This window comes from Schistocerca piceifrons, chromosome 3, assembly GCF_021461385.2.
Source record: "Schistocerca piceifrons isolate TAMUIC-IGC-003096 chromosome 3, iqSchPice1.1, whole genome shotgun sequence".
Lineage (NCBI taxonomy): Eukaryota > Metazoa > Arthropoda > Insecta > Orthoptera > Acrididae > Schistocerca > Schistocerca piceifrons.
Window position 1 is genome coordinate 298170182 of NC_060140.1, and position 144179 is coordinate 298314360.

The 144179-nt window shown below is 42.4% G+C and overlaps 2 protein-coding genes and 1 non-coding gene across 3 annotated transcripts; 2 read left to right on the forward strand and 1 right to left on the reverse strand.

The window, feature by feature from the left end:
• Positions 1-19484: 19484 nt before the first annotated feature.
• On the forward strand, positions 19485-38563 carry LOC124790058 (general odorant-binding protein 19d-like). The gene is made up of 7 exons (XM_047257620.1): positions 19485-19626; positions 26613-26688; positions 31479-31531; positions 33034-33069; positions 33253-33367; positions 36017-36087; positions 38378-38563. Exons 1-7 carry the CDS (start codon positions 19573-19575, stop codon positions 38411-38413), a joined length of 441 nt encoding a protein of 146 aa, XP_047113576.1. The 5' UTR covers positions 19485-19572; the 3' UTR covers positions 38414-38563.
• Positions 38564-63610: 25047 nt separating this feature from the next.
• On the reverse strand, positions 63611-63685 carry Trnas-cga. The gene has a single exon. It is a non-coding gene; the product is annotated as a tRNA-Ser (tRNA).
• A 3107-nt stretch (positions 63686-66792) lies between these two features.
• LOC124790059 (general odorant-binding protein 56a-like) lies at positions 66793-99053 on the forward strand. Its single transcript, XM_047257621.1, has 7 exons — positions 66793-66862; positions 80190-80265; positions 89466-89518; positions 90933-90968; positions 91156-91270; positions 94589-94659; positions 98868-99053. The coding sequence occupies exons 1-7, from the start codon at positions 66809-66811 to the stop codon at positions 98901-98903; spliced, it is 441 nt and encodes a 146-aa protein (XP_047113577.1). The 5' UTR covers positions 66793-66808; the 3' UTR covers positions 98904-99053.
• The last annotated feature ends 45126 nt before the right edge of the window (positions 99054-144179 follow it).

The following is a 144179-nucleotide window of genomic DNA, read 5'->3' on the forward strand; positions in this document are numbered from 1 at the left end:
GCAAAGTTGCCTGTGCGTCCTTCATTTGAGAAAAAGCAGTATGTCAACATCAGTCAATAGTTTGAAGTTCACACGTCTTTTTCAACACAGTGTACCAAAAACGCCCCGGCACAGTGTAATTCAAGGCAGTGTATGTGGTAGTGTATACGCTCCAGAACTTCTCGAAAATATCCACAAGCGAGCTTACGTCTGCGCCCATGTAAAGTCTTACATACTCCCCTAAATCAGAGATGTTGAATTCCTGTTAAACATTCACCGCATGCCCATGTGCCACGTCTTTTGTGGCATTACCTATAATGTTACTGGTGAAGGCAGCTATTCTGGGCAATGTGGTTTCCTTGAGACTCCCCACTGAATCCAGATATTCGTATGGGAAGACGCGCCTCCTTTCTCATGAGCTGAAACCTTTCAGCATCGTGATATGCATGTCTTCTTGACACACTGTTTCAGCAACTTTCTGAATATTGCATGGACAAATCGAAACAAGTTTAGGAAGAAAAGGGTAATTCTTCGTGTGATATGTTTGGAGGATGAGCTGTATTTTTCAGTACTAGCAGGCAGACACTAACCTTGTCACTCCTCAAGCCGAAATCAGCTAAGTGCTCAACGACGAAGTGAACATCAAACCCGTTTGAATTGTGGAAGGAAAAGCATATGTATCATGGTAATTGGTATTTCAAATTGCAGGTGTTGTGTGCTGTGCTACAGAACTTCCCCTTATATAAAAGTGCTGTCTAAATGGAAGTTCGCCGTCCGCGGTGGTCTCGCGGTTCTAGGCGCTCAGTCCGGAACCGCGCGACTGCTACGGTCGCAGGTTCGAATCCTGCCTCGGGCATGGATGTGTAATGGAAGTTCTGCTTTTCTTCTAAAGGGACTCATAAATATGATGTTTAACAGTCTTCTTAAAGAAATCGTCATTTTCGTGAGATTCGGCCAAGGAACTGTTGGTGTTACAAACATCATCATATCCCATCACAAGTAGTTCAGACTCAGAGAGCAACTATCTCGCATGATTATCCCCAACGTATGAATTACAGTGGTTCAGACTAGGGTACTCTAAGGGTACAATTTGATATGCTGCCACATATGGTATGTGTCGTTCTGTGGCAGTGGTGTGGGAGGCAGTGAGGTCATCCTCAAGACGTGTAACAGAAGCAAGGAGGGACTCAAAGTCGGTGTACACACAGACAATTCTCTTGATAGTGGACGTTCTTAAACTTCATGACTTTATTTTCCTCTGTGGGCATTTCCACGTGTGCTGTTTCCTGTGTAGATAAATCTATCAGGTACTTCGCTAAATACTTGCTCGAAGTAAATGAGCTGACATCTAGGATAATAATACTTTGCACCTTTGTGCTCACTCAATTGAGAGGAAAGAAGTTTGGACATGTTGCTGATCCACCAGTGGTGTTGATTTCACCCTGGGAGAATAGCAGCCGATCTGCTTACGGTGACCAGCGAAATCAGAAAGGTGGTGTCCAACGACTTTGTAACTGACTTGCTTTGTTTCAGTTCATAAACGTGAACCGGTATTCTGCCTTTCAAATTTAGGTGCATTCTGAAGTTTAGCAGAGAAATCAGTACCATCAAAGTCATAAGGAATGTTATTACCTACATTCTATTGAATTGAGCCCTGCACATGACTCTTAAAATTTCTCTGCAAACTCTGTACTGACTATGCAAGACAAAGCTCGTCGTCAAGATTTTGAACATTAATATAGGCCTTCCAGTTAGCTATATCCTTAGGAAGCTTGATACAGCTGAATCCTCCGCTCCCATTTAATGGAACAAAAACGTGTGACTGGGAAGCAAAGTGGAATACTTCGGTGAGTACCTTACCGTACGATCTTTCCTGCATCTCGAAAAAATGGCCCTGTGTGACATTTAGCTTAGCCCTATTATTCTCAGAATTTCTAACATCTTGCACCATTTTACATTGTCGAACACTTTTACCAGATGGACAAATCCTACGAACCTGTCCTGATTTTTCTGTAGACTTCCTTCCATTATCAATCACAACGTCGGAACTGCCTCTCTGGTGCCTTTACCTTTCCTAATGGCAAACTGATCGACATATAACACATCATCCATTTTCTTTTCCATTCTGATGTATATTATTCTGGTCAGCGACATGGATGCATGTGCTGTTAAGGTGACTGTGCGCTAATTCTCGCACTTTTCAGCTCTTGTTTCTTCGGAATTGTGTGGATGATGTTTTTCCGAAAGTCAGTTGGTATATCGCCAGTCTCGTACATTTTACACACCGACGTGAATAGTCGTTTTGTTGCCACTTCCCCCCATGATTACAGAAATTCTGATGTAATGTTATACATCCCTTCTGCCTTATTTGATCTTATTTCTTTCAAAGCACTTTTAAATTCTGCTTCTAATAATGGATCCCCTGTCACTTGTATATCGACTCCTGTTTCTTACTCCTTCAGTCCTCAGACAAGTGTTTCCCCTCACAGAGGCCTTCACTGTACACTTCCCAGCTATCCACTTTCTCCTCTGTATTTAACAATCGAATTTCCATTGCACTGCATTATCGCCTTCCTTTTAATTTCCTCGAAGGTCGTTTTGATTTTTCAATATGCTGAGTCAGTCCTTCCAACTATCATTTCTTTTTCTAGTTCTTCACAATTTTCATGTAGCCATGTCGCCTTAGCTCCGCTGCACTTCCTATTTACTTCATTCCAAAGCTACTTGTATTTCTTTATTCCTTAGCCTCCCTGAACATTTTTGTACTTCTTTCTTTCGTCGATCAACCGAACTATTTCTTCTCTTACCCATGGTTTCTTTGTACCTATGTTTTTCTTTCCAGCTTCTGTGATTATCCTTTTTAGACATTTCCGTTCCCCTTGGACTGAATTGCATTCTGAGCCATTTCGTATCACAGAACTTCAAGCGTTTCTCTTCATTCCTTAGTATGTCTGTATTCCACTTCTTTGCACTTTGATTCTTCCTGACTAATACTTTAAACTTCAGCCTACTCTTCCTCACTACTAATTTGTGATCTGAGTCTATCTCTGCTCCGGGGTACGCCTTACAATCCAGTATTTGATATCGGTATCTCTTCCTGACCATGATGTAATATAACAGAAATCTTCCCGTACCTTCGGAATTTTCTATGTATACTCACACCTCTTGTGATTCTTGAACAGAGTATTCGCTATGACTAGCTGAAATTTATTACGGAATCAATTAGTCTTTCTCCTCTCTCAATCCTAGTGCCAAGCCCATATTCTCCCATAACAGTTTCTTCAACTCTTTACCCTGCAGTCGCATTCCAGACCCCCAAGACTATTGATTTTCACCTCTCTTTACGAGCTGAATTACCCTTTAAGTATCCTCATATAATTTCTTTACCTCTTCATCTGCGGCTTGGGACGTTCACATGTATACCTGGACGATGGTTGTCGGTGTTACTCTGCTGTCGATTCTGATGAGAATAACCCTGTCACTGAACTGTTGGCAATAACTCACTTTCCGACATACCTTCCTATTCATAATGAATCCTACACCGGTTATATCATTTTCTGCTGCTGTTGATGAACTCAGCTGACCAGAAATTCTTGTCTTCCTTCCATATGACTTCACTGACTCCAAATACGTCTAAATTTAGCCTTTTTATTTCCCTTTTCAGGTTTTCTAGCTTCCCTACCACGTTCAAACTTCTGCCATTCCACGCCCCAACTCGTAGAACGTTATTCTTTCCTTGGTTATGCAGTCTTTTTCTCATGATCATCTCCCGAATGGGGGAATATTCCGGAATTTTTTGGCAAAGGAAAGATCATCATGGGACTTTTTCAGTTACAGGCAACCTGTGCTGTAGATAAACATTATGTGTCTTTAATGCAGTGTCTTCTGGATGCTCGCGTTTAGGAACAGTTTGCCACCCCAAGGGCAAAAGAGTGCCCTGATCCTCTGTGCACTCCTCCGTCCTCTTTGACAAGGCCGTTGGCAAAATAAGGGTGACTACTTACGTCGGAAGTCTTTGGTCACCAATGCTGATGATTTTTATTTTAAATTTAAGCGGTGGTTATGTTCGAAACCAGGACCGAGGACATAGCCATTATAATCGATGAAGTCGCTGTCTTAACTGTCGGATGAGATGGAAAATTGCCATTATAGCTCCCAGTGATTCACTCCAGAGTCGTAACACGTACACAATGATTCTGTAGCAACTATGTTCGAAAAGTTATATTCTTTACGTTGGTGTCTATAGTGTCGATGCGGTAATACTGTCCAAAAATTACTATATTACGTTCGTCGGCAGAAAACTTGTGATAGGCGTAATATTATTGTGATGTGGAGAGGTTCTCTGGTATGGGGCTGGAAATTTAGATGTTCAGCAGTCTTCAGCTTAATCCTGTACATAGAAGGAAAGAAGATCTAAACCTTGGGAAGGGAGTGTATTGTTATGTAAATAGTACCGTTATAAGCAAACAAATTGAGCTTTAATCATGCAGTGTTTCCAGTAAATTTAAAAATAGAAAATTGATGCTAGAAGATTAAGATACACCTAACCTATTCTGAAAATTCCAGTATATCAAGAACAGGATACACCACTGAATTGTTCAGTTACTGGTCTCTTTATAAAAACAACTAAATCATTGCTTGGTAAGTAATGACCGAAACACAGCCTTCGTCAAGAGACTGGATTCTTAAACTATTAGACCAAGAACGATTACCAATGTCTGAAAAACAATGTATCAGCACAACATCACAGCATAGTTGTCAGACTTTCGTAGCGATTTTTATTTACTGAGGAAAATGCCAAACTGCCATATGTTTTGAGAAAATCTTTATTTAGACAAACAGTTTTGTCTTCTCAGTAATGTTATCTTCAGGCCCCTATGCACTCCATGTATAGACAATTAGATACTGATGATTCCAGTTACACAAGTATCGATATGTCTGATAATCTATATGTGGGGCCTGAAGATGGCATTAGGAGATGCCGAAACTGGCTGTCTACATAAAATAGCTTCTCAAAACATCGGCTGTTGGTGATTTTCCTTGGTAAATATTTGTTCGGCCGCTGTTCCACATTGATCAACAAAGATCTATAGTAATTTTCCTCATGTAGCAGTGTGATAGGTGTCTTTCCATCACATTCTTATTAAAGCAGTAACAAACAATATATCATATTCTTGTTGGATGACGAACTGCAACGTAATTTAAATTAGTGGTTTGTTTAGGGATGATTTGTAACCAGCCAATTTTTTGAATTTAATATGATTAGTTGCACCATTAGGTACTTCGAAAGACACAGAAGGTTCAGCAATAGATGGAAGTATTGCAGGAAAATTATTTTCTTGGCCATATGCTGCTAGGCGCCATGGTCATGGTGTTGTCGAAAATAAGGGGAATTCAGGCCAAATCAGAAAAAGTCATTTTGTTTTTGGCGACTTACATTACGTGGACACTAAATATTCATGAAAAATTCATTGCCTCAAACTACGTCTTTGCCAGCAGCACAACCTTAGCGTCCACCTGCACATATTTGTAATCCTGAAAATAACGTGCCTGTAATACCTCCATTTGATGCCGAGTCCGCACGGCCTCCAGTATTAGCTGAGGGTGCCACAAATCTTATTAAACTAAAAAAGCGAATGGTTGTATGTCATATCTACATAATCACCAATAACAAACCATGTACTAAGTGGATTTGTGGCACCCAATCCGAATAAGACTATCACTGTATCCAAGAGAAATAGTATAAGACAGTCAGAAGGCCGTCATCAGCTGGTGAACGGTCTTACCAAACCCTATCTTGGTGACGTGGATGCTGACGTATGACTGTCAGCAGTGGTAGACGGCAGTAGAGTGGCAGCGGTGCGGCGTCGTGGACAGTTTTGAGATGGTGGAGAGATCTCACGCTGTCACTATACTTTTTAGTGTGTCTCCAGTACAGTATGAGTACAGCTTGTAACAACGATGCAAGACCAGGCCTGTGGGAATTCAAGTTAAAGTTTACGTTCAAAACGCCCTTTCGTGGCTCATATTTATCGACATTCTATCGACAACGTGACTCGAAAAGAGGCAGGTCACTCCTTTTAATAAGAAGTGTACAAGGATACGGTAGAGTCAGGGTCACGAGCAGTCTATAGGTACCTGTAGACTAACGTCAATACTCAACAAGATTCAGTGATCTGCACGATTTCTATTTCTAATTTTCACATTACTGCATTTCGGAAACCTTTAGGAATAGAGCTGATGAAATATATATGTTTGCTCATTAGCTGAGTACTATGCAACGTTTATACTGCACCCGCTGGCGTCTCTTACGGCTGCCGGAGGTGTCAATGATAACGGACATCGCAAGGTATTGACCTCACTGTTGGATGCCAGAGATCTAGCAGTTTTCATTTGTGAAGAGAAAACACTGGTTTCTGTGTAGAGGCTCAATCAATATTCTAATTTTCGAGGATACTACTCTACCGATTGAGCAATTTTTTTTTTTTTTTGCTTTGTGTATCTTTTCGAATAAATTAATTTTTTAGCCTTCATTCTCTCTTTCTAGGCCAATCTAAGGTCCATTATTAATGCCTTCTTGGGCTAGCTTGAAAGACTAAATTTTTCGTAAAGCAAGTCTTCCTTCTTCACACAGTAAAATCAATTTCTATTTGTACAAAAATATCTTCTTCATAAAACTTAGAGAATCTTGTTGAAAAGCAAAACTGCTCTTGCAAATCTGATATCTCCTTGGAAACCAAATACTTCTTGAAAACTACAATCTTCTGAAGATCTAAAATTATTCTTCAAAGCTAAAAATCATCTTGTAAATGAAACGTAATAAGCAATTATGCCCTTATTCAGTGTGAAAGTTACGTGAATGTAACTCTGGAATTCGTTTCTGTACTTGCTGCCCTTTAGTCTCTTCCACGTCCAGTCAAGATTGGTCTTCACAGCGTAGCATGTGGAAGTCAGGCAAGCCTAGTGTAGCAACTGTGTCTTCCACTGCGGAAAAAAATTAGCGGTAATGGTGCGGGATGTTCGCAATTCCGACTGCGTGGGCCACCAGCCTGGTGATCAGGCTAGCTTTCTTTCTTGTCGAATTCTTAATACATATATGCTCCTGGCTTCAAAGATGTGAACTATAGTACCTTCCAAATTGCAATACCTGTAAAGAAAAGGGGCTGTCAGATGGAGTCTATGTTTTCTATCTGGGATCGGAAGCATCAGCGTAATTTCATTATTTCATACCCCGCTGACGTTTATGGGCAAGCCTAGAGATTCGATATTTTAACTAAAGCCTTTCTGTTCGTGGGTATATGACATGCACTGGGTGTCAGTTACTGTCATGAATTCGGATATGGTAAATCTGCACTGTTGCTATCATTCAAACTTCTTCTCCCATGCGAATACATTCTAGACACGACAGGCAATGTAATCGTGGAGTACCCTCCATAAGTCTAATGATGGTATGATATCCCGGAGCTGGTGGAGATGGAGGAACTTGTTCGTAAAAGTGTCCACGACTGCGCCGAGGCAACGGCCAAGCGAATCTACATGACTGACTTCTTGGTTTTATCTACCGCTACACCCTATTCAAAAATTTGTCGTTTTAGACATATCTCTGTTCTCATAGACTTGGGGAAGGTGGTGCTTCCAAGATAAAGGTAAGAACTATCGACTGTTTGAAACTCTGAATCAGGCCATGCTTCGATATCAAAATGAGTAGTACACTGCCTGAGAAAGACAAGAATCTGCTTTCGAGTCGTTGTACGTCGCTTAGTATTCTATCAAGATTGTTCGGCTAGGACTGTGTTTACACGAGAAGGTAAGAAACGATAAGGTACTTCGCAGAATCAGTGAGGAAAGGAATATGTGTAAAACACTGGCAAGACGAAGAGGCATCGTGAATGGACATGTGTTAAGACAACAGGATGTAACATCCATGATATTAGAGGGAGCTGTAGAGGACACAAACTTTAGCGGAAGTCTTAGATACAGGAGTTTAATAAAAATATGGAAACACTGAGAGAAATGCATGCTTGAACATAAATGCAGATGGTAACCAAGCCTGCAGGTTGCGCCGTTGCATTTGGCCACGAACAGCGCCTGTGCTGTGTCTTCGATATGTACCAAGAGACAGTCGTGTTCAGAACAGTGGCAATGGCTGGTTCAAATGGCTCTGAGCACTATGGGACTTAACATCTATGGTCATCACTCCCCTAGAACTTAGAACTACTTAAACCTAACTAACCTAAGGACAGCACACAACACCCAGCCATCACGAGGCAGAGAAAATCCCTGACCCCGCCGGGAATCGAACCCGGGAACCCGGGTGTGGGAAGCGAGAACGCTACCGCACGACCACGAGATGCGGGCTCAGAACAGTGTTCTGTGTAACTGTGAGTGCATTATGTCAGAGGTAAGTGACTTCAAACGTGGGCAAGTTACTGGTGCACTTGTGGATGTATTACCGTAACCATTGTATTTCAAGAGGCACCGTGTCGAAGATTTGTAAGGCATACAGGAAAAATGAGGAAACGCCATCGGAAAAACAACAAACGCTCCACGTGGACGGAAGTGTGTATTGAGTGATTGTGATAGACGGTCACCGAAGAGGCTTGTAACGAAAAATAATAGGACGACCGCTGCGAAAGTCATTGTAGAACTGAATATTCCACTCGTGAAACCTGTCAGAACCAGAACAACAGAAAACGTGTTTTATGTCTCTATGCTCGTCATCAAATATGAAGAGTCTAGGAATCCAAGGTACTCGTTTCCTAGGCAAACATTTTTTGCCTTTTTCTTTATTGTACTTCAATTCGCCATCTGGGGCAGGCTGGTAGCAGCATATTCGCTGCTCTTCAGCCGAAAGACATGAATTATGCAATACAAGACATTTACAATTACAAAGAAGAAATTATGACGTACATAAATATAAAAAGGGGCAAAATAATGAAAGGGAACAGACAAAAAGGGGGCGACTGTAAAATGGAGATAAAAACCTTAGAAAAGTATTGCACACAAAAAAAACTCACACTAGGACAATTAAAAGAACACAAAGAGAAGTACGGCTGGAGCATAAAAGTATCGATGGATGGCATAGAACATAAAGATCACTGGCGGTAACACTATGTACAAGTCCAGCACACAGTTAAAATCACAGCTCTTGACGCACAGGAGAACAGCACCAAACACAACACTGACGTAGCACACTGATGACGATGAGCAAACACAGGATCTTCCAGGAGCATGGAGATGAGGGAGAAGGGCAGAAGGGAGGGAGGGGTGGAGAGGGGGGAGACGGTCGGGGGCGCGTTGGAGAGGGCTGGGGAGGGAAGGACGTGGGAGGGAAGCAGTCGAGGAGGGGGAGCAGGGACTCAGGGAGAGAAGGAGAAAAATCCACTGGGAGAAGGAGGGGAAAGGAAAAAGGGGGCCCAGGGGAGGGGGGTGGACAAGGCCAGGTTACAGTTGGAAGGATGGACGAACAATTCAAACTAATCGTATTAATGAGTTTTATTACAAAATAAAAAGAGAGAATACTTAACTTTGCGACTACATAGATGTGTCGCAAGCAAAGGGCGACACACGAAATAATCAAGTTTCTTCAGTATAGAAAATCCTAAGTCTGTTACATAGAGTGTACAAGCGAAATAACGAGCGTTGACGCTTCTACCCAAGTTGCTAGTCTTGAAGCGGCTGTTGAACTGACCCGCGACCAGTCGGGCGTGGCGCTTATGTCGTGTTCACACAGGGGCCCCTGCTGTCACTTTTCCGTTGTGGAGAGGGGTCGGTCAGCGTGCTATTGGGTGACCTCTACTCACAGCCATCTCTTCTCTATCGTTTCCGACTGGCATGCCGACGCTTGACTTTCCGCCACACATAACCCCATAAGCGTCTACCTCCCGAGGCCCATACCCAGTTGTAGAAGGCGTCGACTGCTGTGGCGTGGGCGGGTCCAGCCCCATCGGTAAGACGAGAGGAGGCGGAGGGGGCGAAGGCTCCATCTCCAATGGGGGTCGTCCCGTTGTGTGGTGAAGATACCCTCTGGCGGCTGCTGTGGCCGCGCTGTCCACGGGATCTGTAAATCTGGAGGAAGAGGTACAGAAGTATCACTGTGCACATGACTGTGGAGAATTTGATTGTGATGTCGGTACTGCAATCCGTCTGGGCCTGAAATGAGATAGACGAATGCGCCAAATTGACAAAGGATCTCGGCTCGAGCCCACCGTCTGATGCCACCAAAAACCCTGGAAAACACAGAATCACGCACTTTTACGTCTTCCGATTGGCCCTTTTAGAGACTTCGATGCTTCTGCTGCATATTGTTGTCACATTGGTGCTCAGGATTCTGAATTACTTCGGCGCCGTATGCTGTGGAGAGTGGAGCAGGTGGAGGACTGTCCGGTAGCGGCAGCCGTGAAGCAGTTCCGCCGGCGATGGCCCATCTCGTGGATGCGAACGATAGGAGACGAGAAACAATGTTTGACCCCTGGTGTGTGCGGTGCGAAGCTTGGCCATCTGCTGCTTGAAGATTCTGACAAACGTTCCGCTTCGCCGTTTGACTGTGAATGGAACGGAAAGAATTGGAAATTTGTGGTAAGGTCTTGCGCACTACTTAATCGTAACTTAAACTAACTTATGCTAAGGACGACACACATATACCCATGCCCGAGGGAGGACTCGAACCTGCTACGGGGAAGCCGCGCGGGCCGCGACAAGGCGCCCTAGACCGCACGGCTACCACGCGTGGCTGGATGGAACGGTGCACTAGTTAGATGCTGTATGCCATTGCGCTCACAGAATGTTTTCATTTGACGTCTACTGAGGGCCGTCGTCCGACACTATGACTTCAGGCAAACCTTCGTGGCAAAATACAGGGGACAACGCCTGAATCTTGCTACGTGACGTTGTCGAGTTCATTGGCACAGCAAAAGGAAACTTGTTATAAGAGTCTACCACAATCAAACAACCCATGTTCCTAAAAGGTACCGCAAAGTATATGTGCACACGTTGCCATGGTGTTGGGGACTTAGGCCAAGCACAGAATTTTTGTGGCGGAGCGGACTGATTTTCCGCACGTGCGTGACACTGTGACGTCATCTGTTCTATTTGAATGTCCGTACCTGGCCAAGTACTGCGTCGACGAGCTAACCGTTTCGTACAAACAATCCTCCAGTGTCCTTGGTGAAGTAACTGCAACACTTCTTTTTGCAAAGCTTTGGGGATCAACACACGTGACTGTCCACTGTCACTTTGAACAAGAGTAACACCTTGCTGTATAGCGAGGCTACGCTGACGTGCAGAGTAACGGCGCACTACTGAGTCCCTTATGCTATACAATGAGCGAAGCCAAGATTTGCGAATGTATTGTAGCAAAATGTTCAGTTCTGACTCAGATTCCGTGGCATGTGCAATTTTCCTACAGTTCAGAGGAAATGATTCCAGCAGTTATGAATCCTGAGCATCGATGTGACAACAAGATGCAGCAGAAGAGTCAATGTCTGTATCAGGGCCAACCGGAAGACGTGAAAGTTTGTCTGATTTTCCATGTTGAGCTGTCAGACGATACACAATCTCGTACTATACTGACACAACAGTAGAGTCCATCATTGCTATTTTTGGGCAGTTCGTACAGGAACCGGCTTCATCGGATAAAACAAGGACTGCAATGGCTTTTGATCCGTTACTAAGTAGAATGTTCTGCCATACAAATAGTGGTGGAATTTGGTGACACGGAAAGTCATCGAGTAAAACAGAAGTAATATCAGGCGTCCCCCAAGGAAGTGTTATAGGCCCTCTATTGTTCCTGATCTACATTAACGACATCGGAGACAATCTGAGCAGCTATCTTAGATTGTTTGCAGATGATGCAGTCATTTACCGTCTTTGGAGTACTGCTGTGTGGTGTGGGATGCGCATCAGGAGGGACTGACAGATGACGTCGAAAAAGTACAAAGATGGGCAGCTCGTTTTGTATTATCACGAAATAGGGGAGATTGTGTCACAGACATGATACGTGAACTGGAGTGGCAATCATTAGAACAAATGCGTTTTTCGTTGCGACGGGATCTTCTCATGAAATTTCAATCACTAGTTTACTTCTCCGATTGCGAAAACATTCTGTTGGCACCCATCTACATAGGGAGAAATGATCATCACGATGAAATAAGAGAAAGCAGGGCTCGCACGGAAAAATTTAAGTGCTCGTTTTTTCCCGTGCCATTCGAGAGTGGAACGGTAGAGAGACAGCATGAAGGTGGTTTATTGAACCCTCTGCCAGGCACTTTATTGTGAATAGTAGAGTAATCACGTAGATGTAGATGTAGATAAACGATAGGCAATGCCTCTTGCTCTATTTGTGAACAGTTACACTGAGCTTTGGACAACACTTTCGATACGAAAGCAATAGGCCTGTCTTTATCATCAATTCTGTGCGAAAGCACTGCACCGATGCCCTAACAGCAAGCGTCAACTTGCAACACAAGTGATTTGTCATAGTCAAAGTGAACCAAGCATTGATCATTGAGTAATGCATCTTCCAGTTTTTGAAAAGCTTCTTGGTACTCATCTGTCCAAACAAAGAAGACGTACATGCGACGCAAGGGATGCAATGGAGTTGCGATTTGTGCAGCATTTGGTATGAACTGAATATAATAGTTCATTTTCCCAAAGACAGACTGAAATTCTGTGACATTGCAAGGAAGTGTCAGGTCTCGGAAGGCAAACAAATGTGACTGAAGAGGATGTACACCTTGACTGTTTGTGACATGACCAAGATACTGCAATTCAGGTTTTAAAAAATCATATTTGTTTAGCCTACACTTTAGTCCTGTGTCACGTAACACACGAACAAATGCACGCAAATTTGCAATTGTTTTCTTCAGATGTACGACCTGCTACGACTATATCGTCCAAATAATTTGAACAGTTTGGTACTTGAGCAGTCAGCTGTTCCAAATACCGTTGGAAAATGGTGGGTGAGGAAGCATAGCCAAAAAGCAAACGCAAATATTTAAACAAGCTCAAATGAGTTCACAGCACACACGTATTGAGATTCTTCATCTAGTTGCATTTGAAGATATGCGTACAGCAAATCGATTTTTTAAGGTAGCGATCAGCGCCTAATCTGTCCATGAAATCCTCTTGGCGTGGCATTGGATAAGTATCAATCATAATTTGTGGGTTGACTGTAGAGTTAAAGTCAACACAGCCGGCCGATGTGGCCGAGCGGCTCTAGGCGCTTCAGTCTAGAACCGCACGACCGCTACGGTCGCAGGTTCGAATCTTGCCTCGGGCATGGATGTGTGTGATGTCCTTATGTTTAAGTAGTTCTAAGTTGTAGGGGACTGATGACCTCAGATGTTAAGTCCCATAGTGCTCAGAGCCATTTGATCCACAAATTGTCTTGACGGGCAGTCTTGGCGTTTGTGCCGTGAATAGTACCGAGAGCATGACTTAATTCTGTTCGCCTGTTTAGAGAACTGTTTACGCGGCGTGGCACATGCGGGCTGTTTCTGCCTAATGCACCGGTCGCGAGCAAGCGACGACACAGGCCAACAAATTGCCGGCTGGTCAAATTTATCAGCCGCTATGGCACTAGAATTTGCTAGAATTAGCACTACGTTCTGAAATGGTGGATTGGACTGTTTCAAAATGTGTTCTCTGACATCAGTCACAATGTATACGATCGCGTCACACAACATAACATCTGAATATAAAGCACCACAAGCACATCTGAATTTGTATTTCCTTGTCATACCCTGCAAATCTGTTACTCACTCGGATAAGTTTGTTCTGACCTTTTCTGGCAACAAAATAATGGTACCTATCCGCCACCACATTCACTTGTTGGTCATAGTTAGCGAATCTATAACCTGATCGTAGCAAAGTTCACTCGGATTGGCATTGGGAACAAATTCTGAATGAGGCGAAACACTGCACTTCCTACGGTTGAGAAAAAGTAATGTAGTTTCAGAGTACCTGATACGGTTTGAGCAGTTACGTGGGCTTCATACTGTTGCAACCACTCGAGCCATTCCTCTTCTTGTTCATTAAACTGACGAAAAGGCGCTATAGCACTTACAGCTGCAGGTATTGTTTGTTGTTCTGTTGGGCGCTCAGCGTTCGTGGTTTGATTCGCCAGAGGCTGCTGGCCAGTGTAGCAGCTTGGCTATCTGCTGCGTCTGAAACTGAAACATCTGTTCAAATGGCTCTGAGCACTATGGGACTTAACATCTGAGGTCATCAGTCATCTGAGGTCATCAGCCCCCTAGAACTTAGAACTACTTAAACCTAACCAACCTAATGACATCACACACATCCATGCCCGAGGCAGGATTCGAACCTGCGACCGAAGCGGTCGCGCGGTTCCAGACTGAAGCTCCTAGAACCGCTCGGCCACACCGGCAGGCGAAACATCCGTAGTAGCTGTGTTGCATCTATCGCTTGCAGCTGTGGCGCCTGAGCAGGGAGTGGAAGAGGTTCAAAAATGGTTCAAATGGCTCTGAGCACTATGGGACTTAACATCTATGGTCATCAGTCCCCTAGAACTTAGAACTACTTAAACCTAACTAACCTAAGGACATCACACAACACCCAGTCATTGGAAGAGGTGGGTTGCTCATTGTGGAAGAGGCAAATGCAATAAACAGACAATGCAACCAGTAAGCACAAAAGCAAAGAAAATTTCCGCAACGCCCACCTGCAAACACTCATTAGCAAAAGGATTATAACAGACATTATTAAAACATGTAAATACCCTTGCAAAGAAAAGACAAAGTAGAATTAAGGCGTCAGCAAAACAAAAAAGTGCACGACAAAAGAAAAGAGTGGCAGCTAGGGGCTGAGTTCTTCTTTCAGCTTGTTGCCCAATTTTATGTTCCTATGTTCCTTATCGAGTATGAGGAGTCTAGGAATCCTACGTACTGGGTTCGCTAGACAAACAATTCAAACAAATCGTATTAATGAGTTTTATTACAAAATAAAAAGAGAGTATATTTAACTTTGCGATTACACAGCTGTGTCGCAAGCAAAGGGCGACACACGAAATAATCAAGTTTCTTCAGTATAGACAATCCTAAGTCTGTTGCAAAGAGTGTACAAGCGAAATAACGAGCTTTGATGCTTCTATCTGAGTTGCTAGTCTTTAAGTAGCTATTGAACTGGGCCGCGACCCACATAGGGGCCGCTGCTGTTGCGTTGTCGTCCTGGAAAGGGGTCGGTCAGCGTGCTACTGGCTGACCTCTTCTCATAGTCATCTCTTCTCTATCGTCCCCGACTTACGCGCCGGAGCTTGACTTTACGCCGTAACAGGGTGCTTCATAAGCCGGGTACTGGAAGGCAGGCTGGAATTCTAACGCCACACATCAGTGGCCCAAATTTCTGTAACAGGAAAACGTGGCGCAGAAGACGTCAAACCTGGACTATGGAGCAAAGGAAGGAAGGAATTTTGTCGCAGGAGTCTTGTTACACACTGTTTCCAACTTCTGGACGCGTTTAAGTCCCGAGAGTGAAATATGACTGGTGTTCGGTGATGACTTAGGTGGGCACATTGTGTATTCAACGGTCATCATGGGTACCCTGATCAGATCCATCCCATTTTACTATCTTTGTTCCCCAATGGTGGTGCTGTGTTCCAAGACGGCAGGGTTGCCGTTCACACAGTTCACATCATCCAGGACTGGTTGGCCGAGCACGAAGGTGAACTTTTACATCTTCCCTTGCCACCACATTTACCAGATCCCAATATTATTGAGTCTTTGTAGTCTATTATGTAGAGAAGTGCACGCAATCGCTATCCACCTCGTTCATCGTTAACTGTACTTGCCGACATTTTGCTGGACGAATGGCATAACATTCCCTTGGAAACGAAGCAGGGCCTATATTTATGCGTCTCGAGACAACGACCGAAAGCTGCTTTGAGTGACGACTATTTTCCTAGACCGTATTAGGCATAGTAACGTGCTGAGTTTATTGTATTTCCACATTTTTGTCCACCACTTGTAGTTATATATCCAACAAGTAGTTGTGGACTTTGGGTGTAAGTGCTGTCTGAGTTGAACAAGTGGCACAGGAGAGGAAAAGAAACGAAAAGAAAGGGTGAGAGAAAGGGGGGGAGGAGGAGGAGAGAGCGTGAGGGAGAACGTTCGTAGAGGTGTGAGGGATTCAGTTGATGCGCTGAATGATGCTAAGGGTAACACTAATAATATTAATAATAATAATCATAATGAAATAAAATATAGAGCGATTTTCTTTTTTCTTTCCTTTAGTTATCTGAACTAGTCACCACAAAACGAGCGATAGAGGGAAGAAAGTGCAGGGGAAAAAGAGATTTGACTATGTCCAACAAATATTGGGTGTGAGTGCAAGTCCGAGTGGAAGAGTTTGGGACAGGAGAGAAAATTATGGTCGGTTGCATCAGACCATTCACAAGACTGATGGCCCAAAATGTAGCCTGTGTTCGCGGGACAGAAGTTAACGACATCACAATGTTATGTTGAAAATAAGACAGTCACGATTGCAAAGTAATTATTTATTTAAAAATGACAGTTTTCACCGTGATTAAGAATCATCAGATTATGTAAAACTGCGCCGATTACCAAAGTTCTATGTCAACCACATCCACATAAAACCGTCTGAATGAAAATCCGGTCATCAGGATAATGAAAAGGAACTTCACTTGACTGACTTTTGTCAGTCTTTTGAACTTCATTTGATAGTTTTACGTAATCTGATGATGCCTAATCACAGTAAAACACGTTATTTTTAAATAAAAATAACTTTGCAATCGTGACTGTTTCATTTTGTGTGTACCCATGAAAAGCGTTTGCTGTATCAGTCAGACAACGATGGAATGTAGTGAATACATCACAATGTGACAACAGACAGTTCGAAGTCTACAGATTACGATGATGCATACACATATATTACACTTTAGGCTGAAATGGCTCTGAGCACTACGGGACTAAACTTCTGAGGTCATCAGTCCCCTAGAACTTAGAACTACTTAAACATAACATACATGCCCGAGGCAGGATTCGAACCTGCTACCGTAGCTGTCGCTCGGTTCCAGACTGAAGCGCCTAGAACCGCTCGGCCACACCGGCCGGCTGCACTTTAGGAATAGTAGTTGTGACAAAGGCGTTACTCACGACGGGTCAGTCCTTTGAGGTCGCGAAAGGCCTTCCCAAAAGCACGTGTTCGGTTTCTGTTTGAAAGGGTGACCGCCTGCGAACAGCGTGGCTCCGGTACACAGAAGTCGCCGAAGTGGCGCCCAGCTGAAAGACTTGCAACAAGCCGTTGGCCATACTAGCGTATTATTATTAGTCATTTGAGATGAGCTGCCCTTCCGGCATATGGAATGATGCGACTTCTTGCGGCACTGAAACTTACGAGCCTAGCTGCTGGAACATGTGGCTGAAGCTTATTTAGAGAGCTAACTATGGATTTTAGACAAATCTAAAGACGTAGGTTTTTCGGGGGACGTAAGCTTTGTAGAAGACACAGTATTTGGGGATTATTAGTTAGTGGAAAAGCGGTCTGTTCAGCAACGTTGGTTATGCTACTCGCCTGCAAGTGTAGCTGTAGAGGTGTGTACTGTAACTCCCGTTATTCGTCTTCTGGATGAAATAGGGCGACTGGTGGTGTTGGATGGGATGCTTTTCTGGATTGATAACCTGCTATATCATAAGCTGTTACTGCTGTTTATGTCGAGAATTTGCTTTTCTAGTTCTTCTTGTTCTGCCTGCTTTTCCATTTGAAGTTCTTCCTGTTCTGCCTTGTACTGCATTTGAAATTGCAGCTGTTGCTGGCACAATTTCATGACTTCTGGATGCGTGATCAATGAACTTAGTCTGCTGTCCTTACACATGCTAATTCCGAGGCTCCGTCGGCAATATTACATTGCCTATTAATATTGCCTATGATACTGCGTGAAGAGTTTAACAGAGCACTGAAAGATTTGAGTCGAAACAAGGCCCCCGGAGTAGACAACATTCCATTAGAACTACTGACAGCCTTGGGAGAGCCAGTCCTGACAAAACTCTACCATCTGGTGAGCAAGATGTATGAGACAGGCGAAATTCCCTCAGACTTCAATAATTCCAATCCCAAAGAAAGCAGGTGTTGACAGATGTGAAAATTACCGAACTATCAGTTTAATAAGTCACAGCTGCAAGATACTAACGCGAATTCTTTACAGGCGAATGGAAAGACTTAAAGAAGCCGACCACGGGGAAGATCAGTTTGGATTCCGTAGAAATGTTGGAACACGTGAGGCAATACTGACCCTACGACTTATCTTAGAAACTAGATTCAGGAAAGGCAAACCTACGTTTCTAGCATTTGTAGAGTTAGAGAAAGCTTTTGACAATGTTGATTGGAATACTCTCTTTCAAATTCTGAAGGTGTCAGGGGTAAAATACAGGGAGCGAAAGGCTATTTACAATATGTACAGAAACTAGATGGTAGTTATAAGAGTCGAGGGGTATGAAAGGGAAGCAGTGGTTGGGAAGGGAGTGAGACAGGGTTGTAGCCTATCCCCGATGTTATTGAATCTGTATATTGAGCAAGCAGTAAAGGAAACAAAGGAAAAGTTCGGAGTAGGTATTAAAATCCATGGAGAAGAAATAAAAAGTTTGAGGTTCGCCGATGACATTGTAATTCTGTCAGAGACAGCAAAGGACTTGGAAGAGCAGTTGAACGGAATGGACAGTGTCTTGAAAGGAGGGTATAAGATGAACATCAACAAAAGCAAAATAAGGATAATGGAATGTAGTCGAATTAAATCGGGTGATGCTGAGAGAATTAGATTAGGAAGTGAGAAACTTAAAGTAGTAAAGGAGTTTTCCTATTTGGGGAGCAAAATAACTGATTATGGTCGAAGTAGAGAGAATAAAAAATGTAGACTGGCAATGGCAAGGAAAGCGTTTCTGAAGAAGAAAAATTTGTTTACATCGAGTATAGATTTAAATGTCTGGAAGTCGTTTCTGAAAGTATTTGTATGGAGTGTAGCCATGTATGGAAGTGAAACGTGGACGATAAATAGTTTAGACAAGAAGAGAATAGAAGCTTTCGAAATGTGACCACAACAACAACAATGAATATTGCACCCATTACAGTGCAGCACAGTCTTTATAATGCAGATAATACGAAACATTTGAATTTCGGTATAGTTCTCAGGTCCAGTCCGCACCGGATCGTCGTAACTGTAGAACACACCGAGGGAATAACCCAGATAGTCTAGCAGCCTATGATTGACGACCCTCACCTAATGAGTGAGTGGTTTGCAGCCTTTAACTGTGAGCTTTCACCGTGACAAGATCATATTGAACCTGAACAGCACCGTACGTATGGCTGTTACTAGGAAGACGCTGCAAAGGTGTCCTTGACCCAGCTGGGGAAACCCTGTGCATCAGTAAGGCCGGAAGCATCCCGGACGAGGTGTGGGATGCTACCTTGCGGATGAGCTCACGGGCGACACCCCGCCGGTTCCCACGGCGACAGCTCGCGGCACAAGGCTGCGTTACGTCACGCCAGTGCCGCCCCCGCCGCGCCGCTATAAGAGCGGCCCCATCCGTCGGCGCTGCAGACTCGCCAACCCGCCACAGCACCATGAGGACCTCCGCAGCCGCCACTGGAGCCGCGCTCCTCGCGTTCGTCGCCGTCGTGAGTACCTTGCTGGCTGCAAGTCCTGTCGACACCCTTACTTAATGTAGTAATTAAATAAGTAAACTCCGTCCGAGTACCGACCGACCGCCGTGTCATCCTCAGCCGATAGGCGACACTGTATGCCGATATGGAGTGACATGTGGTTAGCACACCCCTCTCCCAGGCGCTGCCAGTTTTCTTGAACAGAGTCGCTACTTCTCAGTCAAATAGTTCCTCAATTGGCCACAAGGGCTGAGTGCACCCTACTTGGTTCGGCAGTCGGCGGACTCGGAGGTCATCCATCCAAGTGCCAGCCAAGCCAGACAGTGTTTAACTTCTGTAATCTGACGGGAACCGGTATTACCACTGCAGCAATGCCGTTGGCACCTCAAGTATACACGCACTCGTAAGCCTTTACTGGTCTAGTAAAAGGTTAACGCGTTGTCCCTGCCTAGTGCCAGGCAATAATCAGAGACGTTTTACTTAGTCCTTTGATTTCTTTATCTTTAGTATACCCGACATGTTTGGTGCGCTACAACTCAGCAGCTGTGCTATTTTGCTTTATATAGGTTAGGATCTGCAACCAAATGAAGCTTCAGGAAACATTCCTCTCACACAAAGAAAGAAAATATGTTACTCGGACGTGTGTCCGGAAACGCTTACTTTCAATGTTAGAGCTCATTTTTATTACTTCTCTTCAAATCACATTAATCATGGAATGGAAACACACAGCAACAGAACGTACCGGCGTGACTTCAAACACTTTGTTACAGGAAATGTTCAAAATGTCCTCCGTTAGCGAGGATACATGCATCCACCCTCAGTCGCATGGAATCCCTGATGCACTGATGCAGCCCTGGAGAATGACGTATTGTATCACAGCCGTCCACAATAAGAGCACGAAGAGTCTCCACATTTGGTACCGGGTTACGTAGACAAGAGCTTTCAAATGCCCCCATAAATGAAAGTGAAGAGGGTTGAGGTCAGGAGAGCGTGGAGGCCATGGAATTGGTCCGCCTTTACCAATCCATCGGTCACCGAATTTGTTGTTAAGAAGCGTACGAACACTTCGACTGAAATGTGCAGGAGCTCCATCGCGCATGAACCACATGTTGTGTCGTACTTGTAAAGGCACATGTTCTAGCAGCACAGGTAGAGTATCCCGTATGAAATCATGATAACGTGCTCCATTGAGCGTAGATGAACGAAACTAAAATGAGCTCTAAAATGGAAATTAAGCGTTTCCGGACACATGTCCACATAACATCTTTTCTTTATTTGTGTGTGAGGAATGTTTCCTGAAAGTTTGGCCGTACCTTTTTGTAACACCCTGTATAGGTTAGGATCTGCAACCGAATGAAGGTTGCTTCTTCTTCATTTCACGGATTAGTATTCTTGCGCTTTCCGATGAAGATTTCGTTCCTTTTTTTATCTGCGGGAATCCATACCTCAATCGATAAAGATGAATCACATAAAATCACTCTGTTGTCTGTCCGTCAGCCTATCTGTCTGCTGACAGGCTGTTGAAACCCCTTTCATCAGGAACGGGTACACGTATTAAGTTAAAATTTATGTCACATATTAAGGTGAAGTAAAAAAGCGAAGTTTTTCAGTCAGTGCAATCAAGTGATACGGCCTTTATATCACATATTTTGATAATCGCTAACTCATCAAAACCTACACTGTACTTCCCGTTGACCGAGAATCATGAAATTTGCCAAGAACGAAGGTTTCACACTAAAACCAAAGGAAATCACTGTTGATGTGTAATGATATCATAAGAAAAAAAGTCTTTCGTCATTTGTTATCTTTCTGTTCGTCGATCTGTCAAGCACCCGTTTTCTCAACAACGTGGCAAGTTGAAATTTATGTAATTTAGTGGTGTATTAAGCTTCTAAGGCAATGCAATCAAAAGATACGTCCATCTACCTCACATATTTTGATACCTGCAAGCTCAGCCATCAAAACCGGTGGGGTACTTCCCGTTGACCTACAATCATGAAATTTGGCAATATGAAACATTTCACAGCACAAGTAAAGGGAAAAATCCAAAAGAATTGGTAATTACATCATATTTCTTTTGTAATTTATTATACGACTTGAAACGTCAAATTAAAACATTCTCGGAAGTTCTGGAATCCCTGCGACTAATGTCTTGCCAGTACAGATGTCAACAGGCGAAAGTCGTCAATATCCTCCATTCCCAGAATGGATGAGCTGTCTGTATATATAATTACGGAGTCCTACTAGCCCCTGGCCAGTTTTGGTGGTAGCTTTTCGGTTTTCTCGCCTTTAAAAAATATAGCTTTTATGATGAGGTGACAGTGCAGCTACAAACATATTACAAAAGTAATGTGAGTGGCCCGTGCTAATGGCCTGGATTCGAAATGCTCTTCCATAATCCATTATGAACGCTGAAATGTTACTGTGTTACTCGTTGCAAAAGAAATTTGAGTATTTACAGTATACCAGCCATTTCAAAAAGTTTCGGGACTGGATTAATAGAAAGCAGAGAAAAGCTTTTGGTATTCTACGTAGTCTCCCACACGTGGGCATAACGCACAGAATGTTCGTACAACAATGTGAAACGGTAACATATGTTCTTCTTTGGGATGTTGTTACTACAAGAAAAGTTTGTCTTTGGAATGTTGTTCACTCGCGCGTTACAGTGGCTTGAAAGACAGTTATGTCGTCAAAGCGTTGACCTTCATGTGAACTTCTGCAATTCGTCATTCCCTTGTAGGTTCGCATTGATAACACCAAGTCTCATCACATGTGATGATTTTGCATTCCAGTCAAGTCGTGGCAGGCGTCCACAAGTCATTATTTTTGTTTTGGAGTCAAGGTTTGCGGGGCAAACTTTTCACACACTTTCCTCTTCTGCAAAACATTCTGGAGAAAATCTTGAACGCCTGATTTAGGGTGTTGCTTCATTGTGATTTGTGACAACAGCGTTGACACACAACAGCCACACACCTACTACCTAACACTGTCTGTTGACAACTGACTGATCGAATGTTCATATGTTGTTTACAGATGCTAGTTCATGCTGCCACCATAGTTATACCCGCTGACATCGTTTATCCGCCAGGAACAAAGTCAGTCTCGGATCTTCTTGGACGGTCTTGTAAAAGCTAGTAAGCTAATATCAGATCCTTCTGAATTTCCAACTACCCATTGAGTTCCCCCTTACAAAAATGTCTGTGTGACGAATTTACTCCCAATATTTCTCTCTCTTTCATGAGCCTGGTCCCGCAGTTATGCAGGGTCGGCTACCGTTAATTGGATGTGGCATGTTAATGTAAGGGATGGCCAGATGCCATTCCTGTCGTCACCCCGTATTCCCTGGGACGGAAGTGGCGTACCCCAATTGTCTGCGTCTGGTGTAAGCCATGGAAGAGTACGAATGTCTTCAGATGTCTGCGAGTCGTGTAACTGAGGTGGAACGTGGGAACAAGCCTGGTATTCACCTAGTGGGATGTGGAAAACCGCCTAAAAACCACATCCAGGCTGGCTGGTACTCCGGCCCTCGTCGTTAATCCGCCTGGCGGATTCGAACCGGGCCTACCCGAATGCAGGAAACAGCGCATTAGCGCTCTCTGCTACCCTGGCGGGTAATTTACTCCCAATATTTACTCCTCAGAAATCTGGATGCCAAAACTTTAACAGTCCTTTAAAAATTACGAGACACAATCTTGGCATCTGTTAATGGCAGTGTTCAATGTTTCGACAAACGACCATCACTTTATCACCATTTGAGACTTTTATTGTACTTACCCAGTTACACAGTAGCACTCAGGCAGTATCGGAAAAGACAAGCAGGATAATACGAGCACAATGGCATGCTTCCAGAAATTTTTGAGCTTGCATTAGTTAAGGATACCCAATAGTTTATCTGTGACTGTTTGTTGAAATGGAGAGAAGACAAAAGGTATTTGTTCGATGCAAAGGACCCTCCATAAGTCAAGGATACCTAACAGTTTATAATGAGTGACATGAAATCGAGAAAAAAATATCTTTGATGTAATGTTTTAGTTTATTGTAAACAGTTTTGAGCTTAATTACTGACTACAGGTGCTCCCAAGCGTTCCTTCTTACAGTGTTCTAAGACGATGCTAACAGAATTTCACATTTGATACCAAACGAGAAAGGGAAGAGGTGTATATAATTAGTTGGGCGTCAGTTCATTGTTTTTCAGTTTTCTTGTGTGTACAGTTCTACGGATTTTTCGAGTTGTTTGGTCCTCAAAATGTGACTGGCTACAGTGTTATTTCATTTCGTCATAAAGTTTGACGATTTGGTACTAAGTATATGTAACGAAATGAATCTGAGAGTTGCAAAGACAACAAATTAAGGACTGCTATCATCATAATATTTCTTCACATGCACGAAGGTTCATCCTGTTATAGTATTAAAAATTAATGGGTGTATTTATTGTTACCAGTATTCTTATTCCCAAAACAGGTTGTTCCTAATTTCAAAACAGCCGTATAAATACCTTATTCGAGGTTGCCAAGTGTAAGTCACGTTTCGATAGAAAACTGCTGCAGCATCATCAAAAGATATTACTACTAGCTCGTCGAACTGCAGGTTCAATTTTAAGTTTCAACTTCGAGTTAAACTGAACCTGGGTAGTGTGCTTCAGCAGCACTTAGTTTCGTGGCCCCACTCGTAAAATTATCGATGTCACCAATCAACTAGTGCAGATTTGGCGTTGATGGACTAAAAAAGTGGTACCTACTACGTAAAATACTTCAGAACTACTCAAGTTTGGGAACAGAGTGAAAAGTTGATAACATGCAGAACGCATCAAATTATTTTAAATGTCGAGAAATCAAAATCACAAAAGAAATTTAGTTTGTTTCCAAGGGACGTATGATAGGTCTACTACGGCTCATGGTATTTATCACTCACTTAGCGGATACTGTATTACTAGTAGCAATTTCAGACTATGTCGCTATTGGCTATGATGGTTTATCTATGAGGAACTAAGTAGCAGTATCCACTCAGATATTCACAAAATATCAGTCTGTTTTAAAGATTCACTACCAGCTCTGAATATGGAGAAATATAAAATACTGGATACACATAAAGCAGTAGCCGTTAGCAACAAGAGAAATGACCCCCGAAGCGAGTGAGACATGTACAAGAACGTCAACTCGCAACAATACTCGAAGGAAGATGCCTCTTGTAAAAGGGAAACACCTTCAGCAAATACTAAGAATCGATTTTCACATCGCAGTCTATAAACATTAGATTAATAGCTACACATGCGGAGCATCTCATTCCCCGTTAATAGAAGGGAGAAAAATGCTTATATATGATACCAAAATTACCCTCTTCTGTGAATTTTGTATTGGGCCACGAAGAACAGGCCTACATCTCTACGAACGCCATAATATACATTTACAAATATTTATGCTACATTTCTAACATATGCATCTGAAACTTTGGCAGAAACAGGTGAGACGTCGGATTCTCGAGAAGAAAACAGGCCGCGAAGTCTTTTTAGTAGTAAAGTACACTCACAGTTGTGAATTGTGATTCCGAAAGACTCTTTTTAAAGAACCTAATATTAAAGCAGAAATGAAGGGTAAATGATTAAGTGGAATAGTCATGTAATGATATCACAGAAAAAGAGCTGCATTAAGTTTGCAGGTCAAAAAGGTAGAAGAATCATTAGAAGGTAGAGCCAAATAAGAAACAGATATGGTTCTTTAGACAATATGGACAGGTGTGGATAATATCGAATCATCGGTAATGATTCATGTTGGCAAAATACTAACGCGAAATGCTTACAGAAGAATGGAAAAGAGGTAGAATGGGAGCTGGAGGAAGATCAGTTCGGCTTTCGCTGATATGTAGGAAAACGAAAGGTAATACTGATTCTTCCAGTTGTCTTAGAAGGTAGTGTGAAAGAAAAGACCAAACCTATATTCACAGCACTTGTAGAAAAAAGAACAGATTTTTTCATCATTAACTGGAATACCTTTTATGAATATTTAAAGTTATCGAAGATAAAATAAAGGCAGCGATAGGTTATCCACAACCTGCAAGACAGGGTTGTAAGCCTATTCCACATATCATTCAGCCTCTACAGCAATGATGCAGAAAGGTTCAAAAAATGGTTCAAATGGCTCTGAGCACTATGGGACTTAACTGCTGAGGTCATCAGTCCCCTAGAACTTATAACTACTTAAACCTAACTAACCTAAGGACATCACACACATCCATGCCCGAGGCAGGATTCGAACATGCGACCGTAGCGGTCGCGCGGTTCCAGACTGTAGCGCCTACAACCGCTCGACCACTCCGGTCGGCTGCAGAAAGGGAAACAAAAGAGAAATTTGATACACTAATTATAATTAGGAGAGAAGGAATAAAATCTTTAAGGTTTGCCGATGACATTGCAATTTTTTCAGAGTCTGGAAAGGAGTGCATGGATAGCAACTCAGTCGCTGAAAGCATTGGCCGTTAATAGCAAAGCTCAAGGTTGAAGTCACTATCCGGCACGCAATTTCAATCTGCGAGGGAGTTCCGCAGCAATGGCCCCATGACCGCAGAATGAAATGATCGTTCCGCCACTTTTGCTACACTACTTCAGTTACCCATCATGTCTATTTCACTTCCGATGTTTTATAGTCTGCAGTGTAGAATTACTCTCATACTCCATATTTTACTACAGACTTCAATGCTTGAGAAGAATTATCTTGAAAACACTGATACTTGGTCAATAATGATTGCTACACATTTACATCTAACGTGAGTGTTTCTCCCATCTTTGTGTAGTACGCCACAGAAATATTGTGTGTGACCATCGACTATTTCATTTTTAGTTAAGGCTTCTAAGGAGCCTTTTCTATAATATCTGATTTTATTTATGACACTGGCGAAACGAAGATAGATCTATTTTTGTGGCTTATTGGGGACCACCATTTTCTTATGTGTCTGTTACATAAGACTTAAAACGTTTTTATTTAACGTATTCTTCGATCTATTCCCAGGTATCGGCGATGGAGATGACGCCGGAATTCATGGAGATCGTTAACAAATGCAAGGCAGAACATGAGCCCACTGAAGGTAAGACACATGTGGAAGTGATTATTGTTTACTCTGCACCGAGGAAGTCACGCTAGAGAAGGGATATAAGAGTCAATCAAGTGCTTATTTCTAGATGTTTCGCCCGAGAGGTTTCATTATTGCATGATATTCCTGTTTACTTCTTCGGCTGTGTGTTCAATAATTCCACACTCAGTAATGAACCTAGGAAATTACATGGAACATCATCTTTCCCCCTTCTCCGCTCCTCCTTCATTCTCGTAAGAAAGTAAGGAAGACAGAGCTGAAGTCACGTCGACTCCCAAATCATCAGTCGATCAATAATTCAAGCTAGTAACTAGCTGCGCCATATTAAACAAAGCATCCCAAAGTTAAAATAAAGTCATTTTGGGATTTCAAGGGGAACCTAAATGAGGAAGGCTGGTCATAGATTTGAATTATCATCCCTTTCCAACACTAGTTTAGTCCCACAATCACAAACGTTACTACGCTCACTACTTTCTCGGCAATGTCTCACACAAGACGGGTTTCTCGTTCACGTCTTCCTACCAAATTGGGAATGACGTGTCAGGTTTTTGTATATAAGGCATGGATGCTGTAAAGGGAACTTCTGAAGTGTATGTTTGTTACGGATGTTTATGCAACGAAGGAAAGAGAGAGAGTGGATTCCGGTTCCGAGATAACCTACTCCTATCAAATAGCCCCAAATGGGAAGCTGGGATCCACCCAGAACTGAAAATTCCCAACCGAATATCCCCTACTGCGAGGCCATGGGTAAAATGGTCTGGTGCTAGCTATTAGACTGAAGTCCACTCCCGGTAGCTGAGTGGTGCCGGCACGGTAGCTCAGCGTTTTCGGTCAGAGGGTTAGCTGCCCTCTGAAACAAAAAAAACTGAGTCAATGGCTCAACACTGATCTCGAACGGGTGTCCTGGGACATCCGCACCGAACAAATGCAACGAACAAAATCGAACAAAAAAAAAAGTGGTCAGCGCGAGAGAATGTCAATCCTAAGGGCCCGGTTTCGATTCCCGGCTGGGTCGGAGATTTTCTCCGCTCAAGGACTGGGTGTTGTGTTGTCCTAATCATAATCATTTCATCCCCATCGACGCGCAAGTCGCCGAAGTGGCGTCAAATCGAAAGACTTGCACCCGGCGAACGGTCTACCCGACCGGAGGCCCTAGCCACACGACTGAAGGCTCGGAGAGTTTGAACCACTTACGCGGATGGAAGCTGAAGAACATTTTATTTCACCCTAGCCGTCTGTCTTCAGAATTAATAAAGCAAACTGCTGCAGCGTATTCACGAAGGCTGCTTTCACGATAGTTCTTTCTGAATAGGAGAACCCGACATTGTTTGAGTAATTGGCACTACAGGACCCATGCATTTTCACTATTGGCGAACTGCGAAAACAGTTGTTACGGTCACTTTGACGAAAGCACCCGTTGACATGAAATGTTTCGTCGCTATAAAAAATTACTTCTTGAGAACGTTTCGTCATCACCTATGTTCCCTAGACATCTTTCTCTTAAATTTCCTGGCACAGTTGAATTTTTCCTTATCTAATGATAATAAATTACATATAATAAATGCATAACTGATTTATAAATACAAGGCTTCAAACTAGGGGCTGGTGACAAATTTCACATGCTTCGAAAGCACATGTACCCAATATGATAGCATTCCCTTACTACTTTTCTTAACGCAGTAAACCATGGATTTATCATGTAGTACACTAACGATATTCTGTCTTATCTTTGTTTGAACTTACCCTGAACTGCAAAAATAGGGGAAGCGTAGAATACATCTGGCATTTTTCCTTGCGTGGACGTTGGAGTCATAGCGCTCTCCCAAGCTTCCAGTGCATGAGAAATTAGCACCGCCAGTGTTACTTCCATAGTGTTTCCTGGTGATATAAATGCATACAGGTTGATACTTCTGTCAACTAAAAAGTTATTACTGCGTCATTATTTTTCGGAAATAGACATGAAAATAGTATGAAGAATAATACTTTCGTTTCAGCAGCGTGTTCTGCCAATATTGGTATGATTATATATGTTTGCACACCAAATGAAAGTCGATGGCTTATATAGTCAAAGTAAAACTGAATTAACTAATCCATATAAAAATTATGATGTCCTAATATTTTCGCAAGATAAAGAAATTTAAGAGATCCTCCATGGAAGGCTGGAGATTTTGCAAACTTCTCCTCATGAAAGCTCGAAGTATTTACGAACATGAGCGAGCGTCTGAGACAACCAAAGTAGTATCACGGCTAGCGTCCCTCTTACAAAATTTTTATAGTCAACATCACTCTTCTACTGTAAGAATATGTTAGATGATTATTAACTGAATATGACTTCAATCCACAAAACACGACATGCTGCCGAACTCTGCTAAGCACGTAAAGTGGCTAGCAGAGTTTAGATGTAGATTTAGTACTTGTATATCCACATCCGTTCTTCACTTCTTTCCTTTGCTTTAATTCATATCGTACAATTATAAGATGCGGTCACCAACGTTGCCCCTTCCACAATTAGGAAAGCAAGTGCGAATGAGAGTTATAATATCTTAAATCCGACCCCACGCTATCAACCATCACTTGTTTTCAGATCACGATGATGCCTAATGTTACATTACAAACTTGGAAGTCTAACAACAAAAGCCCTCAAATAGTAAGGCACTTGCGTCTTCACCCCTAATTAGATAATTTTTTTTCCAAAACTACGAAGCGTAGTGCTCTGGTAGACTCGACGGCAGGGTTCGAGAATACGAATGTCATAAACACATTTCCGACGTAGCAGAGACATGAAGAATGATTTGTCACGAAAACTACGTGCTGAAGGACATGTTTCGACTTCAACCCCTGTTTTCTGATCAATGATTCCCCATATGAACGGCCGTTTGCACGACTCGCCTAAAAACATAGCATCTCGCTATCTATTGCTCTAATTCGATCGCTGTCTCACCAGACATAATTAAAGCTGATGATCATAGAGAAAACATACGGAATTCGTATTAAACGTGGTAATCTCCTATGCGCAAGCTTCCCTTTATAAAACTTGGTGATTGATACTGTTGTCCGGTCTAATGTACACTGTAGTGTCAAATGTGACGCATAATAACGAAAACAAGAAAATAGGAAAAAGAGAAAAGGTGAGCACTCACCCAACATCATCGTACATATTTACGTACGAACCTCACTTGTGTGCTCTGTATAGGAAGTGTGTACTCTGTGCAGTGAATAGCAGCGTAAGAAGAAAGGTAAAAACAAAAAGTCCATGAGACCACTTATGTCACAATATTGTCTGTCCGTTCATAGTGAGCAGAGCGTAGTCTCTTGGTGAAGTTCACAAATAATGCCACACAGTCGCCATTTGGACCCTGTTTTGCAGGTTAGAATACTCGGCCACCTGAAGCTAGACCAGACACAGAAAGAAGTCTCAGTAAGCTTGGATATGCCACAAAGTGTCATTTCGAGGTTTTGGGGACGGTTTCGAAACAGGTAAAGGTCGTCTCAGGCCTGTACAAGATCGACCTAGAGAAGTACACTTGCAACACGACTGGATGTAGAGCGTGCAGCTGACTCAGGAGTTTCTGTTTCCCGACTAACTGTGCACCGGAGAATCAGAACAATAGGGCTGTTTGCCAGTCATCCGATCATGCGCATTCTGCTCACTGCAGCACAGAGACGGGCACTTGTATCGTGAAGGCTGGAGCATTCAAGCTGGACCATGAATAAATGGAGGAATGTACTGTTCCCAGAAGAATCCTGCTTCTCTTGTCGCGTATTACTTTGGAGAGGACCTGCTGGTAGCCAATATAAACCCAGAAATAACGTGGAAAGAGATCGGTTTGGTGATGATTGCGTCATGCTGCTGGGAAGCATCATGCTGAATGGTCGTACTGAGCTGCACATCTTCGTTGGTGGTCGAAGGGATTCTGTAAACGAGCAGGGTACAGAGATGAGGTACAGAGACGAGATGCTGCTGTCGCATGTTCGCCTTTCCAGAGGTAAAGGTGGTCTAGACTTCCTCTCTATGGGCAGTAACGCCCGCCCTCATTAAGCTGATATGGTGGATGGGTTTCTTGAAGATGGATATATCCATCACAAGGACTGGCCAGTGGCGTCCCCGGATCTGATTCCTAGAAATCATTCTTGAGATATGTGAGGGAAGCAAAACGCTTCCCGTCAGCTTCCACGAATGACTTTTTCAGACATCCGCACTCCTCTTGCTTAGGAATCGGATCGACCACCAAGAAAGCTCTTGAACCATCTCATGGAGAGCATTCCCTGTGGCTGTGCAGCATGTGTGGCTGTTAGGGGTAACCATATCCCCTACTAATAGCTTTTTTGCTCTGGAGGAGATTTCCCAGTTGTGTTATTTTCTTATAAATGTGAATCTTAGCTGTCAGAAGTTTTCTAGCATTATATTTTCGGCACTGTCGCATCCCAAATATCTTGAGATTAAGCTGTGCCGTATTCAGTAATCCTTACGACATTATGATAAGGCAGTATGTCCTCTTTTCGTTATTATGCTTATCTTTGGGATTCCAGTGTGTTTTACGTTCCATTCCTGGTAAAAGTAGTTTGCTGAACAAATTACTGGAAAAGTCAAGTCGATAATATCTGAAGGAAGCTGCAATTTATCAGTTCATCAAAGTGCGGACGTATGTCTTGGTATACACTTTTTGCGTTAGAACTCCTTAAAACCAAGTACTTAGGAACAAATGATATTTCCCTGAAATACATTGCTCTTATTGTCAGTGTGTCTAAAATGATAAACTTATAAATTATGTACTTTTTTTCAGATGAGCTGAAAGGAATCATGATGATGAAGGTTCCAGAGAGCGAACACGGCAAGGTAAGATCCTTTCAGATAAACCTCCGATATCTGCTTGCAGCAGCACATTAAAGAAAACGGTCACCCTTGTTCCTACCGATTCACACTTCTTTATTTGCCCAAAATATATTCTGATTGCAAAAACTATCGAGAAATCCGGCGTTACTTACAGTTAGGTTTAATATTTACTCCAGTCACCGATGCGGTCATCAGGGACGAAGTACGTACTCGAAGTGGGTCACACAGCCGCCTATGTATCTTTCCTAGGGAGTCATTTCGGCATTCATCGTAAGAGATTTAAGAAAGCACGGAAAACCAAAGACTGGTACTGGAGCCACCGTCATCCAGAACGCGAGTTAATTGTCTTAATTAACGCTGCACTTCGGTCGGTACAGCAAAACCAGAGCTCTCTAAAGTGACTGGAATTTCGTCCTAAATACGAGGGGGCAGAGTGAGATAAAAACTGAACATGTAAAGCCTCCTTTGTGCGAGAGACTGGGATGACAATAACTGTGATTTGTGGCTTCGGCCAAATAACTTGTCATGAGAATCTTATCCGGTACAAAATGGTATCAGTATGTGACTTTTATCACGGGAATGCAGATGTGAGACCGAACTTCTGTGGGAGAACTCTAGTGCTACGCAGTTCCTCAAAAATAAAGAAAAATGTTACTAGAAGCTTTCGTGATCCATTCATCCGTGTCACCTAAAAGTAACTCGGAAAGTTCAAAGAACTATTGTACGTTAGGCATGAGCTCTATGTCGTGATGCTAAAAAGTTCCACTGGGAAACTCAGTTTGTACAAAGCCGTCGTCCTACTATGCTACTCTGAAAACCTGAGACCTCACTTCGACTGAATATTCCAAGGGGATAACGTTCACACTGACAAAGTTATTGCGCTCTGCGCACTTACAGAAACATGTAGGCAGTTGTTTTAGCGGGTAGCATACGTAAATGAAATGGAATGTTAGTAAGCAGTGATGCTACAAAGAATACGTTGCTATACCAGTTCGGGTTTCCAGCATTACAAGTATAGTTGCAATTATGTCTTCAAACATGAAAACTACCGTAGTCACAAACAGCATAGGGCAACATCTCGTGCAAACCCTGCTTAATGAAAAGAATTTTCTGGTATCAGTCTGGGACGGATTTGAGAAATGTAGTTAAGAGAATGTGTATTTCGTAACTACTGCGAAATCTCCTCATACTTCGTGGTAATATCGCTAGATAAGGAGAACCGAGTGATTCCAACGTGGACATCAAGTATGTAGCCTGGCATGAAATTACTGTTTGGAGACTGCACTAGAATACGAGCTCATGAGTGATTGTGCTTAGATCGTCAGCAGTGACAGGAAGAAAGGCCTAGTGTATTGCAACCAATAAAAGTACACAGTCAGAAATCTCTCTAGTGTTCTTAGGTTGTTTTACATTACAGTATTAATCGTACGGTCTTGATTAATTGCAACCTAAAGAAGTTTCAAACACAACAAAAAATAATTTGTCCTCTTTTTCTACCTTTACAGTGCTTCATGGGGTGCGTTCTGCAGGAAGTTGGAGTGGTAAGTACTGCCAATCCACTGGTCTGTGATACCACTACATTATTCTTAAGAATGTTAAACTATCTTGGGCGAATTTCAATCACGTGCACATTGAGTTACCGAATTCTTTATGAAAGAAGTTTGGAATAGGTGCCTGGAAGGCCAAACAAAAAAAGCGTAACTGATTTGTGATTTCTTTTGTAGGTTAAGGATGGCAAGTTCGACAAGGAGGAGGCAAAGAAACATGCCGCGGCCAAGATGTCCGACAAAGACGAGCTGGAGAAGCACATGCAGCTCATTGACAAATGCAGCCAAGAAGGTAAGACACCACTACGTAGGAGACCACTCAGCAGAGTGTAAGGTTACAGTGCTGCTTTTACCACCCGTCATTTTGGCAAAATACTGGCTAAATGGTTCAAATGGCTCTGAGCATCAGTCCCCTAGAACTTAGAACTACTTCAGCCTAACTAACCTAAGGACATCACACACATCCATGCCCGAGGCAGGATGCGAACCTGCGACCGTAGCGGTCGAGCGGTTCCAGACTGTAGCGCCTTTAACCGCTTGGCCACCCGGCCGGCGGCAAAATACTAAGTCTGTAGATACTGCCTAGGGTGTTTCACTGTCTTTGCATCAAACGTCGAGGCGTGATAGATCACATCACGGTGAAAACTTCTGTTGGAGATAAAATGTCTACTTACGCTCCCCAGCGACTCTAGGTGTCGTTCAGTATGAACCGACCCCGACACGATGAGATTTCACGGAACCTGTAGGGACTACTAACCAGTTGTGCAGCATCTGCATACTGTCTACGCCAGTAAGCTGACAGAGTGATTGAACAAGAAAACCTTAAGTGTTTTTAAGCAGAGGGAGATATTTTAGAAGCGAATCAGGAACTCTGACTACGCTTTTCACGAAGAGTTGATGACTGGCCTGTAGGCAACACACAATGCATGTACACGCTGCAGAGCACCTACGCCTTGATGTTTCTCAGGGGTATAACAAATAACAAAAGGCAGCATCGCCGACAAAGCATCAGCGAACATACTCGCTCTAACAAAAGTTGTTCCTCACGGCGTGATATATCACTCCTAAATGTTTGGTGCAAAGGCTTAGAAATATTCTGTCTGTTGTTGGATATGCAGATACGTGGGTACGACGATGAACTGGACACTGACAGATCATGGTATAGCTGAAATACACATGCTAACATGTTCACGATACATTAAGTTTAAAGGCAGCAAATGCGCTAGATAAATAGAGCTACGTTTTATCTTCATACTAAGCTCTGTTTAGAAATCTGTTGTCCTTCCTACTTTTCTGAAGCACATTCGTCAGAAAGTAACGCTGTTGGGCGAGACTTGGCAGTTGCAAATTGTACCAACAATACACTGCACGATGCAACTCGCTGCTCTATGTCGTTGTCAGATACTTTACTTACAAATATCGAACTAAATCCTGTAAAAAATCTTTTCTAATACGGTAACGCATTGTTGACGAAGTTCAGTTACTCTTTTGCGAATGAACTGTGTTGGAGACTGTTCGACTAACTGCGTGACTGGCCGCATTCGTTTCTTCTCGCGTTTTCTTGGGTACACTATACGGTCTGTATTTGACGCTGTCTGAAAGAAAAGCACATTTCTATCAAGCAGGGTTGTTATACGATTTCAGACCTGCCCAAGTATCCTTGAAACGTATTTGTCACGTCTGGAATTCTTTATCCTGCCTGTGGACGTTTTTGCCCCAACACACGTGCCACTAAGCGCTATCTACTGACTCCTGCTCGTATGCTACATTAGTTGTTGACATGACCGCACTTGTTGCACAATACTGAATATAGTGTGTTTTTGTTTCAAAATTTAGAGACAATCATCCGAGAAAATTTTTACAATTCTTTGGAAACTATCATTAACCTTGCTTTCTCTCGAATAGGTTTTATTATAACAGTATTATTTTATTGTAACAGTAGCATCAACTGCAAAATGTATCAATCCTGCCTGCTGAATGTCTTGCGGTAGGTCATTCACGTATCTAAAGAATTGGAGTAGCCCCAAAGTTGAATCCTGTGGACTCCCTTTCCGATTACTCCAGTCACAAAAATTTTATACATTGCCGACGTTATCTGAATTATTCAGTTCAGCGTTTTCCATTCTGTTTGTTAAGTATGATTCAAACCGAATATGCATAAATCCATCAGTTCTATTAAATCTGAGTTTTTCTAAGAGAGTAATATGATCTACACCATCATACACTTTGGAAAGATAATTAAAACATGCCAAATGGCAATACTTTATGATTTAAGGCTTACATTATTTGATGAGTGACTGTACAAATAGTATTCCCAGTCGAGCAACCTTCCTGGAATCCAAACTGTGATATGCTAATTAAATTGTTTCCACTCAAGCGTGTGACTACTTTGAGTACATTACTTTGTCGAATATTTGGAAAACGATTTCAGTAACGAAACTGGATGACAATTGTTTAAGGCTGTCTTGTCACCTTTTTTATGAAGAGCAACTGCATATTTTAATCTGTATTTGGCTGCTCACCCTGTTAATGCGTTCATTCCGTTTTGTTCTGTTTTCATGCATTTTATTTTTTAATTTTTAGCTGTTCAGTTCATCCCTGATGTTAATAATTTTGTCTAATCTACTATATCCTTATATTTCTCCGATAAATTTCTTTTCTGCTGCCTCACTTCTATTCCATTGTTGTTAACATGACACATGACTCGGTTCCTTAAAGCACGAACACCCACTGCTCTATAAAATTTTTATCGTGGCTCTTTCCGTGTTTTGTATTCGGGTTCCACATATATCTGGCAATATTGCTAGTCTCGTCTCTGTACTTTCTATCATAGTCATATGTAATGTCATATGCTCGTGTAGAGCATTATCAACAGTGTCGTATGGTGACATTACAGGTTTCTGACTCAACAATCCACTGAGTACTCTGAATTTTGTTGCAGTAAATGGCGAGACGGACTCATGCGGAATCGGCCCGAAGCTCATGGAATGCATCAAGCAGTTTGCACCAGAGGTAAGGACCAGTTGGGTAATGAACATGTAGCGCATTTGCTGTTTTTAGCTTCATTTCGATGCAATTTCGCGCCTCCTGTATAAAAGGATGTTCCCTAAGGTTAACAGGACACATAATGTTTACCAGAATCATGTTGCTGACAGTCACACTCACAGGCTGTGTATGCACGGCCATGCCCGGTTTCCACTCAAAAGCTATTTTCAAATACCCCTTAAAATGCAAGAGGTTTAAACTGCTACCCAGATAAATATTTATGCGTCACTTACAACAGGTAAAAGTGAAATATTGCACCAAGCAACCACTATCAGATCAAGTAATCGCCGCTATTGACTTACTAGGCAGCATAGTATTCTCAAAACTATACACCAGCTGAATGAGAGGATTTTTTTTATATAGATGAACAGTCATTCAGCTGATCTTTTCACTGCAAATATTAACGAAGTCGTTTAAGATGTCATAATTCTTTTTTCACTGAAATTAATTGCAATAAAGTCAACAAAAATCGACGAAAAATCCATTGCCGTAGCTATAACCCGTACGAAGATACGAGTATGAACTTCCCTTATACTATAGCAAATTCTGATGCATTAAAGCGTAGACAAGAAATACACCACCCAAGGACGGTTCTCCAGTTCATCAGTTAACAACGGTAACATTTCCGCTCTTGTTTCTGCAGAGCCATGAAAGAAGAGCAAATGTCACAAATTGAATGGTTCGTGATAATTTAATTTGTTCAGTATCTCTTCACAGAACGCCTTTCGTAATCGCCCTAAATTATCGGAGCGCAAGCTTTCAGAACGATAATGTTGGAAAATATACGTAGACTAATTCATAGACATATAATCAACAATTACAATATTCCAACCGCAAAGCATTCTCATCGCATTTTAAATATGTTCAATATACTTCATAATTATTGAATACTCAGCTTTTTAAAAGCTTTACGAGAAGTCACGTTGAGTATTTTTCACTCTGCTGATATCGTCTTTAACAGAAAAAAGGCGAACGAGGAACCTATAGCAGTTATGATTTGCTGACTTCGCCGCATACATGGAACAGAAAGAAATTACGCAAAACACACGCACGCTGAACAAGTCTCAACATCATTTTGTGGACCGTGACAACACGTTTCCCGGTGATATAAGCTTCCAAACTCAAGGCTGTTTAATAGCGATCAAAAACGGAAACGCTTATTTAATAAGTAATAATTATTTAGTAGATGCAAAACGAATATAGAATACAACTGAATAGTCGGTACAGAATCCACAACCATAATACCTTCGTTAGTAACATGTCACGGAAGACGTAATACGTCGCGTATAACAATTACATTTTTCTAATATGTAATCTCTGATTACATCCATCAAACTTATCAAGCTCTTCTGAAGATGGACAAATATTCCCAAAGTATAGTCCAGGGGTCTTGTATAATAAATTGTATTGCATATACTAGATGATTATCTTATGCAAGAAATAGGAAACATACTATAAGAATGTTATTAGGCCATGAAAGAAAATGTTTACAAACTGCTCAAAAATAGTTCACAGGCAAACAAAATTTGTTTAGAAATTATTCATTAAAAATTAAGGTAAAAGCAAACGAAACAATAATATTCCCTGCGACATGGATACTGGTTGCACGATATGCGTTCACATGTACTTGGAATACCTGGAATGTGAACATCATGTAATAAAATACGCATCCCCAAGGAATTACATTACTCATACTTAACACCGGTGGTACCATTCCATCCACCTGGGGATTTCGCCTTTACGCTGACGCTTGTATTTTAAATAGACCGCTAGTCTAACAGCTGAAGAGGCTTCTAGTAAAGCAGTTGGCACAAGTTCACTTTACGATGTTTTCATGTTGACTCCAAGTCGAAATCGACGGATATTTATGGAAGTAAAATCCAACACAATGAAAGCTGTGCCATACAGAAAGATCTGATTTACTATTTCATCAACAATTTCCGTTCGTCTCACGAACTCTTGTGGCTGATAGCAAAGATATTCAAAGTTGTATCAATAGCTGAAGAATTGTCAAAAATCACATGGCTTTCAATTCATAGCCGAGAGGTGTGCAACCCCATTATAGCAACTAAAATGTTCACATTATTACATAACACCCACTCTTTGTCAATACTGGAAATAATTTTGTTAGCATGTTTTTATGGAAGACAGAGATGAGGTACTTGAGCTACCCCGTTACCTCTTGTACAGACTAACAGCTGAATGTATTTCATTGGAGACCTGCGTTGTACGTGACATTTCTCCGTTTTGTTTGCAGTTTGACATTGCCCTCCCGCACGCCCCGTCAGAATAAACGCGGCACGACGCTGACGATGCTGACGTCGACGACCCGGCAACCATCTGCGTCCACACCAAATGACATCGACGGCACCCAGACAAGAAGAAGTGTTGATATCTGTACTGCTCTGTGCTCACTAAATAAAAAATAACTGTAGATATGGGATGCCCTGCAGTTGTCGTTCATTTGATACCTACCTTTCAAATGTACTCTTTTTCAGGCACAATTTCTCTGTCGTAATAGTGCTGATCTCAAGGTAACCAACTCAGTTGTATGAAAGCATGTATTTACGAGCTTAAGCTCACCGGAAAAATATCACACTGGTTGTTTTAGAGCGCTGTACACAGTTGTAGAACTGGTCAAGTGACCTGCACCGCTGACGCTAGTCTTGGCAGTGAAGTGTTACGTGTGTGCCAGTCGGTTGTGTGGTATCAGAGCAGCAAGACGAGTGAACATCGAGATACTGCAGGATGGCAGAAAACAGCTAATGTGTTTGAACGGACCTATAACCACCCTGTGAATGAAGTTATTTGATTTGTTGGTGTACGAGTGCGGACTGTGTATCATGTATACAAGGAATAGTGCAATTCTCGTCTCCACTTAATGTGACGTAAGAACAGTGATTGTAAAGGGATGCTGGCCTACAGGGACAAGAGATGAGTCACTGACAATCAGTTTAAAACTCGATAGGAGTCGATGCTATCTATGAATGCAGGTTATTGAGATCTTTCCATTACTACGAAAAACCATTATCATGTACACCTTTTAGGGTACCATAACGCTAGTATACTGCAGTCATTATGAGTGAGAAGGGAGCTCAAATAACAGTAAAACATAGTCCAGAGAGTTTACATGCGATTATTTCTTTTACTAATATTTTCGGAATTAATTACAGAAATAACAATAATGTAAATAATTTCGAATGTGTTTTACAAATTTTGAATTAAATCAAAAACATAAAAACCTGTTATTTGAAAAATAATTAACTGATCCTCATTTATGCAACATAAGTCATTTGAACATAAATCTTTAAATTCGTATAAAATAAAATAATAAATTCCTATTTGTTCATTCAAAAGTTCAAATTTATGTAATATTAGAAAGACGTTTAAGTATTGGGTGGTCTAATTCTCCTAGTGTAGCTCAAGTACAAAACGTAACGAGAATAGGATAAGTGATCAGTTCCATTACAAGGTCCATCTCAAACAGTTCCCTAGAGAACCATTTGGAATCGGGTACTCTACACCAGAACTTAATCTGCATTTATTCGATGAAGTAAACGATCTAGAAACTGTGCATTAAGTAACTGGAGGTGTGTAGTGTCGTCCGACGAGTGGCCATTTTGCTTTTGTTTCAAACGATGCAAGGCGTCTAGCGTACCGACAGTGCAATGGCGCGTCCAACCGCTAATACATGGAGGACCGGAGTTGGTCCCGTGATGTTAAGGGACCTTTTCGTAGCATCACTTAGACGCACTCCGTATTACCATGAACATGAACCAAGATGTTTTTTTTTTAACATTCTCGGTGAGCAAGTGTTACCCTTTCTTTTACACCTTCTTGATTACTATGCTGTGGATACTCCCTTCTTCCAAGCTGACAACGGACGTGTTCAGAGGGCTGCACTCGTACGTTTCTGGTTCGACAATATCCGCATAACGAATAGCCCACTACATCAACGGATATTGATTCAAAAAACTGCGATTCGGACTATTTGGAAAAGCAGATGAAACGTAGCAATCAACATTCCAGTAGGTCTATTGGATTACATAATCAGTGGGTGCATTCAGCTAGATATGGCTTCACTGAAGAAACTTGTAGACTGTCTTCCTCGTCCAATGAGGCAATTGCTACCGACAAAGGTGATGTTACACAGTATTATTCCGGTGTCTCCTTTGGGTGACTAATTTTTTGAAAGGTGCCTAAACCAGTTATTAGCTCCATAAGAAGGACTGCTCTATTTCTAGCTCAATATGTATGCACGAATTCAACATTTCTTCAAACTAATCCCCAAAGGAACTGCTGTACGAAATTGCTAAATATGTGAATTACTAGAATCCAAACCATTCCTTGATTATGTTCTACCTGAAGGACGTTCGGAGCCTTAAGCATAGATGGAAACCACAAGGAAGTTCGTTGAACGGCGTCGGGCAATCACTGTGTTTGAAATAGCTGACAGTAGAGGTATAGTACGATATAAGCCCTTTACATTATACAAGAAGAACTATGTGGGAGAAAGTTTTGGCTAGGACTATGCCCAGTGCTAAATACCATAGTGGCTGACTGTTAGCTGCTTACAGGACGACTTCTTTAGAAACCAATCAGGGAACGAGATTGCGTGCCCATCCGAGTTAGTTGTTACATGAATGATACCGACTGAGTAAATAGCACTGAAGTACGACTGAATACTGCTCTTTCACTGATACGGTTATGAAGGAATGCCTGATGGACTGCTAGCTGTCACTTGTCAATGAAAAACATTCAAAATGCTACTACCGAGCCTGCTGCTCTTTTCTCTAAATGGATCAATTCTAAATAAACAGCCTTCCCTGGATCTACAGTGACCATCCGGTCTGCCGAGTGCTGTTGGCAAGCGGGGTGCAATCAGCCCTTGTGAGGTAAAACTGAGGAGCTACTTGATTGAGAGGTAGCGGCTCCGGTCTCTGAAACTGACATACGGCCGGGAGAGCGGTGTGCTGACCACATGCCCCTCAATATCCGCATACAGTGACGCCTGTGGGCCAAAGATGACGCGGCGGCCGGTCGGTACCGTTGGGCCTTTCAAGGCCTGTTCGGACGGAGTTTTGTTTAGTTTTTACTAGATCTACATGTAGCTAAGTCTCCATTTCTCTCTTGCATATGAAAGGTAACTTAATTTCAGGCAGACTTACACATAAACACACTTATATAGAACAGATACAAATACAAAATCATAATAGTATTTATACAGGGTGTCCGAAAAGTCTTTCCCTGATTACATAAATTGATAACTCAGGCTAGAAGTAAGATAAAAATATGAAACTGGTGTCTAATTGTTTACAAACTATCAAAGTTTTTTCACACATCAGTAAACTTCCACATGAGCACCCTTGGTAGCACGTAGCACATCTAGGCGATATTCAATTTCCGTCCACACATTAGCCAACATCACTGGAGGGATCGATTCAACGACTGTGGCTATCCGTTGCCTCACGGTTTCGAGATCGGGTACAGGTGTTCGGTAGACCGCGTCCTTGACATAACCCCATAAAAAGAAGTCTAATGGGGTTATGTCAGGAGAGAGTGGAGGCCAAACCGTTGGCCCATCACGACCAATTCATCGCCCAGCAAATGTCATATCGAGATAGGCACGGACGTCCAAACCCCAATGAGGCGGTGCACCGTCTTGCTGAAACAAGACATCGGGGTGATACTGAAGCAGCTGAGGAACAGCGTACAGTTGCAACATGTCCAGATACACTGCAGATGTGATGGTAGCCTCAGCGAAGAAGAATGGCCCGATAATTGGATCGTGCAACAGCGCGCACCAAACATTCACCTTTGGACTGCCTCTGGTGCACTCCATGACCTCGCCACGCCTTCGTCGGAAAAGGCAATTCGTCTGAGATAACCATCATCGTCCTCAATACGTGATAGCATTTCGACCGCAAAGTCATATCGACGTGTACTGTCATTGGGCAAGAAGGCCTGAACGATTTGCACTTTGTATGCACTAAACAATAAACGTTTGTGTAAAATGTCATGGAGAGAGCTTTTTGGCATCTGTAATTCACGTGAGGCCCTTGCGCACCGATTTCTTCGGACTTCGCAGAAAAGACTGCCATACACCTTCCACCCTGTCTGTTGAGGTTCTTGGTCGACCAGACCTCGGAAGGTCAGCAACCGATCCTGTGTTCTTGAACTTGTCATACCAGGCTTTAATGCTCTTGACATCAGGTGGATTCCTTCCAAATGTCGTCTGGAAGTGTCTCTGCACTGTGGTTGGTGATCGTGTCTCATGGTACCACATGACACACTGTGCCTTCTCCTGATTGGTTAACACAGCTTCTTGGGCACTGCACCTCATCCACTACTTACGTACAGCGAACCTAAAACAGAAAAAAAACTTTGATAGTTGTAAACAATTCGACACAAGTTTCATATTTGTATCTTACTTCCAGCCCGAGTTATCAATTTATGGAATCAGGGAAAGTCTTTTCGGACACCCTGTACAACAATTTAATTGACAAGTTGTGTTCTACACATCAGTTTAAATGGAGTGCATTTTCTTGTGTAAAATTAAGACCGTTTAAACTGGTATGAATTACCGAATCTGTTGCGCAATCTGTACATAGAAGTGAAGATTGGACAGAAACGGTAGCACGAAGTGTCTGTTATAATGTTACTGCTGCAATGTCCGGAAATGTCGGGACTGATGGGTGCCTCTTAACAGCTGAAGAATGACGAAGGTTGGAATGTGATGGCGACGGCTTGTCGCGCACATAGGGGCGCTAACGAGACAGAATTAGCGATTTCTGTTTCGTACTACAACTGAATCACCTCCTCCACAACAGCGGTGACAGCACCAGAAGCGGCACGTAGGATTATATCATGCTGATGCATTTACCCCGGCAGTCTCGAGGACGTCGGGGTGGTCACAGCCGCTAACACAGCAGACGGGGAGGCATGCGCAGTAGCCGGCCCGGCTGTTGGCAGGCGTTACTCGACCGGCAGTGAACCTTAACAGCCCGACGACGCCGTTTACTAGGTTGAACCTGTGGACGTCGAAGATAGCATCTTGGATTTCCCACGAGAGGAAGGCTGTGGATGTTGGTCTCCACTCACAGATGCAGCAGCTAGCACTCCTCCCAGTTCAGTGACAGTTCGACAGCGCTCCGAACACTATCAATTTGGCCTCCATTGAGCAGGTGGTAGAGGGCTCCAAGTCTTCACGCCATCGGAGAAGAGGACAGTGGCTCACAACGGCTAAGTCCAGATGGTTGGGCTATCTGCTGACCCGAAGGCAGAAGTAATGTGGTGAATGGTACTCAGCGCATCACAGGTCCTGCCCCGAAACTGGCTCACTGCAACTGAACAGCAGAAGGGCTTGGAAATCCGAGGATTCGCAGTTGTCTGTCAGGGTAATGTCATCATTATCCTTTCTGGGTCAGTCAGCATTCTTCATCCCGCCGTGATGTGCCATCTTTTCTTTCCAGGCTTTCAGCTCTTTACTTTCTGCTGTGTCAGTGAGCTGAAAGTCGTTTCAGGGTACGGTTTACGCGATTTACCTGTTGTTCCTCTACTGTGCGTGGTACTCAGATTGACGTTACGCTACCTTTCCAGTGAGGTCGTACTGCTCACTGACGATTCATACACCTCGCTCGAGCCGGCCGCGGTGGTCTAGCGGCTCTAGGCGCTCAGTCTGGAACCGCGCGACTGCTACGGTCGCAGGTTCGAATCCTGCCTCGGGCATGGATGTGTGTGATGTCCTTAGGTTAGTTAGGTTTAAGTAGTTCTAAGTTCTAGGGGACTGATGACCATAGATGTTAAGTCCCATAGTGCTCAGAGCCATTTGAACCAACCTCGCTCGAGCGATGTGTGCCGCCTTATCTGTAGTTCCGGCAATGCTGCTTGTCTGACGTTCCGATGCAAACGTTGCACATGAGCTTAGATTGGCTTACCTCGTCAGTGGCCAGGAGAGACTTCAAAAATTTTACATCAACCCAGGTTATCTTTCTGCGGTGCAACACTCCCCTCTCGTTTAGAACATTCGCCCCGTATTTTCCTCAGGCTATTTTTAAACAAACTCTTTACACATTTTTGTTACATTGACGACTAGTAGAGGTTTCATTATTTGGATGCTCATGAGAGCTGGACCACGATGTTCTTCTTTTGTTTCCTAACTTTATGACACCATCTTCTACGTTCGGTTCACTGAACTCATCCGTTTCATCATACGCTCTCCCTGTTTACTGCTTATAACTTAATACAAATTCACAGTGTAATTACGTTACATTTTTTGTTCCTTATTTATATTCATAAGCCACTCCATAGGTATCTGATATTTTGACAACTCAGGGTGATCGACAATTTAGGGTTTAAAGGAAAATTTGAGGAAACCAGCTGCTAGCAAAACCATCTCAACATTGTTAGTTGTGATACTTATGATCGTGAAGCTATAACTTTTTTATTTCTGTATTGATAGATATGCTGAAACATCTGTTCCGAGGAAATTCATCCTGTGTGTGATGCTGCAAGATCACCCAGTGATGTAGTAGATCGGAGTTGAAGATGTTTTTTAGTAAAGTCTGATTTGGCACTGATAACACTTCCAACGGTTTTCCCGGTCATTACAACGCAGGGTATGATAAATTGACTATGATAGTACCGGTGATGCTCATTAGAAAGCAGAACTGCACTCCTGCCATATAACAGGCTGTACTAGTTATCACTATTTCACTGTTCTATAATTCTTCTTTCGTCAGGGGTTTGGGCTTTCCGTTTACGTAAGAGCTCATGATAATGATTTCCACTGCGAAGACAGAATAAATCCAGTGCGCCCTCACTCTCTGGAAATCAGGTCTCGGGGCCATGACTTATCTTTGACGCTCTGTTGCTTCCGCTTTCCCTAAGAATACCTATATTTCACATGCGTGTCTGTTAGTGTGTCACACTACGGCTTGACAAAATTCTAATGCTTTTTCTCAGACATTTTCACAAATCTTCCAGTGAAATGAGAATAAGCTTCTCTCTGCTTTGCCTCTCCTAAACAATGAGCAATGGGACCTCATCCTACGTCGCTGCCAAACTTGCCAAAGATTTTGGGGTAGTGCGGGACAGCTTATCATCGCTAAATACAATACGACGGCTTTCATCAGAAGACCATGCTTCGCAGTCATAGCACCACTCCAAACACAGTGGTCCATGGTGCGATTTCAACAACAGCCGAAGTATGGGACAGTAATTCCCTAGTTTCGTTGTTGCTAGTCTCCTGGCTGCGGCGCTAGATGACAGACAATGTTGAAAGGAATCCATTGCTTCTTCCCGGATGGCACCTGCATATCTGAGGGGCGCAATACAGTGATCCTCCTTTATAATGGCCAGACCTGGTGACCAGCAGCTTTTACTATGAGTAAGTCTGACACCGCATTCACATACAGTCCTACATCAGACTACTGTCACATCCGGTGCCCCACAGACCTGGATGTTGAACGATTCGACCATCTGACAAAATGTACACCCATAATGAAGCCTCTTTAAAACTCTGTCAGCTGCTAATAACAATATGCGACTGTACAGCACGTCCGTGTTGAACAAGCCCCGTTTAACTAGTTACTCTTGGTTGAACCCTGGAAGTGAGGTCATATGTAACCATAACTTCAGGAATCATGGGGATAATGAAGTGAAAGAAATAAAGCATTGTGACATAAGGTTCCATTTATCTACACTCCTGGAAATTGAAATAAGAACACCGTGAATTCATTGTCCCAGGAAGGGGAAACTTTATTGACACATTCGTGGGGTCAGATACATCACATGATCACACTGACAGAACCACAGGCATATAGACACAGGCAACAGAGCATGCACAATGTCGGCACTAGTACAGTGTATATCCACCTTTCGCAGCAATGCAGGCTGCTATTCTCCCATGGAGACGATCGTAGAGATGCTGGATGTAGTCCTGTGGAACGGCTTGCCATGCCATTTCCACCTGGCGCCTCAGTTGGACCAGCGTTCGTGCTGGACGTGCAGACCGCGTGAGACGACGCTTCATCCAGTCCCAAACATGCTCAATGGGGGACAGATCCGGAGATCTTGCTGGCCAGGGTAGTTGACTTACACCTTCTAGAGCACGTTGGGTGGCATGGGATACATGCGGACGTGCATTGTCCTGTTGGAACAGCAAGTTCCCTTGCCGGTCTAGGAATGGTAGAACGATGGGTTCGATGACGGTTTGGATGTACCGTGCACTATTCAGTGTCCCCTCGACGATCACCAGTGGTGTACGGCCAGTGTAGGAGATCGCTCCCCACACCATGATGCCGGGTGTTGGCCCTGTGTGCCTCGGTCGTACGCAATCCTGATTGTGGCGCTCACCTGCACGGCGCCAAACACGCATACGACCATCATTGGCACCAAGGCAGAAGCGACTCTCATCGCTGAAGACGACACGTCTCCATTCGTCCCTCCATTCACGCCTGTCGCGACACCACTGGAGGCGGGCTGCACGATGTTGGGGCGTGAGCGGAAGACGGCCTAACGGTGTGCGGGACCGTAGCCCAGCTTCACGGAGACGGTTGCGAATGGTGCTCGCCGATACCCCAGGAGCAACAGTGTCCCTAATTTGCTGGGAAGTGGCGGTGCGGTACCCTATGGCACTGCGTAGGATCCTACGGTCTTGGCGTGCATCCGTGCGACGCTGCGGTCCGGTCCCAGGTCGACGGGCACGTGCACCTTCCGCCGACCACTGGCGACAACATCGATGTACTGTGGAGACCTCACGCCCCACGTGTGGAGCAATTCGGCGGTACGTCCACCCGGCCTCCCGCTTGCCCACTATACGCCCTCGCTCAAAGTCCGTCAACTGCACATACGGTTCACGTCCACGCTGTCGCGGCATGCTACCAGTGTTAAAGACTGCGATGGAGCTCCGTATGCCATGGCAAACTGGCTGACACTGACGGCGGCGGTGCACAAATGCTGCGCAGCTAGCGCCATTCGACGGCCAACACCGCGGTTCCTGGTGTGTCCGCTGTGCCGTGCGTGTGATCATTGCTTGTACAGCCCTCTCGCAGTGTCCGGAGCAAGTATGGTGGGGCTGACACACCGGTGTCAATGTGTTCTTTTTTCCATTTCCAGGAGTGTATATTGTCACAATAAAATGCATACTTAGTCAAGCGTAACATAAACAGATAATAGACGATACAGTAATAGTAAAAAGGGAAGTATCGATATATGAAAAACTGTCAGTTGTTAAAAACCAGTAGGAGTTTGTTGAGGCAAGAAGATCCTTCCCGTTAACACTCTCATGTGTCCGTCCTCACAAAGCAGACGTAGGTATGAGTAACTGGCAAATCTTATACTTTATATTGTTCTGAGGAGTAACTTGGCCTGTTAATCAAAAGCGTCTACCGTTAACGAAGCTCCTTATGTATGTAAGTATGGTGTATTTTCTGTTTTAGAGATGGTGTGTCACATTGTTCGGAAGCAATGAAACAGATCGGGGATCGCGTCTTGCTATTTCAGCATTGTATTCCGAGTAAAAACTACATCTTTAAATACGAAGTCCGATTCAGTTTTGCCACCATTATTTAAGGTGAGAAATTGTAAAACTTGTCACGGTCAGTCTATCTATCGAACAATAGCACGCTCGTCAGCACCCACGGCCTGATACACTCACCAACCAGTAAGCGACGGAGATTTCAATTTTCTAGCAGGAATTCACCTCACTATTCAGTGAGACATTTAATGTATTCGGATGTCTCGATGTAAATCCAATACGTCGTGGAATCGCTTCTGTGATATGTCATTCTCACGGAAAACCTTTAATTTAAGCACTGCATGCTATTGAGCAGATTCAGTTAACTTCATCATTTTCGTATATGCTCAGTGTTACCCGAAAAAGGATACTTTAAAGTGTCTTTCACAGTGACGATTCAACGTCCGAAGCTGTTTACGGCCTTTGTAAACCTACCAGAACTGGTAACAACACTGATGACGAACAACAGTAATACACTTTGGTGGCAGCTCTACCTCTAACAGAAAATCGTAACTTTATAAATATTGACGCCCCCAACGACGGTGTGCAAGAGTGCGAAGTTACAATGACATCCGACCACGTCTTCTGGGATCTTTACTTTTACTTTCAGGAAGTGTATTTTGGAGCCACTAAGACAGAAGTGCATAAATGAATATAACACCGATTATTCCTGGAACTCCAATTCTTGACTCATATTATATGTATTATTTGCATGCTTAGCTAAAATTCTTACTGATTAGAAGCACATTTATTTCTCTCCCTGTAGTAATGCTAAGCGATTGTGTCTCGTGATGTACCAGAACAGCTTTCTCCCCGAGACACATAGGTTATATGTTCAGTTCTCAATTGATGTGAATGATGGGGACCACCAGTACCTCAAGAAATAGGTATCGTTTGGTGAAAGACAGGCATAAACAGCTTCAGAAGTGTAACAGCATAGGCTTTCCGGCCGGAGTTCAGTAAAATTGACCTGTGTGGGTGACCGCATTATACACAATGAAATTACCGATTTTTCGGCTGTGTCGCAGTGCCTCACCGTGAAAAAAGCTGCTTACAAGGGAACCTCCCCATCGCACCCCCCTCAGATTTAGTTATAAGTTGGCACAGTGGATAGGCCTTGAAAAACTGAACACAGATCAATCGAGAAAACAGGAAGAAGTTGTGTGGAAAAATAAGCAAAATATATAAACTGAGTAGTCCATGTGTAAGATATACAACATCAAGGAGAATGTGAGCTGAGGAGCGCCGTGGTCCCGTGGTTAGAGTGAGGACCTGCGGAATGATAGGTCCTTGGTTCGAGTCCTCCCTGGAGTGAAAATTTTACATTCTTTATTTTGGCAAAGTTACGATCTGTCCGTTCATTCATTGACGTCTCTGTTCACTGTAACAAGTTTAGTGTCTGTGTTTTGCGACCGCACCGCAAAAACGTGCGATTAGTAGACGAAAGGACGTGCCTCTCCAATAGGAACCGAAAACATTTGATCGCAAGGTAATAGGTCAACCGATGCCTCCACAGTAAAACACGTCTGATATATTCTATACGACACTGGTGACGGCATGTGCGTCACATGACAGGAATACGTTGTCGACCCACCTAACTTGCACACTTGGCGAATTGGTAAAAAGATTCTTCTACGTTGCCCGATTTAGGTTTTCTTGTGGATGTGATAATTACGCACAAAAAAGTGATGAAAACATAAGAGTTTGTCACATAAACTGCAACAAATGAATGCAACAGTTTTACAGTCGCACAGTTTTCCCTGTGGTCTGTCAAAACATATGTTTTTTACGTTTTCAGATGTTCCCGTGTGTAGACCGTCAAATCCTGCATATGTCCAATCAAATCTGAACATGTCCTGGAATTTTGGAGAGCGAAGTTGATTATGTGTGAGTGCCTGAACTTTGATAATTGTCCGAAAATAAAAAATTAAACTTTTTACTCGAGAGAAGACTTGAACCAATGACCTCTCGTTCCGCAAGTGCTCACTCTAACCACGGGACCACGGCGCTCTTGATCTCACACTATTCATTATGTTGCCTATCTTGCACATGGACTACTCAGTTTGTATATTTTGCTTATTTTTTCATAGTTCCACACAACTTCTTCCTGTTTTCTCGATTGATCTGTGTTCAGTTTTTCAAGGCCTATCCACTGTGCCAACTTATAACTAAATCTGAGGGGGGTGCGATGGGGAGGTTCCGTTGTTAGAATAGTGTCGGAAACGTTCGCGGTTTTATCACGTATTAGAACTTCTTTTACTGAAATACCTTCAGAGATTTACTTGAGAAACCCAATAAGCTTTCTGATATGATGACTTTAATAATTTTTTAACAAATGTTTATTTGTAAATGGCTGTTTTAACATGAAATCTAAATAATTTCTCCAGCAAAGCAAGAAATAGTCTCAGCGAATTGGTACGAAACCACAGAATAAGATTTCACGTAAATAACTTAATTTTTCTGTGTTGTCAGCGAAATATGTTATGCAACACCAAATCTAAGGAACGAAACCTATCACAACACGATTCAAAATAACACATCCAACAGAAATGCCAGTAGAATTATCATAATAGTAGGCACCTAGTACTTTTTAGACAGACTGAAACAAACAGAAGACTAAAGCATTTTTTTATTGATCTACGGCCTCTGCACACTATTACACTTATTTTAACGGTATTATTCGCCCCAGAGGCTAAAATATAGAATACACTATTATATATCTTGGCATCATTTATTCTGACCCATTCTTCAGATGTATGTACACCTCAAGCCGCATTAATGATTATGATTTATTTATCAGACCACAATCGGAACGGCATATCTTCAGTGGTATGTAAACATGAGCACGAACACCAATCAGTCCAAACGTTAGTTTCATTACTTTTAGAGAACATTCAATATCGTACTTATCGCTTAGCGGAAGTTTCTTAAAATCCTTAGATACAGTCGAGATCACAGATATCAGTTTCTTAAATATAATCGTTAATGCAGCTCGTAAGGTACCAATAAGATGTCTTCATAGAGTGCATGCAACCTGCGAAGCAACCAACACACAACATTTTTAGTCTTCACACTAGTAAATAATTATTGTTAACATTTAAATAGACTCTGAAGTACTGTAACACATTTTTTTCTTCGTTGCAGAAGGCGTCGTATGATGGTATGTTTGGTGTTCCCTCCATGCCGCGCTCATACATCTACAATTTCATCTACAATAATGAGCCAAAACATCCATGTTTGGAACGAATCAGGGATCCGACAGTTTGTTTGTAGGTCTGCGGAGGTATGTCGATTAGATATCTACGCACAGGTCATATAATTCCCATAAATAACGGGCTCCTGATCTGCGTAAGCGGTGATGGTGCCCGATAGCTACCCAGATCAGTTGCATAGGATTGACATAAGGTGAATTTGGCCGCCGAGACATGAACGTGAGTTCACTGTAATGCTCCTCAAACCACTGTAGCACGGTTCTGGCTACGGGATACGGACAATTATACACCGCTATCCGGAAAGACATCAATCGTGAAGGAATGGAGGTGGCTCGCAGCTGTCAGCGTGTCTTCGATTGCTTCCATAATTCCCATGCTAGTCTGGCACCCACAACGTAATACTGCTCTCTCCGGCCTGCGTCCGTGGCGCGCTTCACGTTCCGAGCCGCTGTTCACCTCGATTGCGGCGTCTGTCGGGACGACCATCGACCTAGTGTAGCAACAATGTGATTGGCCAGAAAGCCGATACTTTTCCATTGATCGGCTGTCGAATCCCGATGGTCCTGTTCTCACTGCAATCTTAACTGACGATTTCGTTGTGTCAACATGTGAACACGAAAGGGCGGTCTGCTGGGAAGCTCCACGTTCAACAATGTACGATGAACGGTATTCCGAAACACTTCTACGTGCACCAACATCGTGAGAGATGCCACAGATCACCATCTATCCTACTTTACAGAGCAGACAAGGCTACAAACACCATCTTCTGTAAAGAGTTGTTTACGTCCATCCATCTGGAGCCTAGTGGTTATTCCACTGTCCTTCTACCCCTTTCTGTAGATGCACACGACAGTAACGTGTGAACATTGGACCAGCTTCGCCACTTCGAGATACTCGTGCACACGTTTTAAGTAACAATAATTTGCCCTTTGTCAGAGTAGCTTATCTCAATTTACCCATTAGTAGCCCATATTTTCGCTAAGATGATACCCCGTCCGCTTACATACCCGTACTTTTGTTACCGCGTCATGTGCCCGCAACGTTACCAGGTGGTGTCCTACGTCGCAGTGGGCAGTGATCATAATGTCTTGACTCATCGATGTATACTTTGCGAGCCACTGCAAATGCAAGGCAGAGGGTTCATCCCACTGCACAGGTTACTGAGGCTTTTTACCGTTACTGTTTAAATGTCTCTTTGCGTGCTGTAACTAATCTAATCTGGTCCTTACTATATGGAAGCGATATGTAGGGGCTTATAATATATTGCTAGAGTCATCATTTGAAGCCGGTTCTTGAACCTTTGTTCATAGACTTCTTCGGGACAGTTTCTGTCTATTTTGAAGAGTCTGCCAGTTCAGTTCTTTCAACAACTCAGCGACACTCTCACGCGATTCAAATAAACGTGTGACCCTTCGTGTTGCATTTCCCTGTATATATTCAATATTTCCTGTTGTCCTATTTGGTATGGGACTCACACAATTAGCAGTAATCTAGGATGTATCGCAAGAGTGATTTCTAAGCAATCGCCTTTGTAGACAGATTGCGTTGCCTTAGTATTCTACCAATCAGCCGAAACCTGCTACCTGCTTCACCGACGATTGAGTCTTTGTGATCGTTCCGCTTCATATCCCAACTAAGAGTTACATCCAAGTAATCGTATGAGATTACAGATTACAGCTGTTGCTCACTAATATTGTATTCATAGGATATTATTTCTTTGCGAGGTGCATAATTTTACATTTTTGAACATTTTAAGCAAGTTGGCAATCATTGCACCGCTTTGAAACTTTATCAAGGTCTGACTGAATACTTCGCCAGCTTCATTCAGACTGTATTTCGTTGTAGATAAGTGCATCATGTGCGAGAAGGCTGAGGTTACTATCACTATTGCCCGCAGATCGTTAATATACAACATGAACAGCAAGGGACTCAATACCCATCCCTGGCGACCACCCGAGGTTACGTCTACATCCATCGATAATTCTCCATCCGAAATAACTTGCTACGTCCTCCCCACTAAGAAATCCTCAGGCCAGTCACATATCTGGTCTGATATCCCATGTGATCGTACTTGCGGCTGTAAGTGTAGGTCTGGTACTGAGTCAAACGCTTTTCGGAAATCGAGAAATACTGGATCTTCCTCACTGTCTAGACCCATAGTTTTCAGGATGTCATTTGAAAAAAAAAAATATGAGTTGGGTTTCACATGATCTATTTTTCAGAAATCCATGGTGGTTGATTTGGAGAAGATCGTTCTGTTCTAGATGCCTTATTACGTTCTAGGTTCTACAGCAAATGGATGTCAAAGATAGTGGACGGTAGTTTTGAGGATCACTTCTGCTACCCTTCATATAGACAAACGTCAACTGTACTTTTTTCCAACTACTGGCGACGGCTTTTTGTTCCAGGGATATACGATAGATTATGGGTAACAGAGGGGCTAACTCCTCTGCGCATTGGATGTGGAATGTGCTAGGTGTTCCATTGGTCCATGGGCTTTGATTGGTTTTAACGATTTCAGCTGTTTCTCAACGTCTATTTCACTCATATTTTCAGTGGTAAGAAATTTAAGTTGTGCGATACTCTTGGATTTTCCTTTCTAAAGGAACATTTGAAAATAGAGTTAAGCATTTCTGCTTTTGCTCCCCTGCTTTCACCAACAGTTCCAGTCTCGTCCATTAGTGACTGGACACTAACTTTTGTGTCACTAACGGCCTTTACACATGAACAGAATTTCTTTGGGTTTTGTGAAAGATCATTTGACAATATTCTGCTATGGTAGCCATTCAAGGCTTCACTCATTTCTCTCTTGACTGCCAAACGCGTTTCATTTAGGATCTCTCTATCTATAGCCCTATGCTTTATTTTGCTTTTGTAATTGGCTCATGATCACTGATACCAGTTTCGATGCCAACTTCACAAAGAGATAAATTTTGTTTGTTGCCATTTGATACGATATATTTCCATCACGAATGGGATTCTGAGCTATCTGTCCCAGGTAGTTTTCAGGAAAGGCATTTAATAACGTTTCACAGGATGTCTTGTTACGCCCACCACCAGCAAAACTATAATTATCCCAGTTCACTGTTGGATGATTAAAGTCTCCTCAAATGATTACAGTTTCATTGCAGAATTTACGTACAAGTGTACTGAGGTTACCTCTGAAGCGTTCCGTTACATCAGGAGGAGAATCTGGTGGTCAATAGAAGGCCCACTCTTGATACTAAGTCTGCCCAAGGAACCGAACATACAGCTTCAACTTCTGTCTCGGTGAATTTGAATTTTTTGTCTGGTACAACAAATACAACACCTCCATTTACCGTTTCCTACAGTCAAGGTTTTAACCAGCTCTCAGGTGGCTATCCATTATCCACGGGTGGCTATTCATTATAATCAATGAAGTTTCTGACTAATCCATAAGACAGTATATTACTCCTCTGATAGACCCCACAATTCTAAAAGGGTCGTAATGAATTCTTCGGAATTATTTTCGAATAGCGTCATTCCTTACGTTCGTGGGAGGAGCCGATAGAACTTAAATTTCGTCCATACTGTGCAGCTTTGAAGCATGTTCAATCGAATGTTGCCAAACGTCTGGTGGCCAGAAAGCTTGTGAAATGACTAATATTATCCGGATGTGAAAACGTTCTCCGGAATGAGGATTTAAATTTAGGTATTCAGCACGATCCCCAGCTTCCTACAATACAGAGAAGGGAAAAAGCTCTAAAGCACCGAATGCAGTGGATGCCGCCGTGGGAATAGTACTCTAACAGTAAGCAAACATGGCTTTAGTGCTAAAGCGTTGCAAGCAAGGTATGTCCCACGAAAAGACGATGTAGGTGAAATCAGAAAGATTCGAGCCCACCATGAGGCTTACCAGCAATCGTTCTTCCCGCGAAGCGTTCGTGAATGGACAGGAAAGGGGGTAAGTGACAGTGGTACACAAAGTACCCTCGGCCACAAACCGTGAGTTGGCTTGCGGAGTACACGTGTAATGTGTGAGTACCCTGTCCCATTATGAATGTGAATGTGCGAAACACAGCTTTCTTCGTAACTGAGATTCTCTAAAGTTTTCGGTTACATCAGGAGGTGAATCTGGTGGTGGATGGAAGTACTCCAATACAATTTTCTGCTCACACTTGAAACTGAGTTTTGCCCAAATAATCTCACATACATCTTGAATTTCGATCTGTACAAAAAACAGTCTTTTATGACGGTTATTCTAATAGAGTAATCTGATAGGTGTTCTGTCCAACATATTTATATTTTTACTAAAGCAGTAAGAAACAACACATTATATACATTGTGCATGATGAACTGCAACTGCTATTTAAATTCGCGGCTTATGTAGGTATGATACGCAACCACTTGTCTCTCGAACCTAATACGATTTATTGTACCCCTAAATACTTTTCAAGTCACTGCAGGCTCTTCACCAGATGGAGGTATCGGAAGCACATTATTCGCTGGGCCATGTGAGAGGGCGAACAATGTTCATCCCACGCCAGTTTTAATTTATTCAGGATGGCGGCTCTTCTTGGGTTCCCCCCCCCCCCCCCCGCCCCCGGCCCCCGCCCCAACTCCTCGCCTCAGGAGAGCTATGCATTGCACAATACTAACACCTCTTCCACTTTCTCTTTCTGAGCTGAACAACTCACTCATTGTAGAGGGATGATGACTCTGTTTTTCAGGATAGTGAATGGGAAGTTGTGGTACAGAAAATGGCCCAGAGATCACCAGTGCGCGCGCGCGCGTGTGTGTGTGTGTGTGTGTGTGTGTGTGTGTGTGTGTGTGTGTTTTTGTGTGTGTAGTGAGTGAAGGGTTATGAAACAGAGTGTGTATAGTGTGTGCAGTGACTGAGAGTGAGATATGAGTGAACAGTGTGGCATTACGTTATTTAATAAGTTATTTGTAAAAAAAAAAGTATTGTATACCAGGACTAAATCTAATAATTGTCTCTAACTAGAAATCTGTAATAGTATTTACATACGAATTAGCTTATTTTAAATTGGTCTAAACTTGTAAATACATTGACATGTCCTACATCCTTGTAAAAAGAGATCTACAGATGAATAAAGCTACTACTACTACGTAGATGTGAGAACGTCACATTGTTGACATCACCACCTCCACTCCTACCGCCTTCTCCACTTTACCATCCCTCCACCACTTCCACCTCTCGCCACGCCAACTTGTGATTTGGCAGGAAGAAGACAGTCTGTGCCGGGCTGCTGAAGAAGAAGAACATAAGGAACTGTATTTATTTAATTACATCATTTATTTTTCAGGCTATTATTCTGCTGCTTAAATTTCCTAAATTTTGGTGGGGAAACCGAACTGACAATTACTCTACAGCCTTACTGCTTGAAATTCAAATAAACACAACTGCTTAAAATTTGTCGGCAACAGATAAATGCTCTCGTTAAAAAACGGTTCGCATGACATGAAATGGGCAGAAAATTTGAGCAATGTATTCTTTATTTATTTAAACAAAAGTTAAATTAATTAAATTGCTGGGAAACCTATTCAGTTTATTAGATGTTGGTGTTGGACGCAGAGTTTAATAAGTACATCAACTGTAATCATACAGCTGAGGATTGCACCCATAGCCTCTTACATGAGGAATAGCAGAAGGTGATAATGGATGAGTGTAGGGGGAATATGTTTCAGTTAATAAAGGTGATGCAAGAGGATGGACTGAGGATGGGTTTCTCATCCACAGTGCAGGACACAACTTCATCCTACTCCACTTTCCCAGACTGAATGAATCAAAGGTGCTTGCCTTAGCATACTTGACTGATGACCCTTGAAATGGGCTTTGTTCCCGATTCTGATCCTGTGCCTGTACATGTTCACATTGTTTTGTGCCCTACTCCACAATACCACTCCAAATTCGCGGTAAACTGTCCTACAGCTCCTGCCAGAAGAACTGTAAAATGTAAACTTTCACGGCCGGAATTGTCCCAATTAACAAAATACTGGCCTATTATGCGATGGTCTAAGGCATTTCACTTCAAAACTCGACAGTTCATCTGCGGAGGATATTTTCATTGTGTCAGAAGAACTGCCTCTCACCAGCCTACAAGTGTATACATCCCGATGAACTTGAACACAATACATGGTAAAAGGGAGTAGGATGGCAAACTATCACTGAAATACAGTAATAGTACTCTCCTACCGATCTACAAGTTTAATAGCTGCTGAGGAAGCTGTATACGGACGTACATATATTGTAAGAAGGGACAGGACAGCAAAACGTCACTGAAGTTTACGAGGAGTTGCCTTCTGTCTATCTACGAGTGTACAGCTGCTGAGGAAATTGTACACACATAAACAACGTGTACCACTCATAAACAACGCATCATAATGGAACACATGTAGTACAAATTGAGAAAAATCATTATAATAACACAACTATTACAAAAACTAACCCCAAAAGATTTCGCCAAGACTGAGTGACAGCGGCTGCAAGTCTGTTACTCTCGATGTGGTTGCAGACTAAGTAGCTTAGAACCTGTCTTAGCTCCCTTCCTAGCCCCTTCTCCGTCACTCTCCTCCTCCATAGCTAGAGATACCAGTTACCCAGGCCTGTTCCAACCTGACGCTGATGGTACAAAAAGAGATACATCTGCCGGCAGATATACTATTTCCGCCTGCAGAAATCAATCACAGATGGACAAAAGAATCAAGAACAGGATGCTTCGTGCAACCTGTCAAAAGTATTTCTCGAAAAAGCTGCAACCTCCCCCCCCCCCCCCCCCCCCCACAGAACAACAGCAAAGTATCTGAAAATTCGTCATGGATGAAGAACTGAACAGTCAACAGGCAGAAATGCCAACCCTTGGACCAAAGCGAACTAGAATCCTACAGTTCAAAATTAGTGTCTGTGGAATTCTTGTAAACAATTGTCATGCATGTGGGTATACATTTCAGATGCTCAAATATCCGTACAGAACAGCGGCTTTCGCACTATCTGTTCACATGTCAGAAAAAAATACATTCATTTTTACACCCAACAACAAGACATTTCGCATCTCCTCCCTCCTCAATATCTCGTAACATGTGTCTGAGTGATCTATGAACGCTATCTACTATACTGTTTTCGATAACGTAGAGGCAAAAAGCAGAGGTCAGAGCTCTATAATCACACTTCTGTAGTATTTTTATCAATTTTACGTACTTTCCACCAATTTTCGTAGTTTTACCAGGTTTTCCGTATTTTCAGTGCATTTTACCCTATTACTCGAGTTCCCCATTGCTCTCGACGACTTACGTCAATAAAACATCTCATCGCGTTGATCTCACGTTGTTATCAGCCAATGACACTGCAGCATGGTTCTCAGTTTCTGTATCATTGCTAGACCACCCTCTCCATTACTTTGTACATGTGGATCTATCACGAACCCTGTTACACTGCCTGCATCACATGACATAAATACTGTTTCGTAGTGTGGCAAACAGTGATGATGTTTGTTTTGTGGGGCGCTCAACTGCACGGTCAACAGCGCCCGTACAAAGTCCAAATTTTGACACAATCCAATTTGTATTCAATCCAATCTAGCCACTGTCGCGAATGATGATGATAAGGATGAGGACAACACAAACACCCAGTCTCTGGGCCGGGAAACGAACCCGGAACCCCATGATCCAGAGGCATCAACACTAGTCTCTAGACCATGAGCTGGGGACGTGGGAAACAGTGGGCAGCAGAGAGGAGGTGCTTTGGCCATCTCTCCCTATGTGGACGGAACTCGCAAAGTATTATCGCATTCGTAGGAGAAAGTCGGAGATTGAAGGATCTCACCAACACCTCTGATGGTTACCACCCTACGAAGCAACCAATCTGCCCTGCACCATTGTCTTCGATTTCATTTGGAACTGAACAGAAGTAGGAGTGCACTATACCTGTTACTTTCGATGTCTCTTGAGGGAACAGAACCAGCTGGGTTTCAAGTAACCAATAAACTTCCTTAGCTTCTTTTCTGAAAGAGCATAACACTTGTTACACACTTCAACAGCTGACCACCGCTAGCGATGTAGAACGGTATTGTCAATCCAATACCGTTACTGCCGTTCTGCAGAGACTGTTCCATACCAATCTTAAATCACATCGTCCATATAAGTACACTTGATGCTCTAGGTGTCTATATTTTGAGGAGGTTAGCACTCCTTATTACTGTATAGTACAAACGAGAATGGTAGATCTGAGAGTGTTGTGATGATATAAAAGACGGTTAAGAAGAAGAATAAATGGATGGTTTATACATGCTGGAGCTCCAGTTAGAAGGAGCTTGAAACACTTCACGTAAATCACTTGTGCCATCAATTCTGGAGTATTGCTCTAGTGCTTGGAGTCCATATCAAGAAGATATCGGAAACAGAGAAACGATCATAGAACATAAATACACATTCCTAAGGACACGTGGTTCTGGACCTAAATGTGCCACAATGTGAAAGCAGTGAGGTTTCTATTAGACTAGTGACGGAACGCAACGCTGCTAATACTCCAATACAGGAAATATATTTCCAAAACCTGACGTACATTCACCATACAAGTTTCCCGTCCCGCTCAGTATGGTTACAAACTTTAACACGACTATACTACTACCTTCTACAACAACGAAAAATGAACGTAAATTCTCAGTAATATATGTGCTATATATGTGCTAGTGATATATTTGCTATATCGGACGTGAACAGTGGGCACTATACAGCACATATATCACTGATATATGTGCTATGGATATAAGTATATATGGATATAAGTATATAGTTCTGGCAATACCGGCCATGACCTTCTTCTTCTGTGAGGATGCACACATATTCCCCGAACTCTTACGGGACTTGGTAAGAATGTCTTCCACGAGTAATGAGTGTGCTGGGGTGGGAAACTACGAATGTAGTGTGTGGACATACAAGGTGAGAATGTGAGTCTCGCGGGAGGCGTACGCGAGATAGTCCCTGCAGTCGTACTATCCTTTGTGCCCTCGGTGGCTCAGATGGATATAGCGTCTGCCGTGTAAGCAGGAGATCCCACGTTTGAATCCCGGTCGGGGCTCACATTTTCACCTGTCCCCGTTGATATATATCAACGCCCGTGAGCAGCTGACGGTATTAATATAATTCTAATTTGATTGTGGAAGTGGCCGGCAGCAGCGGTGGTGATAGCGATCGCTCACACCGCTCAACAGCTGCGGGTCGCGGTGGCCGCCCCTCTGGCGAGTGCAGCCCCCTGGCACTGTTCCTGTCCATCACGAAATGTAACTGAGGGCCATAGCATGCTGTTGTCTGCTGGCCGTTCTTCTCCCAGAGTGCTGCCAGTGACGAATACTCAAGCATTTCATAATTGTATCAGGGGTTTACATTTCCTAGAAATACGTTTGATATCTGCCTGTTGAACATTCAATTCTACATCCGCGACGAATAGTCAGGTATTTCACTGTTGTCTCAAGAGAGCCAGCCATTCCAAGAAACGGCTTGCTGGAAGAATCCTGTTCTTGAATCTTCTGTCCATCTGTAGCTGATTTCTACAGCCGGAGACACTACATCACTGCCAGCAAAAGGATCTCTCTCTGTACCTACGGTGATAGAACAGGCCTACAAAACGGATATTCCTGGCTACGGTGAAAGAGAAGGAGTGGAGGCAGGAGGCTAGGTAAGACTGATTCTAGACTATTTAGCCTGTGTCCACACATCGAGGTGAACACACGTGCAGCTGCAGCCACTCTCTCCTGGGAGATCTTTTGGGATCTGCTTTTGCAGGAGTTGTGTTATATAATGATTTTTCTCAGTTTGCAGCGCTTGTGTGGTATTATGATCCGTTATTTGGAAATTGTGGTTTTTTTCGCGACAATTTTGATGAGTAATTATAGCAGTGAAGCATTTTGTATCAGTTGTGGTGGCGTGTATTGGCTTTCCTACATGTCAGCGATAGTTTGCTACCCTGCCCCTTCTTACCATGTATTTACGGGTGTGTACAAGTTCCTTAGCATCTATACACTTGTAGATGGTTAGGAGGCAATCTTCCTACATTTCAGTGATAGTTTTCTGTCCTATCTCTTCTTACGATGTATTTGTGTACAAATTCCTAAGCAACTATTTCACTTGTTGATCATTAGGAGGGTACACTTCCTACACTTCAGCGATTGTTTGCTGTTCCGTCTCTTCTTACGATGTATGTTCCTCATCAGTTATTTCACTTGTAGATCGGTAGGTTTCCTTCCTACGCATAAGTGATAGTTTTTCTTACCATGTATCTGTGTACAAGTTCCTCTGCAGTTATACACCTGTAGGCTGGTGGGAGGCAACTCTCTGCCGCGCGGGATTAGCCGAGCGGTCTTGGGGGTCATGGACTGTGCGGCTGGTCCCGGCATAGGTTCGAGTCCTCCCTCGGGCATGGGTGTGCATGTTTGTCCCTACGATAATTTAGGTTACGTAGTGTGTAAGCTTAGGAACTGATGACCTTAGCAGTTAAGTCCCACAAGATTTCACACACATTTGAACATTTGTGCAACTCTTTCGGCAGCGGCTGTAGGACAGTTCCCTGCTAAATCGCGTGGTTTTGTGTAGTAGGGTACAGAACAAGGTGAACATATACACAAACATGATCAGAAAGGGGAACAAACCCCGTTTTAAGGGTCCTCAGTCACGCCCCAAACACCAAGGCGAGCACCTCTGCTTCGGTCAATGTGGGGTAGTGGAATAGGACGAAGCAGTCTGCTGCGCTATGGATTGAGTGGCCACTTCAAAAACCTTGCAGGCAATAGTATGTATGAGCTGAAAATGCATCCTCAGTCCACCCAGATGCAGCACTATTATTTGGTGAAATGTATTGCCCCTATGCTCATTCATTATAACCTCCTTCCATTCCGCATGTAGGAATTTAATTAATTAAGTTATATTATGTCTAAATAAATAAACAATATGTTTCTCAAATTTACTACCCATTTCATGTCATGAGATCCGTTTCTTACAAGAGCAGTTTTCTATCTTCCCATCAATTTAAGCACTTGTGTTTATTTGAATTTCAAGCAGCAAAGCTGTAGGGTAATTGTCAGTTCGTTTTCCCCAACAAACTTTAGGAAATTCTTACAGCTGGATAACACCCCCAAAAATAAATAAAGACGGTACCTTACGTCATTCCCCTCCAGCAGTTCAGCATGCACTGTCTTCTTCCCACCTACCCACAAGTGGGGGAGGGTAGGGAAAGGATGTGGAAGTGCAGGGTTGTACGGGATGGAAGTGGTAGGGGTGCTGAAGTTGAGGTGTGAGAAGAGTGGTGATGATGATATCAACAATGCGCAACGCGACGTTCCCACACATAAGCCCTGCAGAGAAGAGGTGATGGGACCACACAGGGGGAGCCGCCGTCGAGAATAAATTAAAAGTGGCCTAGAACGAACCTTGCTACCTATTCAGACGCATGTAGACGCCAAGGTCGTGGCGGTGACTAAAACAACGGAAATTGAGGCACCAGTTAACTAGATGTCTACGAAACGAAAAGATCGTTATGTTTTTGAATACTTACTTTGCATAGCATTATGGTATCCACAAGAAATTCATTACAGCAATGTAATATTTTAGCCCACCCATCATCTTAGCATCAATCTGCACATGATTCAGAAACTACTTGGTCTACAAGTTTGCTTCCGCCGTTTTTTCCCGAAGTTCGGGGCTTTATTGTGAAAAACTACAAAATAGTATTGCCCATCGCTGGCCACTACATTCTCCCATCTTTCGGATAGCATACGAATCCCGTGGCGGAAGGACTGGGCATCTTTTGCGAGGATCCATGAATCGATTCAGTTTTGCACTAGTTCATATGATCGGAAGTGCTGGTCAGCCAGACTGTATGCCACTGATCGAAAAAGGTGGTAGTCAGAGAGAGCAAAGTATGGAGCATACGGCGGGAGGGATATGACTTCTCATTGCAACGTTTCCACGTATATTTAGACGGGTTCCGCGACATGGGGTCGAGTACTGACCTGCTGCAAAATTACCTTTAGTGTCTATCGCTGTATTGTGGCCGTTTGTGTCTCAGTTCTGGGCTCTGGCGCATCAATAATGATGTCCTGTGACTGTCTTCGTCTGTTTCAGTAGCTACGAAAACATTGTGTCTTCCACCACCATGCCGGTCTTTGACATCAGAATCACCGTTCTTAAGGCGCTGAAAACATTCTCTGCATTTCTTCCACTAATACTTCCCTCACCATTGGTCTTATCCAGCGTTTCAAGAGCCACAGCCGCAGATTTCTTCATGTTGAAGCAGAAAATTGAAACTTCCCGCAAATGGCGAGAAATGGGTACGTAAGTTGATGTACTTAATCGAGAATAATCTTATGATGCAATCACAAATCGACTAATGTTTTTATGACATTATGTTTACAGATGCCTGAGCTTATTGTATTACACCTATGACCAACCACCCGAACCCTACTTGCTGCTACTACCGTATATTGCAAAATTGAGGAGGCAAAGTTGTACACCTAATAATGTTCGTGTAATAACCTCGATTTGATGATTACCCTATAGTCATTCCAAAACTAGATAATGGCACCGTAAATCATATTAAATTCAAAACACGAATGGTTGTATGTCATATCTACTTAAATCACCAGTAACAAACAATGTACAGTACTAGGTATTATGGCATCCAACCAAGACTATCGTCATAACCAAGAGGAATACAACTCCAGAATGAGATTTTCACTCTGCAGCGGAGTGTGCGCTGATATGAAACTTCCTGGCAGATTAAAACTGTGTGCCGGACCGAGACTCGAACTCGGGACCTTTGCCTTTCGCGGGCAAGTGCTCTACCAACTGAGCTACCCGAGCACGACTCACGCCTCGCCCTCACAGATTCACTTTGTCCAGTACCTCGTCTCCTACCTTCCAAACTTGCCCGCGAAAGGCAAAGGTCCCGAGTTCGAGTCTCGGTCCGGCACACAGTTTTAATCTGCCAGGAAGTTTCATATCAGCGCACACTCCGCTGCAGAGTGAAAATCTCATTCTGGAAACATCCCCCAGGCTGTGGCTAAGCCATGTCTCCGCAATATTCTTTCTTTCAGGAGTGCTAGTTCTGCAGGTTTCGCAGGGGAGCTTCTGTAAAGTTTGGAGGGTAGGAGACGAGGTACTGGCAGAAGTGAATCTGTGAGGGCGAGGCGTGAGTCGTGCTCGGGTAGCTCAGTTGGTAGAGCACTTGCCCGCGAAAGGCAAAGGTCCCGAGTTCGAGTCTCGCTCCGGCACACAGTTTTAATCTGCCAGGAAGTTTCAGGAATACAACTGTTCGAAGTATATAGTATAAGACGGTCAGAAACATTTATCATGTTAACGTAACGAGAAGTGAATACGACAAGGCCACCTGCAGGTGGTGCACGATCTTATAAAACATTCCCTCGGTGACGCGGGTTCTGACGTACTACGACCAGCAGTGGTAGACGGCGCTAGAGCCGCTGCGGTGCGGCCGTCGGGGACGCCATCGAGATAGCGGAGAAATCTTACATCACCCTGTAGTTTTTACAGTGCCCTCGGTATAGTCCAATTAGAGCGTATTACAACGACGCAGACATAAATCCTCATTCAATTTCATGTTGAAAACGTTCTGAAATCAACCTTTCTTAACTCGTACTTATTGACATTCTTTCGCACAGCGTAGCTCGGAAAGAGGGCGGACCACTCCTGTTAATAAGAAGGCTACAAGGATACGGCTTTTCCCCTCACCTATCCAGGACCCCCCCCCCATCCATCTGCCCTTGGCTGTGGGTGGTGTGTCATCTTCGTGCCGACTTTTTAGTGCAGTGTTTCCAGTGATTGTTAAGTGTTGTCAGTCTTTTCCGAAGCGTTGCGAACGGACATCATACTATATAAGAACGTAGGCTTCCGCGGCCGGTGTCATAGTGATTAAAATTCTTCTGGGTATTATGCCACGTCATTGCTAAAATTTAACAAGAACAATAAACTAAAAGCAACGTTTCGGCCGAATTGCAACGGCCTTACTCAGGGCACAGTCGTGTTTAAAAATTCTGTAGGCTGAAGAGGAGCGTACTAAGCTGCTGTCATACCGCCCCCTTCGGGGGGGAATCGAAATTCATTAAAGAAAAGAAAAAGGATACCGCAGAGGCAGAGGCAGGGTCAGGTGCAATCTGTACGTAACTACAGTGTGAGGTGAACATTCCTGTTTTTAATTTTCAAGTTACTGCTTCTCAGAAATCGTTGAGAACAGAGTCGATATAGCAGTAATACAGTTTTACTTCTTCGCTGATATTATGAAACGTTTATACTGCATCCGTCAGTGCCTCATATTAACCCCTGCAGATGTCGTTGATAGCGGATATCCGCAGTCAGATGTCACTTCATTCTGTGCTGGGACTCGAAACCGTATCTCTAAGTTTCCAGGATATCGCGTCAAAGTTGCGATATTTTTTTTTCCTTTTTATATCTTTTCGAATAAATTGTTGTTCTGACCTTCATTCACTGTATGTAGGCCAGTCAAACAGTAATTACTCTTACCTTTTGAACTAGCTTGAAACGGCACATTTTTTATAAAACAATGTCTTTCTGCTTCATAAAATAAACTCATGGTATTTCTTTCTGTAAAAAAATATCTTCTTTGTAAAAGTTAAAGAATCTTCTTGAAATGAAACTTCCTGGCAGATTAAAACTCTGTGCAAACTGGCAGAAGTGAAGCTGTGAGGACAGGGCGTGAGTCGTGCTTGGGTAGCTCGGATGGTAGAGCACCTGCCCGTGAAAGGCAAAGGTCCCTAGTTCGAGTCTCGGTCGGGCACACAGTTTTAATCTGCCAGGAAGTTTCATATCAACGCACACTCCGCTTCAGAGTGAAAATCTCATTCTACAATCTTCTTGAAAGCTAAAATTGCTCATGCAAATCTGAGATCTGGAATCTCGGACCGAAATACTGGAGGTGGCGCTCATGTGTGCATGAGGTATGCTAGCTTGTGGGTATGAATGGCGAGTGTTCTTTTCTTTTTCTGATGAAGACTGTGGCCGAAAGCTCGATGTTAGTATATTTTAATTGTGCCTGTCTGCGGCTTGACGAAGCTAGTGATATTGCTGGACAAAATAGGGGTGTACATCACAAAGAGCACGTTGCGTCGCAGTACCCGTGTGTGGACGAGCATTAATCCTGCTGATAAATCGGATCATCTTCCTACCCAATACTCTTTCAATTGTGCCTGTCTGCAGCTTGACATGTCTTCTTTGCGGTAAGTAACAATCTATCTTTCCTTACATTGTTTGAATATCACTAGATTTTTCGTCAATTGACCATCCATGGGACATGATGAAGTGGAAAAGTAATTGTTCTCCATAGTCTGAAAGAATCATTGCTGAAGAGCAACAAAAGACGCAATTGGGACAGTCTATCGCTGGATGCCATTCGGCACCTTAAAGATCGTTTGCGTGCGGAAATACACGCCTACATTGCCGCCAGAGGAGAAATCGCTGTGTACTGATGCAGCTGTTTGGGCACTCTTTAAGGTGCCATGTGTGTTTTATTTGGTCTGAATTTGTTATCATATACTGTTACTATTAAGACCTACTTGCCAAACTTACCGTTCGTTGAGGGCGCTGCATATTTTCTGACAGTTTATCTATTGAGAGCCCAGTGTAAGAACTCCCAGAGCCTTCAGTAGGGGTCGACACGAGGGTGCGCCAATCTACGCCACACATTATCCGAGCTACATAGTAAAGATCTGCAAGCGTACCCTTGACCCACCTGGGGAAACTCTGCGCAAGAGTTCAGCAGTGAGGCCGGAAACATCCTGGATGAGGCGTGAGATGCCACCTTGCGGATGAGCTCACGGGCGACACCCCAGCGGTTCTCACAGTGACAGCCCACAGTACAAGGCTGCGTTACGTCACGCCAGTGCCGCCCCCGCCGCGCCGCTATAAGAGCGGCACCATCCGTCGGTGCTGCAGACTCGCCAGCCGCCACCGCACCATGAGGATCTCCGCAGCCGCCACTGGAGCCGCGCTCCTCGTGTTCGCCGCCGTCGTGAGTACCTTGCTGCCTGCAAGTGCTGTCGACGCCCTTAGCTAATGTAGACACTCAAGATTTTGAGCACATCGTACATCACTACTAATCCAGTAAAATAACTAACGTGTTGTGCGCACATTATGAGACGTTTTACTTAATACACTACTGGCCATTAAAATTGCTATATCAAGAAGAAATGCTGATGATAAACGGGTATTCATTGGACAAATATGTTATACTAGAACTGGCATGTGATTACATTTTCACGCAATTTTGGTGCATAGATCCTGAGAAATCAGTACCCAGAACAACCAACTATGGCCGTAATAATGGCCTTGATACGCCTGGTCATTGAGTCAAACAGAGCTTGGATGGCGTGTACAGGTACAGCTGCCCATGCAGCTTCAACACGATACCGCAGTTCATCAAGAGTAGTGATTGGCGTATTGTGACGAGCCAGTTGCTCGGCCACCATTGACCAGACGTTTTCAATTGGTGAGAGTTCTGGAGAATGTGCTGGCCAGGGCAGCGGTCGAACATTTTCTGTACCCAGAAAGGCCCGTACAGGACCTGCAACATTCGGTCGTGCATTATCCTGCTGAAACGTACGGTTTCGCAGGGATCGAATGAAGGGTAGAGCCACGGGTCGTAACACATCTGAAATGTAACGTCGGCTGTTCAAAGTGCCGTCAATGCGAACAAAAGGTGACCGAGACGGGTAACCAATGGTACCCCATACCATCACGCCGGGTGCTAAGCCAGTATGGCGATGACGAATACACGCTTCCAATGTGCGTTCATAGCGATGTCGCCAAACTCGGATGCGACCATCATGATGCTGTAAACAGAACCTGGAGTCATCCGAAAAAATGACGTTTTGTCATTCGTGCACCCAGGTTCGTCGTTGAGTACACCATCGCAGGCGCTCCTGTCTGTGATGCAGCCTCAAGGGTAACCGCAGCCATGGCTCCGAACCGTTCGTGCAGATGGTTGTTGTCTTGCAAACGTCCCCGTCTGTTGATTCAGGGATCGAGACGTGGCTGCACGATCCGTCACAGCCATGCGGATAAGATGCCTGTCATCTCGACTGCTAGTGATACGAGGCCGTTGGGATCCTGGACGGCGTTCCGTATTACTCTCCTGAACCCACCGATTCCATTTTCTGCTTACAATCATTGGATCTCGACCAACGCGGGCAGCAAAGTCGCGATACGATAAACCGCAATCGCGATAGGCTCCAATCCGACCTTTATCAAAGTCGGAAACGTGATGGTACGCATTTCTTCTCCTTACACGAGGCATCACAACAACGTTTCACCAGGCAACGCCGGTCAAATGCTGTTTGTATATGAGAAATCGGTTGGAAACTTTCCTCATGTCAGCACGTTGCAGGTGTCGCCAGCGGCGCCAACCTTGTGTGAATGCTCTGAAAAGCTAATAATTTGCATATCACAGCATCTTCTTCCTGTCGGTTAAATTTCGTGTCTGTAGCACGTCATCTTCGTGGTGTAGCAATTTTAACGGCCAGTAGTGCAGTCTTAGTTTTTTATCTTTGGTTAGGATCTGAAACCGAATGAAGGAGCCTTTTTTTAATTTTTAGCCGCTTTCCCGTTTTATCGCTGTTAAAAATATTGCTTTTGACGTAAGGTGATACTGAAGTAATGAATGTAGTGTAAAAGTAATTTCAGTGGCCCATGCTCATAGGCTAGATTCGACACATTCGTATCTCGACCACTATGAACGTTGGAATACCAGCACAGCTCCTTAGCTGTCCATAGAGCATTGTTACCCAAAAGAAACGTTTCGGCCATAAGGAAAGGAAGATAAATTCGAGTTTAATTTCCTGTCGACTGTGTTGTTATTAAAGTTGGAACCCGAGCTCGAATTACAAAGGGCGAGAAAGGAATTCAACCGTGCCCTTTTCGAAGGAATAATCCCAGCATTTGACGGAAGTGAATTACGACAATCACGAATAACCAAAGTCTGGATAACTGGATGGGGTTTCCTCCCGAATGCGAGACCAGCGCAAATTGCTCAGTTGACCACAAAGAAACAAATATCTTGCCAGTAGCCATAGTCAATACATTGTCTTGAAGATGAATTTTTTTCTTTTTGTTTCCTAAGGGACTCTATTATCCGTTTCAAAAGAAACATAAGGATTTACTGCATACAAGGTGCAAACGATAACTGACTACAACGTATTACAGTGGTGTACAGTCAATCTAGTCGAACAATTTGATAGTGGACACTTGTGGTCTATCAAGTCGGCAAATTACCTTAAACTGGCCTTAAGACGTATCAAAGCTACAGCGAAGGCCCGTCGCGAGACATTTTCATTATTCTCTTGCTCCATTCACGCATACTGTTAGTTATAGATAAAAAATTAGTCAACCTTTTTTGAAGGAGAGTTAATGTAGTTTAGTTTTGTACTGGGATACATTTTCGCCAGAGACCGCAGTTTTCAAAATATCCAAGACAAACTTTAAAAAGTCGTTTTCAAATGCACCCCAACCTACACACTCTGCCCACCCCTCCCCTACCGGCTAGGATTTCTAGTATTTTCTTCATGGCCCATCCTCTTATCACTGTAGAAAAAAGTGCGACTACACTAATTACTTTCTTTATTTCCTACAGTCGACCTTCTCGGGTGTTCATTGACTGGTCTGTTGCGCCACCGGCGAAGTCGTGAACTTTCAGATTGTAAAATTGACATTTGTGCAAATTTTATCTCAAAATTTTGTGTGTTTCAGCAACATAAAATTGAGTCAAATCGTTTTTTTAGTCTGATCTTCTTACTACGTAACTGCTATATTTGTAATTGCTAAACGTTAATAAAAAAATGGTTCAAATGGCTCTGATCACTATGGGACTCAACTGCTGTGGTCATAAGTCCCCTAGAACTTACAAGGGGAGGCCGCCAATTGTGAAATTCAGATTCGATTCATACTGCACATAATAAAAGCTCATGGCCAGAGGTGTAATGTGGCAAAGCACCAAGATGCACTTCTCAGCCGTTGTCGAGAAAATCGACAGTTAAAAGAAACCGTTGCGGTGAAATACTCTCTACGATTAGTAGCTTTCTACAGCGTCGTGGCGCAGCGGTAAGCGCTCGGGTTCGTAATCCGAAAGTTGCGGGATCGAATCTCGCGCCATGCAATTTTTTTATTATTAGTTTTTTGTAATTCATATATATATATATATATATATATATATATATATATATATATATAAACTATTAATGAATTGCTTATGCATGTTGGTGAAGGCGGATTGCTCTCCAATTGTACCGCCTCCATTTTTCCGTTTGTTTAACAGGGTGTACCAAAGCTCTCACGGCCGCACTGATTTTTCGACGATGTTATAAGTTGCGCTAGGGACCGCATCTACCTTCTTTCGAAGTTAGCAGGCAACTACGCTGCTACGCGGCGGCTCGTTTCGGCCCATTCAACATCTGTCCTTCAAGTGTAACGAGCAAGTAACGGAGTTTATATTTCATATCTGCCACAGCGAATTTGTGTTCGTGGGGTCTCATTTCTAATTCGAACGTTTGACTTACGTTATACGTATTCGTTTCGGAATATCGTTTCTACGTCTTCCGTTAACTATACGTGGTTAACATTATGAAGACAATTAATAACATTTGTGAAATACAACTTTGTTTACGGAAAACATAATGATGTTCGAAGTCGCCAGTTTTTCCACGACAAACGACTTTCAACAACTTATTATATGCATAATTGTTGCAACTGATTGCCGGGAAATATATATATATATATATATATATATATATATATATATTTACAAAAAACAAATACTAAAAAAAAACTTGCATGGTGCGAGATTCGATCCGGCGACCTTCTGATTTCAAACCCGAGCGCTTACCGCTGCGCCACGACGCTGTGGAAAATTATTAACCGTATAGAGTATTTCACCACAACTGTTTCTTTTAACTGTCGATTTTCTCGACAACGGCTGAGAAGTGCATCTTGGTGCTTTGCCACATTACACCTCTGGCCATGAGCTTTTATTATGCGCAGTATGAATCGAATCTGAATTTCACAATTGGCGGCCTCCCCTTGTTAGAACTACTTAAACCTAACTAACCTAAGGACATCACACACATCCATGCCCGAGGCAGGATTCGAACCTGCGACCGTAGCGGTCGTGCGGTTCCAGACTGTAGCGCCTTTAACCGCTCGGCCACTCCGGCCGGCTAAACGTTAATAGGTTTTGCATAATGCTTAAAATAGGTTTTTTTTTCTTGTATTATCCTCACCGGAATGACTGAATTAATAATGTTAAGAAAATAACCAACTAAACCGTAGCGCAGTATCCCACTCAGTGAAGGCCAGCACGGGCCGAATATACGAAATAAGTCGCGTAGTAGCACATTTTACAGTGGTAGGAGGAAGTGCGATGAGCACATTCTAGAAATCCTAGCCGGGGGGAAAGGGGGGAGGGGGAGGGATGAGTGTTAGGCGTGAAATGAGTCTGAAGGCCACTTTTTTCAGTTTATCTTGAATGGTTCAAATGGCTCTGAGCATTATTTGACTTAACATCTGAGGTCATCAGTCCCCTAGAACATAGAACTACTTACACCTAACTAACCTAAGGAGATCACACACATCCATGCCCGAGGCAGGATTCGAACCTGCGACCATAACGGTCTCGTGGTTCCAGACTGAAGCGCCTCGAACCGCTCGACCACAACGGCTGGCTTATCTTGAATAAATCGAAATAGTGGCCTCTAGCGGAGACGTATCCCAGTACAAAATTAAACTACATTAAATTTCTTACAAAAACTATTAATTTTTCATCTATGACCATTAGTTTGCGGCCAATCTCTCTCGTCGTTCATGCACTTCAACTCAGTTAGTCTTTTAGCACAATTTGAGATAGTTTCCCGACTAGATACACCACAACACACTTAGCGTCCTATATCAAATTGTTCCCATTGACTTCCTCTGCATCATTACGATATGTCGTAAACAGTTATCGCTTACACCTTGTTTACTTTGATAATAGCAAAAAGCTGCTGACCTAAAATAAAAACTTTCTATATTTCTGAGTATCCATTGTCTTCCTCGTTACAAGTAGGTGTGACAATTATTTCCTCATCGGAAACCTGGATGTCAGAACTTTAACAGTCTTTTAAAAAACTAGGAGATATACTGGTTGGAATCTGTTTTCAACGAACAACCGTTAATTTATCACCTTGTGGCACTGTTATAGATTATTTAGTTATCTATGTGGCCTACTCGGAAAGTAAGGTCAGATCGGGCGCGAAATGAAAACCACAGTGTACATCGGATGAAGGTTTGCACATTTGTGTTGACGGTGTCTGTAGTATCCTCCGCCATTTTATTTTTCGGTTTTGCACAGGGTCTTTCTCTTTTCCTCTGATATGTTACTTTATTTAAAAAATTACCATCCATATTTATTCCGATCAGAATTTTTAGTTCCAAAATAAAGTGCTCCACATTTCAAAACAGCCTTATAAATCCCTCAGACAAGCTGCAAAGTTATGTTTTTAAGTATTGGCCATGTTTCGACAGAAAACCGCTGTAGGCTCATCATAAATCATTGGCTAGTAGCACGCAGAACTGTGTGCTCGATTTTACGTTGCAACTCCATGTTAAACTGTGCAGTTGATAGAGGTAAACAGATAGATTAGGTGTCTCCAGATTTTCTAATACCCTTAGGTTCAACGCCACACGAATATCTACTACATAAAATACTTTCAGATACTAAAGTCTACGAATGAATTCAAAAGTTGTTAACACGCAGCGCACATCACATTATTTTAGACAGAAATAAAATAAATAACGCTAAAGTCAGCGCGGCTCGTGACGTATGTTATTAACTTATCACACGTTACTAGTTGCAGTCTCAGCAACACTGCTGACTATGAGGATGTGTCATGCGAGAAAAAAATTAGGAATATCGACTCATATTTTCTAAAATATGAATCGCTTTTAAAAATTCACTCCTAGTTCTGAATAAGATGGAATATAAAATATTGAGTACACATAAACCAGTAGCTGTCGGCTATACGAGTAAAGATCTCCAGGACGAGTCAGTCAAGCACAAGGAACACCAGATGTTGGTGTGGACCGTGGTATAACCTGGACCGATCCCCTAGTGAACGGGTGACTTCGATTTCTTAGTAAGATGTGGGAAAACTCCGGTTCATGTACAAAAGAGATTGCTTACACATTACTATTGCAGACTCTAGTGAGATACTGTCCAATTATGTAAGAAATGGTCATTAAATCGACACCCTAGCTACAAACAGGCGTTGATATACATCACTGGGGACATGTTGAAAATGTATGCCCCGTCCGGGACTCGAACCCGCGATCTCCTGCGTACGTGGCAGACGCTCTATCCATCTTTTTTTGCATGTTTTGTTCGTTGTTGATCGTTAGGTTTGGTCGTTGCGTACGTCACATGACACCCGTTAAAGTTCGTTTGTTGATCCTTCCACTCGGTTTTTTTTTTATTTCAGAGGCCAACCAGCTCTCTGACCGAACACGCTAACCTACCGTGCGGGCAATCCATCTGAGCCACCGAGGGCACAGAGGATAGTGCATCTGCAAGGACTTATCCCTTGAACGTTCCCCGTAAGACCCACATTCCCAACATGTCCACAGCACTACATTCGTAGTGTCCTAATAGATGTTTGCCCATCACACTCATTACTCGTGGCATATTAATCTACCAAGTCCCGTACGAGTTGGGGCATACAGTGTGCGTTCGCCCAAGAAGGTCAATGGCCGGGTAGCCATATTTTTAACTATATATGAAGGTAGTATCAGTTCCCGAAAGAACAGATACCGTTAATGACCGTGCAGCTTCTCTAGAATGAAATGATAATTAAATCGACATCGGGTTCTAGTCCCGGTCCGGACACACATTTTCAACATGGCCCAGATGATGTAGCTAGGGTGTCGATTTAATTATCATTTCATTCTAGAAAAGCTGCACGGTCATCAATGGTATCTGTTCCTTCAGGAACAGATACTACCTAACCTACTCACAAAAGACATATGGTACCAAAAGTATCCCCTTCCGTGCATTTTATAGTAGGACATGAAGAATAGGTCCAGATCTCCTCAAAAACCGAAATATACATTTATAAATACTTCATGCTACCAGTTCTAACACATGACTGTGAAGCTTGGCCACTGAAAAAAAAAATAGATGGAAGGCCCTCGGGATATTCGTGTAGAAAATACACCTTTAAGTTTATTTTTAGCGGGGAAGGACGCTGTTAGTGGAGAAAATGGCTCTGAGCACTATGCGATTTAACTTATGCGGTCATCAGTCGCCTAGAACTTAGAACTAATTAAACCTAACTAACCTAAGGACATCACACACATCCATGCCCGAGGCAGGATTCGAACCTGCGACCGTAGCGGTCGCTCGGCTCCAGACTGTAGCGCCTAGAACCGCACGGCCACTACGGTCGGCGCTGTTAGTGGAGAACTGCTAGTTCCATAAAACCTCTCTCAAGGTTATAGCACTGTAGCACAGGAGTGGCCAAGGATTCGGCTCGCGAACCATGTCCTGGCAGAAGTGCCACAGTGCTCGAACTGGATGGTACATTTCCCTCACCAATGCGCTACGCTGTCTGACCGCGAGGAGAGGCAAGAAGAGGAAACTGCGAACTCGCCGCACTTGAATCGCAGTGCAGTCACACTGCATATGGTTTGCTTTATATATTTCACATTTCTCAACAACATGGATGAAAGACAAAACAAATTTTCAGAATTTATTATTTTGGGCGCGCTGAGAAGATTATACAAATTTTTTCTCATACAAATTCTCGGAATACGGACAGACGCAGATAATTTCACAGATTTCCGCACTAATGTTGCCACATATCCGTGACTCATTCAGTTTCATAACCGAAGAATCGTTTTTCACTCACGTATGTTGATCGAAATACACTCCTGGAAATGGAAAAAAGAACACATTGACACCGGTGTGTCAGACCCACCATACTTTCTCCCGACACTGCGAGAGGGCTGTACAAGCAATGATCACACGCACGGCACAGCGGACACACCAGGCACCGCGGTGTTGGCCGTCGAATGGCGCTAGCTGCGCAGCATTTGTGCACCGCCGCCGTCAGTGTCAGCCAGTTTGCCGTGGCATACGGAGCTCCATCGCAATCTTTAACACTGGTAGCATGCCGCGACAGCGTGGACGTGAACCGTATGTGCAGTTGACGGACTTTGAGCGAGGGCGTATAGTGGGCATGCGGGAGGCCGGGTGGACGTACCGCCGAATTGCTCAACACGTGGGGCGTGAGGTCTCCACAGTACATCGATGTTGTCGCCAGTGGTCGGCGGAAGGTGCACGTGCCCGTCGACCTGGGACCGGACCGCAGCGACGCACGGATGCACGCCAAGACCGTAGGATCCTACGCAGTGCCGTAGGGGACCGCACCGCCACTTCCCAGCAAATTAGGGACACTGTTGCTCCTGGGGTATCGGCGAGGACCATTCGCAACCGTCTCCATGAAGCTGGGCTACGGTCCCGCACACCGTTAGGCCGTCTTCCGCTCACGCCCCAACATCGTGCAGCCCGCCTCCAGTGGTGTCGCGACAGACGTGAATGGAGGGACGAATGGAGACGTGTCGTCTTCAGCGATGAGAGTCGCTTCTGCCTTGGTGCCAATGATGGTCGTATGCGTGTTTGGCGCCGTGCAGGTGAGCGCCACAATCAGGACTGCATACGACCGAGGCACACAGGGCCAACACCCGGCATCATGGTGTGGGGAGCGATCTCCTACACTGGCCGTACACCACTGGTGATCGTCGAGGGGACACTGAATAGTGCACGGTACATCCAAACCGTCATCGAACCCATCGTTCTACCATTCCTAGACCGGCAAGGGAACTTGCTGTTCCAACAGGACAATGCACGTCCGCATGTATCCCGTGCCACCCAACGTGCTCTAGAAGGTGTAAGTCAACTACCCTGGCCAGCAAGATCTCCGGACCTGTCCCCCATTGAGCATGTTTGGGACTGGATGAAGCGTCGTCTCAGGTGGTCTGCACGTCCAGCACGAATGCTGATCCAACTGAGGCGCCAGGTGGAAATGGCATGGCAAGCCGTTCCACAGGACTACATCCAGCATCTCTACGATCGTCTCCATGGGAGAATAGCAGCCTGCATTGCTGCGAAAGGTGGATATACACTGTACTAGTGCCGACATTGTGCATGCTCTGTTGCCTGTGTCTATGTGCCTGTGGTTCTGTCAGTGTGATCATGTGATGTATCTGACCCCAGGAATGTGTCAATAAAGTTTCCCCTTCCTGGGACAATGAATTCACGGTGTTCTTATTTCAATTTCCAGGAGTGTATTACAGCACCTTTGAAATCTCTTTGTGGAGAGATGGAAACACTACCTAAGGAAAGCAATGTAGACAGTTTTAACGATACAGGTATTTGTCTTTAAAACGGGGATTACCTTGTAGATCAGACAGCTACTCTGCTCATGCACAGTGGCGCTTTCAACTGAAAAGGCAAACGGTCCCGAAAACGGCTTGAAGACAGATGTAAATTGATAGAGCTCTCAAAACTTCTAGGAAAGTCCACAATGAATTCTTAAAACTTCATGTTTTCTTTAACACCACTTAGTTTAGATAACTCGATTGTCTTTGTCACGAATGTGTCCCTCCTAAAACGCTTTTTTTTCTTTTTAAGTGCAACCCCATAAAATCAGAAAAATTTATCTACATCTACATCCACATGGTTACTCTGCAATTCACACTTAAGTGCCTGGCAGAGGGTTCCTCGAACAATTTTCATACTATTTCTCTATCATTCCACTCTCGAACGGTGCGTTGGAAAAAGGAACACCTAAATCATTCCGTTCGAGCTCCGATTTCTCTTATTTTATTATGATGATCATTTCTCCCTACGTAGGTGGGTGTCAACAAAATATTTTTGCATTCGGAAGAGAAAGTTGGTGATTGAAATTTCGTAAATAGATCCCGCCGCAAGGAAAACCGCCTTTGTTTCAGTGACTGCCACCCCAACTCGCGTATCATATCAGTGACACTCTTACGTCTATTGCGCGATAACACGAAACGAGCTGCTGTTCTTTGCACTTTTTCGATGTCCTCCGTCAATCCTACCTGGTAAGGATCCCACATCTTATAAGTGTTCTGCCAACAAAACGCAGTCTTTGTTTCGGCTTCCCCAAAATATTATCTATGTGGTCTTTCCAATTTCAGTTTCTCGTACTTGTAATTCCTAGGTATTTAGTCGAATTGACAGCCCTTAGATTTGTGCGATTTATCGTATACCCAAAATTTGTCGGATTTCTTTTAGTCCCCTTGTGGATGACCTCACACTTTTCTTTGTTTACTGAGAGCGAAGAGTAATCAATCCCACTTAAAATGCGAAGTCTGCAATCCATTCCGGTTGTACTAATGTTCGTTCCGGCACTCTTTTTTCCTTCATAAATTCGACAACAGCGAGTTTAAATCGAAAAAGCTTTCCAGGCATGCCCTCTGACTTAACCACCGTGCTTTTCATGGTATATGAAGTCTACGTACTCTTCATTCAGTTCCATTGAAAACTGTTTCAGGTGACAATGGAATAATACGAGCAACTTCAGAAATTTTACTATTCGTACACCAATGTCTATATACGTTTCAAGCCCGCAAACTCAGCGCAAAGTGCTTCTTGATATACGGAATAATTAACTTTCTGCATGATATTATAAAGTGGTTTCATAGCAAATATGCAGTAATTACGCAAATTGAGAATTCTCATACCTTTCTTCTGTCATTCCCATTTCAAAAAGTCGAGAAGATAGATCCCTAGACTGGCTCTTTTAGCGCAAACAGCCACTGGACCTGCGACATCCTTCATACCACGAACAAATAGTGAAGGGTAAACAGCGCTGACAGCACGATTCTGCCGAACTCAAGAGAATTGTGTCAGTCGAAAAATGCCGCACCACAGTGCTAAATGAAATGTGGCACGGTTCCTTCCGAGAAGGACTGAGCGAAGTCGAGTGACAGGCTGGGCCTTGGGTCACACGCCCTCCGCACACCTTCGCACACGTGAAGTTTGGCACGCAGTGGCAGGCCCTGTAAGAGGGTTAGATGGATTCGTCATGTACTGAGATTACAAGAAGACGTATTCATCAAGACTGCATGTCAAAATGGTTGAAGAATCTCCAGAAGGTAGAATTAAATTAGAATCACATCTGATCGGCCCAAAATGAAATTTTTAGGTAATATGGAAAAGGAACCAATTTCTGAAAATGCCCAAATATCGAACCATCGGTTTAATAGACCACCTTTTCAAAATACTAACACGAATTGTATACAAAATAATGGAATGACTGTGTAACAAGACATCCTCCTCCACCATTACTTTTTCTCGACAGTAGTTGTCGATACCAATGATATTTTTCGAATTTTGGGTGGGTCAGTATTATCTCCATTGCTTTTCTGAAAACTTACATATAATTTTATACACAGTATGTTGTATTTCATGCTAAAATTTATGATAAGGAATTAATTTATAAAATATTTTAGTTACAATGTTATATCGGTAAGTACTAGCTGTGAATGAACAGTTAAAATTATTTTTTTAGAAGCATTAAAATTAAGAATTATTTGCACATTTAAAATTTATATTATTAATTACGCAATCCTGTACTGCTTTCTGTGTTTATTTCTGGGTTCATTTATGAAATAATAATCGAAATTAATAATGTAAAGAAACTAGTAGGGATTCATTTGTTAAGAAAAATTGTAAATCCTTTGGAATACTGTTATTTTCGCGGAGTGTGGTTCAAATGGTTCAAATGGCTCTCAGCACTATGGGACTTAACATCTGAGGTCATCAGTCCCCTAGAACTTAGAACTACTTAAACCTAACCAACCTAAGGACATCACACACATCCATGCCCGAGGCAGGATTCGAAACTGCGACCGTAGCAGTCGCGCGGTTCCAGACTCAAGCGCCTAGAACCACTCTGCCACAACGGCCGGCTCGCAGAGTGTGAGAGTCGCAAGCTTGATTCTGATGTGATCGGACGTATGTTTGTATAATAGTTGCGAAAGATGTAATTTCGGCGTTGTTAATGTGAAAAATCAAAACACTGTATGATATACTAAAATTTGAGAAAATTAGTGGAAAATATACTTACGTAAGAAATTCTGCAACAACAATCTCTCAATTTATTTAGGTCAGACCAACGGTGAGGACCTGATGTTAGATTTTCAGCTTCAAGAATGAGACACTTAGACCAGAAGAACTGGAGCCATCTCAGCATAATAAGCTGAATAAATTTGAAAGTTTCTTGTAATCTTCGCTCCTCTCAAATCTTCGTAAAATACTAATTAATTACTTGGATTGGTCATTGTTTAATGTGGAAAATAGATGGAAGAAGGAAGTAGGGGGTGATTACAACTGGTGAAATCCAACATGGGAAAATATCAGTTCGAATGTCAGAGACATGTAGGGAAACGCGAGACTGTACATACCCTTCGACTTATCTTAGGCGATGGACTGGAAAAAGGGCTAAACCTATATTTATAGCATTTGTAGATTTAGGAAAATATTTTATCTGTGTTAATTGGAACACTTTTTCTTAATTTGAATTCATCAAGGGTAAAATACAGAAAGCGAAAGGTTATCTACCATCTGTAAGGCAGGGTTGTAGCCCATCGCCCATGTCGTCCAATTTCTACAGCGATGATACAGCAAAGGAAACCAAAGAAAAATTTGGAACACTAATTAAAATTCAGACAGATGAAATAAAAACTTTGATGTTTGCCGATAACATTGTATTACTGTCAGAGTCCGGTAAAGGAATGCATGGATAGCTAAGTCGCTGAAAGCACTGCGAGCGAATAATAAGTTCATGATTCGCGTCCCGGTGCGGCCCAAAATTTTGAACTCACAGGAAGATCCATCCCGGCACCCACATGACTGCAGAATGAAACGATCATTCTGCAGTTTTTTCTGTGCTACTTCAGAAACGTATCATCTCAATTTCACATTTGAGGTTTCGCAATCAGCACACTAGAATTAGTCTGATACTCGTTGTTTTATTACCTACTTCAGCGCTTCAGAAAAATTGTCTGCAACACTCCAATAATGCTTCTTACATCTTTACTTGTAACATGAATGTTTCTCTTATCTTTGTGTAGCACACCACAGAAATATCCTGTGTGGCCAATGACTATTTTATTTTAGTTACGGCTTACTGAAGGCCACCATTAACTCGAGGCTTTTGATGCTCCTCTTTCATAAGGTCTGAAGCCTTTCTATTTCATATATTCTGACTGATTATATCTGTTCCCAGGTATCGGCGTTGGAGCTGACACCGGAATTTATGGGCATCATTAATAAATGCAAGACAAAACATGAACCCACTGAAGGTAAGCCGTATGCAGTAGTGCCTGTAGTTCGCTCCGCACAGAGAAACTGTATAGGAGAAGGAATATGAGAGTAATCAAGTGCTTAATTCTGGTGGTTTCGTGCGACACGTTTCATTATCGAATGACATTTCTGTTTACGTCCTCTCCTATGTCTTGAGTAATGAATCTGGGAAACTATACGCAACATCCTCTTCTCCCCTTCTCCCCACCTCCTTCTTTCTGTTATGAGAAGAAGTTTCTTCTGAACGTCCCGTCGACTCCTAAGACATCAGCTGGTCAATATCACTGGTGGCGGAAAAGTCAAGCTAATAACTGGCTGTGCCATATTAAAAAAAAAAAGAAAGAAAAGAGCATCCCAACGTGGACATAATATTATTTTGGAATTTCATGGGAAACCTACATGAGGAAGACTAGTCAGAGATTTGAATTATTGTCCCTTTCGAACACCAGTTTAGTCCTACAACCATTAACGCTATTACGCTCGCTGTTTTCTCGGCAATGTCTTAGATAAACGGGTTCGTTACTGACGTCCTCCTAACACATGAGAATGGGGTGTCAGATTATATGTAAGGCGTGGATGGTATACAGACCACTTTTACATTGTATGTTTGTTACGTATGTTTATTGAATTAAGGAAAGGGAGAGGGTCTATTCCGGTTCCGAGGTAACCTACTCCTATCAGATAGTCCCAAATGGGAAGCTGGACTCAACCAGAACTGGAAATTCACAACCGAATATCCCCGTTTACGAGGCCGTGAGTAAAATAGTCGGGTGCTACTTGGCTGAGGGTTCGGAGAGCGTGAACCATTAACGCATGTGGAAACCCAAGGATATTTTATTTTAAACCAACCGTCTGTCTTCAGAATTAATAAAGCAAACTGCTGCAACATTTTCACGGTGGCTGCATTCGCGATAATTCTTTCTTGAAAGGAAGACCCGATATCGTTTGTATAATTGACGGTACAGTACACATACGTTTCCATTACTCGCGGACGGCATAATTTATCAGCTGCGAAAGAAGTTATTATAGTTATGTTGACTTAAGCTTCCGTTGGAATGAAATGTTTCGTAGGTTCTGAAAAAACTGCCTATTAAGAACGTTTCTTCGTAACCTATGTTCCTTCAACACTGTCCTCTTCCATTTCGCAACTTAGCTGATATTTTTCCTTATATAACCAAGTTATCTTTCATATAATATAATGACCAACTGATTTGGAAATTCCACATGCTTCGAAATCACGTGTGTCCAATATGCTAGCATTCCCATTACTTCTTCTGTTCAAATAGTAAACCATGGATTTATTATCTAGTATAATGACAACATTGTGCCTTATCTTTGTTTAAACTTACTCTTCATTGCAACAACAGGGTAAGCGTAAAACACACCTTGCATTTTTTCTTAGGTGGACGTTATAGTCACAGTGCTCTCCCCCAAGCTTTCAGAGCATCATGAAGTACACCAGCTATGTAACTTCCGTACTGTTTCTTGGTGATACAATGCAGTTTATTACGTCTACCGACTAAGAAGTTATTACTATGTTGGCTCACTACATGCTTGAGAGAAGTATGAGAAAGTCCACTTTCATTTCAACAGCGTGCTGTGGCATTACTGGCATAATTATCTATGTCTATGGACCCAACTTAAATCGAAGATTTACTTTGCCGGAAACAAACGGGCTATCCATTTCATGTAAAAATTAAGATGTCCTGGTATTTTTCGCTCCATAATGGGGTTCTAATGATTGCAATAGACTCAGCATGGGTATCCTCTACGGAGATTTTGTGAACGTCACCTCAGGAAACTCAAAGTCTTGACTAACATTCCTCTGCTGGGTGACTTCACCTCATAACGGCATTTCTCATCTCCCCTGAGCGACCACCAAAGCGATCTCGGATTACATCTAGCGTCCCTCTTACAAAATTTTTGTAGTCAGCATCACACTGGTACTGTAAGAAAATGGTAGATAATTACTGAGTATCACTTCAAAATGCAAAAGGCGACTTGCTGCAGGATTTATACCTCGGGAAACAGGTTGTTATCCTGCTCGCTTTACACATTCGCGAAGATAACTGTATAGATGCGTAGTGACAATGGAAAAATTACGCCAATCAGGAGCAGAAGCCAGATTTACTGCTTGCCGCGATCATCTGAACGATTCGCACTGATGTTATTTCATATCAAGGCGTCTTCGGACAGGTACCAGAATGAGATTCATCGAAAGAACTCTCAGAAAGTGCAGTCCACCCAAGAAGGAGGTAGATTACAAAACTCTTGGTCAACCGATAACTTAGTCTTGCTTATCAGTCTACAAGCCCCACCAGATAGAATTGATAGACAAAATAGAAAATATCCAAAGGAGAGCAGCGTGTTTCGTGACAGTTTCGTTTAGTAAGCCCGAAAGCGTCACTGAGCTGCTGTTCCAACTTCACTCGGTGGGCGGGTCGTCGTGGATCACGAAGTGGTTTACCGTTACAATTCCGATAGCGTACGTTCGTAGAAGAGTCAGCCAGTATATTAATTCCTCCTAAGTATGTATCGCAAAAAGACCATGAAGGTAAAATGAGAGAGATTCGATCTCACACGGAGGTTTAGCATCAATCTTCCCCTGCACTATTAGCGACTGGAACAGGAAAAGGGGAAGTGACAGTGATATACAAAATACCCTCCGCCACACACCATAAAGTTGCTTCCGGAGTATAGACGTAGATGTAGCAAGTGTAGATCCCCATCCATCGATTCACTTTATTGCAATGTATTTAACCTCTTTAGTATAATCATATGGCATAATTCGTATAATCCAACCCCAGTCTATCGGAAGTCGCTTTGTTTCAGATCGCGATATTGTGTAATTTTCCGTTACAAACGTGAAACGTATAGCTACAGACCACTTCCTTTTTCAGCCCTAATCAGATATATTTTTTTCTACCAAACCTACAGAACGGGCGCGCGCGCTCGCACGTACTTGTGTGTGTGTGTGTGTGTGTAAGAAGGAGGGGGGGGGGGGGGGGGGGTTGGAGCTGATAGGCGCTTAACGGCGAGGTTATCAGCGTCCTTACACTAATTAAAAGAAACTGAATGTGGGGAAAATCTCATGCATTCGAACTGACCACACAATCACCCTATTTCACGTGCACTACAATAACGTAAGCTAGTAAAAGTAGCTATATATGAGATTAAGACTCAAGTAAAAAGACAAATGGGCTAAAAGAAAAGTACAGGGAAATGTAACTGGCTGATCGCTTACAATACAATCTCCCTAAAATCTTTGGAAAATTATTGGACAATTCACAAAATTTTAAAACTAGAACCACGTTCTTTATAACGATACTGAAAACAGAGGGCAGATCCGTCGGCTAATCCGCCGCGGCCCGCTGGTCGTCAAAAAAGATACAGTCCAATAAAATGTGGGGCACAGGAATCTGTACGCCACAAACACCACACAATGGAGGAGGCTCCTCTCGCCGGAGCAAGAAGCCATGTGTCATAGGGCTATGGCCTATGCGGAGAAGAGTAAGTACGACCTCGTCCCGTCGACGCGGCTAGAAGGAGGTATTCATCGGCCACATTATGAGCTTATCAAGATGAAATTTGTCACTTACAGCCACTCATCTTCCCGCCGACACAAGACTCGGGATCTCAACAGCGAGACTGTAGCATGCAGGGAGATGGCACACTGAAATAACTGAGGATCACGACATGCCTTCTTGACTGCTAGATCCGCCCTTTTGTTCCTTTCAATACCCTTGTTCCCTGGTACCCAGTAGAAAGATACCCTGTTTCCCGGCCGTTGTAGTTGGAGGAGGGCATCCTGGGTATTCTGGACTACTTTGTCTGCTCGGTACAAACGTTGCATAGACTGAAGCGCACCGATCACTCAGAGAATTGCAACAGAAAAGAGGTTTAGCACTGGAAGAACGTCGCATCTGCTCCAGTGCCCGCAAGATCGCATAAAGTTCTGCGTCGAACACTGTAAAGTCTTGAGGCAGTCGGGCCTTAAAGATACGATTCAGGAAAACAACAGAGCACCCAACTGAGGCCCTCTGTTTGGATCCAACCGTAAAGACAGCTACATAGTTGTGGTGCTCAGACAAAATTCCAGAAAATATCGCAAAAAAAAACAGAAGCAGGAATGCGTCTTTCCTGTAATGCACCAAATCTAAAATAAGTGTGGGCCTCTGCAGTAACCAGGATGGCAAACCCTGGATTTGAGGATATATTTGTGCCATACCGACTGACTCCAGCACCCGCTACACACGATGCCAAACGGCATTGTGGCTCATGGTTGAAGAAAAGACATTCCAAAGGCGAACGAGCAAAAATGTGGTATGCGGACAAAGACGGAGCTGCAAGGAACTTGCGTGTCTGGTGCACCATGAGCAGCTGCCGGATAGTGAATGGTGGTTCCTCGGCCTCAGGAAAGAAACTGGTGGTGGGAGAGGTCCTGTAAGCACCTGTGGCCAGCCGAATCCCCTCATGGTGGACAGCGTCAATGATCTTCAAAGAAGAAGGCTTTGCCGATCCGTACACCGCATGCCTATAATGGAGCCGCAAACGCACGAAAGCCCCTTCTGCTCCCGACGACCTGTGGCTAAGACACTTTATGATGTTCAGCTTCTTCGGGGTCCTTGATTTCAGGTCCCTCAGGTGTGGCAACCGCGACAATTTAGAGTAAAAAATGAGACCCAGAAACCTCGCTGAGTCTCTAAAATGTAGAATGGAATCCCTCATCTACAAGTAAGGTGGATTTAAAATACGAAGAGGAAAATTCAAATGAAGACACACACACTTATCTGCATAAAACTGAAAACTCGTCTCTGCAGCCTACCCCTCTAACTTCCTCAGTGTAAGTTGCTACTGATGGCTGGCTGTAGCAACAATGGAAGAGAAACAGAAAACAGCAAAATCGTCCACAAATAGGGAGCACTGTGCAGAAATCCTTACTGTAGACTATGGCTAAGAGCGACACTATTCTCCTGCCCAAAACGTTCTGACAGCATGTCACTAACTCGGGTCCTAACAACCCGCTGAGACAGGAAAGATCTTATGAAGATATGGAGGTGGCCACGAAAGCTCTATTGATGCAGTCTTACGAGAATACTGTGTCTCCAAGAAGTATCGTATGCCTTGCTGATATCTAAGAATAAGCCGATACAGTGACGTGTCGGCCTTCTGAATAGACGCCTCAATCAGGGTCAGGTTGTCGACACTGGACCGAAATCTGCGGAATACACACTAAGAGCGGTTAAGGAGTTGTTGGTCTCTAACAACCACACCAGACGACGGTTAAGCGTTCGCTCCAGGGACTTTTCGATACAACTCTTGAGGCGATATTTCAGTAACTACTATAACGTGTGCGGTCCTTTTCTGACTTGAGGAGAGGTATCAGAATTGCCTCCCTCTACGAGTTGTGGAAGGTACCAGTTTGCCATATAAGATTAAAAGATTCGAGGAGGATTTCCTTCGATGCTGGTGGCAAATGTCGAAGCATGCAGTACCCGATTTGGTGGTGACCGGAGGCAGTGTCACGTGCCTCAGACAGTGCCGTTTCCAGCTTCCACATGGAGAAAGGGGAGTTGTAGGATTCAGAACTATTGCATAGAAAGTCTGACTTGCTCCTCTCTATAGTCGCACGGCATGCGCGAAACGTCTGATCTTGGCTGGAATGGGCAGCAGTTTTTGCAAAATTCTCTGCCAGCGTCTGAGCGATATCTCTGGGCGTCGTTTGGAGACCCCCTATTTCAGCACTGCTGCTATTGGTAAACGACTGTGTTTACCGCAAATGCTCTTGATAGTTTCCCAAACTTTTGCAAAACAAGTGGAGCGGTTGATAGTACAGGCACTCATACACTCAACGGTGGGTCTGGAGAGCACAAAAGACGTAAAATCATTTCTGGTAAAATCGAGACACGAGGAACCATTTGTCACCAAAGGAACGTGCTGAAGAGCGTGCTTCGGCCATTCTTTTTTGTTCAATGGCTGCTTGTTCAGACGGACGTTTGCACGACTCGCCTAAAAACCTGCGGTCTCGACACCTACTGCTCTAGCGCGTTTGCCATCTGGTCACGCATAAGTAGTGATGATTGAACAGAGACACATATGGAGTTCTTGGTAATCTCCTTTGTGCAGACCTTCCTTATAAAGCTAGCTGACTAAAACTGTTGTCCCAAGTAATGTACACTTGTATCCAAAAGTTGAGCATAACTGCCGGCCGGTTGGCCCGAGCGGTTCTAGGCGCTTCAGTCTGGAACCGCGCGACCGCTTCGGTCGCAGGTTCGAATCCTGCCTCGGGCATGGATATGTGTGATGTCCTGAGGTTAGTCAGGTTTAAGTAGTTTGAAGTTCTAGGGGACTGATGACCTAAGATGTTAAGTCCCATAGTACTCAGAGTCATTTGAACCATTTGAGCATAATTACGAAAACACGAAAGCAAAAAGAGAAAATACAAGCAAACATCCAACATCACCGTATATTTACGTACGAGCCATACTTGTTCGCTCTGTATAGGAAAGGAGTACTCCGTGCTGTGGAAAGCGGCGTAACGGAAAGGTAAACACAAACAATGCATGAGACCAATCATGTCTCAGTCTTATTTGACATACCGAGCAGAGTGTAATCTCTTGTTGACTTTGACAACATAATACCACAAAGACGCCACTTGAACCCTGTTTTGCAGGGTAGAATATTCGGCCCCCTGGAAGCAGGCCAGGCCCAGATCGAAGTCTCATTATCCTGGGATGTGGCACAAAGTGTCATTTCGAAGCTTTGGCGATGGTTTCGAGAAAGAGAAAACATTCGTCCCAGGCCAGTACAAGGCCGATCAAGACTAACTACCCTACAGCAAGACCGATATCTGCCCATAACTGCCGCCCGCATCTCGTGGTCGTGCGGTAGCGTTCTCGCTTCCCACGCCCGGGTTCCCGGGTTCGATTCCCGGCGGGGTCAGGGATTTTCTCTGCCTCGTGATGGCTGAGTGTTGTGTGCTGTCCTTAGGTTAGTTAGGTTTAATTAGTTCTAAGTTCTAGGGGACTGATGACCATAGATGTTAAGTCCCATAGTGCTCAGAGCCATTTGAACCATTTTTTTTTTTGAACCCATAACTGCCCGACAGTTGGCTTTAGAGCTTGCAGCTGCCTCAAGAGCTGCTGTTCTCCGACAAACTGTGTATGGGAGAATCAGAAAAACAGGTCTGTCTGCCAGACGTCCGACCGTGTCGAACCCCCTCACTCAAACACCGAGCCAGGCCCTTGTATTGTGGAGTATGCAACATTCAAATTGGAGCATGACTGAATGGAGGAATGTGCTGTTCGCACTTGAATCCTGCTTCAGTTTGCAAACTAATTCTAGTCGCACATTACTTTGGAGACAACATGGTAACCGATACAAACCCGGAAACGTCGTGGAAAAAGATCGGTTTGGTGGTGATTGCGCGATGCTCAGAGGACGCATCGGGTTGAATGGCCGTACTGAGCTGCACATCTTCGTTGGTGGTCGGGGGAATACTGCAAACGCGCAGAGGTACAGAGATGAGGAGCTGCTACCACAAATTCGCCGTTTAAGAGCTGAAGTTGGTCCGAAGTTCCTCCTTATGGACGATAACGCCCGTTCACATAGAGCAGCTGTCGTGGATGAATTTCTTGAAGGTGGCGATATCCACCGCAAGGACTGGCCAGTGAGGTCCCCGGATCTGATTCTTATAGATCATGTCTGGGAAGTATTAGGGAAGCGAATTGCATCCCGTCAGCCTGCACTAAGGACACTTCCAGACCTCCTCACCTCTCTTGCAGAGGAATGGGATCGACCGCCGAGACAACTCTTGAACCATCTCATGGAGAGCATGCCACGTAGCTGTGCAGCATGTGTGGCTGTTAGGGGTACCCATTTCCGCCACTAACAGATTTTTTGCTGTGGAAGAGATTTTCCAGTAGTGTTATTTTCTTACAAACATCAATCTTAGCTATCAGAAGTTTTCTAGCATTTTATTTCGGGCACTGTTGTATGTTTCATTTCTTGTGATTTAGCTGTGGCGTGTTCATTAATCCTTGCGACATTCTGAATAGGCAGTATACCTCTTTTCGTTATCATGCTCACCTTTTGGACTCTAGTATACTTTACGTTGCCTTTCTGGTAACAACAGTTTGCTGAAAACATTATTGGAACAGTATTGTCAATAATATCACCTATCTGAAGGAAGCTGCAATTGATCATTACATCAAAATGCGGACATACGTCTTGCTTTACATTTTTTGCGTTGTTGTTGTTGTTGTGGTCTTCAGTCCAGAGACTGGTTTGATGCAGCTCTCCATGCTACCCAATCATGTGCAAGCTTCTTCATCTCCCAGTACCTACTGCAACCTACACCCTGCTGAATCTGTTTATTGTATTCATCTCTTGGTCCCCCTCTACGATTTTTACCCTCCATGCTGCCCTCCAATACTAAATTGGTGATCCCTTGATGCCTCAGAATATGCCCTACCAACTGATCCCTTCTTCTAGTCAAGTTGTGCCACAAATTTCTCTTCTCTCAATTCTATTCAATACTTCCTCATTAGTTATGTCATCTACCCATCTAATTTTCAGCATTCTTCTGTAGCACCACATTTCGAAAGCATCTATTCTCTTCTTGTCCAAACTATTTATCGTCCACGTTTCAGTTCCACACATGGCTACACTCCACACAAATACTTTCAGAAACGACTTCTTAACATCTAAATCTATACTCGATTTCTTCAGAAACGCTTTCCTTGCCATTGCAAGTTTACATTTTATATCCTCTCTATTTCGACCATCATCAGTTATTTTGCTCCCCAAATAGCAAAGGCGCTAATGACCGTAGCAGTTTTGTGCCCTAAAACCATAAAAAAATAGCAAAACTCATTTACTACTTTAAGCGTCTCATTTCCTAATCTAATTCCCGCAGCATCACCCGATTTAATTCGACTACATTCTATTATCCTCGTTTAGCTTTTATTGCTGTTCATCTTATATCCTCCTTTCAAGACACTGTCCATTCCGTTCAGCCTTAGCAGGTCCTTTGCTATCTCTGACAGAATTACAATGCCATCGGCGAACCTCAAAGTTTTTATTTCTTCTCCATGGATTTTAATTCCTCTCCTTAAAACCAAGTACTTCGTGAAATATTTTGCTCTTATTGTGAGTGAATCGAAAACCTTAAACTTATAAATTATTCCCTTTTTTTCAGATGAGCTGAAAGGGATCATGATGATGAAAGTTCCAGAGAGCGCCAACGGCAAGGTGAGTTGCTTTCTGCTAAATCTCCGATATCTGCTTGCAACAGGACTTGAAAAAAACGTTCACCCTTGTTCCCACCGATTCACAGATCTCTGTTTCTCAGAAAAAAAATTAGATTTGCGAAAACTGTAGAGAAATCCGGCACAACTTACAGTGAAGTTTAACTTCCGGTCGACGATGCGTTCTCGGAGTGCGTCAGAGCTTGTCCCTTTTCGTGGGATCCATTTAGGAATATACCTTAAGAGACTTACAAAGTATTAAGATATTTAGGAAACCAAGGAAAACCTACGTCTAGATGGCTCGATTGAATCTGGAGCCATGGTCATATTTCAGTGTCTTAAGCACCGCTGCACCTCGCCCATGATAATAAGTGGCATGTGTGGCTTAGGCCAAATAACTTGTCGTGAGAATCAGATAGGTACCAAATGGAACAAAGAAGTTAATTTTATCACGGGAACGCAAATTCAAGACGTAACCTGTTTGGGAGAACTCTAGGGCTACGCAGTTCCCCAAAAAGAAAGAAAATTTTACGAGATACTTCCGTGATTCAGTCACCCGTGTCACCTAAAAATAATTAGGAATGGATAAGTTCAAAGAACTATTGCACGGTTCTCGTCGACGTGTTCGTTCGGCATGACAGTTGTGTTGCGATGCTCAAAAGTCCCACTGGGAACTCAGTTTGTACAAAGCCATCGTCTACCCCATGACCTTTGCTCTTTTTAAAACCCAAAAGTCCGCTTTCACTGATTGTTCCATGTACATACTATTCTCGTCCCTGTGATGAACACTATGATAAAACTGTAGCGATTTGTGCACTTGCAGGAAGGTATAGGACGTTGTTTCCCATGTAGCGTACGTAAATCAAATAAGAGGGTGATAAACATTGATGCTACTAAGAATACGTTGCTGTAGCAGTACGGTTTTTGAGCGTTACAAATATAGTTGCAAGTATTTTTTCAAATAGTTTCAAACAGCGTATGGCAACATCTCGTGCAAAACCTGGTTAAGGAAAAGGATTTTCTGATGACACTGTGGTACAGATTTCAGAAATGTTAGCTCTACAAGTAAATATTTTATAACTACTGCGATATCTCCTCCTTTTCCTGTAAATAGCACGAGACGAGAAGAACGTGAGTGATTCCAGTGTGAATATCAAATATGTAACATGACATGGAAATACAGCTTCGCAAATTGCACTAGAATACAAACTCATGAGCGAGTGTACATAGATAATCACCAGTGACGGGAAAAAGGTGCTATTGTATTCCAGCCAATTACCGGAATACTGCCAGAAAACTCTCCCGTGTTCTTGGGGCTTCTACATTACAGTATTACGCATGTGGCCTTGATAAATTGCAACCTAAGGCAGTGTGAAACGCAACAAACAATAATTTGTTCGTTTTTTCTGTCTTTACAGTGCTTCATGGGGTGCGTTCTACAGGAAGTTGGAGTGGTAAGTAATCAGAACACAATGGCCTGTGATATTACTACATTATTCTTAAGAATTTTAAACCATCTTGAGCGATTTTCAACCACGTGCACATTAATTTTCACGAATTCTTTATGGAAGAAGCTTAGAATATATACTTCGAAAGTTATTAAAAAAAGACAGCATAACAGATTTGTGAATTCATTTGTAGGTTAAGGATGGCAAGTTCGACAAGGAGGAGGCAAAGAAACACGCCGCGGCCAAGACGTCAGACCAAGATGAGTTGGAGAAGCACATGCAGCTCATTGACAAATGTAGCCAAGAAGGTAAGACAGCAGTACGTAACAAACCACTCAGCAGTGTCAGTGTTAAATGTTACTGCCGCAGATATTATACAGGTTGTTTCATAGTCCTTGCCTCAAACGCCTTGGGGAACAACTTTTGCTGGAGACAAGATGTCCGCTGATGCTTGCCAGTGACATTAGGTGTAATGCAGCATTAGCCGGCCCTGGGACGATGAGGTTTCACGGAACTAGCATGGTCTACTAAATAGCTTTGCAGTGTCTTCATACTACCTATCGGAGTAAGCTGACAGAATGATTCTCAGCAAGAAAACCTTAAGAATGGGCGTCTTTATGCAGAGGAAGATATTTTAGAAGAGAATCAGGTCCTCAGCCTACCCCCGTTGTCACGGAGCTTATGACTGGATATAGGCAACACACATTTCATACATACATCGCAGAGAGCCTACGCCCTGGTGCTTCTCAGGGGCATAACAAATAACAAAAGACGCTTAGCGTTGTGGGAAGCATCAGCGAACATTCTGTCTCTAACAAAAGTTGTTCCTCATGACGTGATCCATCACCCCTACATGTCTGATGTAATACATTATATATCGATGGATGTGTAAACAACAGACGCAACGACTAACTCGACACTACAGGTCACGATATAAATGAAGTACACATGCTTACAGGTGTTCTGAGGTTCAAGAAGCACTAAGGTAAAATCAAATGATGCGTTAAATTGAGATGACAAGTACTCCTTTCACATCCGTTCTATCTTCACACTAAACTCTATTAAGAAACCTGTTATTCTCCCCATTTTTCTGGGGCACATTCATCAGAAAATAACGCTCTTGAGAGAGATATGGCATTTGGAAATTGTACCAAAAATGCACTGCACGTTGCAACTCGACTTTCCATGTCGTTATCAGATAATTCACTTACAAACATCGAACTAAATCCTGTCATTTTCAAATCTTTTTTAATGTGCTCATACATTGTTGACCTACTCTTTTGCGAGGGCATTTGGTTGGAGGCGCTTGAACTGGTCGGGTGACAAGTCAGTTCACTTTCTTTATCGCGTTATTTTGCGCAATATACAGGGCCTGCCTTTGAAAGAAAAGTGCATTTCCATCAAGCACGTTTCCTATGAGACGTGGGACCTGCCAAAGCGTCCTCAAAAGGTTCTCATTGTCTCTGACATTGTTTACCCTGCCTGTGGACGTTCGTGCCCCAACATACATGCCACTAAGCGCTCCTCAACGGTATAACTATGTCTGCCCACTTCAGCTATGGTATCAAAACTGTAGCACTGCAATACTGTATTTAAACAGTACAATACTGACTCCAATGGTCTCCACCAACTTCATTTCAGTAAAACCAGTAAAACAAGTACTTCCCAAACTATACAACATCAAGAGGAGTACACGGATTTCCCAAACATACGGATAAAGAAGCTACGAAGCAAATACGATGAATGTCTTCAAACATGTGAATAACGACCTAGCGCAAAAGGCTTTCTTTTATCGAAATGATGTGGATCAACGCAATTTACAGGATATGTTTATATTTTTTAAAAAAGGTACTGGCTATCTAGAAATTCGGCAATGGAAGAGAAGAAGATGTCCAGGAGAAATGATTTTAAATTAGATTTAAAACTTGCTTTCATGCCTGTAAGATATTTTATGTTATTGGGAAAATGATCACAAACTTTTGTTGCTGCATATTGAACTCCTTTCATACCCCCTGACGTCTTGAATAATTGATACTGAAGGTCATTTTTTCCTTTGGAGTTGTAGGTGTGGTCATCACAGATCTTCTCAGAATTTTGTGATGGATTGTGACGAGTTTCGTTAAATGTTTGTAAATAAAAATATAACTCCGCCCGAAAGGGCCGCCGCAGTTAAAATGCCTAGCTCGTTGAAGAGTTACTTACATGGCGTCTGTGGGTGAACACCATATGTTATTTTTACTGCTCACTTTTGGGCAATCAATAATTTCCTTCTCAGTGATGAGTTAGCCTTGAAAATTATTCCATTAGACATTATGTAGTGAAAATAAGCATAATATGTCAGGAGGTTGAGTCGTTTGTTTCCAAGATTAGCACTTAGAGGAAGAGCAAAAGTGCTTATGTGCTACCTCAATTCGTGGTATGAGTTTACTTGTTATAGAGAATTGAATTTTTTTTTCTTTTGAAATTTAGGGACAGTCCATTTTCAGAGACCCATTCTGTAATTCTTAGGAAAATAACATTTCCCATCTGCTTTGCTGATTTCTCTCTACCGTCTGGAGAAAGTACCAGTTCTGCCTGTTCATTGTTGAGTGGAAGGTCATTCACTTATACAAGGAATGGGAGTGCATACATAATTTATACCTATGGGGCTCCCTTTGTGATTTCTCCCTACTCATTAAAAATTTTTTACCCATCCGAATTGCTTTGAATATTTTACTGCAGTCTTTTATATTCTATATGATAAGTATGATTCAAACAGCTGTGCGTAAAGCCATCAGTTCCATAAAAGTAAACACTAATAAGAGAGTAACATGATCTACACAGTCAAATTCCTTTGAAAGACCGCAAAACATACCAGCTGGTCATGTTTTTTTTTTATTTAAGGCTTGTACTATTTGATAACTGAATGTATAAATAACATTCTCAGTCGAGCAACTCACCTGGAATCCAAAATGTGATATGCTAAGTAAACCATTTCCACTCAAGTGTGAGTCTACTTCGAGCACATTACTTTTTTGAATACTTTAGAAATAGATTTCAGTAAGGAAACTGGATGATAATTGTTTAAGACTGTCTTGTCGCCTTTCTTGGCTAAAATGGCTCTGAGCACTATGGGACTTAACTTCTGAGGACATCAGTCCCCTAGAACTTAGAACTACTTAAACCTAACTAACCTAAGGACATCACACACATCCATGCCCGAGGCAGGATTCAAACCTGCGACCGTAGCGGTCGCGTGGCTCCAGACTGTAGGGCCTAGAACCGCTTGGCCACCCCGGCCGGCTCGCCTTTCTTATGAAGAGATTTAACAATTGCATATTTTAACCTGTCCTTGGTTACTCATCTTGTTGCCGATGTGACACATGACTCAGTTCCAAACAAGAAAGTAGGAACAACTATGTTCGTACAAAATATTTATCATGTCCACTTCCGTGTTTTGTTTTCAGTCACCTATTGATTGTGCCACACATATCTGAGAATCTTGCTAGTTTCATTTCTAAACTTCTATCATTTTCACATGTGATGTCATATGCTCGTGTAGAAGGTTACCGACAATTTCTTACAGTGACTTAACATTACAGGTTTTTGATGCAACAATTCACTGACTGCTCTGAATCTTGTTTCAGTCGATGGCGAGACTGACTCCTGCGGAATCGGTCCGAAGCTGATGGAGTGTATCAAGCAGTTTGCACCTGAGGTAAGGACCATTTGGGTAATACTGAACATGTTGCCTATTTACTATACTATTTTCAGCTTCGTTCAGACGTAATTTCTTGCCATCTGTTTAAAAGGATGTTCCCTAATAATGTTAACAGGAGACAAAATATCGTAGATCTGAAAAAGAGGGCGAATTAGCGAATTAGAAGAATTCAACGCCAATTCAGTATTTGAAATCCGATTAATTGCTTCGGGGAATCCACTGTATTTAACGTAATATTTATATGATTTGAACATCAGAGGGACTGCCGTCTTATGCGGACGTTCGTGTTTTCAATTGGGAGTGTCGCATACGGCTAGTGGAACGCTTCAGCTTGATACAGTTAGAGGAGTCTGATCACTTATTCTGAATAACTGCGGAAACTTTAAAACTGATACTAATCACACTACATGTGGCTGGGCCGAAACAGCAACTGTAAAGCATATGACGTAGTATCCAAGGATAGTTCATCCGGTAACTACAGTAGCAGTTCTGATCTTGTTTCTGCAGAGCCAAGGAAGAGAGTGAATGTCACAAATTAAATAGATTTATACGAATAAAACTGAAAATTGATGTACAGAGATTGTCAAAAGAGCTAAATACTAAGTCCCAAAAAATGTAATTTCTTTGAAACTTGTTATGAAATTTCTGAGTTAGAAATGCCGTTGGAATGAATACGACACTAGCAGCGGATATTACTATAGTTCAGTTTTGGAAAAAGAAGTTGTCACTGATATGTCCATAATTTATATAGCTATGACGAATGACTGTAAGTAATTTAGTGAGGAATATCTTACAGTTAATTTGGGTTCCAACAGAAATACGATACCTCGAACAGCTCCAGAAATATGAGGTGAACAACGTCTCTGAATCGCCCTGTATCTCCCACTACATGCTGCCTCCAAGTGGCAATATCGCGAAATTCACTAACTGTAAGCCGTAGGGTCCCACGTTACTCGGAAAAGAGTAATCGTATATTTTTTAAATATTTCGAACATAAATTATGTTACATTCTTCTTTTTCAACTAACACACGAACGTATTTCTTCACCATTTCGTACATTTCTATTTCTTCCAAAGCTGTAATCAGCCTACCATTGTCTACCATAGAGAGATTGTCATTAATGCTGTTATGTTTATAGCTCAGTAGGTTTACTCTTAAATCGTATGATAAATTTTGTCTTTAACTGCTCAAGTTGACCTGAGCTTTAGCTGATAAACATCATAGTATAATATCTCTGTTACTCATTGTAAACGATCTGTAAATATTTCTTTAGATTATAAATCAGAACTGTTTGAAGATGATGTACAGAAGTCAAAACAGGTCGTAGCCATGTGTGAGAGTGACTAATAAACAGACTTTGATGTATTTACACTCGCTTTCAACTTTGACGAACACGAACTAAATATGAGAGACAATAAATTTTATATGTTCTCAGGACCACCACTGATTATAGTATACTGTTGTTTACATTGAGAGAGATTCGTTAATTTTCACCGCATCTGTATGGGAATGAAATAGAAAAAAAATTTTCACTTTTTATTTGAAGGAGAGTTAGTCCAAGCACTACTCACAAATAGTTGGAGATTCATACCTGAATTCGGAATACGAGCTGTGTCTGAAACTGGCAGCCTAAATAAAGTAATTTAATACACAGCCTGGTAGAATAATGTCCTTCTTCAAATTTATTGAGGTTGTGCGGCCCACTCAGAAGAATCTGAATGCTAAAGTAATTACAAGCCAATTTAACTTGTTAGTTTCTCTTCATAGGATACCTTTCACAATCGGCAAAAGCTTCCGGAATGCAAGCTTTCAAAACTATAATGTTTCAGAATATACTTAGGCCTACTCATAGACATTTAATCAACTGTTAAAGCATTTACAACCTCGATGCATTCTTATAACGTCATTAATACGTTCCAAACTGTTACGTAATTACTGAATACCCTAGTTTTTAAATATAGGGTGATTCAAAAAGAATACCACAACTTTAGGAATTTAAAACTCTGCAACGACAAAAGGCAGAGCTAAGCACTATCTGTCGGCGAATTAAGGGAGCTATAAAGTTTCATTTAGTTGTACATTTGTTCGCTTGAGGCGCTGTTGACTAGGCGTCAGCGTCAGTTGATGCTAAGATGGCGACCGCTCAACAGAAAGCTTTTTGTGTTATTGAGTACGGCAGAAGTGAATCGACGACAGTTGTTCAGCGTGCATTTCGAACGAAGTATGGTGTTAAACCTCCTGATAGGTGGTGTATTAAACGTTGGTATAAAGAGTTTACAGAGAATGGATCGGCCGCCAGGCAGCCTGTGACAGAGCACTTCATCACTGGCCTCCAAGAAGCCCTGATCTCACCCCCTGCGATTTTTTCTTATGGGGGTATGTTAAGGATATGGTGTTTCGGCCACCTCTCCCAGCCACCATTGATGATTTGAAACGAGAAATAACAGCAGCTATCCAAACTGTTACGCCTGATATGCTACAGAGAGTGTGGAACGAGTTGGAGTATCGGGTTGATATTGCTCGAGTGTCTGGAGGGGGCCATATTGAACATCTCTGAACTTGTTTTTGAGTGAAAAAAAAACCTTTTTAAATACTCTTTGTAATGATGTATAACAGAAGGTTATATTATGTTTCTTTCATTAAATACACATTTTTAAAGTTGCGGTATTCTTTTTGAATCACCCTGTATTTTAAGCGAAGTCACATTTAATGTATTACATTCTGCTGGAATCGTTTTTAAGAGAAAACAGGCGAACAACAATGAAGGTACATGAACTGCAATGTACTTACTTTACTACGTATACAGAATAGCAAGAAATAATGTAAAATACACACTCGCTGAACAACACTCTTACGCCATTTTCTGGGCTGCATCGACGAATTTTCCCGGCTCCATAAGCTTCCAAAGTCAAGGATGTTTAATTTTGATCAAAATCGTAAATGCTTATTTACTAGGTGGCAGTGATCTAATAAGAAGAAAACAAATATAGAACATAATTCATCGGTGGGTAGAGAAACTACAATCACGATATTTTCGTCAGTAATACCTCACGGATTTACGTAACATGTTTGGCATTTCAGTCATGTTTTCGTAATATTTAATCTCTGACTACATCCACAAAATATGTCAAACCCTTCCGAACATGAGAAAATACGTCAGAAAGTATAATGTAACCGTCACTGGAATTGTATAACATATGCTAGATGGTTGTCTTATGCAACAAATAGCAAATATAGTGAAAGTATGTTACCAGGACATGAAGGAAGAAAATATATAAAACGTTCAAAAATTAGTGAAAATTAAATAAAATTGATCTGTACATTATTCAACAAACAATAAAAGTCAAAGCAAACACAATAGCAAATATCCCCTGCGACATGGATACCGTTTTCAGGGTACAGGTTCGCATATGCTTGAAGCATCTCCAATATGAACATCATGCACTAAAATTCGTTGTTCGCACTTTTGTAGAAATGGTACCACACTATCGACGTGGGCATGACGCCGTTGCACAGCCGCTCGTATTTATACGATCCGTCTGCCTAACAGATGAAGTGGCTTCAGGAACGTAATTGGGACACGTTTACTTTACAGTATTGTTACGTTCGCTCCAAGTGGAACGTGGAGGATATTTATGGAATTACAATCCAACACAGTGAAAACTGCATGATAAAGAGAGATCTGACTTACTTCTTCGTTAGCACTTGGATTTCAGTTCGTAGAAAAGAGTTATACAAAGCAACTGCAGCAATTAAGAATACGTTCACGTTATTCAGATATGAATGCCACCACTTATCGACTATTTTTGTGTAATAGTTTTCTTTCCTACGAGATTCATCCGAGTGGCCGGAAAGCCAATCTTTAAAGAAATACACTCAGATAAACGTCACACGACAGATTTTTGTTGTTACTTTTCGAATATCAGCTTGTGAAAAGTCTATACTGAAACGACACTTTTTCCTTCGTTGTGTCCTCTTCTTCTGTCGTATTATTCATACATCTGTCGTCTTCTTTCTTTATAATAAAACTAAGCCTTATTTGAGCACACTCTTTGTCAATATTGGAAGGACGTTTCTTCGCATGTCGATATAGGAGTAAGAGACTTGGCACTTGCTTCAGACCTTCACCTCTGCTACAGACTAACATTTGAATGCCTTATGTGAAGACCTGCCTTGTACGTGACATTTTTCTGTTGTGTTTGCAGTTTGACATTGCCCTCCCACACGCGCCGTCCAAATAAAGGCTGTGCGACGTTGAAGATGCTGAAGTCGACGACCCGGCAACCATGTGCGTCCACACTGAGTGACATCGACGGCACCCAGACAAGAAGAATTGTTGATATCTGTACTGCTCTGTGCTCACTAAATAAAAAATAACTCTAGATATGAAATGCCAAGCAACTGTCGTCCACTTCGTAACCACCTTTAAAATGAACTCTTCAGGCAAAATTTCTCTATCATAATAGTACTGAACTCAAGATAACCGACTCAGCTGTATGGAGACATATACAGGCGTAACGGGTATAACTGAAGAGATTTTATACGTGGTACCTTAATATGCACACACATCCGTGTGGCTATTGTTTCTTCTCTGCGGCGTATAGTCTTCCCACAAACAAAAAAATGGTTCAAATGGCTCTGAGCACTATGGGACTCAACTACTGAGGTCATTAGTCCCCTAGAACTTAGAACTAGTTAAACCTAACTAACCTAAGGACATCACACACATCCATGCCCGAGGCAGGATTCGAACCTGCGACCGTAGCGATCTCGCGGTTCCAGACTGCAGCGCCTATAACCGCACGGCCACTTCGGCCGGCTTCCCACAAACACATGACAAACTTTACGACCTGATGTTTTCTGCATGGCCGTAACTGCAGCACTACATGGACTACGCCTGTCAGTATAGACTAACACTTTTGTGTACACGCGTCCATACTTGAACAACTGAACTGCTGTCCCGGAGAAACTAAGCATTAATGGCTTGCTCTTGCCACATGTACTTGGAGGCAGAAGCCAACCTAAATACATACGACTTGTAATAGCTATAATTATTAGTCTGCAGAAGACGTAAATACTGATGTAATGTTATTCTATAGACCGTCCTCAGCCACCAATGGAAATATGTGCACTTATACCCGTTATACCCCGTATTTGCAAAAATAATCTCCGTGGGCAAAGACCACAACAGTTGCTTTAGAGCGCTGTAAACGTTGTAGAACTGGTCATGTTACACTCGGGCGCTCACGTGTCTTTAGCAGTGAATTGGTGTGTGTGTGTGTGTGTGTGTGTGTGTGTGTGTGTGTGTGTGTGTGTAAGTGTGTGTGTGTGCGTGTGTGTGTGTGTGACTGTATGTGTATGTTGGTGGGGGGGGGGGGGGGCAGTTGGTTGTATGGAATCAGCATAATAAGAGGGATCGCCGTCGAGATGTGGCAGAATGGCCGAAAGAAGCTATCCTGTTTGGACGGGCCCATGGCCACTCTGCCAATGAAGAAGCTAGATTTGTTGGTGTATCATTGTGGAGTGTCCAACTTGTTTACAAGTAATGGTGTAACAATGGCAGTCCTTAAGTATAGCTTAAGAACAGTGGTCGTAAAAAGTTGCTTGCCTACAGCGACCCGAGACAACTGCCACGCCTGTCAGTGACAATCGGTTCAACCCCCGACAGGAATCGCTGCTGCCAGTCGATACAAGACTATCACAACCAATTTCCGACCGAATATTGCCAATGGAGCTGCGTGCAGTGGACATTTTGAGTCGGGTACCTTGCAGCGGCACTTAATGCTGCACTTCCCAAATGGGGCAATCATCATACTCGAAGGAAGATGCTTCAGAACTGCTTTGCGCGCCCCTAAATACACACGCCTCGTAGCCAGGTAGAGATACTAGTGGGACTAGTTCCTGTCACGTGGCCCACGGAGACAAATGAGTCCGTGGGGTCGGCGTTCGTGCTGCCGCCTGCGCGCCTAGGCAGCGTGTGTGATTGATGCTCAACCCTTTGAGGTAAGGCCACTGGCAAACCACTGCTGTGAGAAAGAATGCCGCACTGTAGGGCGTACAGCCTGTACACAACAGTTTTGTCCTGACAGCCTCCCGTAAACTCGTCAGGAGGTTTCGGTAGTATTCTCCTGATATGGTTTGCCTCTTGCGAGCATACTCCGTTAACATCATACCTTGACACAGCCAAAAATGCTAAGCCAATGACGACTGGATTCGACATTTTAAGTAATGTGGTATCCACATATTTACACTCTTTGTTTAGCTAAAAAAATGTTCAAATGTGTGTGAAATTTTATGGGACTTAACTGCTAAGGTCATCAGTCCCTAAGCTTACACACTACTTAACCTAAATTATCATAAGGACAAACACACACACCCATGCCCGAGGGAGGACTCGAACCTCCGCCGGGACCAGCCGCACAGTCCATGACTGCAGCGCCATAGACCGCTCAGCTAATCCCGCGCGGATTTGTTTAGCTCCTTTGTTTCGGAGTCACAGTGGTAAACCCAGCATTCGTGTAATGTGGTTGGCGTGCCATAGCTGCAGCATTTCCGCTGCTAACTCCGTTCAGTAGATTATCTGAACGCGTGTGACCAGTCACGAAACGTAGCGATTGGCGACGTTTGCCATGTTCGAAACTGTATGCAGCAATCTGACAACCATTCCATGACTTTTTCATTTTGTCCAATATCGCCTCTTTAAAGACAGGCGGGTTTTCGAACATTAAAGACCTTCACTTTTCTCACGACTTCCAATCATTTGATAGTGATATGCACATATACACATGCCAATAGTATCATGTATACAGGGTATAAAAGAGTAGTATATTGGCTGAGCTGTCATTGTATTGTCTAGAGTAGAACATACAGTCACCAGAGATCTTTATTTTGCAGTTACCATTCCCTACTTTAGCCCATATGAACAGATACTCGTCTGCATTGAGCTTCTTCTTCCTCCTTGTAGAAAGAGTCAACGGCTTGTCGGGCACCAATGTCCCACAAGGAACCTCAGCAAGGAATCCTGTGCTCTCTGCTATACACCACGTCTTTCAAGCCAAAATGTTAAAGAGTCTGGAAAAGCTTCAAGGCCACCATAATCTGCGTGGTTGCCCCACACAACTGCCAAAGTGTGTTAACGTGCCTCAGCAATGCCTTTGCGACGTGGATACCGTCGTCGCTGGTGGCGCAGTGCACCGATTTACATTGAGGGCGATTGAAATTGATCTCGCTGGAAAGTTTAATAAGCAACAACTGATGGGTGGTCCTAATGTGTTTCGTGGACTACGAATGCAGTTTACTTGTGATGTTGAAGCTGTGTTTGGAGGCAGTACATGTATGGGAGCCTTTATATTTTATGAAGTAACAGCTTTTTCATGAGATGAGAAAACATTTTATTTTCCAAGCACAGATCAAAAACTAACAAGAATAAACAACTCGTAACCAAGCCGACTACGGCAAAGATAAATATCTATCAGCTGCAGCTTTCACCCGCTGTTTTTGGCGCAGTGGATAAATGACGTCGCCACATCAGCCCCCCTCCTTTTGAAACCGGGTGCACCAGGTGTGTGGGGAAACTTGCACTTAATTTTTCTACCAGCTCTCGTGAAAACATTTGGTGTAGGCAATGGCTGCTACTGTTCTGCACTTGCTCCTTCGTTGTCCTCTTCTGAAACCGAGGGCTCGGCGAGACTCTCTGCTGTTTCTTTGGCCTCCACGTTTGAGGGTGATTTTGCAGACCGAGGAAGGAGTGTACCCTCTTCGGTGTAAGCAGGTTTAAGCTGCTCAATTGAGACTGTCTCTTCTTTACCATCCTTATCGATTTTGAAGCTGTGGCTTCCTCTTGTGATTACCCTGTATGGTCCAGAGTAAGGCGAAACAAGCGGCGGGCGCACCGTATCATCCCTAAGCCACACTTGGGACGTTGCTTGCAGATCTTTATGTACAAACACTCTCCGGTCTCCATGTCTGACAGGGTTAGTGGGTTTGATGTTTCTCATTCTAACGCTGAGTTGTCTCGCGAATTGCGTGCATAGCTCAGGGGCGAACGGCTGTGTAGATGCTGGAACGATAAATTCTCCAGGAACCCTCAATTGCTCGCTATAAACCAATTCTGCGGAAGAGCATTGTAAGTCCTCCTTCACGGCCGTTCTCAATCCGAGTAGGACCAGCGGTAGTGCTTCAGGCCATGAAGTGGAACTACACATTAATGCAGCTTTGAGCGTGCGGTGTAGTCGTTCCACCATTCCATTACTAGAGGGATGATAGCTTGTGGTGCGTAGGTGGTTGCACCCGCACAGTAGTAAAAGTTCATTGAAAAGTTGGCTTTCAAACTGCCTTCCGCGATCTGTTGTTATGTTTTGCGGAACGCCAAACCTGGAAAACCTGGAGAACCATGAATGCAACAGTGCTTTTGCAACCGACTCCGCAGAAATGTCTTGTATTACAACTACTTCTGGCCACCTGGTAAAACGATCAATGATTGTGAGCAAATAGCGTTGTTCTGAAGAGCATGATAGCGGGCCCACAATGTCCACATGTATATGTGAAAATCTTGCAAATGGCTTCGGGAAGTCAGCAATAGGTGCAAAGACATGTCTGCTGATTTTATTACGCTGGCATGTTAGGCATGCACGCGCCCACGCACGACAATCTTTTTGTATTCCAGGCCACACTACTTTGGAGGAAACTAACTTGGCTGTAGCTCGTGCTCCTGGATGTGATAGGTTATGTAGTGCACTATAAATCTCGCGACGATATTGTTCTGGTATGTAAGGTCGCTCCTTTCCTTTTGCTACATCACACCAAATCCCGTCTGGAACATTTGGGACAGACACACGTCTGAGTCGCAGCGCAGTTCTCTGTTCCTCTATTAGACGGCGCAAGAAAGGATCTTCTCGTTGTTTAGACGCTAACTCGGTCCAACGAATTGAATTTAAACTGGCACAATTCCTAGACAGGCAATCTGCCACCAGGTTGTCTTTTCCTGAAATGTGACGCACGTCAGTTGTGAACTGTGCAATGTACTCGACTTGCCTGCACTGACGTGGTGAATTGAGCTCAGTGTCTCGTTGAAATATAGTTACTAACGGCTTGTGATCGAAAAAATTGCAAAGTGCCTCCCTTCGACAGACGTGCGAAAATGCTTTATGGCTAAGTAAATAGCAAGCAACTCACGGTCAATAGCACTCCATATTTGCTGCTGTCGAGTCAGGTTTTTAGAGAAAAATGCGAGCGGCTGCCATCTGTCATCAACTTCTTGCTGTAGCGCTGCACCCACTGCTGTTGGCTCGCATCAACCATGAGCGCTAAAGGAGCGCTCAGTCTTGGATGTCCCAGTAGTGTTGCCCGAGAAAGACATTTCTTTAAGTCACGGAAAGCTGCTTCAGCATCTGGACTCCATGGAATTTTACCATTTCCTGTTGTATTTTTACCTGCAAGTAACGTTGTGAGTGGCTCTTGGGCGGTAGCTAATTTAGGTAAGTGACGTCTGTAATAGTTGAGCATGCCCAAAAATCTGCGAAGTCCTTTGTAAGTTGTGGGAAGGGGCATCTGTTGTACTGCTTCAACCCGCTCAGGCAAAGGTGACAGGCCTGCTGCTGAAACCAAATATCCCAGGAACTTAACCTCGCGTTTTCCAAACGTGGACTTTGTTTCGTTAATAATTATGCCATACTCTGTCAGACGGCGGAAAAGCTGCCGCAGATGTTCGACATGCTGATATACAGAACCAGAGAATACTAAAATGTCGTCCATATAACAAAATACGAATGGTAATTCTCGAAGCACCTCATGCATGAATCTTTGCCATGTTTGGGCAGCGTTTCTGAGGCCAAATGGCATAAAATTGTACTCAAACAAACCGAATGGTGTGATAACTGCTGTTTTTTTAATGTCAGATGGAGCCATGGGAATCTTGGAAAATGCTTTGGCGCAATCAATCACACTAAATATTTTGGCATTGCTAATCGTACTGTTAAAATCAGTCACATTGGGTACTGGGTAGCGGTCGGGAATTGTGCGGGCATTGAGCGCCCTGTAGTCTCCACATACTCTCCATGAATTGTCTTTTTTACGGACCATGTGAATTGGAGATGCCCATGAACTATCAGACCTACTTACAATACCCGTTTTTAGAAGTCTGTCGAACTCAGCTCGCGCCGCGAGCAGCTTCTCTGGAGGCAGACGCCGCGGGCGGAAGGCAACGGGTTGACCTTGTGTCGTGCTGATGTGGTGTTGAGTATTGTGTCTGCATTTCCTGGTTGCGTTGACGGGTTCGGTAAGTGCTGGAAAGTCTTGAAGCAGTTTACGAAAAGGTGATTCCTCCGACAGTGCTCTGATATTGCCAACAGTATACGAATCGTTACGACTGTCGGGTGTCTTCTTGCGTGACGCACACGTGTGCGCCCCGCTTAGTTGCGGGTACGACATCGTATCACAATATCCCGACGCGGATGACGCGGTAGAGGAGCCGGAAATCTTCGTGAGGAAAGACACGGGCACATCGCACTGCGCTTGAACCGACGCGGAAGACGCAGTAGGCAATATCCCTTCTGTGGGAACTGTCACCAAACGACAGTTAACCAGGTCGGGCATAAGTCGGTAGTTCCGTAAAAAGTCCGCTCCAATTATAGGACTCGGCACATCAGCAACCACAAAAGTCCATTTTGGATGGAAGTTGGAATTCAGATGTAATGCCAACTGTTTCTCACCATAGGTAGATATTCTGGAATTGTTTGCCGCAGTCAGCACATGTTGCGTTGTTGTCGTGAGTATATCACCTCTCTTTCTTGGATACACGCTGACTTCTGAACCTGTGTCAATCAGAAACTTCTCACCTGAAGAGAGGTCCAACACGAACAATCGGTGTGATTGGTTGACTGCAGATACCGTGGCGTTTTCACCTCTTTGAATCACGCTATGACTCGGGCGGCTATGTTGTTGTTGACGAACGTTAGCGCCTTTTAACGCCCGCCTTTTAAGTTTGGGTAGCTGCAGGGTTGAATACATTGACGGGCTGTGTTACCGAAGCGTCTGTGGTACCAGCACCATTGATCTGTCAAATCCTGTTGGATTGCATTTCTTCGTCTTTTCCAACTGCGACTTCGTAGCTGCTGGTGGAGTGAAGTTACTTGCACGTTAATTTTTGCCACTTGTGCTGCCAGTTGCTGTATGGTGGGTTCGGTCGATGAGCACTGCTGTTGGGAAGTATTATTGCATGTTCCTGGCTCACTGACGTCAGATTCCATCACACTATACGTTCTTGGGCCTCTATCCTGGCTGTAGTTGAATTCGGAACACGCAGAAACTTCGGTTAAGGTGTTTGCGATGGTGTCTGCCTTTTTTGCTAAGACTTGCAATGGTAAGTCTGTTTCTGCTGCAATGACGGCACGGATGTTGGCAGGAAGTTTACGAAGCCATATTAGACTGTAACGTTCCCTGGCAACATACACACTATTAACAAACTAAAATTTAATTGTACTATATATGCCGCTATGAAGCAATTTGTATATACTGTAATTATTTAACAAAAAATATTATTTAATTTTGTGTAAAGGACATTCGTTATTATTGTAATATTTTCTGTAATAATATTATCGATGTATTTATGATTGTAATATTTCTATACTCATAATGTAATTACGAAATGTGTCAATATCTGCGATAACAAAAATGTAACATACAGCCGCAGACTGCAAAGAGACAATAACGGTTGATAGTGATATAAATAGGAATACGTAGCGTGCATTCTTTGTCTTCTTCCTCGAGAGCTGAGAGAGAGAGGAACCTGTGACGTAGCATTTTATGAATGGGTAGACTTCATTTGTCTGTATCTAGATTTAGCCGCCATTAGAGGAGAAATTACAAACTAATGTAAGTTGAATTATTGTTGTGGTCTAAATACATTATAATTTATCAAAAGTGTGTATTACTAATGTAAATTAGCTTGCCCATGTTATCTATAATATTTCTTTAAAGAATTTTCAGCATTTTTAGCGGTGTTGCTGGGCTGTGCCGCGACCGAACGATTTGCAGCGGCGGCACATTTAAAAAATTGTTCTGCTAAGAAAAATTAACCAAACCCGTAAATCGGGAGCAGACAAAAATTAGCAGTGAATTAAGAAAATGTTATTCTTTTACAGCGATCCTGAGACTGACGGAATTTATTACTAGTTTCACATTTGTGCATTCATAGGCGGATAGTTAACGTTGAAATTTAACAATTTGTTGGTTCTTTCAAATAACTTAAATGTATAGTGAAGTGTGTTTTATCAATGATAATTAAACGTCGGCTTGGCAATATTTAACCATTTTCTGCTAATAGAGACAGTCTTGTGTTCCATAGCTAACGCCGGGAAAGAATTCAGTAAATATTTAAAACAAAAACCACTGCATTTAGAAAATGTGTGCCAAGGCCGAATTATGTAAAAGATTTAATTCTCAACTAAATATTCTTAATCAGTTAATATGAATTTATCAGCATGAGGGAGTTGACTAAGTTCACGTAATTTTAAATGTACTTAATTCTGTCTAAATGAATTTTTATTACCAGACGTAAATAAGGGGTTCTACAACAAAGTTCGTACAGAAAGAAAGAAAGGCAAAATAACAAAAAACAAATTTTTAAAAAAGGTAACTTTATTTTTTTTTATTTAATTTAATTTCATTAAATTGGCGCCCAACGTGGGGCACGAATATGCAGTGGCCACAAAATACCCATGAGATAACTAGGGAATTATTGTAGTCGAACTTTGTTGGAGAACAATTAATAATTTTTTTATGTATTGTATGTATTGACTAACCAATATTGTGTGGTAATACCTGTATATGATTTTTTGCATGAGAACACTATATACTCAGAGGCAAGCTGAAGAAGAGAGCTCATTATATCAAAAAATTAATTACCTACCACAATACCAGGGGGCAGCTGCACCCAAGATAGATCACCAAAAGGTAAAGCTACAGTGTAGTTGTCCTGTGGGTAGTAAAGTAGCCTCACTGCAGTGTTCTCGGACCATTAGTGGTGTGCTTGTCGTTAGTCTTCTTTTTTAAAAAATAACAGGACATTTGAGTAGTTAGTCATCGTAGTATATAATAAGTGTGTTTCAACAAATGACCATTTCTTGTGTGATTATGTCAGTGAAACCTGAGTGTTAGGATATTTAGTTCAGATTTTGTTTCTTTTGTTGACTATGGTTAGATTGCGTAGTCAGAAAGATATAAACATGGATAATGAACAACAGTTAGCAAGCAGTGATACCGAGTTAGAAAGTGGGGCACAAAGTAATGTTAGTGGCGTAGTTCAGGAAGTACAATGTGAGAATCTGGGGGCAGAAGGGCAAAAAATGTTGCCACTGCCAGCCAGGGATTCAGTTGAAAGTAGAAATACTGTTCCACCCACAAGCACTAGACACGGACCAGAGAGTGGTGAGGTGTCAGAAGTGCAATCATTAAGAGTTATGTTCGAGCGTATGCTCAATTTCCAAGCTACGTTTGTGCATGAACAAGCAAAGCGTGACAGAGATTGGTAGCTGAATTTGCACGTATGCAAGCAGAACGCGAAAGAGAACGTGATGCTAAACAAGCAGAGCGCGATCGACGCCAGCATGAGAGAGACTTGCAGTTAATGCAATCTTTGGAAGCTATGCAAAGTGAGATTGTTAGTTTGAGACAAAACTATGAAACCATACCCAAAGCGGCGCAAGAACTGAGCGAAAGAGTAGATAATATCCAGGTGGCTAACGCCAGTATCGTAGATGAAATCAGTGTACTGGCTAACAGGATGGAAAAATTAGAAATTGACACAAGTCAAGCAATTGAGCAGAAAATGTCCGAACAAGTGCACAAAATTGAAAACCAATTTATAAAAAAATAGACGAGAAGGTGCACGCTGCGGTTGAGGCCAAAGACTTGGGCTCCAATGCGGAAGTGCAGGACCTAAAAAAGGGCGATGCACACTGACATTCCGCTGTGGCAGCGGAATGTCAACCGTCGTCTTGCGGAGCTGGAAAACAGCTTGCTGCACGGCGACGCACAGGCGTGTGTCACGCCAGCCAGGTCCAACAATGATAGGCATATAAGTACAGCAGTGAAAAATTGCGACTGCGAGACAGAACAGGCAACCAATGTTAGCGAAACAAACAAATGTCACTCCAAAATAGTGATTGAAGAAAGCCTGATTAGAAACCGACAGTTTCAGATCTTTACAACGGAGAAGAAATCTGTTCATCCTGTAGTATTTATCAAGGGATTTAGAAACATTTTGCCTAGCGTTTGGAGTCATACACAGAAAATACAGTTCGTTATGTCTTACATACAAGGAGATGCTGCATTATGGGCAACCGAAGCAGCTGACAGTTGCGACACATATGAGCAATTTGAAAAGGCATTCTTGGCCAAATATTGGTCAACACGTTTTCAGGAGAGATTACGGAAAGAGGTATATAATCCAGAGCCGTATTCTCCACGATTAGGCAATTTGCGAAAATATTTTGAGAAATACATTTATAGACCCGTTACTGGGACGAGCAGATTTCATCCCGGGATTTGATCAGACTTTTGAAATCACACTTGCCGATACACGTAAAGGAAAAACTTATACACGTACCGGAGAACGACATGGAACATTTCTTGTCTGTTCTGGACTCAATTGACCTGATTCAGGAGGATGTTACGCAGCCTCGGAACAGGCTAGAAGTAACGGAAACGGTTACAGAAATGGTCGAAATAACACGCCTCCACCAAATAATGGAAACGGCGGAGGTAACAATAGGAGACAAGATTATGTACAAAACGGGAATAGAGGTAGAGACCGGAACGGCAATAGTCCTCCGGTGAATAATGACCGGAAAAGGAGGACCGAGGACCGATATGAAACAGGCCCACCAAGCAATAGTAGATGGAAAAATGCCAGGGGGCCGTGGAACACTAATATCTATAACGATGCAAACCGAACTTGGCCACAGAACCAGAGGCCCAGTCCGGACCGGCAAAACAGTGAAAGATATGACAATAACCGAACGCCACCACAAAATGCGCCAATTGCGCAACCGTGGCGGCCGACGCAACACAACTTACACATAGTGGAGGTCAGCGACACAGAGCAGCCACACCCATCCACCAGTAATAATCCAACAAACTAGATTCAGCCGAGATACGGTCTCCATCGTCGGCTGAGGTTTGGAGTGAGAGCAGCCCGACACAGAACAAAACATCGAGAATCTGTATCCTCAGGTATAATGACGGGGTACAGATGAGACATGAATTAATAACTGAACCATCCACGTGCATAAAGGAGCACAAAGACAAAGTACAAGCGATAATAGAGATCAAAATTAACAATATTGATGTGCACGCAATCGTAGATACAGGTGCTACTGTCAGTGTCATGAGTATGGACTTATTCAGAGTACTGGGGAAAGAAAAGCGTATGCTGACTTTTCCTGTGAACAATTGCAAAGCCATCAGTGCACAGCGACAAATAATTAAACTCCAAGTGCGGGTAGGGATGTATATAGGGGGAGAAGCCATAGCGTGCTCATTCCTGGTAGTAAAGGGTTTAAAGGTAGCCTGCATTTTGGGGGTAGATTTTTTGAGAGAAAGGGACGCAGTAATCGACCTTTCTCGGGGAAAATTAAGTTTGATGAACGCGGGTAGGAGGATAGAATTGTCCATGCTCAGATCTGAAGAGGTACCTGTGCCTAATTGTAATTCTATTAATATAAAATGTAGGAATCAGTGGATACTACATTTAGACAATCATTCTCTAGGACAAAATCTCTATTATCCAGACGTACAAAGTGATCAAGTAAAAGCAAAGTATCACAGTCCGAAAATCTGAACTCAATGCAACAGCAGGATTTGGTACAGTTATTATCTAACTATGCAGATGTATTTTCAGAACGAACAGGAATTAAGGGATATCAATACAATATTGAGGTGAAGCCTCACAAAACCTACTGTCGAGCCTCATACTCCATGCCTTAGTCCAAGAAGAAAATAGTAGCTACAGGGTGTTTCAAAAATGACCGGTATATTTGAAACGGCAATAAAAACTAAACGAGCAGCGATAGAAATACACCGTTTGTTGCATATGCTTGGGACAACAGTACATTTTCAGGCGGACAAACTTTCGAAATTACAGAAGTTACAATTTTCAACAACAGATGGCGCTGCAAGTGATGTGAAAGATATAGAAGACAACGCAGTCTGTGGGTGCGCCATTCTGTACGTCGTCTTTCTGCTGTAAGCGTGTGCTGTTCACAACGTGCAAGTGTGCTGTAGACAACATGGTTTATTCCTTAGAACAGAGGATTTTTCTGGTGTTGGAATTCCACCGCCTAGAACACAGTGTTGTTGCAACAAGACGAAGTTTTCAACGGAGGTTTAATGTAACCAAAGGACCGAAAAGCAATACAATAAAGGATCTGTTTGAAAAATTTCAACGGACTGGGAACGTGACGGATGAACGTGCTGGAAAGGTAGGGCGACCGCGTACGGCAACCACAGAGGGCAACGCGCAGCTAGTGCAGCAGGTGATCCAACAGCGGCCTCGGGTTTCCGTTCGCCGTGTTGCAGCTGCGGTCCAAATGACGCCAACGTCCACGTATCGTCTCATTCGCCAGAGTTTACACCTCTATCCATACAAAATTCAAACGCGGCAACCCCTCAGCGCCGCTACCATTGCTGCACGAGAGACATTCGCTAACGATATAGTGCACAGGATTGATGACGGCGATATGCATGTGGGCAGCATTTGGTTTACTGACGAAGCTTATTTTTACCTGGACAGCTTCGTCAATAAACAGAACTGGCGCATATGGGGAACCGAAAAGTCCCATGTTGCAGTCCCATCGTCCCTGCATCCTCAAAAAGTACTGGTCTGGGCCGCCATTTCTTCCAAAGGAATCATTGGCCCATTTTTCAGATCCGAAACGATTACTGCATCACGCTATCTGGACATTCTTCGTGAATTTGTGGCGGTACAAACTGCCTTCGACGACACTGCGAACACCTCGTGGTTTATGCAAGATGGTGCCCGGCCACATCGCACGGCCGACGTCTTTAATTTCCTGAATGAATATTTCGATGATCGTGTGATTGCTTTGGGCTATCCGAAACATACAGGAGGCGGCGTGGATTGGCCTCCCTATTCGCCAGACATGAACCCCTGTGACTTCTTTCTGTGGGGACAATTGAAAGACCAGGTGTACCGCCAGACTCCAGAAACAATTGAACAGCTGAAGCAGTACATCTCATCTGCATGTGAAGCCATTCCGCCAGACACGTTGTCAAAGGTTTCGGGTAATTTCATTCAGAGACTACGCCATATTATTGCTACGCATGGTGGATATGTGGAACATATCGTACTATAGAGTTTCCCAGACCGCAGCGCCATCTGTTGTTGAAAATTGTAACTACTGTAATTTCGAAAGTTTGTCTGCCTGAAAATGTACTGTTGTCCCAAGCATATTGCAACAAACGGTGTATTTCTATCGCTGCTCGTTTAGTTTTTATTGCCGTTTCAAATATACCGGTCATTTTTGAAACACCCTGTATCTCTTAGCAGATCCCCAATCAGGGAGAGTACGGGGACTGTATCCGCGTAAGGATGTGAAAATATTCCTACAGTAAATGACTAATAGTCCTATGTGTTATGTGTAAAAAGGTACGCCATTCTTTTGAAAATGAATGAACATTAATGATGTGTGATCTGTAGAGATAATGTACTAGTGTAGAAGTATTTAGTTATAAGAATATGATTGACTTTCTCTTTTGTTTATGAATATTTGTGTTATGTCTTTTTTTAATTAGTGTTAGCTTAAACATGCCTTAAATGTCTGGACAGATAACCTGATTAGTGCAGTTATTTGTAGTGTTAAATTGTGACAGAGATCAGTCAGGAGGAACATTTTAGTAGTGATTAGTTTAGTGATTAGTTTGTGTACTGCATAATATTCTATATGTGTGTCAAACTTGAAGTATTTCTTGGTACAATCTTTTCTATTATATATATATATATATATATATATACACACACACACATATATATATATATATATATATATATATATATATATATATGTGTGTGTGTGTGTGTGTGTGTGTGTGTGTGTGTGTGTGTGTGTGTGTGTGTGTAGCTGTCAGATTGACAGTTTCGAACCCAGAATAATATCAATAATATGAGACCCTGAGAACTTTATTTTCAAACCAGTGTTATCAAAGAGAATAATGCACCCAGTAGTGACCCGAGGGCACCATGGGAGGCAAACGTATTGCAAATTTAAGTAACGCAAAGTTACGCACAAAGAAGCTTCAATTGAAGCATGTGCAGATCCAATCAGTTAAAAGAGCTAGCCTGATACAGTCCAAGTCAATTTTAGCCTACAGAGACTACACTGTAGTTACGTAGGACCTTGCAAGTAAAGTGAGACATAATTTCAAAGGAGTTATTGAACAATATGCCTGAATCCGGCTGGAATGCACAAATAAAATCTACTCGAACATAAATATAGATGATTTTTGGGCAAACTAATACGAAATTTTAATATTTCTTACCATTTGTCACACACCTTGGTAAAGAGCGAACAAAGAAGTTACGAATGTGCTGTTACAAAAACAATTGCACAACGGACATTGTAACTGAAAAAACTTAAACAAAAGTGCAGTATTGTGTGGCAGAGACAGACAGTGACTGTTAAACCTGCAGCAATACGTCACGAGGTTGTTTTGACCAAGCAATAAGAAACTGTATCATTGCCGTGTGTGCAAGTGGACAAGGAATTAGCACGACACGAACAGTGAGCCGATAACAGACGGTGGACCAAGCTAGTGTCAAACTATAACTCTTTATGTGTCAAGGGACGCCAGGAAAGCGCATTGACTACAGAGATACATTTTGTCCTAAGGTGAAAACTTGCGTGTGACTAATGACAAATCATGACATGGTGAAAAAATATTGTGTGCCCATAAAACGTGTTACTGTGACAACGAAACATTGTGCAAATCAGACTAGTGAAGGCCTACTGAATAATAACTGCCAATAACTGTGTGCGTTCTTTCCCACGGCAGGAAAAATGCCCATAAGGATAGTACACTGTTTGTGAACTTCTTGCATGTTTGCTGGAGCACGGCAAGAAGATGTCTCACCGGCGAGCTGATATACAACGCGCATCCGGCTGCTTCAGCCATGCAGCGGCCGCAGCAGCCCGTAGCAGACCAGACAGCCACACGCCTCTCCGCGCCGTAGCTGTCAACACCGGGGGCGGTGACCTACACGGAGCCGACGCGCCGCGCTAGGCGCCGCTCAACAATCACTCCGCACCGCTCACCAACTACAGCACTATTGACATATTCCAAAATATTTACACAAACTGCATAACATGTCAATGAACTCGATTTTTGATAAACATTGAACATTTATTATGTATACCCGTAAACTGACAAGAGAAAATGAACACTAACAAGATTTGTAACACGTAGGTAGTGGGAACATTATGAAAAGTGACGTTGTGCTAAATGATTTCAAAAAACTAAGTAATATATCCTAGGACAAGTGACCTTGCTGTATATCGCAAAAATAATAATTACGAGTTGTTAATCACACACAACAAACTTTCGTTGAACTGTATGTGACTGTGACATTATGTAACCGTTGATGACAAAATGCTAAATCAATTCAAAAGAATGACTGTTAAAGAGACAAGATTAATCATGAACCAACTGGGATGGCTGGGCTCCGGCACAGTTTTGCCCAGGTTTCCTGTCCGCCTTCGCCCGAATGGGGGAGCCATGAACATATATAACCCTGGGACTAATTAAAAGAGCCATTCCATATAAAAAAAATACAGAATTGTAAAGAACGTTACTGGCACCATTGTGTCAAAGTATAGAAACTCTTTGCCAAATGTTGCCAGGGGATAATGTAACGTTCCCTGGCAACACACACGCTATTAATAAACTAAAATTTAATTGTACTATATACGCCGCTATGAAGCAATTTGTATATACTGTAATTACTTAACAAAAAATATTATTTAATTTTGTGTAAAGGACATTCGTTATTATTATAATATTTTCTGTAATAATATTATCGATGTATTTATGATTGTAATATTTCTATACTCATAATGTAATTACGAAATGTGTCAATATCTGCGATAACAAAAATGTAACATACAGCCGCAGATTGCAAAGAGACAATAACGGTTGATAGTGATATAAATAGGAATACATAGTGTGGATTCTTTGTCTTCTTCCTCGAGAGCTGAGAGAGAGAGAGGAACCTGTGACGTAGCATTTTATGAATGGGTAGACTTCATTTGTCTGTATCTAGATTTAGCCGCCATTAGAGGAGAAATTACAAACTAATGTAAGTTGAATTATTGTTGTGGTCTAAATACATTATAATTTATCAAAAGTGTGTATTACTAATGTAAATTAGCTTGCCCATGTTATCTATAATATTTCTGTAAAGAATTTTCAGCATTTTTAGCGGTGTTGCTGGGCTGTGCCGTGACCGAACGATTTGCAGCGGCGGCACATTTAAAAAATTGTTCCGCTAAGAAAAATTAACCAAACCCGTAAATCGGGAGCAGATAAAAATTAGCAATGAATTAAGAAAATGTTTTTATTTTACAGCGATCCTGAGACTGAGACTGACGGAATTTATTACTAGTTTCACATTTGTGCATTCATAGGCGGATAGTTAACGTTGAAATTTAACAATTTGTTGGTTCTTTCAAATAACTTAAATGTATAGTGAAGTGTGTTTTATTAATGATAACTAAACGTCGGCTTGGCAATATTTAACCACTTTCTGCTAATAGAGACAGTCTTGTGTTTCATAGCTAACGCCGGGAATGAATTCAGTAAATATTTAAAACGAAAACCACTGCATTTAGAAAATGTGTGCCAAGGCCGAATTATGTAAAAGATTTAATTCTCAACTAAATATTCTTAATCAGTTAATATGAATTTATCAGCATGAGGGAGTTAACTAAGTTAACGTAATTTTAAATGTACTTAATTCTGTCCAAATGAATTTTTATTACCACCCGTAAATAAGGGGTTCTACAACAAAGTTCGTACAGAAAGAAAGAAAGGCAAATTAACTAAAAACAAATTTAAAATAGGGTAACATTTGAAAATAAAATCATTTCATTTTATATTTATTTTTTTAATTTTTTATTTAATTTCATTAAAAGACGTAAAGACTCTTCAGGTAGGAGTTCCGGGCCGGCTAATGTACGTAAGGCTTTGAGTACTTGTGACGGAGTCTTGTCGCCCAAATCTTCGTACGCGAAAATTTTTTGTCGTCGCAAATCTGGTGACAACGTATAATGCTGTATGAGAGCTTCCTTTAGCACAAAGTAATTTTGTTGCGACAAGGTTTCTTCTACTTGCTCTATCACTTCTAAATTTAGATGTGAAACCACTATATTAAATTTGTCACTGTTGTTAGACACCCCACGCTGCCGAAATATGCATTCAGCCTGCGTAAACCAAAGCTGGGGGCGCGTCGGCCAGGACGCGGAAAGCTGTAACATTTCCGTGTCGCGCGTAGGTACTCCCATCTTTTGCGTTAACATCTGTCGTTCCGTTTTGTGGCGAATCAAAGGGCGTGGACCGCGATCCTTGGTCGAACAGACTGTAGTCTTCAATCTTGATTCCATTGCCCCATGCTTTTGTCTCTGAATTCATTATTCTCGTCGGAATATATATTTTCTTTATGCTTCTGCTACGATTTTTCACCACTATGGGAGCCTTTATATTTAATGAAGTAACAGCTTTTTCATGAGATGAGAAAACATTTTATTTTCCAAGCACAGATCAAAAACTAACAAGAATAAGCAACTCGTAACCAAGCCGACTAGGGCATAGATAAATATCTATCAGCTGCAGCTTTCACCCGCTGTTTTTGGCGCAGTCGATAAATGACGTCGCCACACATGCCTTACTTTGGCAGTTGTGTGGGGCAACCACGCAGATTATGGTGGCCTTGAAGCTTATCCCATATAGGTCAATTCTAGTTACCGATTCCACTATTTGATAATTTTTAATGGATTTCCATTACGTGAATTTCTGCTTTGTTTAGGATTTGCAGTGTTCGTTTCTCCATATTTTATGTTAGTAAATCGTATTTGTTATGATTCGCTTTATTTCTCCAGCCCAAAACTCCAACTTTACTGCGCTTTTCACGTCTGAATGAAAATCAGTATTAGAATTAAGGTAACTTTGCAGTAGTACGATTTAATCATGCGCTATACTGTATTACAGTTTATGGTTCTCTGTGCCCATCCACTCGCATAAATTATGATAACAATTCTAATTAGACACAAATTTTTTACACTCCTGTCCTTATTTATTTCGGTTATGTTCAACTCGTGTGCAGGTAATTCGTGCGTAAATAAAAAGTGCGTTAAATGTATTATTTTATCGCATACTATATTCGTTTGTTTACGGGTATGGTCCGTTCCCTTCACAGACTGCCGATATGCAGCATCTTTGCCTTATGTATGACGTCATTGGTCATAGCCGACGAGTGGAATCGAACACTAGAATGTATCCCATGCATACATATAAACAGCACTTTGCAATGTAGAAATATACTGCAGTGCTTTATTGGTTTATGTGCAGTCACTTAACAACTCGTGACTCACTTTCATATTATGCATGTCAGAAAGCATTTCTAGGAGGCTGTTTACTAGAGCAATCAAATGTAGAAAAGCGTTACAAGCCTCATACACTTTATATCAAAAAGAACTTTTCGAAAATAAGATATTGTAGAAAGTAGAGTAAGTGAGGCAGAAGTATCAGTTACAAAAGCCGACAAAGACAATATAGCTGTTATGAACCATGGTAAAGAACCAGTTCTTAAAAACTGCAGAAAACGATATCACTCAATTTAATGAGATTTGACTAATAAATTCCACAAAGACTTGAACAGGAACACTGGCACAGATTTATAGACTCTACGATCATTATTTGCGTTCCCTTTTTATCCTTTGACAGTCTGAGTATCATAATGGGACGGAATTTTTCTGGTGTGTTTATTTTTTGCTTTATTTCTCTTAAGCTGACATTATATACCACGCAATATAAATCTGTATAAATGGGTATGTTGAACATGCATATTTTCGTTTGTACAGGGGCTATGCCCAGAGAGCTTATAGGCGTATCTATGTAAAATCAGAGAAACGAGCAGTTAAAGACCAATGAGTAAAAAGACGGTTACGAGTGATGTCCTGGACATCGAATGTATGAAAAATAAGAATTTGAACAACTCAGTAACTAACATTTAGTGAATAAGGTGTATAAATGTAGAGTAACGGATATGAGATTCCAAGTAATCAAAGTTGTTAAAATTCTGCAAGTGCTCTAGGAGCTTAAGGGAGTTGATGTGAGCTTAAAATGACAGAAGATAGTGCCTTTTACTGAATCATGGTTAGCATTGATTTTTTGATTAAAAAAAAGTCGCGGAGCACTGTTATCAAATGTGACCAGAAATTGCAATTGTGAATGAAGTGTGAATGTTGGCTTCATCTCGACATTCCTCCATACATTGGTGAGAATTTATCCCTAAATTTCAGAAAACCTGTTCGATTCAAATCAATGTGTTACATAATGGCGTCAATAGTTATTCTGGTGTACATTTAATTATTATCAAGAAAGACGCCACGCCACCTTAGCAAAATCATCGAATGCGGGCATTGTAGCATTAATCGCCACCTATCACGAAGGTAAAAAAAAGGGAGGTGTCATTAGGTCAAAAACTTCAAGCCTATGTTGACCATCTCAACTAGCTCAAAACTTTACGATCACTGCGGTGATACTTCCCCGTGACGTCATTCTGACGCCCCCGTGCTCAGTTTCGTCCATTGAGGATATCTATCGATATCCCAAAGACTATCTGATGCTTTGGTTGTGTGGAGACGTAGTTGTTTCATCAAAAATGCTAATCGATCCGAACGTAAATTAAAGTTTAAAGGAATTACATTTCATTCGTAAGTGAAGCAATTCAAGCAATATTTTCTTTTGTATACATGAATTATTGTTGCACTCTTTACTTTTATTATAATGGTTTTATTTGTCATTTGACTTAAGATTTGCGTTACTTTACTCAGTGTCTGTTCTTTCTCTTCTTTCCTGTGTTTTTCACTGCTTTCCAAGTCGCAAATGCTTTGACATTCTTGCCCTGCATAACACACTGCTAGGTAACCGTGGTGATTGTTTGCGGCAGCAAATGATGCCCTAAATTACTCTCACCGATAATTATTATTATTCATTGTTCACATTTTCTCCCCCTTTAAAAAAAGATTCTAGCCAGAACAGCCGGAGACAGCGATTATGTGTGCGTGAGTTTTGTGTGTATGGTTGTATGTGTATGGGTGCTGTGCTTCCTTTCTGAAGAAGGTTTTGGCTGAAAATTTATGTGCATCGCCTTTTCGTCGTGACTTCCTTGTGCTCGGCGTGTGAGTAGCAACCTATCCGTTTCACAGTATAGTTATTTCTTGTTTGTTGTAAATAATCCACTGCTCTGCAACGGGAACAATGATGTACAGAATTGCAGTACCAGAAGAAAAAATGACATTGATTACGCCACGTTAAGGTTTTCTGTAGCACTAACAGCACACTATCACTTACCCACTGATATAAAATACCTGACACACTGCAAAGTAAAATTTCAAACTAAACTGAAAACGTTTCTCTTTTATAACGCCTCCTATTCTGTGGAAGTTTATCTATTACTGTAATGTGTAAATGGTATGGGTAGGAATTACTAACATCTGTCTGTCTTCAATTAAAAAATGCAAAAATCTAATAAGTGATAAGCATGGAGGCAAATTTACAAAAAAAAGAACTATGTCAATATATACTGAATCGTTCCATATCATTACGATTTATCTTGCAAATGATATGTGGAACATGAAATTAAGTATCTAACTGTCGTTATGTTATAAAGCATGGTACAGGCTTACATTTCAGAAGGATGTAGGCTGCAGTAGGTACTGGGAGATGAAGAAGCTAGCACAGGATAGAGTAGCATGGAGAGCTGCATCAAACCAGTCTCAGGACTGAAGACCACGACAACAACGCAGACTTACATACGTTGAAAAAGCCCAAAATGAAATACAAAAGTAAAATCAGCCAGATGATCAAAGTAGATGTACGTTTCAGTTGTGCTATATTTGTTGTTCCTGAAAAACTGACACAGTTACCGGCAAGAAATATCGGGAAAAAAGCAAATGGACTCCTTTTGGAAAGATAGCCTAACCAATGCAAGATGTAGGCCTATCATAACTGAATTAGTTACTCACATACATGTTAAAGCAAAATATCCATTTTAAGGGGTCTTAAGCTATTGAGACCATTCACTTGATTACATTTATAGCATTCCATAATCCTGGGAGATGTTTAAAAATTGTATCTTTTTACCCTTCAAGTTGTTATTATTAGCCACACACTGAATGACGCATCTTAGGTAAGATTTCAGAGGAAGAAGATCGGTAAGCTACAGAGACACTAATGCACTGACAGTCTAATAAAAAAAGAATTCTATTATGCATGGAAGTATACATCTACGCGGTTCTGTTTCTTTGACATTCAAATAATCATTTGCTTTGTTGATATGCACAACATACGATAGAATGCCTTGCTTCTTTCATCATTTCCCATGGTTATGGGCTATGAAAGAACACATAGGTGAGTGTAAACGTGAACATTAAAAATGCTGTGCATACGAGTTGAAAGCTGAAAATGTAACGAACAAGAAGCGGTACCGTTACCAGCAATGAATCAAGTGTTATTTTCGGAGTTCCAGTTCAATTTGTTGCCTATACAGAAAAAGTAAAAGTGGAACTAAATGGATTACGAAAGAATGCTTTTCACATCACTACCTTCTGCTTCTGTTTATCCTAAATGAAGCACAAAAACAAGTTACGTTCATGAGTCCAAATGCGTCGTATTACTAAAAAAAATACGCATTCACGAACGGAAAAAGTTCGAATTGCCTTCCTGACATTATGCTATTCACGTAAGCTGTATAACTTTTAGTATTTGAAACAGCTGTTGTGCGCACACGACGGAAATAATGGACAAGCAGCAATCGTAAACAGCAGTCTGCTAATGTTTTGGGCTACTTAACATGGCGGCAGGTCCGGCCGCACTGGATGCCTGTACGGTCACGTCCCTTCTTTTTTTACCTCCATGCTACCTTCATACATGACGAGATAGTGGAGACTTGTATGCAAATATCTTTGGACATAAAAAGAAAAATGACAGCGAAAGTGAACGAAATGAGCAGCGTCATGTAAACATAGCAAGAATCAAAATACATTTAAAAACTTCCTGTTCTATTTAGCAAAAAATTGTTTCGGAGCTGACACGAAGGCAAAATTAACTGAAAAGTTCATCTAATTATTTGTTTCTGCTGAAGCACAGGTGTTTAAAAAGTAATAATAAGAGTTAGTGACTGTCACGGTACCTTGGCGCTAGCGATTTTAACGAAATCGTCGAAATGAATGGAATTGATTTGAAATTTCGTTAAAGAAGAATAATAAATTTTATCTTTTGCTTTTAAGTTAATTTTCTTTCGTGCGAACTTTGTTGTAGAACCACCCTCTTATTTTCGTGTGGTAATAAAAATTTTTACTTTCTTAAGAATTACGTACATTTAAAGAAAAAAAATAATATTTACGTGAACTCATATGAACTGGTTAAGAATATTAGGTTGAGAATTGAGTCCTTTACATCTTTCGGCCTTGGCATACACTTTCCAGATGCAGTGGGTTTTTTGTTAAATATTTTTACTGAATTTTATCCCGGCACTAGCCACAGAACACAAGATTACCTCTATTAGCAGAAAATGTTTTAATTATTGCCAAGCCGACATTTATCACTGACCAAACCTACTTCACTATGCATTTGAGTTATTTTAAAGAACCAAACTGTTTAAATTTCAATGTTAACTAACATTAACTATCCGCCTACGAATGCACAAACGCATAATTAATTCAAATTTTATCAGCCACAGGATCACTGAAAAAGAAGAACAATTTCTTAATTCACTATTGATTTTTATGCATCTGTTCCCGATTTACGGGTTTGATAATTTTTTAAATGTGCCGCCTCTGCTATTGTTGGTCGCGGCACAGCCCAGCAACACCGCTAAAAAATGCTGAAAAATTCTTAAAGAAATTTTATAGATGACGTGGGCAAGCTAATTTACATAAATAATTCACACTTTTGATAAACTCTAATATATTTAGATCAAACAACAATACAACTCACATTAATTCATAACGCATCGTCTAATGGCGGCTAAGTCCAGACAGAGACAAAAGAAGTCTACACATTCGTAAAAAACTCTTTCACAGTGTCCTACCGCAATGACTTCTGAACAGAGAAGACCAAAGAATACATAATGCATTGTGCTTAAATAGTATTGCTGACTATTAACATTTCTTTGCAAATTGACGATATTATTCTCTTCTGACAACATTTTATATCTCTGCTATCGCAAATACTGACACATTTTACAATCACATAATAAATACAGAAAAATTCCTATCCTAAATACAGAGAAATATTACAACAAAAAATATAAGGAGAATAACAAATGTCTTTTACACCACATTCAGTAATATTTTTGTTCAATAATTACGATATATACAACTTGCCCAGAGCGGCGTATATGGTACAAATAAACTCTTGTTCTTTAATAACGTGAGTTTGCCAGGGAACGTTACATTGCCCCCTGGCAGCATTTGGCAAAGAGTTTTTAGACTTTGACACAATGGTGCCAGTAACGTTCTTTACACTTGTATATTTTACGGAATGGCTCTTTCATTTAGTCCCAGGGTTATATAAGTTCATGGCTCCCCCATTTGGGCGTAGGCAAACAGGAAACCTGGGCAAAACTGTGCCGGAGCCCAGCCATCCCAGTTGGTTCATGGTCAATATTGTCTCTTTAGCAGTTATTCATTTGAATTAAATTAGCAGTTCGTCACAAACGGTTACACAATTACACAATATCACAGTCACATACAGTTCGACGGAAGTTTTTGTGTGTGACACTATTATTCTTGTGATACACTACAAGGTCACTTGTCCTAGGATATATCACTTACAGACATACATAGTAAATGTTCAATGTTTATCGAAATGAAGTCATTGACATGTTATTCAGTCTATGTGAACATAAAAAAAAATCAATAATGCTGTATTTGGTGAGCGGTGCGGAGTGATAGTTGAGCGGCGCTCGGCGCGGCGCGCTGACTCCGTGTAGGTCACCGCCCCCGGCGTTGACAGCTACGGCGCGGAGGGGCGTGGCTGTCTGTCTGGTCTGCTACGGGCTGCTGCGGCCGCTGCATAGCTGATGTAGCCGGATTCGCGTTGGATATCCGCTCGCCCGTGCGACGTCTTCTTGCAGTGCTCCAGGAAACATGCAACAAGTTCAGAAACAGTGTACTATCCTTATAGGTATTTTTCCTGCTGTGGGAAAGAACGCACACAGTTAGTGGCAGTTATTACTCAGTAGGCCTTCACTAGTCTGGTTTGCACAATGTTTCGTTGTCACAGTAACACGTTTTATGGGCATACAATATTTTTCACCATGTCATGACTTGTCATTAGTCACACGCAAGTTTTCACCTTTGGACAAAATGTATCTCCGTAGTCAATGCGCTTTCCTAGCGTCCCTTGACACACAAAGAGTTAAAGTTTGACACTAATTTGATCCACCGTCCGTTATCGGTTCACTGTTCGTGTCGTGCTAGTTCCTCGTCCACTTGCACACACGGCGATGATACAGTTTTTTATTACTTATACTCAACTACTCCGTGACGTATTGCTGCAGGTTTAACAGTAACTGTCTGTCTCTGCCGCACAATACTGCACTTTTGTTAAAGTTCCTTTATTTTTATTTACAATGTCCGCTGTACAAATTTTTCTTTTTTGTAACAGCACATTCGTAACTCTTTACCAAGGTGTGATATTTGCGTACATGGTAACAAAATATTAAAATTTGGTATTAGTTTGCCCAAAAGTCATCTATATTCGTGTTCGAGTAGATTTTATTTGTGCATTCCAGCCGGATTCAGGCATATTGTTCAATAACTCCTTTGAACTCATGTCACACTTTACTATCAACGTCCTACGTAACTACAGTGTAGTCTCTGTAGGCAAAAATTGACTTGGACTGTATCTGGCTAGCTCTTTTTTACTGTTTGAATCTGCACATGCTTCAATTGAAGCTTCTTTGTGCGTAACTTTGCATTACATAAATTTGCAACAAGTTTGCCTCCCGTGGTGCCCTCGGGTCACTACTGGGTGCATTATTTTCTCTAATAACATTGGTGAGACAATAAAGTTCTCAGGGCCTCATATTATTGATATTATTCTGGGTTCGAATCTGTCAATCTGACAGCTACACATATATACATACATACACATAATAGAAAAGATTGTGCCAAGAAATATTTCAAATTTGGGCACATAGAAAATTATGTAGTACACTAACTAATCATTACTAAAATGTTCTTTTTGATTGAACTCTGTCACAGCTTAACACTACAAATAATTGCACTAATCAGATTATCTGTGCAAACATTTAGAGCATGTTCTAGATAACACAAATTAAAAGAGTACATAACACAAATATCCATACACATGAGAAAGTCAGTCATATTCTTATAACTAAACACTTCTACACTAGTACATTATCTCTAAAGATCACACATCATTAATGTTCATTATTTACAAAAGAATGGTGTCCACATAGGACTATTAGTCTTTTACTGTAGGAATGCTTTTACATCCTTACGCGGATACAGTCCCCGTACTCTCCCTGAGTGGGGATCTGCTGAGAGATAGCTACACTCATGTGGCACACTTACTACTCTAAAAGGTCCATTGTACACCAATTGCCACTTGCTATTCTGTTTCAAGGATGCCGAGGACTTAGGATGATTGCGTAAGAGTACCAAGTCCCCAACACTAAATTTTTGGTTATTCGTCACATGTCGATTATATTTTTCTTCCCTTTTTTAGCGCACCTGGTAAGGTTGCACCCTGCTTTTCTTATCTTGTGTGCTTATATGCAATGTATAACCTGAACAATTTATTTAACTCTCCAAATGTTCGTAAAAAAAACTTTTTCCTTCTTGGGCCAAGGAATGGAGTATGAGGCTCGACAGTAAGTTTTGTGAGGCTTCACCTCGATATTGTACTGATATCCCTTAACAATTCCTGGTCGTTCTGAAAATACATCTGCATAATTAGATAATAACTGTACCAAATCCTGCTGTTGCATAGAGTTCAAATTTTCGGACTGTGATACTTTGTTCACAAGTGCGTCCACATTTGCTTTTAATTGATCACCTTGTACGTCAGGATAATAGAGATTCTGTCCTAGACAATGATTGTCTAAATGTAGTATCGACTGATTCCTACACTTTATGTTAATCGCATTACAATTAGGTACAGGTACCTCTTCAGATCTGAGCATGGACAATTCTATTCTCCTACCAGCATTCATCAAACTTAATTTTCCCCGAGAAAGGTCGATTATTGCGTCCCTTTCTCTCAAAAAATCTACCCCCAAAATGCAGGCTACTTTTAAACTCTTTACTACCAGGAATGAGCACGCTATGGCTTCATCCCCTATATACACCTCTACCCGCACTTGGAGTTTAATTATTTGTCGCTGTGCACTTATGGCTCCAGTGACTTTACAATTATTCACGGGAAAAGTCAGCATACGCCTTTCCTTCCCCAGTACTTTGAATAAGTCCATACTCATAACACTGACAGTAGCACCTGTATCTACGACCGCTTGCACATCAATATTGTTAATTTTGATCTCTATTATCGCTTGTACTTTGTCTTTGTGCTCCTTTATGCACGTGGATGGTTCAGTTATTAATTCATCTCCCATCTGTACCCCGTCATTATACCTAAGGATACAGATGTTGTTCGGTGTTTTGTTCTGTGTCGGGCTGCTCTCACTCCAAACCTCAGCCGACGATGGAGAGCGTATCTCGGCTGCATCTAGTTTGTTGAATTATTGCTAGTGGATGGGCGTGGCTGCTCTGTGTCACTGACCTCCACTATGTGCACGTTGTGTCGCGTCGGCCGCCACGGTTGCGCAATTGGCGCATTTTGTGGTGGCGGTCGGTTATTGTCATATCTATCACTGTTTTGCCGGTCCGGACTGGGCCTCTGGTTCTGCGGCCAAGTTCGGTTTGCATCATTATAAGTATTAGTATTGCTCGGCCCCCTGGCATTTTTCCATCTATTATTGCTTGGTGGGCCTGTCTCATACCGGTCATCGAACCTCCTTTTCCGGTCATTATTCACCGGCGGACTATTGCCGTTCCGGTCTCTACCTCTATTTCCGTTTTGTGCATAATCTTGTCTCCTATTATTACCTCCGAAGTTTCCATTACTTGGTGGAGGCGAGTTATTTCTACCATTTCTATAACCGTTTCCGTTACTTCTAGCCTGTTCAGTAGCTGCCTTAACGTCCTCCTGAATCAGGTCAATTGAGTCCAGAACAGACAAGAAATGTTCCATATCATTTTCAGGCACGTGTATAAGTTTTTCCTTTACATGTATCGGCAAGTGTGATTTCAAAAGTCTGATCAAATCCCGGGATGAAATCTGTTCGTCCCAGTAACGGGTCTTATTAATGTACTTCTCGAAATATTTTCGCAAATTGCCTAGTCGTGGAGAATACGGCTCTGGATTATATACCTCCTTCCGTAATCTCTCCTGAATACATGTTGACCAATATTTGGCCAAGAATGCCTTCTCAAATTGCTCATATGTATCGCAACTATCAGCTGCTTCGGTTGCCCATAATGCAGCATCTCCTTGTATGTAAGACATAACGAACTGTATTTTCTGGGTGTGACTCCAAACTCTAGGCAAAATGTTTCTAAATCCCTTGATAAACACTACAGGGTGAACAGATTTCTTCTCCGTTGTAAAGATCTGAAACTGTCGGTTCCTAATCAAGCTTTCTTCAATCACTACTTTGGAATGACATTTATTTGTTTCGCTTACATTGGTTGCCTGTTCTGTCTCGCAGTCGCAATTTTTTACTGCAGTATTTATATGCCTATCATTGTTGGACCTGGCTGGCGTGATATACGCCTGTGCCTCGTCATGCCGCAAGCTAAGCTCCATTTCGGCAAGACGACGGTCCACACTCCGCTGTCACAGCGGAATGTCTTTGTGCACTATCTTTTTTAGATCCTGCACATCCGCACTTCAGCCCACATCTCTGGCCTCAATTGCGGCGTGCACTTTCTGATCTATTTCTTTTATGACTTCATTTTCTACTTTGTGCACTTGTTCGATTACTTTGTCCTCAATTACTTGAGTTGTGTCAATTTCCAATTGCTCGACTCTGTTAGTCAGGACACTAATTTCCTCTACGATATTGGCGTTAGCTACTTGAATACTGTCTACTCTTTCGCTTAATTCATGCACTGTTTTGGGTATGGTTTCATATTTTTGTTTCAAACTAACAAGCTCACTTTGCATAACTTCTAAAGTTTGCATCAACTGCAAGTCCCTCTCATGCAGGCGTCGGTCACGCTCTGCTTGTTTAGCATCACGTTCTTTATCACGCTCTGCTTGTTTAGCATCACGTTCTTTATCGCGTTCTGCTTGTTTGCATGCAAATTCAGCTACCAATCTCTGGTCACGCTCTGCTGGCATATGTACAAATTCATCTTGGAAATTGAGCATGCGTTCGAACGTAATTCTTAATGATTGCACTTCTGACATCACACCACTCTCTGGTCCGTGTCCAGTGCTTGCGGATGGCACAGTATCACTGGGTGGCAGTGGCAACATTTCTTGTCCTTCTGCCACCAGATTCTCACATTGTACTTCCTGAACTACGTCACTAACATTACTTTGTGTCACACTTTCCAACTCGGTATCACTACTTACTGACTGTTGCTCATTATCCATGTTGATATCTTTCTGACTACGCAATCTAACCATAGTAAACAAAAGAAATAAAATCTGAACTAAATATCCTAACACTCAGGTTTCACTGACATAATTACACGAGAAATGGACATTAACTAATACACACTTACTATATACTACAATGACTAACTACCTAAATGTCCTGTTATTTTAAAACAAAGTACTAACAACAAGCACACCACTAATGATCCGAGAACACTGCACTGAGGCTACTTTACTGCCCACAGGACAACTACACTGTAGCTTTACCTTTTGGTGATCTATCTTGGGTGCAGCTGCCCCCTGATATTGTGGTAGGTAATTAATTTTTCGAAATATTGAGCTCTCTTCTTCAGCTTGCCTCTGGGTACATAGTGTTCTCATGCAAAAAATCATACACAGGTATTACCACACAATATTGGTTATGCAATACATACAATACATAGAAAAATTATTAAATGTTCTGCAACAAAGTTCGACTATATTAATTCCCTAGTTATCTCACGGGTATTTAGTGGCCACTGCATATTCGAGCCCCACGTTGGGCGCCAATTTAACGAAATCGTCACAATTGAATTGAATTGATTTGAAATTTCGTTAAAGAAGAATAATAAATTTTATCTTTTGCTTTTAAGTTAATTTTCTTTCGTGCGAACTTTGTTGTAGAACCACCCTCTTATTTTCGTGTGGTAATAAAAATTTTTACTTTCTTAAGAATTACGTACATTTAAAGAAAAAAAAATATTTACGTGAACTCATATGAACTGGTTAAGAATATTAGGTTGAGAATTGAGTCCTTTACATCTTTCGGCCTTGGCATACACTTTCCAGATGCAGTGGGTTTTTTGTTAAATATTTTTACTGAATTTTATCCCGGCACTAGCCATAGAACACAAGATTACCTCTATTAGCAGAAAATGTTTTAATTATTGCCAAGCCGACATTTATCACTGACCAAACCTACTTCACTATGCATTTGAGTTATTTTAAAGAACCAAACTGTTTAAATTTCAATGTTAACTAACATTAACTATCCGCCTACGAATGCACAAACGTATAATTAATTCAAATTTTATCAGCCACAGGATCACTGAAAAAGAAGAACAATTTCTTAATTCACTATTGATTTTTATGCATCTGTTCCCGATTTACGGGTTTGATAATTTTTTAAATGTGCCGCCTCTGCTATTGTTGGTCGCGGCACAGCCCAGCAACACCGCTAAAAAATGCTGAAAAATTCTTAAAGAAATTTTATAGATGACGTGGGCAAGCTAATTTACATAAATAATTCACACTTTTGATAAACTCTAATATATTTAGATCAAACAACAATACAACTCACATTAATTCGTAACGCATCGTCTAATGGCGGCTAAGTCCAGACAGAGACAAAAGAAGTCTACACATTCGTAAAAAACTCTTTCACAGTGTCCTACCGCAATGACTTCTGAACAGAGAAGACCAAAGAATACATAATGCATTGTGCTTAAATAGTATTGCTGACTATTAACATTTCTTTGCAAATTGACGATATTATTCTCTTCTGATAACATTTTATATCTCTGCTATCGCAAATACTGACACATTTTACAATCACATAATAAATACAGAAAAATTCCTATCCTAAATACAGAGAAATATTACAACAAAAAATATAAGGAGAATAACAAATGTCTTTTACACCACATTCAGTAATATTTTTGTTCAATAATTACGATGTATACAACTTGCCCAGAGCGGCGTATATGGTACAAATAAACTCTTGTTCTTTAATAACGTGAGTTTGCCAGGGAACGTTACACGATACATTAAAAGATAAATATTTTGGAACCAGTAACAAACTCATCAAAGGTATGCAGTACTACAGTTTAATTAACAGAAACTATCATATTTAGCAAAGGTTGTGTGCCCAGTGTTGTGTACAAGAGCAAATCCTGATAACGTTGGTACACTAGTAACACCAAGAAAATGGATGGTTGGTCGAAACCAGTTGTGGCGTTATGAAATGCTCTTGTTATTATGCCATATAAAACACAAAAAAACGAAAGAGGATACATTCATCAATCTCTGGAACTCTGTGGACAATATCTGATTTTTTCCAAAGAATTTAATTTGTCTTCAAACAGGAACATCAGACGTAAAACACAGTCAGTTTCTTCATTAAAATTTTTTTCCTCAAAAATTCGCTATTTTTTAATGTATTCATCATTTAATAAAAGATACCCAAGGATTTTCATAATTTGCAAACTGTAACACATCCTGATTTCCATCACCACTGCTTTCAGGTTCGATTTTTCAGATACATTGTCTTCAACAGTGACCTTCAGGTTCGATTACTTCCCGAACTGCACTCAGATGGATAGACGAGAAGCGGTGAATTCAGCAGGGACACATGCTGGTAGTGAGGACGACATTGGACCCCAGTGGGACCCCCGCCTTGGAGATGCGTCGCTCTAAGGCCTCAGTGACGTGGTCGCTGGACGTACCCAGTGTGTCAACCTGCGCCTACGGTCACAGAACGAATATCGATACTTTTTATGTCGATTACATTCATCTCGATACCTATACTTTACTGCAGGCATCGTATCGAATGATAGTAATGACAGTTTATTACATTATTAGTATTTACCCAAAATTTTCACCACATAAATCACTTCTAACACTTTCAACAATTGAGAATGCGAGCAACAATAGGCATACAACTGAATAAAGTGTGCGTACATGCCACAGAGTGAATGTGTGAAAACATTTGTTACTAGTTTGTTATTGTTACTAGTGGGACAAAGTATGTACCACCCCACATTCCATTGTTGTCAAATTTATTCAAGATGACGGCGATGAACACATCCAAGATAGCAGCCTGTAGACTTGGCAGCAGCACAAGGCCATCCAAGATGGGGGATTTTGGGAGGAAGTTTGAATTTTGTAGGGAAGATAGATCAATTGGGCTATGTCCACTAACCTAACCCTCCAGAAAAAAAAATTGACAGTAAATTCAAATTCCAGCATGATACTGCGTCACACCACGAAAATGGCGGAAAAATAGACCAATTGGGCTATGTCCACTAACCTAACTCCCAACCCCCTAGAAAATGGCGGCAAGTTCAAACTCCAACAGGATAATGCACCCCACCGCTCTTATGTCTACTAAGCAAAGAAAATCGCAGGAAAATAGCTCACTTGGGCTACGTCCACTAACCTAACCCTCCAGAAAAAAAATTGGCTGCAAATTCAAATTCCAGCATGATACTGCGTCACACCACGAAAATGGCGGGAAAATAGACCAATTGGGCTATGTCCACTAATCTAACTCCCAACCCCCTAGAAAATGGCGGCAAGTTCAAACTCCAACAGGATAATGCACCCCACCGCTCTTATCTCTACTAAGCAAAGCAAATCGCAGGAAAATAGCTCACTTGGCCTACCTCCACCAACCTGTCACCCAACCGCCACCTCTTCCTACGAACTGCCACCAACTTTTAAATTTTGCGGTAAACAAAATTCAGTTCCCATATGTCTACTAAGCTAACTAAATGGCGTCATAGAAAAGACTCTTTACTAACCTCAGTCGCCAGACTGCCACCATCTCCTAAGGATTCATGGGAAAAGGGCTTTATCATATGACTTTATTTAAACAATTGCATGCAGATGTGTTCACCACAAGGTCAGAACTCCAACTGACTTAGTACACATCGCCACCACCAGAGGGCACTCTCATCTGTGATGTAATCCAAGATGGCGACATCCAGTGTATTCACCACGAGGTCTGGACTCCAACTGAGTTAGTACACAGCGCAATGACTAGAGGACGCCACTGTGACGTCAGATCATGATGCATGTACCGTTATTCAAGATGGTTGCACCCAATGTATTGACCACGTGGTGTAAGATTGTACACTTGGCCTACCTCCACTAATCTAACCCCATCCCCAATTAAAAAAACGCGCGAAGTTCAAATTCCAGTATGATAATGGCGGAAAAACCGGACTTGTATTTATTATTTAAACAATATCATGCAGGTGTGGTCGCCTTGGGGTCCAGACTCCAGCTGGCTTAGTTGATATCGTCGCCACCAGAGAGAGCCACTGAGACATCATCCAAGATGGTGGATTTTGGCGGGAAGTTTAAATTTTGGCACGAAGAAAGATCAATTGGGCTACCTCCACTAACCTAACCCTTCAGAAAAAAAAGATTGGCTTTAAATTCAAATTCCAACAGGATAATGCGTCACACCTAAGAAAATAGGCCAATTGGGCTACGTCCACTAACCTAACCCTCCATAAAACAATTGGTCACAAGTTCGAATTTCAATACGATAATCGGTCACAACTACGAAAAAATGGTCTGAAGTAGGCTAACTGGGTCACATCCACTAACCTAAGTCCACCTCATCCTACGAATTCTTGCCAAGTTTGAATTACGGTGGTCACTTGTGTTTTCACTGCTAAGCTATGAAAATCGCGTCAAATAAAGTACACTTGTACTAACTTAAGTCACCTCCTGTTGATTGCTGGGGAAAGGACTAAAGTCTTTATTTCAAGCAGTACTGTCATCACTTATGCTCCAACAGACTTAGTACACATCTTCGAAATGGCAACACCCAGTGCGCACGCCACTAGGTCCAGACTCCAACTGACTTAGTTCAAATCGTCAACAGCAGAGGAGGCTACCCCTGGCACCACCGGTAAGCAGTAGCCTGCACACGCGCCACTGGTCCAGTGACCGCTCACGTCACAGCCCTCGGTCGGACGGCGCCAAAGTTGTTTTGCTGGACAGTGGAATCTGCCCTGATATCACACAATTGCCAGTCCACCACGTGGCTTGCTCGACTATGAACGCTCTTGCTAAGTTAACTGATCATGCAAGTCTCATTATTCAACCCACATGGCCCGATTACCTATTCCAAGATCATTGCGAAAACACACGTGCATACGTGTGAGCCATCGCTCGCGCCAAGCTACCTACCTTTGCAAGTCCATTTAACACAAAGCACCCAACTCAGATACCTATCTATAAAAAAATAACAACTCGTATAGGTAAGAAAAGGTGTGCACTATACTTTCAACTATCTAGTTTCAACTACTTTTTGATGTCCAGACGGCCACCTCTTCCCAGCAACCGGCGCCGAGTTTGAATTCTGCCAGTAAAGAAAGGTCACTTGCGCTTTCGCTACCAACCTGAGAAAACTGGGCGAAAGAAAGCACACCTGTACTAACCTCGGCCACCAGACCGCCACCTCTTCCTGTGAACCAGCGCTGAGTTTGAATTCTGGCAGTAAAGAAAGGTCACTTGCGCTTCTGCCACCAACCTAAGAAAATTGCTGCAAACAAAGCTCACCACCACTAACCTAAGCCTCCAGGATGCAACCTCTTCCTAAAGGGTTTCTGGTAAAAGGACTCAGCCTGCACTAGGCCCATGGATGGAGAAACGAACGTACTTTATTTAGGGATGGAGTATATGTATCACAGAACACATGCACTGACATGTCCCACAGCATACAGACCTGCAAACCACTCCTACGTAACTTATTTATAATGCTCTACACACATGCTTGCTAATTGTAAACCGTTAGAAATAACACATCGCACAGCATACAGACATGTGAACCACTCATAAATAATGCAAAACATTTACGTCCAAATAGCCAAACAAATCCTAATTTTCCGAAATATTTTCAGCACAGACCTGCAAACTGCTCCTAAATCATTCAGCACAGTGATGTGTAGACACACTAAGTACTCGTAAACTGTTGAAATAACGCATGTCACGGCCTACAGACACTTTCCCGAAATAATGCAATCAACATGTGCAAGCACAGTCCACCACCCACTGTCCTTTAGAGTGCACAGGAGGTAGCGATAAGTGAGGCATCCCACAGACGTCAAACCACGCACAGCCCCTGCTCGGCTTCTGCAAGCATGGGGTGGGAGCACCCCCATTCATACGTAACACCTGAGAAATTGCCACCATTTTCTAGGGGTTGGGGGTTAGGTTAGTGGACGTAGCCCAATTGGTCTATTTTCCCGCCATTTTCGTGGTGTGACGCATTATCATGCTGGAATTTGAATTTCTGGCCAATTTTTTTCTGGAGGATTAGGTTAGTGGAGGTAGCCTAATTGACCTACCTTCCTACCAAAATTCAAACTTCCAGCCAAAATCCACGATCTTGGATGACATCATGGGCTGTTGCCAAGTCTCCAGGCCACCATCTTGGATGACGTCATCGTCGCCATCTTGAATAAATTTGGCAACAATGGAATGTGGGGTGGTACATACTTTGTCCCACTACTGACATTTCATTCACAGTTCGTTCAACTGGCTTCATCTTATTTTTACAATAAGACTTACTAGTTTGTTTTTGCACTGATGTTTCAAACCATGTAACAGTAAGAATTACTGAATAAGCAGACATAATAGCACCTACAAAAAGGGAAACTTGGCAGTACTTTTTGATAAACTTTATAATAACGAAGTGAGGCTCAAAATTAGGTTAAATGATTTGAAGTCTTCTGGAGACATGAGAAAGCGTGTAAGAAAATACCCTGCAAAACAGAAAGGTAAATTCATTTGAAGAGTGGAAGTGGAAAAACTTCTAAGTTTCACATGTGTTTTCTAGTGGCGTTATGTTCTAGGTGCTCTACTGCATGTCCCTAGGCTCTTTCCAAGTGTCAAATCGCGAAGAAAATGTTTCGAACATTGCATGCTCTTTGTGCCACTCTGTGCTTCGCTCAGGAGTTCCGACAGCTAAAACTTTGAATTCATTCCATGTAATTCAGAAACACAAAATATTTCATTAATTTTAAACATATTGCTGAAATGTTATTGTCAATGCAGGCATGCAAAATCTCCGAATGCAGTATGAAGTGTCTCACACTCTATCTTCTCAAATAGCTATCAGTAAGTCATACATTGTAACAGAATATTGGAACAATTTCAGTGTGTTCAGAAGATGAAAACGTGGAAGATGTATGCTATATCGTACTTCATCTGAAAGACCAGGTCTGTTTATCAGTTGATAAACAGAAAGACCTATTGGCGATATTGCCATTTTTTCCTCAACAGCACAGAAAGTTATACAGTGTACTTATCAATATCTTATCCCAAGAATACAGTTGCATAAGAAACAGAACTTAATAGTCAAAGATTTTTTCATGAATTTAATTTGTTATCTTTTTGTAGAGAAATGCATAAGAAATAAGAAATGATTCTCATCGATTACAGTTCTGCTAGTTAAAATATTACTTCTGCGTTTCTGTACTTTTCTTATCACAAATAAAATGTAGTACTCCTGTATTAATATCACATGGAACAAAAACTTTCTTATCGCCACTTAGAAGCAGTCAGTTTCCTGGTGCGACACTTAGAATTTTCTTAATAAATTATTTATTTTCTAGTTGTCTGACTATTACTTTGGAAAGAGTAAGGTGGATAAATGTGAAGTAAAGTATATTAGACTGCAAGTGATCGAAGTTCTTAAAATACTGCAAGTGCTCTAGGAGAATAAAGGAGTTGATCTGTGAGCTATAAATGACAGAACAATGTGGATGTTTACAAAATCACCATTAACATTACCTTTATGAATAAGAAAATGTAACGAGCCGCTGTTGTTGAATATGACCGAAAATCGGAAGTGTGAGTGAACTGAGAATGTTGACCCTACCTGGATATTCCTCCGTACATTGCTGAGAATTTATTTGTAAATTGCAGAAAGCCTGTTTGATTCTAGTCAGTGTGTCCCACAATGGCGTCAGTAGTTATTCTGGCATATATTATCAAGAAAGGCCCCACGCCACATTAGCAAAATCAACGAATGCAGAGGTTATAGCATCACTCGCCACCTACAGAGCTTACAAGGCAGTGGAGACTTCCTTGCATATATTTTTGGACGAGATGGACAGGATAATTCTATCATCGGAATAATTTCACTATTTTTTTGGATACAACTAAGTAACGAACAAAAAGAGATACATTGTTTTATTGTTGTGCTGCCAAATGGGAAGTATGGCACTTCGAACGTTTCCACTTCCACTCGTCCTTTACTGAACAAGATAATAAGAGAGTCAACTTATCTGTTACATACCAATAAATACATGACGATATGTATGTAGGGAGGACATGAGTCAGTGCACCACATTGCTTACATAGCTCTGTACTGCCTGACTGCATTTGCACCATCTGAGTATATAACATCCGAACCGATTCTGTGGTCGAAGCGAGAGAGAGTATATACCCAGTTCTTTGTATCAATGATAAGTCTAGAAATCTCAAGATATCGATTCAGAGTATTGATACTTTTGTAAGTACAATCTATGGTAAGAAAAAAAAAGACACGAAGGAATTATCCGAATGGGGCGGAAACCGGTAGATGTTATGAAATTGTACTGATAAACAAATAATTCAATTTCACAAACATTGGATGATTTAGTGAAGAGAAGGGGCTTCACAAATTGAGCAAATCAATAACGCGCTGCTCCACCTCTGAGGCTTACGCAAGCAATTATTCGGTTTGGCATTGATTGATAGAACTGTTGGGTGTCCTGAGAGAAATCATGCCAAATTCTGTCCAGTTGTCGAGTAAGATCGTCAAATGCCTAGTTGGTTGGAGGGTCCTGTATATAATGCTCCAAACGTTCTTATTTAAGGAGACATCCGGCGATCTTACAGGGCAAGGCAGTGTTTGGCAAGCACGAAAAAAAAAACTGTAGAGGACGGTCATTATTTTGCTGAAATGTAAGCCAAGGATGTCTTGGCATGGAGGGCAATAAAACGGGGCGTAGATTATCATCGACGTACCGCTGAGCTGTAAAAGTGCAGCGGCTTTCATTTCTTTCTTGTCTTTTAGTGTACACTCATGAGCAACTGATACCTTCGACACTTCTCTTTCAAAACATTTTTAAGTACGATAATTTTCAGAAGATACTACTCGTGACTGATCATTACTGCCCCTACCCGCGCCGCCCGCAGTAGGCGTTCCCTGCGCTGGCGCTCCTTGGCCGCCTCAGCCCTCATCAGCTTCGCCAGACTCATGTCGCACTCCAGCTCGTACAGCCGCAGCACGCCTGCCTTGTCCACTTTCTCCTGCTTCTGCCGTCTGTAGAACTCTGCAATCTCCATTTCCTCGCGCCGCTGCTTCATGCTGGGTAGTTCCTTTAGAAAATCAGACTCAAATCAGTGGATACAAAGGAACGGAACCTTAAAAAAGGGGACAATAACGTTTTAACTCCGTCATACTGACAGAGAACGCTTTGCTATGCTTCTACAACGTTCTTTTAAGCGGATTAACACTGATTTTCAAGCGCATTTTGGTAATAGATCACGAATGTACATATCGTTGCGTTACAACCAGAATGAATTTGTTTGAAACACTCCGCACTCCATCTTCAGGCCACGAGTGGCCTACCGGGACCATCTGACCGCCGTGTCATCCTCAGTGGAGGATGCGGATTGGAGGGGCGTGGGGTCAGCACACCGCTCTCCCGGTCGTTTTGATGGTATTCTTGACCGAAGCCGATACTATTCGGTCGAGTAGCTCCTCAATTGGCATCACGAGGCTAAGTGCATCCCGAAAAATGGCAATAGCGCATGGCGGCCTGGATGGTCACCCATCCAAGTGCCGACCACGCCCGACAGCGCTTAAATTGGGTGATCTCACGGGAATCGGTGCAGCCACTGCGGCAAGGCCGTTGCCCTTGTTTGAAACATAAATAAGAAAATATTTAAGGAAAGTAACTGGCACTTCTTTTTAATTTCTTTGTATGGTGGTATATGACTGCGAACCACTGAAATGTATTGCCAGTATAGAGTCTGTATAGAGGGTGAACCAAAAGTCCCTTAACATTTTTTTTAATGCACTAATTTACGGAATAATGTGGGTCGAGAGGTAAAACTTGACAAACATGTCTGAAATGACGAGGGATTTTACTGAAATCAAAAACGAATCAAACAGATAGCGTTGGACAGCAATACGTCAGTGACGTTGCATGTGATTGTCTTATATATCGAAGGCAATGTCCTGCCTGGCTGATTGAGTGACTCATCAATGCCCAGACCAAACCGCTAAGGATATATTGTAGCCGTCCCCTAAGAAGGGATTTTTCTAAATGCAACCCTAAGGGGGTAGGAATGGGATGAAGAGTTCTATTTTTTGAATGTCTTTATTAAAGCAGTCTACAAAAAATGGTATTGGTTTCTCTGCAAGAAGTAAAGAAGTACGTGTTTCGTATTCTTGGAAATTTAGCTCTATGGGCGTAAAATCATGGGTGAAAACTGTTTTTGAAAATGTATCAGTATTAAAGAATTGCTGAACTAGTTTTAAAGCTGCATCTATGAACACTGGAATTTGACTTCTCGGTTGCAAATAAAAAAATACTTGTTTCAGTGTTTTTGGAAACTGAACCCCTGAGAGGATGAAAGGGGAGATGAGATTTTTTTATGAAAATATTTTATTGTGAAGCATTTTTAAAGCTAACTCTATGAAAATTTAAATTTGGCTTATCAATTAGAAACAAAAAAATACTGGTTTCACTGTTTTTAGGAATTCAACCCCCAATGGGAGTGAAACAGAGGACAAAATTTTTATGGAAATATTTCATTGTGCAAGAATTTTGGAAGCCTAATATACGAAAGTTTGTATTTGGTTTCTCCGTTAGAAATAAAACATGCATGTCACTGGTTTTGGAAATTTAATCCCTAAGGGAGTGACATACGGTCAGACTGATCGAATGATTCATCATCGCCCAGCCCAAGCCGCTAAGGATAGAAACTTGAAACTTGGAGAGGATGCTGATCTTTACTGTAGGCATCGTTTAAGAAGGGACTGTCCGAAATTCCACTCCTAAGGCGCTTAAATAGAGAATTAAAAGCTTTTCGAAAGTATGTCGTTGTTAACGAAATTAAACAGGTATTTGGTTTCTCAGCCAGAAAATGAATATGTGTTTCAGTATTTTTGGACCTCCAATGGGGTAAAATAGTTGGTGAAAGTTTTTTTGAAAATAAATAATTACTAAAGAACTACTAAAAGATTTTTGAAGCTACATCAATGACAAATTTTTAAGAAAATATTTCTTACATTAACAAAAATTTTAATGCTATATTTATGAAAATTGGTGTTTCACTTCTCGGTTAGATATAAAGAAATATTTGTTAAGGGATGAAGGTTTGTGTGGAAATATCTCCACAAGAACGCAAGAGTCATGATTAACAAGAACTTTGGACTCTAGGTATCAGAATTACTTTTTGCTCAGAAATACAATCGGAAAAGGCCATGCTTGTATAGTCTTAATTAGCGTGAAAATCTTTGGTGTTGAAATTTGTGAATAACTTAAAAATTCGATTACATAAAAACAAAAACGAAAATCATTGCAGGCCATACAGTCTACGCGAGAGAAGCTGCAGGTGCTAAGCCAGTCGTGTATAAAATGAGCTGTAGTGAGAAATGGAGTCAGGTGAGACAGTAATGGCAGCAAGAGGACTGTACCAGAAAAGGCACTGTTTTCAGTATGGAGAATCAGCTACTGCAACATTACCATCATTTTACACTCCGAGGGTCTGTGAGCACACACAATGCACGATCTGGGCTACCGAAAATCCTAAAACAGTAGTGGAAACCCCATTTCATAGTAAGAAAGTCACAGTGTGTTGTGCAGTTACCACATCATTCGTGATTTGACTCCTTTTCTACGAGGAAATGCTGGGCGCTGCTTTTCAAACGGTCCGTCTTACGGGTGCGAGATACGCAGATATATTACTGAATCGTATCAGTCCTAACCCTTTGACCTTGAACATGGTCATTGACCTTTAAGATCATTGTTTAATGCTGAAGGTCATGCATTACATCATCTATGATATACACTACATCATCCTTATTTGTAACATTATCATCCTCATCAGTGGGAAGCCAACTCCCTCCTTATCTCCAGTCATAGTGCAGTATTAAAAATCGAAGATGGCGAAAATGGTGCAGTTGTGTTAGTGGTATATCAATAACAGGTCTTTTCTTCCTTCTCCTTGTTTCCAACAAGTCATAGCTCAATAATCAAGATCTGAACCACTGGGCAGTGAACACCGCAGTCCCTGTCTTTGCAAAAATATGTGAGTGCAACGAGCACTGCAACTAATAAGAATCTATATTGTTGTCGTTGTTGTGGTCTTCAGTAAAAAGACTGGTTTGAAGCAGCTCTTCATGCACTCTATACTGTGCAAGCCTCTTCATCTTCAAGTAACTATTGTAATGTAAATCCTTCTGAATCAGGTCTGTGTATTCACCTCTTGGTCTTCCTCTACGATTTTTATCCTCCATGCTTCCCTCCAACACTAAAGTGGTGATCTCCTGATGCCTCAGAACGTGTGCTACCAACCGATCCCTTCTTCTAGGCAAGTTGTGTCACAAATTCCTCTTCTCCCAAATTCTATTCAGTATCTCCTCATTAGTTATGTGATCTACCCAACTAATCCGCAGCATTCTTCTGTAGCATCACATTTCGAAAGCTTCTATTCCCTTATTGTCTAAACTAGTTATCATCCATGTTTCACTTCCGTACATGGCTACATTCCATACAAATATTTTCAGAAAAGACTTCCTGATACTTAAATCTATACTCGATGTTAACAAATTTCTCTTCTTCAGAAACGCTTTCCTTGCCATAGCCAGTCTACATTTAATATCCTCCATGCTTCGGCAGTCATCAGTTATTTTGTTTCCCAAATAGTAAAACTCCTTTACTACTTTAAGTGTCTCATTTCCTAATCTAATTTACACAGCATCATCTGATTTAATTCCATTATCCTCGTCTTGCTTTTGTTGATGTTCATCTTATATTATTCTTTCCATTCTTCTGTCCATTCTGTTCAGCTGCTCTTCCCGGTTCTTTCCTGTCTCTGACAGAATTACAATGTCGTCGGCAAACCTCAACGTTTATATTTCTTCTCCATGGATTTTAATTCGGTGATAGGCTACAACCCTTTCACATTCCCTTCCAAACCACTGCTTCTCTTTCATGCCCCTCGACTCTTATAACTCTCATCTTGTTTCTGTACGAAGTGTAAACAAACTTTCGTTCTCTGTATTTCACCCCTGCCACCTTCAGAATTTGAAAGAGAATGTTCCCGTCAACATTGTCAAAAGCTTTCTTTAAGTCTACAAATGCTAGAAACGTGGGTTTGCCTTTCCTTAATCTTTTCTATAAGGTAAGTTGTAGGGTCAGTATTACATCGCGTGTTCCAATATTTCTACGGAATCCAAACTGATCTTCCCCGAAGTCGGCTTCTATCACTTTTCCCATTCGTCCGTAAGGAATTCGTGTTAGTGTTTTACAACCGTGACTTATTAAACCTATAGTTCGGTAATTTTCACACCTGTCAGCACCTGCTTTCTTTGAGATTGCAATTATTATATTATTTTGAAGTCTGAGGGTATTTCGCTTGTCTCATTCATCTTGCTCACCGGGCTGAAGAGTTTTGTCGTGGCCGACTCTGGTAGCTGTGGAACATACACTCATGCTCATAAATTAAGGACAATGCTGATATATGCTGAAACAGCGCTCTGGTGGGCGGTTTGCGGATTTAAATCACCTCGGGGTATGACCATGTGGTGCATTTGACCTGCGGTCGTCGCACGGCGGCGCTGGCAGCAGTCCACATTCGCATAGGTGTGTTGGCGTATGTCAGAGTACGGAGTAGCGAGTAAGTGTGCAGACATTTTCAGGCGTGCTAATGGTGACTGTGTGTTGAAAATGGCTCAAAGAACACATAATGATGCCGTTATGAGGCGTAGAAAACTAGGGCGATTGAAGGCTGGTCAAACACAGCAGGTAATAGCACGGGCCCTCCGTGTGCCACTAAGTGTGATCTCAAGATTATGGCAACGATTCCAACAGACAGGAAACGTGTCCAGGCGCTACAGTACGGGACGTCCACAGTGTACAACACCACAAGAAGACCAATATCTCACCATCAGTGCCCGTAGACGGCCACGGAGTAATGCAGGTAGCCTTGCTCGGGACCTTACTTCAGCCACTGGAACAGTTGTCTCCAGACTCACAGTCTACAGGCGACTGAACAGACGTGGATTATTCGCCCGGTGACCTGCAAGGTGCATTCCACTGACTCCTGGTCACAGGAGAGCCTGTAAAGCCTGGTGTCAAGCACATGGTCATTGGAACAGTGGTCCCAGGTTATGTTCACAGACGAGTCTAGGTATAGTCTGAATAGTGATTCTCGCCGGGTTTCCATCTGGCGTGAACCTGGAACCAGGAACCACATACCAACCCCTTAATGTCCTTGAAAGGGACCTGTATGGAGGTTGGGGTTTGATGGTGTGGGGTGGGATTATGATTGGTGCACGTATATCCCTGCATGTCTTTGACAGAGGAACTGTAACAGGTCAGGTGTATAGAGACGTCATTTTGCTCCAGTATGTCCGCCTTTTCAGGGGTGCAGTGGGTCCCACCTTCCACCTGATGGATGATAATGCACGGCCTCATCGAGCTGCCATCGTGGAGGAGTGCCTTGAAACAGATGTCAGACGAGTGGAGTGGGCTGCCTGTTCTTCAGACCTAAACCCCATCGAGCACGTCTGGGATACTCTCGGTCGACGTATCCCTGCACGTCTTCAAATCCCTAAGACACTTCAGGAGCTCCGACAGGCACTGGTGCAAGAATGGGAGGCTATACCCCAGCAGCTGCTCGACCATCTGATCCAGATTATGCCAACCCGTTGTGCGGCCTGTATATGTGTACATGGTGATCATATCCCATATTGATATCGGGGTACATACGCAGGAAACAGTGGCGTTTTGTAGCACATGTGCTTCGGGACGGTTTTCCCAACTTATCACCAATACCGTGGACTTACAGATCTGTGCCGTGTGTGTTCCCTATGTGCCTATACTATTAGCACCAGTTTTGTGTAGTGCCAAGTTGTGTGGCACCACATAAAGAAATTATCCTTAATTTATGAGCATGAGTTTATAAGAAACTAACTAAGTTCCAGTGGCCGAGCTCTTTACACCATCTCAAGCGTCGCCTAGCATTGACTACAGAAATGGGTGGCTCATGAAGAGCTGCTTCACCGTTGAACCCCATCCTTTTTAACTCCCTACCCACAAGTTATTGTGTCAGCTGGACTGTTGGTAGAATTTTGGAACTCACGAGTGATTTCTGCCGCTGAATTCATGCGGGTTTTTACAACCACCTTCCTCAGAGCTCGATGGTACCTGTCTACAAGTATAAGAGGCTGGCCTGGTCTTAGATTAGTTATGGCTGTCAACGTGGGTGGCTTTTGGAGGGCTGAAATGTTCCTGGTGGATTTTTCACCCAGGTGAATACAATAACTATTCCACGTTCAAGTCATGAACTCTCCTGACCGACCAAATCCGCTGTTAGCGCTTCTTCTACTGACAACACGATTTCCTCTGCAACCTCTCGTCTTTCTTAAAGGTGGGCCCGCCTCTTGTGACATTTAGTGGTTAATTCGGTATTACGTAGGGGTGTCTGGATAAACCGCCAGGTTAGCCGAGCGCGCTAACGCGCTGCTTCCTGGACTCGGGTAGGCGCGCCGACCCCGCATCAAATCCGACCGGCGGATTAACGACGAGGGCCGGTGTGCCGGTCAGCCTGGATGTGGTTTTTAGGCGGTTTTCCACATCCCCTAGGTGAATACCGGGCTGGTCCCCACGTCCCGCCTCAGTTACACGGCTCGCAGATATCTGAACACTTTCGCACTGTTCCATGGATCACACTAGTCGCAGACAGTTGGGATACGTTATTTCTTTCCCGGGGGTTACATGGTGGCGGCAGGAAGAGCATCCGGCCATCCCTTCAACTAACATTGCCACATCAGATTAACCATGCCGACCCTGCGAAACACGACACAGGCAAAGAAAGAAAGATAGGGGTGTTCAGATACTTTTGATCAGATAGAGTACGTGTCACGATATGTTCGCTTGCCTGACGTGTTTCTTTCATTATTTCATTGTGCGTGCAAATTCCTTTTCTTACGTTTTTTAATCATAACTTTATCAGTGATCCCAATATTCGTTTCAAATGTATAGTCCCAGCCATTGGCGTACTACAACAGGAAGACGGTAACTTGCACGGACACGGTGACAGGACAGTATTGCGTTAAAGTCGTTCTCGAAGGCAACTGCTCACTCACCGGGAGGCTCTGTGGCTCCTGACTAGAAGCGTGGCGGCTGTGCCGGCTGCAGGATGTCAGGTTGCAAGCGGTCCGTGGTCCAGCTGTGGCTCGAGTGGACGCAGTCGCCCGCAGCTGTTTCTGCTTGGCAGGAAGTCTTGTATCTTGGCGCTGTGGACTTGATTCGCTGCTGGATTGTGGGTGGCCTGAGGAGGGAAGGAAAATTGGGTTTAACGTCCCGTTGATATCGAGGTCACTGGAGACTGTGCACAAGCTCGGATTGTGTCAAGGATGGGGAAGGAAATCGGGCGTGTCCTGTCAAAGGAACCATTCCGGCATTTGCCTGGAGTGACTTGGGGAAATCACGGAAAACCTAAGTCAGAATGGCCGGAAGCGGGTTTGA

Excerpts from the sequence above, each read along its gene's own strand:
- LOC124790059 (XM_047257621.1), top strand. The coding sequence starts at position 66,809 with ATGAGGATCTCCGCAGCCGCCACTGGAGCCGCGCTCCTCGTGTTCGCC. Across the intron at positions 66,863-80,189 it reads TCCTCGTGTTCGCCGCCGTC|GTATCGGCGTTGGAGCTGAC; the intron begins GTGAGTACCTTG and ends ATCTGTTCCCAG. Across the intron at positions 91,271-94,588 it reads TGACAAATGTAGCCAAGAAG|TCGATGGCGAGACTGACTCC; the intron begins GTAAGACAGCAG and ends ATCTTGTTTCAG.
- LOC124790058 (XM_047257620.1), top strand. The coding sequence starts at position 19,573 with ATGAGGACCTCCGCAGCCGCCACTGGAGCCGCGCTCCTCGCGTTCGTC. Across the intron at positions 33,070-33,252 it reads TTCTGCAGGAAGTTGGAGTG|GTTAAGGATGGCAAGTTCGA; the intron begins GTAAGTACTGCC and ends TTTCTTTTGTAG. Across the intron at positions 33,368-36,016 it reads TGACAAATGCAGCCAAGAAG|TAAATGGCGAGACGGACTCA; the intron begins GTAAGACACCAC and ends ATTTTGTTGCAG.